This window comes from Tamandua tetradactyla, chromosome 4 (genome assembly GCF_023851605.1).
Source record: "Tamandua tetradactyla isolate mTamTet1 chromosome 4, mTamTet1.pri, whole genome shotgun sequence".
Taxonomy (NCBI): Eukaryota; Metazoa; Chordata; class Mammalia; order Pilosa; family Myrmecophagidae; genus Tamandua; species Tamandua tetradactyla.
The window spans coordinates 64,913,271-65,057,449 of NC_135330.1; the positions used below are offsets into that span (position 1 = coordinate 64,913,271).

General features: G+C 39.3%; 3 protein-coding genes across 6 annotated transcripts in view; 2 read left to right on the forward strand and 1 right to left on the reverse strand.

The window, feature by feature from the left end:
* Positions 1 to 3,528: 3,528 nt before the first annotated feature.
* C4BPA (complement component 4 binding protein alpha) lies at positions 3,529 to 64,821 on the forward strand. 3 transcript variants are annotated; one of them, XM_077157642.1, is made up of 12 exons: positions 3,531 to 3,803; positions 11,988 to 12,148; positions 12,760 to 12,942; positions 13,770 to 13,869; positions 46,894 to 46,979; positions 47,142 to 47,336; positions 48,999 to 49,181; positions 50,450 to 50,650; positions 51,490 to 51,675; positions 61,842 to 62,006; positions 63,669 to 63,844; positions 64,381 to 64,821. In XM_077157642.1, exons 2-12 carry the CDS (start codon positions 11,995 to 11,997, stop codon positions 64,639 to 64,641), a joined length of 1,890 nt encoding a protein of 629 aa, XP_077013757.1. In that variant the 5' UTR covers positions 3,531 to 3,803; positions 11,988 to 11,994; the 3' UTR covers positions 64,642 to 64,821. The 3 variants fall into 3 exon arrangements, with proteins under 3 accessions (XP_077013759.1, XP_077013757.1, XP_077013758.1); XM_077157643.1 differs by having other exon boundaries at positions 11,991 to 12,148; XM_077157644.1 differs by lacking the exon at positions 51,490 to 51,675 and having other exon boundaries at positions 3,529 to 3,803.
* Positions 64,822 to 90,824: 26,003 nt separating this feature from the next.
* Positions 90,825 to 97,770, forward strand: LOC143680980 (apolipoprotein R-like). The gene is made up of 4 exons (XM_077157645.1): positions 90,825 to 91,024; positions 95,046 to 95,210; positions 96,689 to 96,864; positions 97,374 to 97,770. Exons 1-4 carry the CDS (start codon positions 90,940 to 90,942, stop codon positions 97,545 to 97,547), a joined length of 600 nt encoding a protein of 199 aa, XP_077013760.1. The 5' UTR covers positions 90,825 to 90,939; the 3' UTR covers positions 97,548 to 97,770.
* Positions 97,771 to 113,915: 16,145 nt separating this feature from the next.
* The window catches only part of LOC143680981 (voltage-gated delayed rectifier potassium channel KCNH1-like), a 50,486-nt gene continuing 20,222 nt past the window's right edge, over positions 113,916 to 144,179 (reverse strand). Inside the window, exons 2-5 of one of the 2 annotated variants that reach the window (XM_077157646.1) lie at positions 135,465 to 135,588; positions 131,824 to 131,916; positions 131,637 to 131,732; positions 127,416 to 128,679 (exon numbers count right to left, since the gene is read on the reverse strand). In XM_077157646.1, coding sequence (XP_077013761.1) covers positions 131,654 to 131,732; positions 131,824 to 131,916; positions 135,465 to 135,588 — 296 coding nt within the window. In that variant the 3' untranslated portion in view covers positions 127,416 to 128,679; positions 131,637 to 131,653. Of the gene's footprint in view, positions 115,964 to 116,403; positions 116,533 to 127,415; positions 128,680 to 131,636; positions 131,733 to 131,823; positions 131,917 to 135,464; positions 135,589 to 144,179 lie in introns of those variants that run through there. The other variant, XR_013174279.1, reaches the window with a different exon arrangement.

A 144,179-nucleotide genomic window follows, 5' to 3' on the forward strand; every position in this document is an offset into this window, starting at 1 on the left:
GAGAATGAGGAAGCTTGGATCACAGCTGATTATGAGACAAGAATTAACCAAAACTTCTGAGGCAAATATTTGCCTCTCATTTTGAGAACATAGGCACGTATCAGTTCTATCCTTGAAATACTGATGAAGACAAAAGTAGAATTAGGACCCAAATTCTCTTCTGGATCTCTCCCACATCCTGTTTTTGAAACCGAATTTCCAAATCTTCTGCTGTAATGTTGCTTATTATCTTCTAGATGAAATCCAGCCCTTCAGTGATCGATATGAAATGGCACAATACATTGTGAACAGATTTTCTTCTCCTTCTGCAAGTGAAGAATTCTAATGCTTTCTGTAAGGATGTCATACTGAGCTGATGTGGCAAACTTCTGTCTCTCACCCCAGCCCCCATTTGAAACAAATAGGAATTCTGCATGGAATATAACCAGTACATTGACAGCTTGAACAGAAAATCTCTAGGTGGAGTTACCAAGGAGAATAAGAAATGGACTGTGCTCTCAAGAGAACAGTCACAAGACAGGCGGACGCTTAACATTATTTCGGGTTGGTTAGAATGAAACAACTTCAGAGAACATGTTGCAAGGGAGTTCACATGAGACAAGGATCATTTCTGTGGGAGAAGGATGAAAGGAAAATTTTTTTGAAAGTGGTCACAGTTATTTGGAATCTTCAAAATTAAGTAGGACTTATAGACAGAGATCAAGGAGGAGAACATTGTAGGCAGAGGAGATATTTGAGAAATAGAGTATGAGAATCATAAGCTTTTTAAACAAAGAAATCCATCCCCAGGATTAATCTAGCTGGAGCAAAATGATTTTAATTTGAAGTTACTCATTATATTATTGGCTATGTTACTTACACTAGAAAGATCTTGCGAGCATCTGAAATGTCCAATCTTAGGAAAATTTAAAATAGATTATCATATGTAAGCTACAATTCAGCTTGTACAGTTATAACTATGAAGGAGGCAAAAATCTTAAAAATGTAACCTTGAAAAAAGTGCATGTAATTGCATTTATATAAAATCTTTCTTCTTGCAGAAAATGAGCAACTTAAGGCAAATGAAAACAGTTGTCTAGGAATGTGCAATTACAGTTTATTCTTTTAAAATTCTTTAATGCTTTTAAATGAATAAATTAAAAAGCTCTGCACAGAGGCATGAGAATAGCACATAGTAGGAAACATGAGAAGTGGTAGGAAAGAAGCCTGGAAAGACAAGTTAAAATCAGTTTGTGGAGGTTTTAAATGTCATATTAAAGAATTTTTTTTTTTGAGGCTGGATTGTGCATGGTCTGGGAATCGAACCTGGGTCTCCCACATGGAAGGCGAGCATCCTACCACTGAATTACCCGTGCACCCCATGCTGAAGAATTTTAACTTCATTTTGTAGGCTGTGAGCAGACATGGAAGGCTCTCTAATAAGGAAGGAATAAGGAAAAAGCACAGAGGACGATTTCTCTCACATAGTACAGGGTATAGGTTGAAAAACAGAAGAATTAACAGAGAAACCAATGAAAGGGCTACTGCAATAGTCCACACAAAAGACAATGAAACCTGTACTCATTTGATGACAGTAGAAAAGGAAAAGAAGCTGCACACATGAGAGGAATTGCAGAGCTGAAATCAAAACAACTTGTTAACTGATTGAATGTTAGAGGGTGTGGGAGGGGAAGGTTCAAAGGTGAATCTGAAATTCTATTCTTGGGAATCTGAATTAATACATGGGTCAGAAGATGAAGGTTCTGGGCAGGAAATGAGAAATTCCTTTTGGATATGCTGAATGACAGGTGCTTGTGAGATGTTCAATGGGTGACAAAAAAAAATGTCTTGAGTGTAAAAGAGTAATCAGAGCAAAAGTTGTGGTTATGGGGTAATCCTCTTATAGAGAATTGTTAAAGTCATGAGTGTAGGTAAAGTAACTAAAGTTTAGAAGAGAAAAATTAAAAATAAAAAAGGTCTTTGGATGTATGTATATTTAGGAATGAGAAAGAGGAAGAGGGGATGACAGCAACTAAGAAAGAACAATAAGTAAGATAAGGGAATCAGGAAAGTTTAGGGCAACAGAATGTCAAAGGAGAAGAGAATTTCAGAAAGAAAATAATTGGTAGTGTCAAAGGCTGCAGCAAAATCATAAGAGGTGATTTGAAGAAATTTTGGATTTGGAGATAAGGGCATGCCCCAGAGAGGTGTGTCAGTAGAAGGGTGGGTAGGAACCAGATTAGAAGTCAACAAGGGTGGGGGGTGGGGATAATTAATAAGAAAGAGTAGGCAGGAAACAGAGTCTACTCTTATGAGAAATTTGACATCTCACTAAAGAAGAAAAATGGAGCTCAAGATTTTGGCAAGATTGAGGGAACATTTCAGAATGGGAGACATATTGAAAATGAGATGAGAAAAGCAAAATCCCTTCTCTGAGTCAGGAATGGATAAAGAGAGATAAATTGAAGTGGTTAGAAGCTAATGTAGAGTGATTTTTAGTGAGGTAGGAGGTGAAGTCATCTACTTTGAGTGAGTAGAACAATTTGGGGACCTGGAAAGAAAAATTTGGAATAGTTACCAAAGAAACTAAAGCAAAGGACTCCAATAGATTGGAAAATGATATTTTTGAAGGCCCAAATTTAAAGGTGATATTTTCTCTTACTTAGCTCTCAAGGCTTTGCACAATAGGAGTCATCTCCTATACCCAGTCTAGTCAAATAGGTTTCTCACCTTCGGGACCTGGCTCATGTCCTCCTTACCTCGCAAATCCTTCTAACATTCCTATAATAGTTTTCTGCTTTTCTTTCAAAATCCAGCCCAAATCCCTCATCATCTGTCAAAACTTCCTTGATGTTTCAACCTTCTGTGATTCAATTCCTTCCTTTCTGAAAACTTTACGGGGTTTGTAGTGTTTATTACGGGAACAGTGAACTTAACAGAAGATGTTAATAGCGCTCCTAAGCAACCTCAATCCTAAGGAATTATAGCTCAACTGGAAAATGTCAAAGCTTGGGCTCTCTCCAAGACCTGTGTGATAACATGCATGGGTGGCCCTTCACTGAATTCTTTGGAGCACACTCCACAACAGACCAACTTCTGGAGGGCACTTGGTGCCCTGCAGTGGTAGTTGTTAACAATTATGGAGCCCTTAGAATGTTCCAGGCAACTCAGCACAGGAACTAAAAAAATGTTTGCTAAATTCCCCATCTTTTGTACTTTCATGGGGGTGAGTTGGAGACCAGCTTGGAGCAAGATCATCAGAACCTGGGAGCCATCAGAGGCTCCCAGGAAAGCCTTGCATCATGGAAAGCAGATAACTTTTGCATGCTCAGGTGAACATTGCAGTATTCAAGGTTTCCATGCTAGCTGGATTGCATCTTGTATAACTCTCTTGTGTTTACAAAAAGAAAATAAGAATCCTGGCATCGAATTCAAATGATCTCTCCATTTAGGGGAAATGGTTGGCAGGGGATTTCTCCTCTTTCGAAAATAAACTATTGCAACATGTTATCAAGAACCAATGCTAGTGAAGAAGAAGGAGGGGATTAGGTAAACACTGCTGCTCTGTTTCTACATTAATCATTCACTGGGCCAGTGGAGTGTATTTGCTTATCCAATTCCATTCAGTGTCTCTGACCCACCAGCCACATAGCTGGAATTCACGGACTTTTTGGTGGAGCAATTGCTAGCCAATTGAACGGTATGCTGATAAACTCGTCTCTGGGGAGGGACTAGGATTGCTAGAAATCAAGGCTGTTTTCTTCCTGAAGAAACTACCCAAGACACCTTACTGGAGTCTTCTACTTCTCCTCAGCTACCTGCAGGTCAGTGGATTACTAACCACTAGGGGTACCTTGGGAGAAAGGCTGGTGGTTTCTTGCTTTAAAGAGTGCAGGACTTATAGGATAAGACAGAGTGAAAAAAAAGGGGGGGGGGGACTCAAAAATCTCTCCAGGAGTATTTCATTATACAGTGGAAAGAAAGTAGGTTTTGTGACTTGAAAAGTACTTTCAACCCCTTCCAGCTTTAATTTTTCATTTTAATTGGGGGGTGGGTGATAATGCCTCCTAATAAAAGCCAACTGTAACAAAATAGCTCTGAACAATGATCAGATAAGTGCATTGATCATTTGCCTCCCAAGGCAGGAAATAAGCCAGACTTGTCAAAGAGGTTCAGTAAGGAACAGGGACATGGGAGACCTGGTTTCCAGAGCCTACATTCTGCCAAATTATTGCATTTTTCTTTGGAGGCTGTATTAACCCTTTCACATCTCCTCCAACCTTGACAGTAAAGACCTTCAGATTTGATAATAAGGAGGACAATGCACAACTTTTACCCCGGTCTCTCAAGCTAGAAGCTTTAGTTTTGTCTTCACCTCTTTATTTTCCCTCACTTTCTGAATTTGGCAATGCTGATCACCTTCCTTCTTGAAATTCTCTTTTCCTTTGCTTGGACAGAACACAGTACTCTTCAGGTCTTCATTTCACCTCTTCAGCCATTCCTCGCCTTTGCTGACTCCTGTTCTGTCCCTAAATATGGTAGTGAAATGAGTATGAAAAGTAGCATATCCAAAAGAGGTAGAAGCATCAAAGAAGGTTTGTAATCATCCTAGAGATACATTTGCATGTAATGTGAGCATGCAACAAAAGGACATTATAGAGATATGAAGGGATTCTAGGAGGAAAGGAGGAAAGAATGAGAGCAAATTCCCCTGGAGTCTGCAGGTGATGTGATGTGAATGGGAATGCACCTGTAAGGAAGGTGATATTGGAGAAAAAAATAGTGTCTTTTCAGAGGTAGCTGACTTTCAAAAGGGGAGTATAGACAAAATAAATGCATTCACCTAAATGGAAAGTAATCTTGAAAGAGGAAAAATGTTAGGACTGAGTATTTTCCCAAGGTCTCTAAAAGTGTACTGCATTGGCAAGCCTGACTGACCTGCCGTGTTTTTAAAATTCTATAGGAATTTAAAAGGTGATGATGTCATTTAATTATGAGGGAATTTGCTAGCGTAATCTAAACTTTTCAATGGGCAGTCACTGGAATTACAGTGTTTGTAGGAAATAGAAAGACAATCTAGTTTAATGATATGATTTTAGAGATGAGGAAACTGAGATCCAAAGAACTGACATAACTTCTTCAAGAGCAGAGAATTAGGGCAGTGCAGTGGTGGCTCAGTGGCAGAATTCTTTTTTTTTTTGTCTTTTAAAAGGGGAATTTAATAAGTCGCTAGTTTACAGTTCTAAGGCTGAGAAATTGTGCCAGTTGAAACAAGTCTACAGAAAAGTCCAATCTAAGGCATCCAGGGAAAGATACCTTGGTTCAAGAATGCTGATGAAGTTCAGGGTGTCTCTCTCAAGTGAGAAGGCACATGCTGACACAGAGTTTCTCTCTCATCTAGAGAGGCTCATGGTGAACACAGGGTCATCTGCTAGCTTCTTCTCCTGGCTTCCTGTTTCATGAAGCTCTCTGGGAGGCATGTTCCTTCTTCATCTCCAAAGGTCACTGGCTGGTGGACTCTGCTTCACATGGCTATCTCGTTCTGCTCTGCTCTCTCAGATCTCTCATTCTCCAAAATGTTTCCTCTTTTATAGGACTTCAGAAACTAATCAAGACCCACTCAAATGGGTGGAGACGTGCCTCTACCTAATCCAGCTTCACAACCACTCTAGATTAAATCACACCTCCGGGGAGATGATCTAATTACAGATTCAAACTACAATACTGAATAGGGATTAGAAGAAATGCTGCCTTTAAAAATGAGATTAGGATTAAAACATGACTTTTCTAGGGGACATACATCCTTCCAAACCCTAATCAAAACCATTCTTGCCAACCCTAAAGAACACCTAGGGCTTTATTTGCGTCTACAAAGGCTACATGCACTGTGATTATTTTGAGAAACCTACAACCTCCAGATGAGTTCCGATGACAGATTAGTCCTGAAACCCAGAGTGGCCAGCCTCTCCAGAACATAACTGGGGTTCCATCTCCCTATCCTATCTTTTTTTTTTTTAATTAAAACAAAAAATTTTTAATACCAAAAAACACCAAACGCAAACATTCTTAATTTTTGATCATTCCATTCTACATATATAATCAGTAATTCACAATGTCATCACATAGCTGCATATTCATCATCATGATCATTTCTTGGAACATTTGCATCTATTCAGAAAAAGAAACAAAAAGAAAACAGAAAAAAAATTCATGCATACCATACCCCTTACCCCTCCCTTTCATTGATCACTAGCTTTTCAATCTAAATTTATTTTAACATTTGTTCCCCCTATTATTTATTTATTCCATATATTCTACTCATCTGTTGACAAGGTAGATAAAAGGAGCATCAGACACAAGGTTTTCACAATCACACAGTCACATTGTGAAAACTATATCATTATACAATCATCTTCAAGAAACATGGCTAGTGGAACACAGCTCTACATTTTCAGGCAGTTCTCTCCAGCCTCTCCATTACATCTTGAATAACAAGATGATATCTATTTAATGCGTAAGAATAACTTCCAGGATAACCTCTCGACTCTGTTTGCAATCTCTCAGCCATTGACACTTTATTTTGTCTCATTTCACTGTTCTCCCTTTTGGTCGAGAAGGTTTTCTCAATCTCTTGATGCTGAGTCTCAGCTCATTCTAGGATTTCTGTCCCACGTTGCCAGGAAGGCCCATACCCCTGGGAGTAGTGGCAGACTTCTTACCTGCCGTGCTGGAGACCTGGGTTCGATTCTCGGTGCCTGCCTTTGCAAAAGTAAATAAATAAATAAATAAATAAAAGATTAGAGAATTAGTGCTATTGCTGGGATTCAAATTCAGGTCCCTTCAATTCTGAGTCTTAATGTCCATCCCCATACTCGGCGTTCTGCTGAGTTCTAGGCAAGGGTCTGCTGAGCCCCCATAAGAGAAGTTACAACAGTCTGCAAATGCTATAGCCCATGTATTCTAAGAGCTAGTGAGGGAAATTGACAAATTTCCATATTATCTTCCTTCAAAATTTAGAAGGCACTTCTCACACAGTATTTCATCTGGTCCTCAGTGAGGCAGTGGTAGTTATCCTAACTCTGAAGATAGAAATAAGTAGAGGTTCATTCATTTCACATTTATTGAACAACTATTATACATCAGGTACAATACCAGGTTAGAGATACAAAGTCGCACAAAACACCTTCTTTATCATTAAGGAGGGCACAATCCATTTTAGGAAGCAGAAGTAAAAAATTACATTCCCTATCACATAGAGTAGGTATTGTAGTGCTACCAGTGTATTGGTATAGTATCAGGGGAGCATGAAAGCCACCGACATTTTGTGGAGTCAGGCAGTTCTTCACCCGGGAATTGCCATTCGATCTGGATAGTGAATCAAGACGAGATCGGAGGTGAGAGTGTTTATGCACAGAAGATATTCAACGCAAATGCTTGCAGGTGTTAAACAAGTCTAGGATACATTTTGGAAGAGTTAAGTACCTTCCTGAGGTTGAAGTACAGTGTTTCCAGTGAGAAAATAGGGGGAAAGTTGGGACATCTATGAGAATTAGGGACCCATGGGAGTTTTTAAGCAGAGTGACAGGGTATATAAATTGCTTTGGAGGGATATAGAGTGGATGTTGACTTACAGATGTTTGGAGGCTTTTGCAGTGGTGCAGCAGGGGATGCTAGGGGGAATATGAGCACCTACCCTCAAATTATGGAAGTGGGGTGTGGGACACAGTGGCAGATTCTAGGGCTGCTGCTATTGTAAATTTGGCAGGATTTGGTGGCTCTGGATATGGAAAAGGGGGGGAAGAGGGAGGAGGCGAGGGTGACTCAGGCTTCTAGTCTGGGAGACTGAAACCATTAGCGAAGACAGAAAGCACAGCGCTCAAGTCTTGCTGCAAGGAACTTAGTTTAGTTTGAGATGAATAAAAATCCATCCTCTGACTTCAGGGAGCTTATGGTCTAATGGTGAAGACAGACTTCAGATGTTACTTATAAACCAAGTTAGAATCGGAGTTACAAATCATGGCATCCCCCTGAACTAGCTGCAAGACTTGCCCTACAGGAAGATGTAGCAAAAGACCCTGCCAGGATTGCCCCAAACTGCCCCATAATAGGGCTGATGAGAAAGGGACAACAAATGACAGGGGGATGAGTTCAAAAGCATTTATTAGGGGAACTTACTGGTAGAGAGCTGCAGCTACCTCAAAACGGATGGCAGGATGGCCAAGAAGTTCACTCAGTATGTCTGGGGGACAGAGGTGGCTAAGTATCAAAGGCTTGTGTGCAAGTAGTGGGAAAGCATTTTGGTACATACTTTTTTCTCAAATGAAGACATGCTCATGATAGGAGGCAGTTTTTAAGGGTATAGCAGCCAAAGCTCAGCATGCTTCCAGGGCGGGGAGGGGTATACCTGAAGAGGGGGGCAGGGGCAAGGTCAATCCTGGCAGGAAACACTCTGCAAATCACACATGAATGCCAAACTGTAATGGGCAAATGAAGGCTGGCCTGGGGGATAGGAGGGGACTTTGGAGATGGGAATGGCAGACTGAGTAGAAATAAAAAAGGAAAGGAAGAAATGGTGGGTGATATGGACAGGGGTGAGGAGGTTCCCTGTGAAGCCCCTACTTGGAAATTCAGTTTGGAAAGTTTGCAGCTTTCAGGGATCCCTGTTATCAGGGCTTCCAGAGCATGGGATGTGCAGACCACACTACTAAGAAAATTCACCAAAAGCTGGTTGAGTGAATGCCAGTTCCCAAAGGATCTGTTCACTGAAATCAATCGGATGAATCTATCCAATTATCAATTTATCTAATGTTGTTTTAAAAATATTCATTTTGAGTATTTTCAGTGATTATAAATGTGTTCTTTCTGAATATAGCTAAAGAATATGTATCCTTTTTAGCAGCACTTTAAATATTTTTGGTTGGCTTCCTTGAGGCTAAGGATTTAATTTTCTTATGGCAGTATTTTATGATTCTTTCATAAATACTTTCCTGATTGTGTACAATGTATATATTTTCTCGTGACTATAACAACAGTTGCAACAATTCATATGGGATGCTTTCATTTTATACTATTATCTTTTAAATTCTTATAGTTAAATTCTCTTTGGCTAACGTACTGATGTTTTAAAATTTCCTTTTCCACGGTTTGAATGACAAGCTCCCTAAACATACCAAATTTACTGACATCAAAAATGAAGGAAATGTATCCCTATATATTTTAAGATATAAAAGTTTTTATTGTGTGGGAGAAATTTATCACATTTTGTGAATTTCACAGATGATGTAGTGAACTAGTTTTTATATGAGCAACCTGTCTTTGCCCTAGCTATCTCCAGCTTCCTCAGATTACTAGGGCAGAAAGGGAGAGACTAGAGGAAGGGAAGGGCACATTAGAAAAAGAGAGACAGGTGGGCCATGGTGGCTTAGCAGGCAGACTTCTCGCCTGCCATGCCAGAGGTCCTGGGTTCGATTCCCGGTGCCTGACTATGTTTAAAAAAAAAGAGAGGGGGGGAAAAGAGGAGAAATCGGGGAGTGTGACATCCCAGAAAGATGATCCTGGCTCCTCCCAACTATTTTAGATTACCGCGATTCTCTAGAACAAATTCTGTTAACACATGTTCAGTCAACTAATACATTTGGTAAGTTATTCATTAGGTGGATGTCTTTTTTGGCAGCGCTGTCCTAGAGGCCAGGTACAGGGCTCAGGGGGTGGGATGTGCGTGGGGTGGGGCTGCCCCCACTGACAGCGGGTGGAAGAGTGGCTTCATCAGAACTGAGTTTTAGAAAGAGAAGAGGCTCATTTGAGCCTTTATTCAATGAACAAGTTAGACCCCTCCATACCATGGGAAGAACCACTATAGATGCTTCTCCCTATAATGTGGGACAGAAATAGCTTTGGGGGACTATTGAGAAGACTGCCTTTACCTAAATGGATATGGACTTCGTATGAATTTTGGACAGATGGGTGGTATAGGATCATTTGGATCTAACAGAAGTATCAGAATAACAGATAAAATTCCATATTTCATGGGGAGTTAACTTCACATATTCCTTTGAAGACAAGGATTATTTCTAATATATCCTTGGAATATACTGTTTTTCTATAATGGGGTTGAGGAGTGGTGGTGAAGGGTAAAAAAGTCCTTAGTGATGTTGTTTTAAATAGTCTATAAATCGTCTGATTAAAAAATAATGTGTGGGCGGGCCACGGTGGCTCAGCAGGCAAGAATGCTCGCCTGCCATGCCAGAGGACCCGGGTTCGTTTCCCAGTGCCTGCCCATGTAAAGGAAAAAAATAAACAAATTAAAAAAAAAAAGTGCATTTATCATATGTCTTTTTCTTTCAATTTAATTTTATTATTATTATTATTTTTTTTTTTGGGTTTCCCTGCCACAGGCTTTGGAGGGTAGAGCACATAAATCTGGGAATGGGGGATCCTGGGGATCACCCTGTTGTTCTGAAGGGGTTGAGCATGTGCCCTGGAGATGGCAGAGAGCCAAGGTGCTGTGTCAATGTTTGGAAAGGGTACAGCTAAACAAAAAATGGTTCCCCAAATATGCCCAGTTTTGCAACCCTCACTGCAGCATTTGGAGAGAGCAAGGCTGCTGTGTAGACTCTGGGAAAGGGTGGGACTGCTGCTTTCCAAAGCCCTGAGGAGAAATGACTATCAGACTTTGAAATCTAATGGAGTTTGCCTTTTAGGTTCTCAGAACATTTATGCGACCTTTGATCCTGTTTTCCTTCCAATATCATGGAAAGGAAATGGGAATATGTATCCTATCGTTGCCCCTCCTTTGTACATTGGCAGTAGATAACTTGTTCTGAGTTTACAGGTCAGCAGCCACAGAATTTTTACCTTAGGATAAGTCATTCCTGTAAATGATTTTGATGAGATTTTGTACTGATTTTGATTTTGTATTTATTTGTATGATTGCTGAAATGTTTTAAGGCTTTGTGATATTTTAATGGAATCAATGTATTTTATATATAGAAAGAACATGCCTTACTGGGGTCCAGAATGTGGAATGTGCCAGCTTGAATCTGTTGTGTACACCCAGAAATGTGACGTCCTTTAATTCTGATTCAATATTGCTGGTGCAATCTTTTTTTTAATTTATTTATTAATTAAAAAATAAAGAAACAAAATAAAACAACTTACATAACAAAACAACATACACAACCAGTCATTTTTCTTTCAATTTAATTTTGTTATATAGATGTAAAACCACTTCTTCAAAACTGCAAATTACTCAAGGGTTTATTGTCTCTGTTCACAGGCAACATGAGGAAACACCCATCCTATGCCTAGTGATTTGACTTCCCTATCTCATCAGTTTCTTGTCCTCCCCACCCTTTTAAAAATATTTCTTCCTTTCTTCTGCCACTTCCTTGTTTTCTCATCTCTGGGGCTCTCCTGGCCAACTGCAACACTCTTCCTAATCACCCTCTCTGTCTCCTTCAGTCTCTCCTGAACACATCCATCACAGGAATCTTCATAACGGCACAGTAATTGCGTTGCTCCTTAGCTTAAAACAGACATACAGAGCAAGACTTATCTTTTTTTCACAAACGTGAAAACCAGAGTAAAGTCTATACTTTCCTAAGCTTGGCTCTTAAATCCCATTCAGACATAGCTGTAAGCTGCCCCCTCCTTATCCACGTCTCCCCATGTCAGACACATTACTTACTAGTGAAGTATTGAAGTCTTATCTACTGTTACACCAGCATGCCCTGTATCTATTCTCTAACTTTTACCGCAATAGCTAACATACATGCAGCCTCCTCTGTACAACCCATTCCCATATTTTCACATGGAATTATTGTCTCTTCTGAGAAGAGTGCTTCTGCAACAGACAACACTCACTGTCTTCTGTTCCAACACTTGTACTCAGGTCTTTTCTTCCACTCTGGTCTGAAATCTCCTTGAAGACATAGATCCCATACTGTTTTTCCTAATGTTTTATGACAAGTAGGAATTCAATGAGTGTTTATTAAATTGAGTTATCTCAGCAGAAAAATGTCGAAGAAGCGTCAGGACATGTGCTCCGCAAATGGCAACATTCATAGAAAGGGGCAAGTGGCAGCCCTGCCCTTCTTGAGGCTGTGGAAAGTCTTTGATCCAATTCTGTTCCAAATGACCTTGGTGGCTTCTCTGTTGGCTGCTGTTTATGGTGAGTAAGGGAGACAGATAAGAATGACATTTTTATTTGTACCTTTTGCAACTTTTGGATTTTGAATTATTTGGAGGAGGAAGCATCAAGCCCTTGAAACGTGAAAATATTAATCCTATTTCCCATGAAAGAATTAAATATGGAACTGATACAGCTTTTAGGAGCTTCAGTAGAAGGGGCTTGGCTCTTCATTCTAGATAAACCCACAAGCATGCTGTTTATAGTGAGTAAGGGAGACAGATAAGAATGACATTTTTATTTGTACCTTTTGCAACTTTTGGATTTTGAATTATTTGGAGGAGGAAGCATCAAGCCCTTGAAACGTGAAAATATTAATCCTATTTCCCATGAAAGAATTAAATATGGAACTGATACAGCTTTTAGGAGCTTCAGTAGAAGGGGCTTGGCTATTCATTCTAGATAAACCCACGAGCAGTGAAAGTTGTTCACAGTGAGGCCAGTAGATTATTAATAAATACTGAACAGTGAGGAGTATTGGAATTATGACAGAGGAAACCATGCTCCCTGTTCTGCAAAGCTTCCTGCTGGAGCATGGAGATGTTGCTTCCCAACCTATAACTTTTGGTGCTCCTTGTCATTTTGGTGTCCAGGCGATTGTGATATCCCATCCAGCTTACCGTTTGCTTCTCCAATAAATGCGTTGACTGAGACAAGGTTCAAAACTGGAACTGTTTTGAAATATACCTGCCGCCCCGGCTATAGGCAGAACAATGCAAATCCAACCCTTACTTGCGATCGTGGAGGCTTATGGTACTACACGGAATTCTGTGATAGTAAGTATCAACATTTTATTTTCCTCATTTTGTGCTTCATCCTTTGGAAATTTGTCTCAGAGACTGTCTTCCCGAATGCAAAGAAACCAACCAGTCTGCCAGTTACTGCTTTTAAAGTACATGTGTATCATGTTTTGAAACACAAAACAGAAAAAGGAGGAGTTGATTGCATTGGAAACTAAGTACGCATTACAAAGTAATCCACCAAAACTTTCTTTCAAGAAATGAACGGTAAATTCAATTTTAATACTTTGAAAACCAGACTCTACAAAAATTTATAAAAGTTATGTGGCTAAAAGGTGGTAATGCAGCTTCCGAAGTAACCTCATCCAAAATATTTGCTATGTTTGAAAGAAGATGCCACGAATCACCATCGGTTGGAAATGCATTCTGAGATGTTTTTCCAATAGGAAATGAATCTATAGCCCCTCTTTTATTCTCCTTGTGATTAAAAAAAACCAAACAAACATGCAGTTTTGAGTGGCCTGTGTTCACAGTGTGTGCAGTGAACATAGAATGGTGCAAGCTCTCTGGTCAGTGTATGAAATCCTGGACCCTAGACTCTTATCACAGTGATATAGAGCTGCTAGATCTTGGCACATTTTTTCATGATTGGTAATATGTACCAGAAAAGAAAGAGGTCAAATTTTGCATTCATTTTTCCTTCAAAATAATAATTCAGTGGGTCAGAATCAGAAGTATGTTTGCATCTGAACCTCTGGGTCTTTCTGGAAATGGGGTTGTAAGCTGATCAGCAGAACTTCTTTTCTAATGCCATATCTATGTGTGCTTAAATTTATTAATCATCATTTTACTTTTTCTCCCAGAGAAACGATGCAGTAACCCAGGAGACTTACCTAATGGGCAAGTGGAAATTAGCACCGATTACTCTTTTGGTTCAAAAATAGAATTCAGCTGTTTAGAAGGGTGAGTGTAAGACAATCTAGAAATACTACTTTTCTTTTAAATTTCTTTTTCACAATAGCTACTGTGTTTATTTCAAAATTTAATGTGTTAAAAGGTACACATTGAGAATCTTACTTCTATCCCATTGACATGCACCTCTGGGATCTACTTTTATTGGTTTCTTATGTATCTTTCTAGTATTTCCTTATACAAGTACAAGCCAAAACGAGCAGATATTCTTATTTTCTCTCCTTTCCAAAAAAGCAAGTGTAACTTTGGTTCTTCATTTATTTTATTTTATTTTAACTTTTTAAATTGTATAATATAACATATATACAAAGCAAAGAGGGGAAAAAAGCAATAATTTTCAGAGCACTCTTCAGCAAGTAGTTACAACACAATCCCAGAGTTTGTCACGGGCTACCATACCATCCTCTTAGATTTTTCCTTCTAACTGCTCCAGAATATAGGAGGCCAGAAGGAATAAATATTTTTTTTATCATCACAATCAACTTTTTTTCCTTTTTGTGAAAAATAACATATATACAAAAAAGCAATACATTTCAAAGCACAGCACAACAATTATTTGTAGAACAGATTTCAGAGCTTGGTATGGGTTACAATTCCACAATTTTAGGCTTTTACTTCTAGCTGCTCTAAGACACTAGAGACTAAAAGAAATATCAATTTAATGATTTAGCAATCATATTCATTTGTTAAATCCTATCTTCTTTGTATAACTCCACCATCACCTTTGATCTTTCTGTCTCATTTTTTAGGGGTATTTGGGCAATGGTCATTGTGCTGGTTTGAAAGGATATATGCCCCCTAAGAAAAGCCATGTTTTAATATAAATCCCATTTCTTAAAGGTAGAATAGTCTCTATTCAATGCTGTGTATTTGGGACTGTGATGGGATCATCTCCCTGGTTGATGAGATTTAGTTAAGAACGGTTGTTAAACTGGATTAGGGGATGACATGTCTCCACCCATCTGAGTGGGTCTTGATTAGTTTCTGAAGTCCTATAAAAGAGGAAACATTTTGGAGAATGAGAGACTCAGAGAGGGCAGAGAATGCTGCAACACTACAAAGCAGAGAGTCCACCAGCCAGCGACCTTTGGAGATGAAGAAGGAAGACACCTCCCGGGGAGCTTCATGAAATAGGAAGCCAGGAGAGAAAGCTAGCAGATGATGCCATGTTCGCCATGTGCCCTTCCAGCTGAGAGAGAAACCCTGACTGTGTTCGCCATGTGCCATCTCACTTGAGAGAGAGAGCCTGAACTTCATCAGCCTTCTTGAACCAAGGTATCTTTCCCTGGATGCCTTTGATTGGACATTTCTATAGACTTATTTTAATTGGGACATTTTCTCGGCTTTAGATCTGTAAACTAGCAACTCATTAAATTCCCCTTGTTAAAAGCCATTCCGTTTCTGGTATATTGCATTCCAGCAGCTAGCAAACTAGAACAGTCATTCTAACTTTTTCATGTAAGAAGGGACTGTCAATAATATGGGGCAGGGAGATGGAACTAGTTGATGTTTTGGAGAGGCTGGGCCCTCTAGGTTTTAGGCTTTATCTGGTCCAGGGATCCATCTGGAGGTTGTAGGTTTCTGGAAAATTACTCTAGTGCATGGAACCTTTGTAGAATCTTATATATTGCCCTAGGTGTTCTTTAGGATTGGCTGGAATGGTTTTGGTTTGGGTTTGGCAAGTTATGATAGGTAACAATGTCTAACTGAAACTTGCGTAAGAGCGACCTCCAAAGAATTCTTTCGACTGCATTTGAACTCTCTTAGCCACTGGTACTATATTAGTTATGCCTTTTTTCCCCCTCTTGGTCTGGATGGAATTGCTGATCCCAGAGTGCCAGGGCTGGACTCATCCCTGGGAATCATCTCCTATGCCACCAGGGAGACTTTTACCCCTGGATGTCATGACCTATATAGGGGGAGGGCAATGATTTCACTTACAGAGTTGGGCTTAGAGAGAGTGAAGCCACATCTGAGCAACAGAAGAGGTCCTCCAGAAGGAACTCTTAGGCATACCTGATTAGTTAGATTCAGTTGTCAACTTGGCCAGGTGAGCATACCTAGTCTTGTTGCTGAGGACATAAGCCAATGATACGTGAACCTCATCTGTTGCTAATTACATCTGCAGTTGGCTAGGAGGTGTGTCTGCTGCAATGAATGACTGGTTTGACTTAATTGGCTGGTGCTTAAATGAGAGAATGCACGTAGCACAGCCTAGGAGCTCGGCATTCCTCATCTCAGCACCAGCAGCTCAGCCCAGGCCTTTGGAGATGCAGAAAGAAGTCACCCCGGGGAAAGTTGTTGGAACCCAGGGGCCTGGAGGGAAGACCAGCAGAGACCATCTTGTGCCTTCCACGTAAGAAAGAACCCCAGTGGAAAGTTAGCTGCCTTTCCTCTGAAGAACCAACAAAATAAATCCCCTTTTATTAAAAGCCAATCCATCTCTGGTGTGCTGCATTCTGGCAGCTAGCAAACTAGAACAGATTTGGTACCGGAGAGTAGGGTGCTGCTGTGGTTTGCAAATACCAGATATGTTGGAACAGTTTTTGGATGGCTAAAGGGAAGATTTTGGAGGAACTGCGAAGAGAATGATGGAGAAGTCCTGGAGGGTTTGAAGAGACTGTTGGTGTAAATGGAACTACTACCAATCTTGACAAAGGAGGACACAAAAGGGAAAAAATTGGAGTCTGCAGAGTGAGAACCATGGAATCTCGGGTCTGAAGCCAAGAAACCTCGGCCAGGAGAGTGGACCCACCCATATATATGGAGAGGGTGAGTTTACCCTGAAGGGCGAGGATGAGTCTCCCCTCTCATTGCAGTGGAAGAGTTGTGCAGCCTCGGGCCTTGGAAAAGGCATAGCACGCTCCTTGGGGGACTGGGAGAGCCTGGCTGCCACCATGTGGAGGGGTTGAGCATGTGCCCCAGAAATGGCAGAGAGCCCAGGGGTGGTCCTGATGCCTGGAGAGAATGGAACCCAGAGGTGGTCTCCTCGATGTTCCCTAAGGTTGATTTGGAAAGAGGCCGGCCACTGCATAGGCCCTTGGAAGGGGTGAGACTGCCACTTTCTACAGCCAAAGAATAAATGACTTTCAGCCTTCGAAATCCAATGGTGTTTGCCTGCAGGTTTTCCTTTCAGTTTCTCCCTATGGATCCAGTGTTTATCCTCCTTTTCATATTGGCATCAGATAAGTTGTTTTGAGATTCACAGGCCCACAGCAAGAAGAGAAGTTTTTGCACCTGTTTAAGGTGAGGCTTGAAGTTGCCAAGTTGACAAGGGGTGGACATGTATTAGTTAGATTCAGTTGTCAACTTGGCCAGGTGAGCATACCTAGTCTTGTTGCTGAGGACATAAGCCAATGGTACATGAACCTCATCTGTTGCTAATTACATCTGCAGTTGGCTAGGAGGTGTGTCTGCTGCAATGAATGACTGGTTTGACTTAATTGGCTGGTGCTTAAATGAGAGAATGCACGTAGCACAGCCTAGGAGCTCGGCATTCCTCATCTCAGCACCAGCAGCTCAGCCCAGGCCTTTGGAGATGCAGAAAGAAGTCACCCCGGGGAAAGTTGTTGGAACCCAGGGGCCCGGAGAGAAGACCACAGAGACCATCCTGTGCCTTCCCACGTAAGAAAGAACCTCAGTGGAAAGTTAGCTGCCTTTCCTCTGAAGAACCAACAAAATAAATCCCCTTTTATTAAAAGCCAATCCGTCTCTGGTGTGTTGCATTCTGGCAGCTAGCAAACTAGAACAATACCTATGGGTATATTAAGCTTCTCTGCTATCTACATAAGCTTCACAAGAGTAAGCCTCAAGGTCAAGGACTTGGCCTATTGGTTTGGGTGTTCCTAATGTTTGACACAGTATCAGGGGATTTCCTGGTGGTAAAGCTGAATTTCCATATTTTTTCCTCCCCTCCCTCAAGGAACTTTGCCAATACTTTTTGATTATCTGCTTACTATATTCTAGGTTGCATCCAGGCATTACATTAAATTATGTATAATTAAAGGCCCTCATTCTTATTCTGGGCTCCTTGTGTTTCAGTTGTTCAAATGAGCTGTCGACAGGTTGACTTAGATTATGTGCTACAGAAAATTAAGGTCCCAGACCAAATAAACCTTTCTTCCTTTAGTCTCAAAGACTAGGTGTGGCTCTGAAATTTGGACAGTGTCTTCCTTACCGCTGTGTTCTGAATTACCTTAATCCCGACCTAATTGACTTCATTCTTATCTCTAAATACTAGGTTATAGTACATAAAACAGCCTCTCAAAATCCAGAAATGATTTCCACTCTGGACTAAATGTATCTGCTATAAGAGCTTACAATCTAGGCCCCTGTTTTTTCTTTTTTTTTTTTAAACTTTTTCGATTGTATAGTATAACATATATACAAAGCAAAGAAATAAAAAAGCAATTGTTTCAAAGCATGCTTCAACAAATGGTTACAGGACAATCCCAGAGTTTGTCATGGGCTACCATACAATCCTATCCTATTTTTCCTTCTAGCTTCTCCAGAATATAGGAGGTTAGAGGGCTTAAATACTTTTTTTTATCATCACAATCAACCTTTTTTCCTCTTTTTTGTGAAAAATGACATATACACAAAAAAGCCATAAATTTCAAAGCACAGCACCACAATCAGTTGTAGGACATATTTCAGACTTTGACATGGGTTACAATTTCACAATTTTAGGTTTTTACTTCTAATTGCTCTAAAAAAAACTGGAGACTAAAAGAGATATCAATTTAATGATTCAGCATTCATATTTATTTCTTAAGTCCTATCTTCTATGTATAATTCCACCATCACTTTTGATCTTTCCATACCTTTCTTTAGGGTTGTTTGGTAGGCCCCTGTTTTCTTTAAGCATTTTCTAAATGAGACCATGCAATAATTGTTCCTTCATTTCTGGCTTATTTTGCTTCACAAAGTGTACCACAGGTCCAGTCACATCGTTGCATACCTCATGACTTCATTCGTTTTTGTAGCAGCACAATATTTGATTATATACATACACCACCATTTGCCAATCTATTTCAGTGCATCCTTCAGCCACCTGCATTCATTAGGCATCATGTATGAGGCCCAAAGTCCACAGTCCATCAACATGCTCAATTTTAGATAATTTCATTGTTCCCAAGAGAAAGATAACCAATAAGCACACCTTCACCAAATACGAAATCTAAACCTCCCATTAACACTTGTTCCTCAGCCTATTATTTACCTGTGCTGTTGCTGTGGTACTAGAGTTGTTTTCCTGTTAAACATGCCCATAGGATGCAATAGCAGTTTTCCCCCTGCATCATGAACTTAAACACTCTTTGTACATGAATCATCCCTTTGAAGTAGTTCTTGCAAGAGGTTTTTTATATTTCTAGTGTTAGTCAGGGAGACACATAGGTCTTATCCCTTTCAATCTTGTTGACCTTTAATATGGTAATATCACTTTTAGACCCACTAGAGAACCGCCTTCACTTCTATTCCCTTACATTTGAGTTCAACCTCATTAGCTAACTGTTCACCCATCTCTAGCTTCTCTGTATCTTTAAGTCCCCTATATTCTATATTATAAACCTCTGATTTTACCTTTACCATGGTCATAGAAGTAGAGCCATTCAGAATTTATCCTTTTGTCTCTGGTTTATTTCACTCAGCATTATGTCCTTAAGCCTCATCCATCTTGTCATGTGCTTCAGGACGTTATTTCATCTTACTGCTACATAATATTCCATCATATGGATATACCACATTTTGTTAATCCACCCATCTGTTGATGGCATTTGGATTGTTTCCATCTTTTGGTGATTGTGAATAACGGTGCTATGAACATCTGTGTGCATATGTGATTGTGTCACTGCTTTCAGCTCTTCCGAGTACTTACCAAGAAATACTATTGCTGGGTCATAGGGCAGCTTGATATTTAGTTTCCTAAGGAACCACCGACTGTTTTCCATAGTGGCTGTACCATTGTACCTTCCCACCAGCAGTGTATAAATGTCCCAACATCCTCTCGAATATTTATAGTTTTCTGTTTGCTTAATAGCAACCATTCTTCTAGGTGTGAGGTGGTAACTCATTGGAGTCTTGATCTGCATTTCCCTTATAGATAATGAAAATGAGTACCTCTTCATGTGCCTTTGAGCCATCCGTATTTCCTCTTCAGAAAATGCCTATTCATATCTTTAGCCTATTTTATAATGTTTGTTCTCTTATTGTTGAGTTGCATGATTTCTTTGTATATACAGGATATTAAACCTTTGTCCAATGTGTGATTTCCACATATTTTCTCTCATTGAGTTGGCTGCCTCTTTGTCTTTTTGACAAAGTCTTTTGAGGTTCAGAAGCATTTGATTTTGAGGAGTTCCCATTTATCTATTTTTTTGCTTGTGCTTTGGGTGTAAAGTTTAGGAAGGTACCTCTTCTGACTAGGTCCTGAAGGTGTTTCCCTACATTTTCTTCTAGAAGCTTTATGGTGCTAGTTCTTATATCTAGGTGTTTGATCCACTTTGAGTTAATTTTTGTATAGAGTGTAAAGTAAGGGCCCTCTTTCATTCTTTTGGTTATTGATATCTAATTCTCCCATGCCCAATTATTTAATTTATTTTTTTTATTAACAAACAAAACATTTAGAAATCATTTCATTCTACATATATAATCAGTAATTCTTAATATCATCACATATTTTCATATTCATCATTTCTTAGTACATTTGCATCGATTTAGAAAAAGAAATAAAAAGACAACAGAAAAAGAAATAAAATGATAATAGAGAAAAAAAAACTATACGTACCATACCCCTTACCCCTCGCTTTCATTTACCACTATTTCAAACTGAATTTATTTTAACATTTGTCCCCCCTATTATTTATTTTTATTCCATATGTTCTACTCTTCTGTTGTTATAGTAGCTAAAAGGAGCATCAGACATAAGGTTTTCACATTCACAGAGTCTCATTGTGAAAGCTGTATCATTGTTCAATCATCATCAAGAAACATGGCTTCTGGAACACAGCACTACATTTTCAGGCAATTTCCTCCAGCCTCTCCACTACATCTTGAACAACAAGGTGATATCTACTTAATGCATAAGAATAACCTCCAGGATAACCTCTCGACTCTGTTTGGAATCTCTCAGCCATTGACACTTTGTCTCATTTTACTCTTCCCCCTTTTGGTCGAGAAGGTTCTCTCAATCCCTTGATGTTAATTCTCAGCTCATTCTAGGGTTTTTCTCAGTCCTTTGATGCTGAGTCTCAGCTCATTCCAGGATCTTTGTCCCACATTGCCAGGAAGGTTCACAGTCCTGGGAGTCATGTCCCACGCAGAGAGGGGGAGGGTGGTGAGACTGCTCATCATATTGGCTGGAGAGAGAGGCCACATCTGAGCAACAAAAGAGGCTCTCTTGGGGGTGACTCTTAGGCCTAAATTTTAAGTAGACTTGACCTAACTTTTGTGGGGTTAAGATTCATGTGAACAAACCCCAAGACTGGGGGCTCAGCCTATAGCTTTGGTTGTCCACACTGCTTGTGAGAATATCAAGAATTCAGCTTGGGGAAGTTGAATTTCTCCCCAATCTCACCATTCCCCGAAGGGGATTGCAAATACTTTTCCAGTCACTGATCAAATCATTCTGGGATTCATCGGGGGATCACTCTGGACAAACCAACAAAATCTCATGTGCTACCTGAGATTCCAAGTACTTATGACATTCAATCAAACTATCTACATGAATTATATTAGGAAATGTTCTAGTCAAAATCTAAATTTTGTAACAAATAAATATTTTTTGCATTAGTCTTACACATAATGTGACATTTTGAAGTATTAGTTATCATCTATTTTCAGCACCCTACAATAATGACAATCCTTTGTTCTTCCTCATGCAAAAACATTTTTAAAATTTGTACATTGTACATTTCACTATTATTATACACTCTAGGCATTCCTAGATTATACCATCTCGATCTTTAACATCTATCTTTCTTTCTGATTTCATTTATGTCCCCAGCCCTCCTCCCTCTATCATTCTCACATGCAGCTTCATTCAGTGTTTTAACATAATTACATTACAGTTAGGTAGTATTGTGCTGTCCATTTCTGAGTTTTTGTATCCAGTCCTGTTGCACAGTTCGTATCCCTTCAGCTCCAATTACCCACTATCTTACCCTGTTTCTATCTCCTGATGGTCTTTGTTACCAATTACATATTCCAAGTTTATTCACTAATGTCGGTTCATATCAGTGAGACCATACAGTATTTGTCCTTTAGTTTTTGGCTAGTCTCACTCAGCATAATGTTCTCTAGGTCCATCCATGTTGTTACATACTTCATAAGTTTATTCTGTCTTAGAGCTGCATAATATTCCATCATATGTATATACCACAGTTTGTTTAGCCACTCATCTGTTGATGGACATTTTGGCTGTTTCCATCTCCTTGCAATTGTAAATAATGCTGCTATAAACATTGGTGTGCAAATGTCCGTTTGTGTCTTTGCCCTCAAGTCCTCTGAGTAGATACCTAGCAATGGTATTGCTGGGTCATATGGCAATTCTATATTCAGCTTTTTGAGGAACTGCCAAACTGCCTTCCACAGTGGTTGCACCATTTGACATTCCCACCAACAGTGGATAAGTGTGCCTCTTTCTCCACATCCTCTCCAGCACTTGTCATTTTCTGTTTTGTTGATAATGGCCATTCTGGTGGGTGTGAGATGATATCTCATTGTGGTTTTGATTTGCATTTCACTAATGGCCAGGGACTCTGAGCATCTCTTCATGTGCCTTTTGGCCATTTGTATTTCCTCTTCTGATAGGTGTCTGTTCAAGTCTTTTTCCCATTTTGTAATTGGGTTGGCTGTCTTTTTGTTGTTGAGTTGAACAATCTCTTTATAAATTCTGGATACTAGACATTTATCTGATATGTCGTTTCCAAATATTGTCTCCCATTGTGTAGGCTGTCTTTTTACTTTCTTGATGAAGTTCTTTGATGCACAAAAGTGTTCAATTTTGAGGAGCTCCCATTGATTTATTTCTTTCTTCCGTGCTGTTGCTTTAGGTGTAAGGTCCATAAACCCGCCTCCAATTATAAGATTCATAAGATATCTCCCTACATTTTCCTCTGTTTTGTGGTCTTAGACCTAATGTTTAGATCTTTGATCCATTTTGAGTTAACTTTTGTATAGGATGTGAGATACGGGTCCTCTTTCATTCTTTTGCATATGGATATCCAGTTCTCTAGGCACCATTTATTGAAGAGACTGTTCTGTCCCAGGTGAGTTGGCTTGACTGCCTTATCAAAGATCAAATGTCCATAGATGAGAGGGTTTATATCTGAGCACTCTATTCGATTCCATTGGTCAATATATCTATCTTTATGCCAGTACCATGCTGTTTTGACCACTGTGGCTTCATAATATGCCTTAAAGTCAGGCAGCATGAGACCTCCAGCTTCGTTTTTTTTCCTCAAGATACTTTTAGCAATTCGGGGCACCCTGCCCTTCCAGATAAATTTGTTTATCGGTTTTTCTATTTCTGAAAAGTAAGTTGTTGGGATTTTGATTGGTATTGCATTGAATCTGTAAATCAATTTAGGTAGAATTGACATCTTAACTATATTTAGTCTTCCAATCCATGAACCTGGTATGCCCTTCCATCTATTTAGGTCTTCTGTGATTTCTTTTAACAGTTTCTTGTAGTTTTCTTTGTATAGGTTTTTGTCTCTTTAGTTAAATTTATTCCTAAGTATTTTATTCTTTTAGTTGCAATTGTAAATGGGATTTGTTTCTTGATTTCCCCCTCAGCTTGTTCATTGCTAGTGTATAGAAACACTACAGATTTTTGAATGTTGATCTTGTAACCTGCTACTTTGCTGTACTCGTTTATTAGCTCTAGTAGTTTTGCTGTGGATTTTTCAGGGTTTTCGACGTATAGTATCATATCATCTGCAAACAGTGATAGTTTTACTTCTTCCTTTCCAATTTTGATGCATTGTATTTCTTTTTCTTGTCTGATTGCTCTGGCTAGAACTTCCAACATGATGTTGAATAACAAAGGTGATAGTGGACATCCTTGTCTTGTTCCTGATCTTAGGGGGAAAGTTTTCCATTTTTCCCCATTGAGGATGATATTAGTTGTGGGTTTTTCATATATTCCCTTTATCATTTTTAGGAAGTTCCCTTGTATTCCTATCCTTTGAAGTGTTTTCAACAGGAAAGGATGTTGAATCTTGTCAAATGCCTTCTCTGCATCAATTGAGATGATCATGTGATTTTTCTGCTTTGATTTGTCGATATGGTGTATTACAGTATCAAAACATAAGAATTTTCTTATGTTGAACCATCCTTGCATACCTGGGATGAATCCTACTTGGTCATGATGTATAATTCTTTTAATGTGTTGCTGGATTCAATTTGCTAGAATTTTGTTGAGGATTTTTGCATCTATATTCATTAGAGAGATTTGTCTGTAGTTTTCTTTTTTTGTAATATCTTTGCCTGGTTTTGGTATGAGGGTGATGTTGGCTTCATAGAATGAATTAAGTAGCTTTCCCTCCACTTAAATTCTTTTTAAGAATTTGAGCAGGGTTGGTACAAATTCTTTCTGGAATGTTTGGTAGAATTCACATGTGAAGCCGTCTGGTCCTGGACTTTTTTTGGGGGAAGCTTTTGAATGACTGATTCAATTTCTTTACTTGTGATTGGTTTGTTGAGGTCATCTATTTCTTCTTGAGTCAAAGTTGGTTGTTCATGCTTTTCTAGGAACTTGTCCATCTCATCTACATTGTTGTATTTATTAGCATAAAGTTGTTCATAGTATCCTGTTATTACCTCCTTTATTTCTGTGAGGTCAGTGATTATGTCTCCTCTTCCATTTCTGATCTTATTTATTTGCATCCTCTCTCTTCTTCTTTTTGTCAATCTTGCTAAGGGCCCATCAGTCTTATTGATTTTCTCATAGAACCAACTTCTGGTCTTATTGATTTTCTCTATTGTTTTCATGTTCTCAATTTCATTTATTTCTGCTCTAATCTTTGTTATTTCTTTCCTTTTGGTTGCTTTGGGGTTAGTTTGCTGTTCTTTCTCCAGTTCTTCCAAGTGGACAGTTAATTCCCGAATTTTTGCCCTTTCTTCTTTTTTTTGATATAGGCATTTAGGGCAATAAATTTCCCTCTTAGCACTGCCTTTGCTGTGTCCCATAGGTTTTGATATGTTGTGTTTTCATTTTCATTCACCTCGAGATATTTACTAATTTCTCTTGTAATTTCTTCCTTGACCCACTGGTTGTTTAAGAGTGTGTTGTTGAGCCTCTACGTATTTGTGAATTTTCTGGCACTCTGCCTATTATTGATTTCCAATTTCATTCCTTTATGATATGAGAAAGTGTTGTGTATGATTTCAATCTTTTAAAATTTGTTGAGACTTGCTTTGTGACCCAGCATATGGTCTATCTTTGAGAATGATCCATGAGCACTTGAGAAGAAGGTGTTTCCTGCTGTTGTGGGGTGTAATGTCCTATAAATGTCTGTTAAGTCTAGCTCTTTTATTGTAATATTCAAATTCTCTGTTTCTTTATTGATCCTCTGTCTAGATGTTCTGTCCATTGATGAGAGTGGGGAATTGAAGTTTCCAACTATTATGGTAGATGTGTCTATTTCCCTTTTCAGTATTTGCAGTGTATGCCTCATGTATTTTGGGGCATTCTGGTTCGGTCATAAATATTTATGATTGTTATGTCTTCTTGTTGAATTGTTCCTTTTATTAGTAGATAGTATCCTTCTTTGTCTCTTTTAACTGTTTTACATTTGAAGTCTAATTTGTTGGATATTAGTATAGCTACTCCTGCTCTTTTCTGGTTGTTATTTGCATGAAATATCTTTTCCCAACCTTTCACTTTCAACCTATGTTTATCTTTGGGTCTAAGATGTGTTTCCTGTAGACAGCATATAGAAGGATCCTGTTTTTTAATCCATTCCGCCAGTCTATGTCTTTTGATTGGGGAGTTCAGTCCATTAACATTTAGTGTTATTACTGTTTGGGTAGTACTTTCCTCTACCACTTTGCCTTTTGTATATTATATATCATATCTAATTTTCCTTCTTTCTACACTCTTCTCCACACCTCTCTCTTCCATCTTTTCATATCTGTCTCTAGTGCTCCCTTTAGTATTTCTTGCAGAGCTGGTCTCTTGGTCACAAATTCTCTCAGTGACTTTTTGTCTGAAAATGTTTTAATTTCTCCCTCATTTTTGAAGGACAATTTTGCTGGATATAGAATTCTTGGTTGGCAGTTTTTCTCTTTTAGTAATTTAAATATATCATCCCACTGTCTTCTTGCCTCCATGGTTTCTGCTGAGAAATCTACACATAGTCTTATTGGGTTTTCCTTGTATGTGATGGATTGCTTTTCTCTTGCTGCTTTCAAGATCCTCTCTTTCTCTTTGACCTCTGACATTCTAGCTAGTAAGTGTCTTGGAGAACATCTATTTGGGTCTAATCTCTTTGGGGTGCGCTGCACTTCTTGGATCTGTAATTTTAGGTCTTTCGTAAGAGTTGGAAAATTTTTAGTGATCATTTCTTCCATTAGTTTTTCTCCTCCTTTTCCCTTCTCTTCTCCATCCGGGACACCCACAATACGTATATTTGTGTGCTTCATATTATCATTCAATTCCCTGAGCCCCTGCTCATATTTTTCCATTCTTTTCCCTATAGTTTCTATTTCTTTTTGGATTTCAGATGTTTCATCCTCCAGTTCACTAATTCTAACCTCTGTCTCTTGAAATCTACCATTGTAGGTTTCCATTTTTTTTATCTCTTCTACAGTATCTTTCATTCCCATAAGTTCTGTGATTTGTTTTTTCAGACTTTCCATTTCTTTTTTTTTGTTCATTCCTTGCCTTCTTCATGTCCTCCCTCAATTAATTGATTTGGTTTTTGAAGAGGTTTTCCATTTCTGTTCGTATATTCAGCATTAGTTGTCTCAGCTCCTGTATCTCATTTGAACTATTGGTTTGTTCCTTTGACTGGGTCATATCTTCAATTTTCCTGGTGTGATTTGTTATTTTTTGCTGGTGTCTGGACATTTAATTACCTTAATTAGTTTATGCTGGAGATTGCTTTCACTTATCTTACCTAGGGTTTTCTTGCTAGATGAGTTTTATGTCTATCTGTTCTTTGACCTTCAGTTCAGCTTTCCTGGGCCTCTAGCTTAAGTTTTGTATAACAGAGGGTAATTTTTCAGTTCTTGTTTTCTTGTTTCTTGTCCTGCTTGTAAGGTGCCTTTTCCTTCCCCACCCTTAGTAGGGTCTACATAGGTATTACATACTCCAGCTGGGTTTTCCCAGACTAAGCTGGCCTCCTTTGGGGGGGGGGGGGGAAGGAATCACCTGCATCAGTTTTCCCTGAGTGTGAGACCCAGCAGGTTGAAAGACTTTCCTATGAAGTCTCTGGTCTCTGTTTTTCTTATCTTGCCCAGTATGTGGTTCTTGTCTGTCTGCGGGTCCCACCAGCAAAAGATGTGGCTCCTTTAACTTTGGAAGGCTCTCCCTGCCGGGGGCATGGTGGAGACAGAGGAAAGGTTGTAGGCTGGTTTTAATGGCTTCAAATTGCAAAGCCCTGGGGTCTGAATTCCTTGAGAGAGGGATTCCACCTGAATTGTGTTTTACCCCTCCCGTAGGGAAGGTTCAGGTGGGAGACAGCCCTGAAAGCAGCCTGTTTCTGCGTTTGGGGTAGTTGCAGTGTGTGTAATCTCGCCGCTGAATCCAGAGGCAGCCAAGCCTCCGTAGAAACAGCCTCAGAAGGCTCCGTTTCATCCCCTTTCCTCTTTTTCGGTTAGCCCAATAAGCGACCTCCACCTTGGCCAGTTTCGCCTGAGCTGGGGCCTATTTTTAGTAGTCAGAATTTGTTTATTAAGGCCACTATTGGTGTTTGGTTGGACTCAGTCTCTGCTACTATTAGAGTTTCTTTCGTTTCCCTCTGGGAAGCCGCCTATGGGGGAGGGGCGCCGGGCGCCGGCCGCCACGACTTGGGGAAGTGCACGCGACTTGGGGAAGTGTGCGTGGCTTGGGGAACTCACTGTTCCGGAGACTTGCAGCAGGTCCAGCTGGTCCAGACTGGGGTATGCTGTGTGTTCGGTCACTGTTGTGGCTCCGGGAGCTGTTCTGTACTGTTTCTGGTTATTTAGTAGTTGCTCTGGAGGACGAACTAAAAATGCACGCACATTACTAAGCCGCCATCTTGGCCCCAAGCCATGCCCAATTATTGAAAAGACTTTTTTGTTCCAGTTCAGTGGATTTGGGGGCCTTGTCAAAAATCAGTTGACCATAGATTTGGTAGTCTATTTCTGTACTCTTGATTTTATTCCACTGGTCAATACTTCTATCTTTGTGCCAGTACCAAGCTGTTTTGACCACTGTGGCTTTATAATAAGTTTTAAAGTCAAAAGTGTTAATCCTCCCACTTTGTTCTTCTTTTTTTAGGATGTTTATAGCTATTCAGGGTCTCTTTCCCTCCCAGGTGAATTTGAAAGCTAGCGTTCCCCAGTCTTCAAAGTAGGTTGTTGGAATTTTGATTGGTATTGCATTGAATCTGTAGATCAATTTGGGTAGGGTTGACATCTTAACTATATTTAACCTTCCTATTCATGAGCAGGGAATGTCCTTCCACCTATGTAGATATTTTTTTAAATTTCTTTTAATAATGTTATGTAGCTTTCTGTGTACAAGTCCTTTACATCCCTAGTTAAGTTCATTCCTAAATATTTGATTATTTTAGTTGCCATTTTGAATGGAATTGTTTTCTTAACTGAGTCCTCAGTTAGGTCATTGCTCATGTATAGAAACATTACTGGTTTATTATTAATTTTATAACCTACTACCTTTCTGAATTTGTTTATTACATCAAGGAAGTTTATTGTAGATTTCTTAGAATTTTCCAAGTACAGTATCATATCATCTGCAAATATGACAAACTTTACTTCCTCCTTTCGAATTGGGATGCCTTTTATTTCTTTGTCCTGCCTGATTGTTCTAGTCATAACTTCTAGTACAATGTTGAATAATAGTGAGAACAGAGGGCATCCTTGTCTCATTCCTAATCTTAAGGGGAAAGAGTTTAGTCTTTCCCCTTGAGTATGATGCTGGCTATTGGTTTTTCATATATGCCCTTTATCATATTGAGAAAGTCACCTTTGATTCCTCTTTTGAAATGTTTTTTTTTGTCAGAAAAAGATGTTGAATATTGTTGAATGATATCCAGCTTCACTTCAGTGTGATCAGAGAAAGTGCTTTGAATAATTTCAGTGCTTTAAAATTTATAAAGACCTGTTTTGTGCCCCAGTATATGATCTATCCTGGATACTGTTCCATGAGCATTAGAGAAGAATGAATATCCTGGTGTTTTGGGGTGTAAGACTATATACGTTTGTTAGGTCTAATTAATTTATCAAATTGTTGAACTTCTCTGTTTCCTTGTTGATCTTCTATCTGCTTGTTAAATCTATAGCAGAGAGTGGTATTTTGAAGTCTCCTACTATTATTGTTGAAACATCTATCACTCTCTTCAGTTTTGTTGATGTCTGTCTCATGTACTTTGGAGAGCCTTGATTGGGAGCATAATGATTTATGATTGTTATTTTTTCTTGGTGAATTGTCCCTTTTATTAATATATAGTGTCCTTCTTTGTCTCTTATGATATCTTTACATTTAAAGTCTATTTTGTCTGATATTAGTACAGTTACTCCTGCTTTCTTTTGGTTACAACTTGCATGGAACATCTTTTTCCATCTTTTTTACTTTCAATCTGTTTGTGTCCTCATGTCTAAGATGAGTCTCTTGTAAGCGGTATATAGCTGGATTATGTTTCTTAATCCATTCTGCCAATCTGTATCTTTTAATTGGTAAGTTTATTCTGTTTGCATTCAATGTTATTACTGAAAAGGCATTTCTTGAATCCACCATCTTATCTTTTGGATTTTATTTGTCAGAACCATATATTGTTCTCCCTCTTTCTCTCTTTATCCTTTAAGTTACACTTACTGGTACATTTCAATTCTGTGCCCTCCTCCAGACCTCCCTCTCCTGTCTTTTTTTTTTTTTCCAGCTGAAAGAACCCCCTTAGTATTTCTTGTAGAGCCCATCTCTTGTTCACAGATTCTTTCAGGATTTGTTTGTCTGTGAAAGTTTTAAACTCTTACTCAGTTTTGAAGGACAATTTGGCTGGGTATAGAATTCTTGGCTAGCAGTCTTTCTCTTTCAGGATCTTAAATATATCATACCACTGCCTTCCTCGTGTTCTTGTAGTATCTTCTTGATCTCCTTTATGTCATTAGCCATTCCATTTATTTTACTTAGTAGAGTTATATGAACATCTTTGATTAGTTATCCCAATGTCTGTGTCTTCTCAGGTATTTTGATTTGGTCATTAGGCTGGGCTGTATCTGTCTGCATCAGGATATGCTTAGTGATCTTCTGCTGTCTTCATGGCATGTAAATATCTTGACTCCTCTTTATGCCCTTCTAGTGTCTTCTTGATCTCCTTTATGTCATTAACCATCCCATTTATTTTATTTAGTAGAGGTATATGAACATCTTTGATTAGTATGGAGGTAAGCACCCACATCCTTTATGCGCTGCCGATTGAATAAATCTGTGCACTCTTGAGGGCTCCAATCTTCTGCGTTAGGCTGTTTGCAGCAACCAGATAGTCTCCAGTTCTCTGCTTCTCAGTTCCTCAGCTTTTGCAACCAGGGCCACCCTATGTAATGCAGAAAACTCTCCCAGGTCATGTACACTCTGGAATCACCATCTCAGTTGCCCTCCCATCCCTTCTCTAGCTGTTTCTTGGAGCAGAGGTGAACTCAGCTATCCTATACTGCCGTCTTCCGGGAACTCTTATTCTATCATCTTCCTTCTTGGTTTATTTTTTAATTTATCAGTATAAACTGGAGATCTTTCCTCATTAATTTCCTTTTACAACTGCATAGAACTTTATTACACAGATGTGTTATGGCTTGACAGTCCCTCTGGCAGACCTTTGATATTTCCAATCTTTTGCTCTTCTGACCAATGCTCTGATTCCTTATCTTGTACATATGTCATTTTGAACATATGCAGTGGCACCTGTAGTATAAATGACCAGAACTGGGATTACTGGATTAAAGAATACATATATTTGAAATTTTGAAAGATATTGTCAAATTGTTCTCCTTATGGGTTACACAGTTTTGCAGAGTATGCAAATGTCTATGTCTCCATAGCTCTCCCACTGAGTACATTATCACACCTTTTGAAAACTTCTCAAACTTTTGAATTTTTGTCAGTTTCAAAGGTGGTAGTTTTAATGTACATTTCTCTTACTATGAGTTCAGTTGAGCACATTTTATGTTTGACACTTGTATTTATTTGTGAACTGTATGTATTCTTTTTTGACTAATTTTTTTTCTATCAACTTGGCCTTTTTCCTTTATCTTTATACACATACATACATACATACCATATACCCACACATGCATAAACATACATATGCATACACACACACAAATGTATTCATGTTTAGGTCAGGCATTATTTTTAATATGAGTTGCAACCTTTTTCCCTCAGTATATAATTTTTTTTTTGCCTTGACCTGCTATATTTTTTTCCTTCTCAAGGAGAAATTTTTATGTTGTCAAATTTATCAGTATCTCTTTTAAAAACAGCTTGTGGATCTTGATTTAAAAGGCCTTCCCCAATTCAGTGTTATAAATTAATTGCTTATATGTATTCTACTACTTATATGGTTTCATAGTTTCAATGTTTACAGCTTTAATTCATTTGGGTTGATATAGTATACTGTTTGAGTACAGATCCTAGTTTTTTTTTCCATGTGACTTTCCTATTATCCCATTAGCATTTTTTAAAAAGGCTATCTCCAATCCACTGATTCGAGAGCACTCTTTAGTACTATATTAGATTTTGATATGTCTCTGGTTCTATTTCTGAATTTTCTATTCAATATCTTTGTTCTGTTTATATATTCATGTATGAGTTTTGCAGTCATTTAGTTATTGAGGCTTTATAATATGTTGCAAAGCTAATATGGATAGTTCTACTTTATTGTTCTTCTTTTATATGACTATAGTTGTTTGTTTATTTTACTATGTGAACTTTAGAATAAGCTCGATCTTAAAATCAGTGTTGGATTAATTAAGGAGGATAGATATGTTATAATGTTGAGTCTCCCTAGGCAAGGATGTTGGTTTTTTCCCCATTCATTTTAGTATTTTTTTCATTTCTTTCAGAAGTGTTTCCAAGTTTTCCTTACATAGATATTGTGCTTTTTGAACACCTAAGTATTATTTTTTAAATTCTGGGTATTTTATTTTTGCATTTTAAATGGATTTTTTCTTCCACCATGTATTCTAACTGGTGGATCTTTCTATCTATCCATCCATTTTTCATCTTTATCTACCTAATCTCTCCCTATTTCTCTATAGGTTTAAAGTGCATCTATCTATCATCTCTCTCTGTGTGTATACATATATATACACTATTAATTTCTGCATATTAATTTATCTCTGCTGACTTCCTGAATTCTTTTATTATTTATAATAGTCTCTCAATTGAATCCTCTTGGGAGCACTAGGTTGGCAATTGTGTCATCTGCAAATAGTGATTGTTTTACCATCTCCTTTCCAATGTTTATATTTCAAATCTATTTTTCCTGTTTATTTGTGTTAGCTAATTATATGTCAGGACTCACTCAGAGAAACAGAACCATTAAATATATATATAATAAGGAATTTATTATAGGGATCCAACTTGATGCATTTGAGGAGCTGTTTAAACAGTACGAGAAGCTGTTTCTTCTGTGTCTTGTGCTGTGGCCTGAAGTTGGTAGGGCAGGCAGTCAGGAAAGGATGATGGTCACAAAGTGGAGGTGAAAGGGCAAACTGGAACCTACGAGGATGAGTAGAACAGAGAAGTAGAGACTAGAATTCACATTATTCTTTCACTGCTTCTAAGCCTTCAATCGCTAAGATGGGGGTTGTCCTGTAGGAGAGGTTGTTGTCCTTTATCACATCGCTCATGCACCTGGTCTAGCAGTTAGAGTATGCAAAGGAGGAGATCCACCAAGAGCTGAATTTGCTGTGAGTGTGGTTGCCCCTCTATGCCAGGGAGGTGCTAGAACAGAGAAGCAAAAATGGGTGTGAGCTGTGATTTCATTTTGTGACCTGCTAGGTGTACAAAGAATATGGCTACTAATTCACTTCCACCTGCTCTTGTAGGCCATAATAATTTGGCTTTCTGAGAATTCTGAAAAATGTAGCTCCAGCGTGTATTATTGACATAATTTCAAATCTACTACAGAACACTGCCCATCAAATTGATGTTCATATGCACTTGTCATAACCATATTTAGTATAACTTCCAAATAAAGACAGTAGCAAAATTGTGCTTCTACCTCGCATAATGCAGTTGTCCCTCATACAAACAAAATATGTTCTCTCCCCAAATGAGGACCTTTGAGCTGAGTCAGACCTCCTCTTTAATACCCTGTAAGTTAAAGATGGAGATGTAAGGTTAACTACTACTAAGAAATCTTATGTTAGATGATAGGGGAATGAAAGAGGTAAAGACCAAAAAAAAAAAATTTTCATAATAAATCTATTCATTCTTTCAAAAGAAGAAAGAAATATCCATAACTATTGTGGGTTTTGTTCTTGCAACTGATCATGTGGTTGTAGCGGGTAATTATAACTACCTACTTCTATTACTCATTACATATTTCTTTTGTCCTCAGCTAGCACTCCATCTGATTGTGGTTCCTTGCCTGATGGAGTCACTTACACTTTAATTCCTGAAGGATTTGGGTCACACACAGACCACCCTGAATTGATTTGTTCCTAGGGTTTCATGGGCTTTAATCATAAGGCCTGAGAGTACAGAGAGATCTCTCAGGGACTCTCCTGCATTCCAGACATGCTCACTGCTGCTCCATTGGTAGGAGCAATTTGATTTTCCCTTGGCAGTCAGGACTGTGCATTCCAGTCAGGAGAGTAACCCTCTTCTTTGCCTGCTCACTCACTTGCCGGAGGGCACGCAGTCCAACAGGTAGCAGTCTCAACTTCCAGATTAACAGAGAGTAAGCAGATAAAATACAGGACCCCCAGTTCAATTTGAATTTCAGTTAAACAACATATAACTTTAGTATCAGTATTTCCCAGGCAATAATTAGGACACAGTTATTCTAAAAAAGTGTTTCCTGTCTACACAAAATTCAAATCTAATTGTGCATTTTGCGAAATCTGGTGACACTAGTCTAATGGAACTATTGCTGTGGCATGGTGGAAGCATTTCTTCCATTGGGAAGGAGGACTTTAAAACTAATAGAAAATGCTGTTTGTATTATTTCTACATTTTAGAATTTATTGTGGTTTTAGGGTCCTTCCTAATATACAGTCGATTTTCATGAACATTCCACAAGCGCTTGAAATGAAGGTATATTCTTTTTTATCAGTTAAAGAGTTTGATATATGCACATCATATCTAATTTATTAATGAGATTTACCGAGTCTTTAATTATACCTCTTTTTGTATGTTTTAGCTTAAAGGCAGGAATTAAAGTAAATGAATTATTTTTTAATTATTTGAAATAAAATATATTAATGATAAATAAATATTAGTGTATTTTGGCTATTTTTCTTATGTCCCATGTATTTTTGTTTTCCTTGAAATTTTTGCTACAGTATTTAAGACACAGAGATATATAGCTCTTCACTGTAAATCAAAACCTTTAACATTATAAATGCCCATCTTTGTGTAATTTAATAATCTTGGTTCTGAAGTCCAATTTATGGGATATTAAAATCATCCCTGCTTCTCTTTTTATTTCCTTGATATAATTTGATATGAATTTGCCTTTCCTTTATTTTTAATAAATAATTTTACTATTTGTTTGTAGGTTTGTCTCCTGTATATAATATAGAGTTGAAGTTTGTTCTAATTAAAAACTGTTTTTCTTTCAATAGGAGACTGAGTCCCAATTATATTTATTGATATGAGTGATCTCTATCAACTTGATTTTGTCAGATTTTTTATATTTTATGATGCAAACACATATTTGCTACTTAATTTTTAAAATATTTAGTAAAGTTCAAACTTTCGTTCTAGTGATTGTATTTATATATTTACAATTTATATATTAATAATTCCCTTTATCTTTACACAGTTAAAATTTATCCCTTGCTGTGAGCAATGATAAACTTATTTTGTATTCTTTCCTCTTTCCTGCTCCTTCTGTCTTCTCTGTTAGTAAATTTGACATGTATTAACTTAATGTTTACTCTGTATTTAACATTTGTGTTAAATATGCAGTTATGTCTACAGTTCCTTTCACTTCCAACTCTTACAGATAAGGTAATGAGGCAGTTTATTTTATTTTCTACTTTGTTCCCATCTCCTATTTTTATTAGTTAAATCATTTCAGCAGTATAATATCTATATTTCATCAGCCACTTATTTATGTGTCTCCCTCCATAACTGTATTTCTATATTTATACATACACACACAGAGGCAGATAAGTGATATGTATATCATGGGAAAGTTCGTTCATAATGGGTTTTATTTTGTGGAAGGGGGTTGGGGCAAATGGGCCAGAAATTGAACGTGGGTCTCCCACATGGTAGGCAAGAATTCTACCACTGAACTACATGTGCAACCCCCTCATTCAGTCACTTTAACCCCACCTTTAAAAAAAATTTTTTTTATCTACAAATCTTCACACACATACAATCCATACATGGTGTACAATCAATGGCTCACACTATCATCACATAGTTGTGTATTTATCACCATGGTCATTTTTTAGAATATTTGCATCACTCCAAAAAAGAAATAAAAAGAAAAAACAAAGAACTCATACATTCCATACCCCTTACCCCTCCCTCTCATTGACCACTAGTATTTCCATCTACCCAATTTATTTTACCCCTTATTTCCCCTAATATTTATTTATTTGTTATCCATAGTTTTTATTTATCTGCCCATATCCTGGAAAAAAGGAGCATCAGACACAAGTTTTTCACAACCACACAGTCATATTGTAAAGGTCACATCTTTATATGATCATCTTTAAGAATCAAGGCTACTGGAACACAGCTTAATAGTTTCAGATACTTCCCTCCAACCACTCCAATATACCATAAACTAAAAAGGGAAATCTATATAATGCATAAGAATAACTTCCAGTATAATCTGTCAACTCTGTTTGAAATCTCTCAGCCACTGTAACTTCATTTTGTCTCATTTTTTTCTTCCCCCTTTTGGTCAAGAAGGCTTTCTCAGTCCCTTGACGCCAGTTCCCGGCTCATCCCGGGTATTCTGTCCTGGTGCCAGGGAGATTTACCACTGAACTACATGTGCAGCCCCCTCATTCAGTCACTTTGACCCCACCTTTAAAAAAAAGTTTTTTATTTACAAATCTTTATACACACATAATCCATACATGATGTACAATCAGTGGCTCACAATATCATCACATAGTTGTGTATTTATCACCATGGTCATTTTTAGTCATGTCCCATGTAGGGGGGAGGGCAGTGAGTTCACCTGTTGAGTTGACTTAGAGAGAGAGGCCACATCTGAGCAACAAAAGAGGTTCTCTGGGGGTAACTCTTAGGCATAAATTTAAGTAGGCTTAGTCAATCCTTTGCAGGAATGTTACATAGGGGCGAATCCCAAGATCAAGGGCTCAGCCTATTGATTTGGTTGTCCCCACTGCTTGTGAGAATATCAGAAATTCTCCAAATGGGGGGAAGTTGAATATTTCCTCCTTTCTCCCCATTCCCCCAAGAGGACTTTGCAAATACCTCTTTATTCACTGCTCAGATTACTCTGGGATATATCAGGGCATCACACCAACCTGGACAAACCAAAAAAATCTCACACCATATTCAAGATTCCATGTACTTATGGTGTTCAGCTAAACTGACCGTACAAGTTAAATTAGGTAATGCATTACCCAAAATATAAATTTTGCAGCAAACAAATATTTCTCCCTTTGGTCTCACACAGAAATTGAAGTTTTAAAATATGAACAATATCATCCTTTACCCTGTATTCTAATCTACTTTAGTTCTATTCAGATCAGCTTCCTTCATATGTCTAGTAGAAGTCTAATCACTTTTTCAACTTTTTAAACAGTTCTTTGTATGGGGTACTGCTGACTTTCATATAGTGTCACATAAATACCCGAAGTTTCTCGGGGCAGCCAAGTTATATATAAACACATCAGTATCCCTGAATTCAGAAAAAGCAATTACAACTCCTGAATATATGGGACTGCTGTAAGAACTTACAATCTAGGAACCTTTATATTAGGCCCCAACCTGATAACCCATGCTCTCGACTTCAGTTCATCAAGTTTTTATATTACAGTTAGTCTATATGAGTGAGGCATGATAATATTTGTCTTTTGTTTCTGACATGTCATTCAACATACGGACCTTAAGTTTCATTCACCTAGTTGCATGCCTCACAACCTCATTCCTTCTTGTGGTTGCTCAGTAGTCCATTGTATGCATACGCCGTAGTTCCCCTTCCATTCCTCAGTTTTTTATACTCTTAGGTCACTTCCAACCATTGTGAATCATGAACACTGCTGCCATAAATACCTGTGTGCAAATGTCCATTTGTGTCCCCACATTCAGTGCCTCCAGGAATATACTGAAGAATGGGTTTTCAGGATCATATGGCAACCCCACCTGTAGCCTCCTGTGGAACCACCACATTGCCCTCCAAGGGGCTGCACCTCTCAGTTTCCCTACCAAAATGAATAGGTACATCTCTTTCTCTGCATTTTCCCTAGCGCTTGTTACTCTCTGTTTTTTTTTTTTTTTTTTTTTTTTTTTTTTTTGCATAGGCAGGTACCCAGAAATGAACCCAGGTCTCTGGCATGGCAGGCGAGAACTCTGCCTGCTGAGCTACCATGGCCCACCCTCTCTGTTCCTCTTTAAACAGTTTTATTCACACATCATGCATCCAACCTAAGAATATAGACGTGGTTTCACCACCATAATGTATATGAAGACATTTCCTTTTCTTTCACAAAGAATTCATACCCCTCCCCCATACCCCACCCCTCCCCTGTTGACATTTAGCTTTGGCATAATGCCTTTGTTACATTCAGTGGAAGCATATTACATGTTACTGTTGACTACAGACCCTAGCTTACATTGATTATACTTTTTCCCATATGCCATCCATTTTCAACACCTTGCAATGGTGACATTCATTTGTTGTCCCTCATGCAAAATTTTTTTTTTATTTGTACATTTAATCACCATCATTGTCTGCTCTAGGCATTCCTAAGTTATACCATCTCAGTCTTTATGCTCTCTCTTTCCTTCTGGTTTCATATGTGTCCCCAGCCCTTCTCCCACAAACTCACATTCAGCTTATTTGGTGTACTGATATTATTGTGCTACAATCAGGTAGTATTGTGCTATCCATTTCTGAATTTTTATAGTCAGTCCTGTTGCACAATCTGTATTCTTTCAGCACAAAATGCCCAATCTGAACCCTATTTCTATCTCCTGGTAACCTGTGTTCTTAACTTCAACTCTGAAAAGTCACTAATTATGTTAGTACATATTAGTGAGACCGTACAGTATTTACCCTTTTGTTTCCGGCTAATTTCACCCAGCATAAAGTCCTCAAGGTTCATCATTTTGTTACATTCTTCATGACTTTATTCAGTCTTACAGCTGTACAATATTCCATTGTATGTATATACTATAGCTTATTTAGCCACTCATCCGTTAATGGACATTTGGACTGTTTCCATCTCTTAGCGATTATGAATAATGCCGCTATAAGAATTAGTGTGAAAATGTGACCTTGCCTTAAGTTCCTCTGAACATATACCTAGTATTGGGATTGCTGGATCATATTGCAATTCTATACCTAGCTTCCTGAAGAACCGCCAAACTGCCTTCCAGAGCAGTTGTACCATTTTACATTCCCACCAACAGTGGATAAGTGTGCCTCTTTCCCCACATCCTCTCCAGCACTTGTCTGTTTTTTTTTTATAATGGCCATTTTAGTGGGTGTCAGATGATATCTCATTGTGACTTTGATTGGCATTTCCCTAATAGCCAGTGAAATTGAGCATCTTTTCATGTGCCTTTTAGCCATTTGTATTTCCTCTTCTGAGAAGTGTTCATGTCTTTTGCCCATTTTTAAATTGGGTTGTCTTTTTGTTGTTGAGTTCAAGAATCTCTATATATTCTGCATACTGAACCCTTATCTGATATGTGGTTTCCAAATATTGTCTCCCATTTCATATGCTGACTTTTTACTCTCCTGACAAAGTTTTTTGTTGCACAAAAAATGTTTAATTTTGAGGAGTTCCCACTTATCTATTTCTTTTATCAATGCTTGTGCTTTGGGTGTATGGTCTAGGAAACTGCCTCATTACAAAATTTATGATATTTCTCTACATTTTCTTCTAAAAGTGTTATGGTCTTAACTCTAATGTTTAGTCCTTTGATCCATTTTGAGTTAATTTTTGTGTATGATGTAAGATATGGATCCTCTTTCATTCTTTTGCATTTGGACATCCAGTTCTCCAAGCACCATTTATTGAAGAGGTTGCTTGGCCCCAGGTGGGTTGGCTTGACCACCTTGTCAAAGATCAGTTGTCCATAGATGAGAGGGTCTATTTCTGAATACTATTTGATTCCCTTCTTTTCCTATCCTTTGAAGTGTTTTCACCAAGAAAGGATGTTGAATTTTGTCAAATGCCTTTTCTGCATCATGTGGTTTTTCCACTTTGATTTGTTGATATGGTACATTACATTAACTGATTTTCTTATGTTGAACCAGCCTTGCATACCTGGAATAAATCCCACTTGTGTATAATTCTTGTCATGTGCTGCTGGATCTAATTTCCAAGTACTTTGTTGAGGATTTTTGCATCTATATTCATTAAAGAGATTGGTCTGTAATTTTCTTTTCTTGTAGTATATTTACCTGGCTTTGGTATGAGGGTGATGTTGGTTTCATAGAATGAGTTAGGTAGCTTTCCCTCTCAATTTTTTTGAAGAGTTTGAGTAGGATTGGTACTAATTCTTTCTTTAATGCTTGGTAGAATTCAATGTGACACTATCTGGTCCTGGGCTTTTCTTTTTTGGTTGCTTCTTGATGACTAATTCAATCTCTTTATTCATGATAGGTTTGTTGAGGTGGTCTATTTTTTCCTGAGTCAATGTTGGTTGTTCATGCCTTCCTAGGAAGTTGTCGATTTCATCTGCATTGTCTAGTTTATTAGTATAGAGTTGCTTATAGTTTTCTCTCATTACCTCCTTTGTTTCTGTGGGGTCGGTGGTTATGTCTCCTCTTCCATTTCTGATTTTATTTACTTATATCCTCTCTTTTGTCTTTTATCAACCTTACTAAAAGTTCATCAATTTTATTGATTTTCTCAAAGAACTAACTTCTGGTTTTGTTGATTTTCTCTATTGTTTTAATGTTCTCAATTTCATTTATTTCTGCTCTAATCTTTATTATTTCTTTCTGTCTGTTTGCCTTGGGGTTAGTTTGCTATATTCTCTAATTCTTCCAATTGAACAGTTAATTCCTTAACTTTTGCTTTCTTTTTTAATGTAGACATTTAGGGCAATATATTTCACTCTCAGCACTACCTTGCTGCCTCCTATAAGATTTTTTTTTTTGTGGGGAGGTAATGGGAATTGAACTCGGGTCTTCGGCATGGCAGGTGAGAATTTTGCCACTGAGCTACCATTGCAGCACTCCTCCTATAAGTTTCGATATGTTGTATTTTCATTTTAATTTGTCCCAAGATATTTACTGTAATTTCTTCTTTGACCAACTGGTTGTTTAAGACTGTGCTATTTAGCATCCATATATCTGTGAATTTTCTGACCTTCTACGTATTGTTGATTTCCAACTTTATCCCATTATGATCCAAGAAAGTGTTCTGTATAATTTCAATCTTTTTAAATTTATTGATACCTGTTTTGTGACCCAGCATATGGTCTATCCTTGAGAATTATCCATGAGCAGTTAAGAAAAATATGTATTTTGCTATTGTGGGGTATAGTGTTCTGTAACTGTCTGTAAGTCTAGTTCACATATCGTATTATTCAAATTCTCTGTTACTTTATTGGTCCTCTGTCTAGATGGTCTATCTATTGATGAGAGCAGGGAATTGAAGTCTCCTACTATTATGGTAGAGGTGTCTATCTCTCCCTTCAAGTGTTGTCAATTTTTGTCTCATGTACTTTGGGGCACCCTAGCTCAGTGCATAAATATTTATGATTGTTATGTTTTCTTGTTGAGTTCTTCCTTTTATTAATCTATAGTGACCTTCTTGCCTTTTTTAAGTGTTTTAAATTTGAAGTCTAATATGTTGGATATTAATATAGCTACTCCTGCTCTTTGCATGAAATATCTTTCCCCAATCTTTCACTTTCAACCTATTTTTGTCCTTGAGTCTAAAATGAGTCTCCTGTAGACAGCATGTAGATGGGTCCTTTTTTTTTTAAATTCTATCCTGTCAGCCTGTGTCTTTTGATTGGGGAGTTTAATCCATTAACATTTAATGTTATTACCATAAAGTTAGTACTTTCTTCTACCATTTTGTCTTTTGGATTTTATATGTCATATCTACTTTTTCCCCTGTTTTTACCTTTACTGATAGTTTTCATTGCTACACTCTTCTCCAGACCTCTCTCTCCTACCTTTCCTATCTGCCTGTAGGGCTCCCTTTAGTATCTCTTGCAGAGCCAATCTTTTAGTCACAAAGTCTCTCAGTGATGATTTGTCTGAAAATATTTTAATCTCTCTCTCTTTTTTGAAAGACAATTTTTTTTAGATATAGAATTCTTAGTTGGCAGGTTTTCTTTCTTAGAATCTTAAACATATCATACCACTACTTTCTTGCCTCCATAGTTTCTGCTGAGAAATCCACACATAGTTATATGGGCTTCCCTTGCATGCATTGGATTGCTTTCCTTTTTCTGCTTTCAAAATTCTCTCTTTGTTTTTGACATTTGACAATTTGATTAATAAGTATCTTGGAGTACGTCTATTTGGATCTGTTCTGCTTGTGGTATGCTGTACTTCTTGGATCTGTAATTTTATATCTTTCTTAAAAGATGAGAAGTTTTTGTTGATTATATCCTGCATTAGTCTTTCTCCTCATTTTTCCTTCTCTTCTCCTTCTGGGATGCTTACAACACATATATTTGTGTGCTCCATATCATTCAATTACCTGAAACCCTGCTCATATTTTCCCATTCATTTCCCATATATATATATATATATATATATATGGGAAATATATATATATATATATATATATATATATATATATATATGGGAAATATATGGGAAAATATATATTATATATTTTGGCATGGACAGGCTCTGGAAATCAAACTTGGGTCTCTGGAATGGCAGGCAATAATCCTGCCACTGAGCCACCATTGCACCACCCTTCCCTGTATTTTCTTTTGTGTGTTGGATTTCAGATGTCCAGTCCTCTAGTTCACTAATCTTTTGTCCTGCATCTTCAAATCTATTGTTGTAGGTTTCCATTTTCCCCCCATCTCTTCTATTGTGACTTTCATTCCCATAAGTTCTGTGATTTGTTTTTTCAAAATTTCGAGTTCTTCTTTTTGTTCACCCAGTATCTTCTTTATATCCTCCCTCGACTTGTTGATTTGATTTTTTATGAGATTTTCCATGTCTATTTGGACATCCTGAATTAGTTGTTTCAACTCCTGTATCCCATTTGAAGAGTGGTTTGTTCCTTTGACTGGGCCATATCATTGCCTAGTATAATTTATTATTTTTTGCTGACTTCTAGGCATTTGATTTCTTTAATTATTTTACTCTGGAGATTGTTTTTACTCTTTCACTTAGGATTTTCTTGCTGCATGGTTTTGTTCTCTATCTGTTCTTTGACATTCAGGTCAGCTCATTCTAGACCTCTAGTATAGGTTTTGTTTAATTGATCAGAATATTTCAGTTCTTGTTTTTCTGTTTCTTGCCCTGCTATATGGAGAGCCTTTTTTGTTTGTTTGTTTGAGGAGGGTCTCCTCAGGTATTATAGACCCCAGTCCGATTTTCCCAGGCCAGATAGGCCCATGTCTCAGTTTTACCTGAGGATGAGACATAGCAGCTTGTCGGACTTTCTTAAGAAGCCTCTAGACTGTGTACTATTCCTACCCTGCCCTGCATGTGGGGCTTGTCTGCTCATGGCTTCCAACAAGCTTAAAGTGATGTGGTTCCATAGAGTTCAGCAGACTCTCCCTGCTAGGGGCATGGTAGAGGCAGAGGTGAAGTAGTATCGTGGCTTTAATTGCTTCAATTTTCTAGTTGCTGGGGCCTGCATTCCTTGAAGGAGGGATTTCACTTGAGCTGGTCCCTAGCTTTCTCTTGGGGAAAATACAACCTTTAGGGAATTAATTCCTTTCACCTGACTAGTTACTTTGTCTCTCAGATGAGCTTAATTCTGCCCTTGCTTGGGACAGTGCTGGAGCCTGAGAAGGCTTCCAGTTCTATCTAATGAGCTGTGAAGAAGAAGAAAGAAAGCCTTTTCAGAACTGGACCCCTGATTCTCAGGTTTATCAGCCAAGAACTTAAGTTGGTTCATGGATCTATGTATCTCTAGGCTCAGGTGCTCCCTTTTCTTGGGGTCCAGCCCTTTTCCTGTATTTTGTGCTTTCCAACTCAACAAACCACTGTTTTTGTTTTTGTTTTTTTTTTCCTGTCAGCCCTGCCCCCTCTCTGCTGGGACAAAAACTCCTAGTTCCTTTGTATTTATTCCAGGTTTATCTGTGCTGGGAGCCTGTTTTCATTAGTCAGATTTTTAAAATTAATTCCACAATTGGAGTTTGGTTGAGCTAAGCCCTTGGTGCTAGTAAAGTCTGCTTCCTTTTCCCTCAGGGACCCAGCCTGCCATTTCCATGGGGAAGGGGTGCCAGCCTCTGTGTCTTGGGGGACTTACAGTACTGTGTGGAGTCATTGCATCTTGTCTAGACTGGTGTACATTGTGTGTCTGGTCACTGATGTTCCTTCAGTAGTTGTTCTGTACCATTCCTGGCTATTTACTAGCTGCTCTGGAGGATGAAGTAAACTTCACACTTGACCTTATCACCATCTTGCCCTGCCTCCTGTAGGAAGATTTCCCTACCTTTGTTTTTGTCTTATACCTGCATATAATGTAGTCATTGCTCACCACCAAGTTTTTGCTAAGTTTCTCATCATCTCTCAGTTGGATATGGTTTGTTCATTAGCAGTCTCCTCAAGAAAGGCCCCAAGTGTAAATGATTTCCTAAGCAGATTCAAATAATATGTCTGAAGCCTTGATATTTAAAAGATAACTTGGCTGTATACAAAGTCTTGGCTTCTACTTTTTTGGATAACCTCCTAAGTATTTGACATTATCTTCTGCTAGACAAGGTTCTGTGGAGAACTAGATGCCAAACTGAATTTCTTTCTCTTATACATAACCTGGTCTTTTTGTCTTGCTGTACAAAGAAATTATTCTTTAACTTTCAAATCTAATAATTATACTCTTAGTTGTTTTGGTATGGACCATTTTGGCTCAATTTGTTGGTGTTACACGATGTGTAATTTTGATATGTAGAGTTAAGAATTATTTTATTAAAGTAGATTTTCTAGAAATACAATTTAAATGAGCCATTTTGTTCTATTAGTTTGGTCTTTTCTCAGGTTCTTCATTTTTTTTGTCCTCTGTTTTCCTTTAGTACAGCATTTTTTAGGCTTTAGTATTTTCTGTTATCCTCCTCATTTTTTTTTTCTCAAATAGTTTTTCTATTTTCTCCTGCTTATTTTCTGTCTTCTGCCAGTCCTTGCTTCACCTACTTGGCTGTCTGACATCCTCTTCCCTGAATTCTTAAATATCTATTTTGGGGGCTCTTCTCTTACAACTTCATAAAGGTTTAAAATATTATGTTGGAATGGGAGTTACAATTTCTATCTGTTGAATTTTATTCATTTGTAGAAAAGTTTTATCGCTTTTCCCATGTAATGTCTTCTATGGTCATTTTGCTTATTATATTTCTGTTATTTATAGTTGAATGAATTGTATCATTGTTCTAGTTTGCTAGCTGCCAGAATGTAATATACCAGAAATGGAATGGCTTTTAAAAGGGGGAATTTATTAAGTTGCATGTTTGCAGTTCTAAGGGCATGAAAATGCACCAATTAAAACAAGTCTATAAAAATGTCCAAATTAAGATACCAACAAGAGGTTACCTTCACTCAAGAAAGACTGATGAAGTTCAGGGTTTCTCTCTCAACTGGAAAAGCACATGGCAAACATGGCAATGTCTGCTAGCTTTCTCTCCAGGCTTCTTGTTTCATGAAGCTCTCCAGGAGCATTTTCCTTTTTATCTCCAAAAGTCTCTGGTTATGTGGCCTCTTGTGGTTCTCATGGCTTTCTCCTGGTTCTCTCACTTTCTCCAAAATGCTTCCTCTTTTAAAGAGGTAAACTAATCAGGGTGGAGTCACATCTCCCTCAGATCAAAGGTTAATACCCACAATTGGGTGACTTCCATCTCCATGGAGATAATCTCCATGCTTCCGATCTAAAGTGCTGAATAGGGATTAAAAGAAAGGGCTGCCTCCATGAGATGGATCAGATTTAAAATATGGCTTTTCTAGGGTACATAATCCTTTCAAACCAGCACAATTATCCTGTACTGATCACTAATAAGGGGTTCTTGGGGTGGAACAGCATAGGGCATGTAACATTTCTAGTTTAGAAACAGCATGACTCTCCTGTTCACATTTTATATTGGCATTTCCTGAGGTTTGCATATAGAGCTTCCTGGACATTTTACATACCCGCTCCTTCCACTTTCCCACCTGTACTCATTGAATTCCCCCTTAAGCTGGGTGCCCAGTTGATGGTTTCCCAGGTTTGCCACTGCTAGGCTCCCTCTGAACATCCTATCACACCATTTTTGTTTCCCATGTGTGGTTTCCCACCCAGTGTGGCAGGTCTTGATTCTTTGGGGCAGCCTTTCCCATGATTTGGAATACATGCTTGCTTATTTGTTTTCTTTTCTTTTCTTTTTTTTCCTGACTCTTAAAACCGAGAAGATCTCATTTTGAGGCGAGTTGTTGTCATTTGTTGATGCTATGGCCGTTCGTGTTGTGGAGCTTAGCTCCAGGAGGGACAGGGAGGAGGGTCCCAGTGAGGTGCTGTCACGTGCCCATCGCTGTCACCAGAAACAACACTTCACATTAGGTGTCTTGGCAAGATTAGAAAAACGACATTTTTAAGAAATTCCGAAGTAAAGAATTATTATAATTCTAGCTATATTTTATTTTATATAATAGAACCATTTTTCCCTTTGAGTTTTTATTATTCAATAAATTCCAGGGGCTCAAAGATTGCCCAACGTGCCATGTGCCTTAGTGTTCTATCACATTGTAGGACTAATCCCTTGATGATGCCACAATTTTATATCATATTGACTATGATTTTTATTTACTGTTACCATGACACATAAAGGCAATAAGACAAACTTACTAAAGGAAGGTAGAATTTACTAAAGGAAGGTAGAACTTGGAAAAAGCCAGAAAAATGAGATGGTGAACAGGGAGTTAATGGTTTACGGGAATACACCCAGTGTCTGGAATTCAGAAGAAGGCATCAAACCAGGGTCCGTTTGCTGGCTGGTACTTAGAGAAGTGCAGAACACACTCAAGGGAACCCTATCTTGTACTGTTTGAACTCCAGGTCTGACGCCTAGTAGATACTTGATAATGAGTTAATAAATAAAAGAACAAATGAACAAACATGCTCATCTCATTGCAGTGATACAATTTAACTGACACAATATTCAGTGGGAATTGTTATCAAGATAACACTATTTCTTCAATTTTAATATCGAGTAACAACTCTATTTGTGCAGACCCATTTGTCCAACATAATTTAGGGTAGGAAGAATCCCATTAAAATCTTTGATCCTGTTTTATTCAGATATATCTTAATTGGCTCAACTACCAGTTACTGTGAAATCCAAGGTAATGGAGTTGGCTGGAGTGATCCTGCCCCAGAATGCATAAGTAAGTGAAGACTTTTCGAATTTGACTATAAACCTAAGCCACATTAGATAATAAAACTCCTGTATATATTTGCTGCTTTGGATGCCTTCCTGTAGAATTTGAATCACGAACTGTAGGTTTGTAACAGTGCTCTCACCATTTCTTCCTCTTCGTTTATCTCAGTTGTGAAGTGCCTGCCCCCTCCAAACATAGAGAATGGGAAGCACAACGGTGGAGAAAAAGACTACTATAAATACAGCTCTGCTGTCACCTACACCTGTGACCCTCACTTCTCACTCCTAGGCAAAGCTTCCATTTCTTGCACTGTAGAGAATAAAACATTAGGTGTCTGGAGCCCAAGCCCTCCTACATGTGAAAGTAAGTCATGCCAATAAATTCTGCCCTGAATTGTTTGTTCTCTTTTGTTTAAAGGAGAAAAAAAAAAAAAAAGAAGGTAAATTTATTGAGGAACCAGAGCAATTCAGAAACAAACTATTTACTACGAGGGTGCAGTCATTTGTTTCGTCAAGGATCCTCAATGCATGCTGTATGAGTATGTAGTAACAAACAGCACAAATATTTCATCAGCTTTACAAAGTAAAAATTTACTTCTCACTCATGCTAACTGCTGCATTTCCAGGAGACTCACCAGGGCAGCTGTAGTCATGTGTTAGCTTAGCTGTCCTCTCAGCAACCCAGGTTGCTTTGATCTTGTGGCACCTCCATGCCAAAATGTTCTTTCACAATCTCCTCTGTAAAGGAAAAGAGAGAGGCAAGTTGTGCTCTGATTACCAAGAGTTTTGGCCTAGAAGTGGCCACATATCACTTTCCATTGCAGCCTTGTGGCCAGAACCAATAACATGGGCTTACCTACCCAAAGAGGGCTGTGTATGCATGCTTCATCTGTCCAGGAAGCAGAACTGGGAATATTGATTAGCACTTATCATGTCAATCACATACACTTATAGGGCAAACAAAATCTACTAAATATCAGAGGGGCAACAGTACAAAGCAAACAATAAGGAACTAGCAGATGCATTATGTTATTGCAAGTTTGCTTAGCTAAGGTACCTTCCTTGAATACTACCTGCCTACACAATATCACTTCCTGTTCTGATTCACCATAGGACACAATCAAACCAGGGGGTGAGAGAGCAGCATGACACTGGAGTCTAGACCACAAGAGGAGGAAACGTCAGGAGCTAAGACTGGAAAGATTAGCAGGGACCAGGTTCAAACAGGCCTCATGCATGTTTCTCAGGAATTCAGAAGGAAGGTAAAAGGGAAACTTTGCAAGGATTTATGAAGAGGAGAAAATGCATGTGCTGCATTTATTATTATTATTATAAGAAAGATACCTTGGAAGCTGGATGGACAATAGTTTGAAGTAGGAAAAATCTTAAGCCCAGGAGATGAGTAGGCACCCGCTGCAACAGTCAAACCAAGAAAGGAAGATGGCTTCAACCTCAGCGGAGGCAGTGGGCTTAGAGAGAAGTCCAGGGGTTGTAGTGGCGGGATTGACAGGATCTGGTGGCTGACTGGCTGGGTATGGAATGGGGTTTGCTCTTTGCTGATAAGGGTCAGACTTGTGATGCCCTGGCTGCATCTTCATCTTGACCACCATATCATTAACTATTGACCACTGACCCCACAACCAAAGTCACCCAGAAATTAGGTCATCATAATGGAAAGATGCTGGGCCTTTAAGATAAGGGCTTCTCCTGGGTTATATTTGGCAAGGCAGTACAAGGAGTTTTGCACAATCATCTGTCATAAAGGCCCTCATTTTACTGAGGCTTTTGAGAGTTGAAATTATGTCTCTATAACTGTATGTATCTTTATATCCATCACCATCGCCATCTGCTTCTCCAGCTATCTCACTCTCTAGATAATCACTTTAAAATGTTTTCCTTGCATCTGCTTGATCTGCACTTGTGCCAGGCCTTTGTGTTATACTTGGAACGAGGTTAGCAGTAGCAGTCATAGCCTTATAGCCATTCATCGTTCATAACCCACTTGTCTTTTCTTATGATTCTTTAGAAATCATCTGTCCTCAGCCAACGGTTTCAAATGGAAGTATAGTCTCGGGATTTAGACATATCTATGCTTACAAAGATTCTGTTCTGTTTAACTGCAAGAAAGGTTTTCTCCTGACTGGCAGCAGTTTAATCCACTGTGGAGCAGATAGAAAATGGAATCCTTCTCCTCCCACCTGTGAGCTCAGTGAGTATGGGCCATGAAGGAATTTCACTCTTTGGCATTGCAGGTACCTCGAAATGTTGGTGTGGGCATGCTCATATGCCTAGGTCCACTTTGGATCACAGTATAAATTTAAAGTTAGGTGAAAGATTTTCTATATATTTTCCTAAGGTTTTTCTTGTTAAAAGGAAGAACGGTTCCAGTATGTGGTGTAAGGTCACAGGACAGTAGAAAAGGCTGTCACATGCCATCATGAAGGTGACACATAGACAAACCCTAAGGGGCAACAGTGACATCATAGATATTGTGGATTAGCATATTTGCAACAACAATTTTGTAGCAGTAAATAGAAAATTATCTCGTTCTCACAAAATCATTATTTTACAAAAATGGTCTTCGAAGATAAGACGTGAAATGTCCTGAGGGAAAATGCCTTTCTCTAGCTAGTACAAAAATACCATATGGACTGTCTATTATGATCACAAAGCTCTGAAATGATAAACCCATGTGAATCACTAAGCATAGTGGTAATAGTTATAACGACAGCGTGGCACTAGGCTAGGTGCAGTACAAGAATGAGAGTCCAACAATTGTGGGTAATTTTATTATTCTCATTTTACAGGCCAGAACCCTGTTCAGAGAGGTTAAGTTACTTGTCCAGGGTCATTTAGCTGGTTACAAGGTAGAAACCACTCCTGCCTTCTGCCTTTACTTCTGCCCTCATGGAACATAAAGAACCTTATCCAGGACTTCCAGAATAAGTGTGAGAAGCTCAAAGAAACCTCTCTGCTTGGAGAGACATCTGTTATACTGGTCAGGATCAGCAAAGAAAACCACTCAGAGTCTCTAGAGAGTGATCAAGGGACTCAGAGCAAATTGCGATGTATTTGTTCAACAAAATCCACCGAGACGAGCAGAGTAGGAGGCCACAACATCAGGACTAGGAACTTCCCCTAGCCCCCAACACCACTACCTTGTGGAAGAACTGTCTCAGTGGGATTGCACATGTAGTGCCCATCAACCCCAGACCCCTGGGGATGGAAATGCTGTTACAGGTGGATTCAGTAACCAGGGCTTTATCATGAGATTGCATTTTCCAGAGCTTCATGTTGCAAAAGTCCTGTATTGAATGTCCTTTCCTCCACCCCAGCTCCCACTGTATAAGAAGGACCCAGATGGGGCACTTGGTGGATAGTGGTGTCCGTCATTCTTGCACACTTCTGCACAGGCTTGTGGATCACTGTGGCAGCCTGATAACAATGCCTTTTCTCTTATTCTTCCTTTATGAGCAGATGGTTGTCTTGGCTTACCAGACATCACCCATGCTTCCTGGGGAAGATATGGCACCCAGTGGCTAGAAAAAGAGGAAGTGTACAATATTGGGACTGTGTTGTGGTATCAATGCAATCTCGGTTACAGACATGCTGCGACTAAGCCTTCAAGGGTGACTTGTCAGAAAAATTTAACATGGACCCCTTTCTTAGGGTGTGTGGGTGAGTGTTAGTTTTTTAAATGTCTTTGTATATTAAATATCCAGTGTGTGGATTCAGTACCTTACCTGAATAGAATTTTATTCCTCAAGATAAATTTAGAATTATGTGAATTCAATAGAATAGTGAACTGTTAATGCCAGAAAGGACCATAATATTCTTGCAACTCGAAGGGCCGAAAAAGTGTAGCGTTTCTCCACCCCAGTTTGGAATCAGACAAGAAACTGACACAGAAGCCAAATGTTATGCAGATTAAATACCAGCTTCATTACTGGTAAGGATGGAGTAGATGATGCAGCTTAAGCACTTTGAGACTCACACTCCCTTCACAAGCTAGACTTTGGGTGTCAGTAGAGGGCGAGTCTGTGAAGCAGTCATGAATGCAACAAGCTGCAGGGTGACTCATGTCTCATGCTTCTTGAGTCATGACACTATCTGATGGTTATAAATCTTTAAGAACTTGCTTTCTTCCCCCTTGTGAGTGGGTAAGTGTACTTAACTGAGTGCTTACTAATGACATAATCCTAAGAAAACCATGAGGAGATGGATGGAGAAGCTATCATTGCTCTTGAAAATTTTTGAAAATTTACATTTTCATAGAGCCTTAATCCAGCTTTTCATTTTGAAGGCTCCTAAGGAAAATACTTCGTTGGAGGGAAATGCCTGGGTTAGAGTTCCTTAGCAAAAAAAAAAAAAAAAAAAAAAAAGACAGAGTTTGGAGCAGATTTACATTGTCCTGGTACCCTTTTTTTTTAGTTCCTGAATTTCAACTCAGTGGTGATCTTAAACCATAAAACTTCCTCATGGTGATTTTACCATTAGCATAATTTTCTACGTTTTAGAGATATGCTGCCCTAACCCAAATCTGAAGAGTGGCAAAATGATTTCTTCTACAAAAGCAAGTTCCACCAGTCGCTGTACCTATACCTATGGTGACACTTTTTCATATTTTTGTAATGAGGAGTATCTTGACGCTACATGCAGAGCAGATGGCACGTGGTCTCCCAAAATACCAACATGTGATCCAAGTAAGACCTTATGAAATTATGTTATTTTGAAAGTTTGTTTTCACATAGAAATGATGAAGATTATTAAGGGAAATTTTGAAGTTAAGAAAATGCATATCCTCTGTGTTATGGTTAGGGACAGGTGTCAACTTGGCCAAGTTGTGGTACCTGTTCATCTGATTGGGCAAGCGTTGGCCTGTCTGTTGCAATGAGGACATTTCATAGGATTAGGTCATGATCACGTTAGCTACATCCACAGCTGATTCCATTTGTAATCAGCCAAAGGGGAGTGTCTTCTGCAATTAGTGATGCTAAATGCAATCATGGGAAGCCTTTTAAGGAGGACTCAGAGGAGACAGGTGGCATTCCTGCTTTGGCTGGTGAGCCTCTCCTGTGGAGTTCATCCAGGCCATCCATTGGAGTCATCGGCTTCGCAGCCTGCCCTGTGGATTTTGGACTCTGCGTTCCTACGGTCACGTGAGACACTTTTATAAATTTTATATTTGCAAGTGTTCCCTGTTGATTCTGTTTCTCTAGAGAACCCTAACTAATACATCTTGGTACCAGGAGTGGTTCTTAAGGAACAGAATCTTAAAAATGGGTTTTTATGAATGGTTTTCTACTCTGACTGGGCTCAGAGACACTAAGGACTCTGATTCCCATAATCAGAATGACACTCCCAATCCATGGACTGAGTTGGCAAAGGAGATAGTCAAAATATCATCATTCGATTCTCCTAATGCTTCACTTGTACGAAGCCAGACTCTGGGGGATAATGTTTTTGACACCTTTACAGAGTTTTGCAGAAATAAGAGTTATAGAGATGTTGGTTGGTTGTTGTTAGATACACTATCTGCATTAAAGGGTGAAAGGGATGGGCTTAAGGCTTCAAACAAGAAGCTTAAGTGCTGTCTGAAAGATGTAGAGGTTTCTATGAGTATCCTCAAGGAAAATTTTATTTCCTGTAGCCGTAGACTTGAGATCTCTGAAAATCAGACTCAGAATCTTATTGTTAGAGTAGCAACTTTACAACGTAAACTGAAATCTCAGTCTTGCATGGTGTCTGCCGTTAAAGTGAGGGCATTGATTGGAAAGGAGTGGGACCCTGAAAAATGGGATGGTGACATATGGATTGATAATGATGTTGGGGGTGAGGTTGAAACCCTAGACCATGCTGAGCCTTCTTTAGATAACCCTGTAATAGTCTGCCCTGAGGACATAGCCGCCCCACCTTCAGCCTGCCTTGAGGAATTGGCCACCCAACCTCCTCCTGAAGGGATTAGCCCTAGAGTTATTAATCCTGTTTCACCAGATGAAACTGCAAATGAAAGCCCTGAAGCAAATGGCTTGGAAGATATTTCTAATTCTTTTCATGACCCACCCCCACCACCCCTCATTTCTTCTAGACCTACAACTAGACTAAAGTCCCAACAGGCCCCTAAAGGTGAGGTACAAAGTATCACACATGAGGAGGTACGTTATACTCCAAAAGAACTGTGTGAGTTTTCCAATTTATATAGACAGAAATCAGGGGAATATGTGTGGCAATGGATTTTAAGAGTGTGGGATAATGGTGGGAGGAATATAAGGCTGGATCAGGCTGAATTTATTGATATGGGCCCACTAAGCAGAGATTCTGCATTCAATGTTCTAGCTAGAGCAGTTAGAAAAGGTGTTAACAGCTTGTTTGGGTGGTTGGTTGAAACATGGATCAAAAGGTGGCCAACATTACCTGAGGTTGAAATGCCAGAACTGCCCTGGTATAATGTAGATGAGGGGATCCAGAGGCTTAGAGAGATTGGGATGTTAGAGTGGATTTATCATGCAAAGCCTGCTCTTACACCCCAGGAATGTCCAGAAGATGCACCTTTTACCAGAACAGTGAGAAATAAGTTTGTGAGACTAGCACCATCATCCCTCAAGAGCTCTGTGGTTGCACTTCTCTGTAGGTCAGATATTACTGTAGGAACTGCTGTCACTGAGCTGGAATCCTTAAACACAATGGGGATGACAGGATCCCGAGTTGGCAGAAGCCAGGTGGCAGCACTTAATCACCAAAGACAGGGTAGACGTGGGTATTATAATAGACAACAAACTCAAAGGAGGCATCAAAATTATATAACACGCAGAGATTTGTGGCATTGGCTAGTAAATCATGGGGTGCCTAGAAATACAATAGAAGGGCAGTCTACTAAATTCTTGTTGGAGCTGTATAAACAAAAGAGTTCTAGGTCAAGGGAACAGAAGTCTAACCTGAATTACAAAAACACAGAATCACGGCCCCTTAATCAATTTCCAGACTTGAAACAGTTTACAGACCCTGAGCCCCTTGAATGAAGGGGAGGCAAGGTCCCTATGGGGAAGAAACCTGTTACACTGCCACAAATTTATACTGTTGACCTTCCTCTAAGTCTTCCTCAAGGAGACCGACGGCCTTTTACCAGGGTAACTGTGCATTGGGGAAAAGGAAATGATCAGATATTTCGGGGATTATTAGACACTGGTTCAGAAGTGACATTAATTCCAGGGGACCCAAAACGTCACTCTGGACCACCAGTCAGAGTGGGGGCTTATGGAGGCCAGGTGATCAATGGAGTTTTAGCTCAGGTCCGTCTCACAGTGGGTCCAGTGGGCCCCCGGACCCATCCTGTAGTTATTTCCCCAGTTCCGGAATGTATAATTGGCATAGACATACTGAGCAACTGGCAGAATCCCCACGTTGGTTCTCTAACTAGTGCAGTGAGGGCTATTATGGTGGGAAAGGCCAAGTGGAAGCCACTAGAACTGCCCCTACCAAGCAAAATAGTAAATCAAAAGCAATACCGTATTCCTGGAGGGATTGCAGAGATTACTGCCACTCTTAAGGACTTGAAAGATGCAGGGGTGGTGATTCCCACCACATCCCCATTCAACTCTCCTATTTGGCCTGTGCAGAAAACAGATGGGTCTTGGAGAATGACAGCGGATTATCGTAAACTCAACCAGGTGGTAACTCCAATTGCAGCTGCTGTTCCAGATGTAGTATCATTGCTTGAGCAAATCAATACATCCCCTGGTACCTGGTATGCAGCTATTGATCTGGCAAATGCTTTTTTCTCAATAGCTATTAGTAAGGACCACCAGAAACAGTTTGCTTTCAGCTGGCAAGGTCAGCAATATACTTTCACTGTCCTACCTCAGGGGTATATCAACTCTCCAGCCCTATGTCATAATCTTGTTCGCAGAGACCTTGATCGTTTCTGCCTCCCACAAGACATCACACTGGTCCATTATATTGATGATATCATGTTGATTGGACCTAGTGAACAAGAAGTAGCAACTACTCTAGATTTACTGGTAAGGCATTTGCGTGTCAGAGGATGGGAGATAAATCCAACAAAAATACAGGGGCCTTCCACCTCAGTAAAATTTCTAGGTGTCCAGTGGTGTGGGGCTTGTCGAGATATCCCTTCTAAGGTGAAGGATAAATTGCTGCATCTGGCCCCTCCCACAACCAAAAAAGAGGCACAACGCCTAGTTGGTCTTTTTGGATTTTGGCGACAACATATTCCTCATTTGGGTGTGCTACTCCGGCCCATTTATCGAGTGACCAGAAAAGCTGCTAATTTTGAGTGGGGACCTGAACAAGAGGAGGCTCTGCGACAGGTCCAGGCTGCTGTGCAAGCTGCTCTGCCACTTGGGCCATATGATCCAGCAGATCCAATGGTGCTGGACGTGTCAGTGGCAAATAGAGATGCTGTCTGGAGCCTTTGGCAGGCCCCAGTAGGAGAATCACAACGCAGACCCTTAGGATTTTGGAGCAAAGCCTTACCATCTGCTGCAGATAACTACTCTCCTTTTGAGAAACAGCTTTTGGCCTGCTACTGGGCTTTAGTAGAGACTGAACGCTTAACCATGGGCCACCAAGTTACCATGAGACCTGAGTTGCCTATCATGAGTTGGGTGTTGTCTGACCCACCAAGCCATAAAGTTGGGCGTGCACAGCAGCACTCTATTGTAAAGTGGAAATGGTATATACGAGATAGAGCCAGAGCAGGTCCTGAAGGCACAAGTAAGTTACATGAAGAAGTGGCACAGATGCCCATGGTTTCCACTCCTGCTGCCACATTACCTTCTCTTTCCCAGACCAGAGCTATGGCCTCTTGGGGAGTTCCTTACAGTGAATTGACTGAGGAAGAGAAAACTCGGGCCTGGTTTACAGATGGTTCAGCACGATATGCAGGTACCACCCGAAAGTGGACAGCTGCAGCATTACAACCCCTTTCTGGGGTGTCTTTAAAGGACAGTGGTGAGGGGAAATCCTCCCAGTGGGCAGAACTTCGAGCAGTGCACCTGGTTGTTCATTTTGCTTGGAAGGAAAACTGGCCAGAGGTGCGTTTGTATACTGACTCATGGGCTGTTGCTAATGGTTTGGCTGGATGGTCAGGGACTTGGAAAGACCATAATTGGAAAATTGGTGACAAAGAGGTCTGGGGAAGAAGTATGTGGATAGACCTTTCTGAGTGGGCTAAAAACATGAAGATATTTGTGTCCCATGTGAATGCACACCAGAGGGTGACTTCAGCAGAGGAAGATTTTAATAATCAAGTGGATAAGATGACCCATTCTATGGATACCAGTCAGCCTCTTTCCCCAGCAACTCCTGTTATTGCCCAATGGGCTCATGAACAAAGTGGTCATGGTGGTAGGGATGGAGGTTATGCATGGGCTCAGCAGCATGGACTTCCACTCACCAAGGCTGACCTGGCTACAGCCACTGCTGAGTGCCCAATCTGCCAGCAGCAGAGACCCACACTCAGCCCCCGATATGGCACCATTCCCCGAGGTGACCAGCCAGCTACATGGTGGCAGGTTGATTACATTGGACCACTCCCTTCATGGAAGGGGCAGCGATTTGTTCTAACTGGAATAGACACATACTCTGGATATGGGTTTGCTTTCCCTGCACGCAATGCTTCTGCCAAAACTACTATCCGTGGGCTTACAGAATGCCTTATCCATCGCCATGGTATTCCACATAGCATTGCTTCGGATCAAGGAACACACTTCACAGCAAATGAAGTGCGGGAATGGGCACATGCTCATGGAATTCTCTGGTCTTACCATGTTCCCCATCATCCAGAAGCAGCTGGATTGATAGAACGGTGGAATGGCCTTTTGAAAACTCAATTACGGTGCCAACTGGTGGCAAAAACTTGAAAGGCTGGGGTAATGTTCTCCAGGAAGCTGTGTATGCTCTGAATCAGCGTCCACTGTATGGTGCTGTTTCTCCCATAGCCAGGATCCATGGGTCCAGGAACCAAGGGGTGGAAATGGGTGTGGTGCCACTCACTATTACTCCTAGTGATCCACTAGGAAAATTTTTGCTTCCTGTCCCTGCTACCCTGAGTTCTGCTGGTCTACAGGTTTTAGTTCCAAAACGGGGTGTGCTTTCTCCAGGAGAAACAACAGTGATACCACTGAACTGGAAGTTAAGATTGCCACCTGGCCACTTTGGGCTACTTATGCCTCTGGATCAACACACCAAGAAGGGAATTACATTATTGTCTGGGGTAATTGACCCTGACTATCAGAAGGAAGTAGGACTGCAACTACATAATGGAGGTAAAGAAGAGTTTTCTTGGAATATAGGAGATCCCCTGGGGTGTCTATTAGTACTACCATGCCCTGTGATTAAAATCAATGGAAAACTGCAACAACACAATCCAGGCAGGACCACTAATGGCTCTGAGACTTCAGGAATGAAAGTTTGGGTCACCCCACCAGGCAAAGAACCACGGCCAGCTGAAGTGCTTGCTGAGGGGAAAGGGAACATGGAATGGGTAGTGGAAGAAGGTAGTGATAAATATGAACTTCGACCACGTGATCAGTTACAGAAACGAGGACTGTAATGCTGTTTTGTTTGTGTTATACTATTTAAGTTGTAAGATATCAAGTTTAAGAATGAATGTTGCCCAAGGATTTGCACCCTATTCTGGAGAGATTTAATGTGTTTCCAGTTATATGCAGGACAGTTGAGTATTGTCAGGTAAAAGAAAAAAATGTGTGCTTGTTTTCATTTGGAAATTAAGTATGGTCTAAGGTGATATATATATATATAGGTGCCAAGTTGACAAGGGGTGGACTGTTATGGTTAGGGACAGGTGTCAACTTGGCCAAGTTGTGGTACCTGTTCATCTGATTGGGCAAGCGTTGGCCTGTCTGTTGCAATGAGGACATTTCATAGGATTAGGTCATGATCACGTTAGCTACATCCACAGCTGATTCCATTTGTAATCAGCCAAAGGGGAGTGTCTTCTGCAATTAGTGATGCTAAATGCAATCATGGGAAGCCTTTTAAGGAGGACTCAGAGGAGACAGGTGGCATTCCTGCTTTGGCTGGTGAGCCTCTCCTGTGGAGTTCATCCAGGCCATCCATTGGAGTCATCGGCTTCGCAGCCTGCCCTGTGGATTTTGGACTCTGCGTTCCTACGGTCACGTGAGACACTTTTATAAATTTTATATTTGCAAGTGTTCCCTGTTGATTCTGTTTCTCTAGAGAACCCTAACTAATACACTCTGCATGATTCTGCTTTTAGCTGGAAATTGGAGCAGATACATTTAAAAAGCACTGAACCCCATCCAACCTTCTCTTTTCTCCCAATTGTTCCCATTCTTTGGACACTCCAGGTTTCCTCTTCTTTACTGGATCATTGAAGATAGGCTACATCTAATAGATCAGCTAGTCTTGTCAATTTTTCCTTTATGCTTCTTCGTCTTTATTTTTCCTCTTCCTTTACCACTGGTTCATGTGAATGAACTTGCAGCACAAGACCTGCCTAAATGTGTTTGAATCTGCCTTTTTGACCTTGCTTCCTTCTTTTCTGTCTAATGGCAACCATCTGTATCCTGTAATCCTTTGCTAAGATTATAACACCAATGTGAAATCCCCACCTCTCCTCCACCATGATGCATCCAGTAAACACAGCCCTTCCTTCTTCAGTTGTATTTTCAGCAGCCCTTTCAACTGATGTTAGGATCAATTACCCTTGCCAAGATAAGTGATTCCTCTTCTTGACTTCTGAGCAAGAAGATGCCCAAAGGAGCCCCAGAGTGGCCAGGCATTCATTGCAACTTAAAAATCAGTGAGAATCTTCTTATCTCACCTGGTGGAAGAATCCCCACTTTGTAAACCAGAACCTTGAAACCTGCAGACTCAGAGTTTCAGAGATGAAAAGCATAAATTTCCCAAGTGGGTTACTTAGAGTGATGTTAAGTGGGGCTACTAATGCGTCCACCCCTTGGTTGCTGCATTTATTTTATTGGGGATCCAGTACCATATAAAGGTCAGTGTTGATTCAAAGTGAATACTACATTCTGGAAGACAGTGTGCCATCATTGTAAAGTATGGCTTTTCAGCTGGCACTTTAGCTATGGGCCCTTAATAGGCCATGCTATACTGTCAGGCTAGTGGGTTCTATATGATGCAGTATGTGATATGAGTAATGGATTATATGTCTATGATGCCAATATTACAGTTTGCTGTGAGTGGATCCGTTAGTCAGATACCGTGTTAACTGGGATCCCATGCCAATTGGACAAATACTCTGTAAGCCTTCAGATAACAGTGTCAGTGAGGCCCTGCAGGCACAAAAGGCAAATCTGTTTCTACAATATGCATTTTTACCTATTTCTTTAGAATAAATTGTTGGCCTTTCCAAAGTGGAAGGGGTCCCATACATTTGATACCAAGTGTTTTCTTGATTGCCTTGAAAGATGGTATCCTGTCAGGGACTCAGAATTTTTGTTGATAGGCTGGACGTTCAGGGGCAACAATAGCTATTCAGCCTTGGTAAGTGAGAGCCCATGCCTTTGGCTCATGCTTATCCTCCACCTATGCCATTGTGGTCAATTTACTCCTCTTTTCCCTAAAGGAATGACCAGGTGAACCACATCTAGCTCTTCTTATCAGGAGGGTTTTCTCTCACTACTGTTCAAGGTCACTCCTGATTGGATTTCAGCATAGCTGTCCATTCTAATCTGAATGAGATATGCTGCCCTAACCCAAATCTGAAGAGTGGCAAAATGATTTCTTCTACAAAAGAAATGATTTCTTTTGTAGATTTCCGTTACACATTTCTCATCTGTGAACCGAGCTCTGGCTTCTTCCTGTTCTGTCATGGTTTTTGATGGATGCCCATATAGCTATAAGTGTAAGCTAAGGAGAGGCACTGTCCCACAGTGACTGGACACCTGCGGGGTTTTGGCTTCCTGTTTGTGCAGTTTGTTTGTGCTATCTGGGCCTGCTCATGCTTAGTCCTGATGCACCACTTCCATCCTGTAGCCGAGTGCTGCCAGGCCTGCCCAACCTTATAACTTGGTAGCTCTGAACAAACAACCCCTGATGGGTGAGTGTGGCTACATGATCTCTTGATGATCCAAGGTCAGAATGTTGTCTCTATCAGGACTTATTTGTTATATTTCAAAAAGCATACACTTTTCTGCTCAGTGAATGACCTTTCTTCAGAATCTCAAATGTCTGTGGTGCGCTTGTCTGATTGACATTTGCATCTTTTCTTTCAACACACACCTCCAGTGTCTTAGACTCTGCTTAGTCCTAAGGCCTAAGCAAAAAGGATGATTTCACTATAGTCTGGATTTGTTGCAGAGTTTTTTTCTAACATGGGTCTCCCTGAAACCTGGCATACCCTGTGTATGGTTTGGAGCAGTATTTCCAAGCGTGAAATATAATGCCCTAGAATCTGGAGAGTTCCACTAGGAAACCTGCTTCCTTCTTTATGGTGGGATGTGCAACCAGAAACCCTTTGATTTTATTTTTGATGGGATTTCCTAAGGTGTTCCGAAACTTGAAAAAAAGTTTTACTGATGTGGCAAAACCCTGAATCTTTATCGTCTACACTCTGGAACATCATTATCTTAGCTACATCTTGCTCATTTAGTAGAATAAACACGGCATCTCTGGTATAATGATCAATGTGATGTTCCGTGGCTGTCCAGAGGGTCAAGAGATCTTCAGACTTTAATATGACAGGGGTCAAGGAGTTACCATATCCCAGGGACAAAACTGTAGGTGAATGATCATCCTTCCATGTGAATGCAAACTGTTTCTCATCCTCTCTTTTGCTAGGGATGGGGAAAAAGCCCTTGCTAACCAGTGGCCTCATTTACCTGAGACTCCATTAATCTGCTCCAGCAAAGGTACCACATCTGGTACAGTGACTGTAGTAGGGGCTAAAATGTTGAGTTTTCAATGTTTACTGTCATTTTCCAGAATTCATCTAATTTTTTGTAGTGGAGAGACTGGTTAATTAAAGATATTATATCTGAGATATGGTGAGGCAGACAACCCCTGAATCTTTACGTCTTTAAGCGTGGCACTAATTTTCCCCTTCACCTCTTACCCTATCTCCACCCCTAGTATATGCTATTGCTTTTGATTGACTTTCTTTGCCTGGAGGCATGGGTATAGTATCAGTGATTTCTTTTGATCGACTTTCTTTGCCTGGAGGCATGGGTATAGTATCAGTGATTTCTTTTGATCGACTTTCTTTGCCTGGAGGCATGGGTATAGTATCAGTGATTTCTTTTGATTGACTTTCTTTGCCTGGAGGCATGGGTATAGTATCAGTGATTTCTTTTGATCGACTTTCTTTGCCTGGAGGCATGGGTATAGTATCAGTGATTTCCACTTGGCCTTCCCTGATTGATAGCTCCTACCTCACAGGCCATGGTCCTAAAGTTTGGGCCTTCATATATTCTTGGTAGGGATGAATGGACAGTTTTGACTGGGTTGCAGTGGCTAGGAGATTTTGTACTTAATGGTTTTTATAATTCTCACAGATGCAATGTCTGCATATACTCTGAAATTGATTTGAGTGTTCCGTAGTACAATATGACTTTGTAAATGAACCCTGCCTTCATATACAAATGATCCCTAAGTAGTATAAAAGTTGACTGAAATATATCAAGAGGATGGGAGAACTTCTTTAACCAAGTGGCTTTTAATTGAACTCAAGTCTCTCTACAGTTCCTTGCCTGAGGATTACAGAAAAGCAGCACAGTGATCTTGTGAGCTGAGAGATGAAAGGACAAAATGAAGCCTCTGACAAATCATGCAAATTCTGGGAATTGTTATTTTATATTTTCTACAAGCTCATCCTCTCTCACTTGTATCTCTCACCATCAAGGTTGCAAATTTCCTCCTGAAGTTGTCCACGGACACTATGAAAAAGTTAGAGGATTATTCAGCACTGAGTTCGTGTATGAATGTGATACAGGATACACTATGGTTGGAGAGGCAAAAACCTCCTGCGATGATTCAATCTGGTCACCTCCACCTCCTCAATGTAAAGGTAACTCCAGCTCACTTCTTAGCCCATGGCCAAGGGTGAAATCATCATGAAAGTGCTGCAGGCATAGTTTCTTCTTTGTCAGAGTCAGCATGTGAACATTTTAAATTTAAATTTAAATTTATGTAAATAATTAATATATGGGGGTACAAGGGTAGTTCAGTGGTAGAATTCTCGCCTGCCATGTGGGAGACCTGAGTTTGATTCCCAGCTCATGCACTTCCCAACAAGCAAACCAAAGGAAAGAAAAAAAGCAAAATTCAACAAATGGTGCTGCGATAATGGGATACTCACTTGGAAAAAGAATGAAATGTGACCCCTGGCATATAGCATACAAAAGAAAAGGGTAAATAATTAATATATGCACATGAACGAAAGAAAAAAATTGTATGATTCTAATTATATGACACACCTAGTTTATAAACTCATAGAGTTATTTCTTAATGGGTAGAGTTTCTGCTTGGGGTGTTAAAAAGTTTTGCTAATGGATGGTGATGTTGGTAGTACAACAACGTGAATATAATTAATACCACTGATTTGTACAAATAATTAGTTAAAATGAGAAATTTTATGTTGTGTATATGTTACCACAACAAAAATTAAAATAATATATATGTACATTGTACACAATGCAAATGGAACAAAGGACATACAGAAATATAAAATGCAACCCACCTCCCCGTCATAAAATTCAGCCCCCTAAATGCAGCTCCTATTTCAAGTTGCTTTTCTTTGTATTTCCAGAAATACTCTGAAGGCAGTACATTTTATCTGAGAGTACCTGTGGGCCTGTGGCAAAATTTTCATGGAAACTTGCATTAGTATGATTGTGTCTTCTCATTGCTAATTCCAAGCACGATGAAGTGGCAGCATTTCCTCAGAGCCTCAGGCAGGGCACTTGCTGCCCATGATTCAGGGACTCTAGTCTGTCATCCTGTTCTGGCGACAGGATGAGCCAAGCTGTGTCCTATTTTTATATGAATACTGCTTTAACAGCACTTTGCTAACAACAGCTCAGGGAATTATTTGCTGCTATTGTCTCCACTGAACACCAGAGAGTAATGAGGCAGAAGAATGAAAATCTCCTTCCTAGTATCTTGCAGAGATCGAGACTGTGAGGGATGCTTGTGTTTTTTGTTTTTTATGTTTTTTTAATGCTTGATGGTGGGGTCACTTTTCATTCTTTTTCCATGTGAATATCCTGTTAGTGCAGCACCAATTGTTGAATTTTTGCTTGTTTGCTTGTTTGTTTTTGGAAAGTGAATGGCCGGGAATTGAATGCAGGTCTCTGGCATGGCAGCGAGAATTATCCCACTGAACTACCCTTGCATCCTGGGATGGTTATTTTGAGATTTTAGTGCCACATTTAAAAATATTGAAGTTTTATAAACATGGGTGTTTCTTAAACTGTGCCTCAATTTTCTCCTAGATACAATTGAAGTAATAGCAGTACTCACTTGGGAACAATGCTGTGAAAATTAATGAGATAATAATATAAATGTTTAGTCCAAAGCCTGATCTCAATCTTAAAATCATTGTTATTCTCAAAATGAAAGAAGAGTGAACAATTACCAGAGCCTAAATATAGTTCATTCTCATTATCATAGACTAACATGCCTTTTTTCTTAGAATTGCCCATTGCTTAAATTGGTGTTTCCTTTACAGCTCAGTGTTCGAGACCAGAGATCGCCAATGGAAAGCTGTCTTTGAATAAACCTCATTATATTGAAACTGAAACTGTCACTGTTCAGTGCTCCTCTGGTTATGCTGTGGTTGGTTCCCCAACTATCACTTGCTCAGAGAACAGAAGCTGGTATCCAGAAATGCCCACGTGTGAGTGGGTAAGTGGTTTAATTCGAGCAAGTTCCTGTAGTATCACACGTGACAGGTGATGGCCTCCCCCACAGCACTGTCCTAGCCACCAGCAGTGTGATCCGACTTATCAGGATTCATTTCTGGGTTCTTGAAGGTCACTTACAGGTCTTTCTATCTGGGAACACTCTGATGAGTTAGGAATGGCAAGTTTCCCTACTCTCACCTTATACCGGAAAAGCTGTGCCCTTGGGGAAAGGACTGACTATAGAAATAGACTGGACTGTAGGACATACTTTCCCTCTATTTCTGCATGGTCAGCAGAAATTGCTGCTGTCCCCAAGGTAGGCCTTCTGGGAAGTTGTCTCAGAACAGGTCTAGACCCTCTGGGGAAGACTGTGGTGGGACCCACAGTATTTTCTGGTTGTCCCTGCTCACCGTCCAGTTCTGGGGTTGGTCCGGGTCTGCAGTCCCCCATTGTCAGTGCTGCACCTCCTCGACTGTCACAGTGCCCTGACTTGGGGAGAAGCCTCCTAACCACTCCCACCACTTACATCTCTTTCAGATAATCCCTGATGGCTGTGAACAGGTGGTGGCAGGCAAACACCTCATGCAGTGTCTCCCAGACCCTCAGCATGTGAAATTGGCCCTGGAGCTGTATAAGCTGTCTCTGGAGATTGAAAGCTTGGAACTGCAGAGAGACAAGGCAAGAAAATCCACTGTGGAGCTGTCTTCCCCAAAAGAGGAAGGAAAGGAGGCCTCGGTGCCTTCAACTGAATGCAGCAAAGTTCAGGTTAACAACTTTACTGTCCCTTTGCTACCATGATCTATGGTAATAAATATCTATTTAGGAGAGTTTGCCAATGTGTTGTGCTTTTGAGCTTGTAGAATCATTGATCATCTGTCCTGTTCGGGATTATGTTTTTGCTTCTCTGGATGCAAAGTACAGTTCCTTTTTTTTTTCAATTAAAAATCTCCTACATCAAAACTGTCTTGTTTTTGTGCTCATTTAAGACTCTATGAAATGATGGTCCAGACCAAATCTAGCACATGAAGTTAACACTTTTATATTTTCCACAGGCCTTGGAAATACACAGTTGTATTCATACCGTCATCTTTTCCTGGAATGCCTTTTTTTCCAAATCACTGACTTCAGGACTCAGGTTACCTGTCAACACTCTCCAAAAGATTTGTCCATCCTACCCATTTGAGTAGAGTCTCCCCCTCCTTTGTACTCACATGCACATTGCCTCTGCCTCCTTAATGCCACATCTCAACTTTTGCCTTACACGAAGGGTATCTATACTTGTGTCTGACCTCTTATAAATTGAAACTCACATGTCAGCTACCTGGAATGTATTCCCAAGCCTTCCCTCTGATTTGGTCATTCTTTTCCTTAATATTAAGAAAAAATGGCTTGAGCCACTGTCCCACACATGAGGAAGAGCACAATATCAGTCACCTTTATAGTTCTGGGTATTCAATGGAAGCTTTAATCTTTCCAATCACCCCTTCCTCCAATTTTCCTACCTCCAAAATCTCTTTCTCACTTATACCTTAGCTCTTATGTATGTATTATCTTGTATATAGAACTATATGAGAAATATATTTTTTTGTTTAATTCTCCAAAACATATTCTAAGAAGGCAATAGTTTGTTACAGGCTTTCACTAAAGTTTAAGATATATCAGAGGAGTTGAAATGTTAGGGAAAAAATGACATCAATTTATCTATCCATGTTTTTATAAGCCATTTAGCTTTTCCTGCTACTAGCAATTTCCTTTAGTTGATGTTTAATTAGGGTTTCTGAAAAATGGACTTGAGATGAGGATTGTGGGTAACTAGATTCCTTTGGTCATGGTCCCAGAAAGCATTGTGAGCTAATGGGTTAGTAAGTTAGGGAAAGGAGGAAAGCCAAAAGAAGGTATAATATTGAATGGGTTATTGCTGTTGGTAACAGAACGAAATCATACCAGTCACCCTCAGGGTTGGTTTTGTACCTCAGAAAAGCCATGTCCTTTAATCCTCATTCAATATTGCTGGGTGGTATTTTTTTTTTTTTTTTATTGTTTCTGTGGAGATGTAATCCACCCAATTGTGGGTGGTAACTTTTGATTAGATGGTTTCCATGGAGATGTGTCTCCATTCATTCAAGGTGGGGTTGGTTACTGGAGCCCTTTAAGAGGGAACCATTTTGGAAAAAGCTTTAGAGCCACAAGAGCAACCAGAACTAACAGAGCCAATGGAATGGACAGATCCCCGGGAAAGCAGGCAAATCTCGTCCTGTGTCTTTCCAGCTGAGAGAGAAACCCTGAACATCATCGGCCTTCTTGAACCAAGATGTCTTTCCCTGGGTGCCTTAGATTGGACATTTCTATAGCTTTGCTTTAATTTGGACATTTCATGACCTTAGAGCTGTAAACTTGCAACTTAATAAATTCTCCTTTTGAAAAGCCATTCTGTTTCTGATATATCGCATTCTGACAGCTTACAAACGAGGACACCCTCTGAGAGGGAATGTTGAACACAGCCCTGAGATGTCCCACCACAGATAAGGGCTGGGGATATTTATCTACCAATTTCCTTCTCTCATTTCTTGGAATCATTGTACGGGAACATTATCTCCTAGGCACATGTGGTCCACACTCTGGGCAGGTGAGTATGCTCCTGAGCACAGGAACCACCATCAGTTAGAAAGATGCTGGGAGCCAACTACCCCTATGGGGCCATGAGCAGTAATCTCCAGGAGAGGCAAAGGAGACAGGCTCTTCTACAATCGTATTTTCTGTATTGTCTTATCTGTTGAAGTATTGTTCTAGTCTTTCACTCTGTTCCTACTCAAACTTCTCTTTTTCCTTTATCAGGCCCTTCCATCATTTTAGTGTTAGTTGCCCTTAACTCAATTCCCTCCACTGTTTTTTTTTTTTTAGTGAGCTGTCTACTTTTCCATCTTCCACTGGACTCTGGGCCAACTTGTATCTCTTATTATCTGAATTTTCCTGAAGTCTGTTATGCACTAAAGCTGCCAGTGAATAACTGAAATTCACTACTAAGTAAAAAATTCATTGTTATAGATATTGAGTTCCCCAATCTGGGTTAGAGTGTAAGAATGTAGCATGGGCTGCCATATTGATAAAAATATGATTTAAGAATGTAGGTAGACCCAAGTCTAGAAGAGTATTTTGGAAAGAACTCTTATAAGGGAATAACTCATTCAACCTGCTGCCCATTGTTGGCTGAAAGAAGAAGGGAAGGATCCTGGATATTTTATAGCAAATATTTAAACTAAATTTTACAATATATGAAAAAATATGGATGAACATACCACATTTAAAAACTTGAATTTCAAGTATGTCTCATGTTAGCAAGGTCTGTATAAATGAAAGCAAAGGAAACTCATATAGATGCCCATTTAGAGCATTTCTATGACTTCATATAATGATCTTTCTGCATGCTTCCACTATCTGAACAGTCCCAAGGAGAAGACATTTACCCATTCTTTGGAATTGTGTGTGGTTGAATATCTGCACTTACTGTTTCACTTACTCATACTCCTTAATTATTACTCTCCTATTCCTACCAGTAAGAGTTAGTACAGCCCCCATCACCATCCTCTTGCAGCCAAACCTCACTCAGAAAAGACTTCATCCATTAAATAGTAATTTTGAAAATGTGACTTTGCTTATTTTATTTTGTTTTGTGCTAGTTAAATTAATTTGATCTAGCACATTCTTTTATTGTTTATGTTATATGTTTTTCCAGAATAGAATAAAAATGTAATTTATGTTTTGTACTTTATAGTTTCATTGCATATTGCTTGCAATCAAACTCACAAATGAGTTCATTGAGTGTGTATTAGAGAACTCGATAGTTGATATTTTAGATGCAATTTATACATAGAAACTGTCTTAGTTTCCAGGCCGTTGAGTTAAATACCATAGAATAGAAATTTACTGACTCATGGTTTCAGAAGCTGAACTCATGGTATTTTTCTCTTGGGGAGTTCCAGCTGGCCAGTAATCCTTGGTTTTTCCATCACATGGCAGCGTGGACTCTTCTTTCTCTTCTGGGTCCTATTGACTTCTGGTTTTCCATGGATTTTGTCCTATGTCCAATTTATTTTGCTTTTAGGGACTTCAGCCATATTGGGTTAAGGTCCATGGTCATTTGGTTTGGGCCCAACTTAACTAATAAGAACATCCTCAAAATTCTATTTACAGATGTGTTCACACCCACAGAACCAGAAGTTAGGACCTGAACATGACTTTTTTTTACATGATTCAACCCCTAGTTGCCGGAATTTCCCTAGAGAACATGGGAGAAGAAGGGGCGCTGCGCAGGATTAAGAAATGACAGACTCAAGAAGTTAGTTAAGTGGGGTCAGGGGACTCAAGCTCATCAGGTGAAAGAGCAAGAGCCCTGCATAAACTGACGTCCACGTATTCATTGTGTTCTTACATGGGAACTGCTTTTAGGGAGTATAATCAAAGCAAGATTTGTTTTGAACATCTGTCATGCCTGCAAAGCTACAAAGTTTGGTTTCCCTCTCCTTGTCTCAGGAGTGTTTATTTCTTATCAGCATGCTCTTTATTCAGGTCTCTTCAGGCTCTCAAGTCAGCGTCCTTGAGAGCATTTGCTTCAGCAGTTACCACATTAGCAGGGCATGGCGTCTCATTTTGCCCTAAAACTGGGTGTAAGCCCCACCCTCTTTAAGCATTGGGGTGACAGGCAAACTCTCACTGAACTCCTGGACATAGACACCACTTTCTCTGAACATTGGGGTGGCACTCTTTTGTCAAACTTTTCTTGGGGCACTCTTTTGTCCCAAGGCACTTTTCTCTCCAGATGTCTACTTCTGTTTTGCTCTTGAAATTCTACCTTCAATTCATCTCTTGTTTGTCCTTTTCAATTTGGATATCTGTACATTTGCTAATAAATTTCACAAAACCCTCGTCAGCTTTGTGTGCAGTTTAAGGGGGTTTAAAACATCAAATGAAAGAACTGTCCACAGATCCTTCCTGGATATTTGCATTTCCAGTCCCGACTTCCTCTGAGATGTCTGATTGGTTCCATGCTCATGCACCCCCTTTCTTTCAAAGAGTTGTTCAATTAAACCCTCTCATGGAGACTGTTGTCTGGGGACTTGCTTGCTAGAAGTTCAAGGAGATCCCTGGCCCAGCTATTTCTTGCCTAGTCTCAGGGCACATTATCTGGATAGGCTTAGAATTTTCCAAATCATCAGTTTTTGTGCTAAGAGTTCAATTCTTAACATCCCTTTCTTCTTGCATTTTACTATAAGCTGCAAGGAGAAACCAGAATGAACCTCCCACACTCAGCTTGAAATTTTCCTCAGCTAAATGTCCATGTTCATCACTTACAAGATCCACTTTCAATCAACACCCAGACATAATTCAACCAAGTTCTCTGCTACTTTATAACAAAGATCACCCCTCCTCCAGTTTCCTATGACACATTCATCATTTCCTTCTCAGGCCTCATAGGAGATACTTTTAATATTCATAGGAGATACTTTTAATATTATATAATATTCATATATATATATATACACACATATAGTCTCTTCAAAGCAATCTAGGCTTCTTCTATAAAGTACCTCCTAATTCTTCAAGCCTTTACCCACTCCTCAATTTCAAAACCATTTCTGCATTTGGAGGTATTTGTCATAGCAGCACCCCTGTTTAGCTTCCAGAATGCTAAGAAAAATACCATAGAATGGGTGGGCTTAACAACAGGAATTTGGCTCACGGTTTCAGAGGCGGGAAGGCTTGCTTTCTCTTGAGGTCAGTAATATTCTGGCTGGACAGAAATCCTTGGGTTCTTTGGCTTCTTCCCACCGAGGCGATGTTCTTTTTCTTTCAGGTTCTATTGGCTTCTAGCTTCCCAGGGCTGTTTATCCCGTGTCCAGTTTCCTTTGATTTTAGCCGTACTTGATTATGAAGGCCCACCCTCGTTCAGTTTGGGTGTTCCCTAACTAATAATAACATCTTCAAAAGTCCTATTTACAAATGGGCTCACACCTACAAGACCAGGCATTAGGACTTGAACAGGGCATTTGTATGGGGTGGGATTCAATTCCTAACAAAATCCTCTGTGGATTTTTTTTTTTTTTTGCATGGACAGGCACTGGGAATTGAACACAGGTCTCCAACTTGGCAGACGAGAATTCTGCCACTGTGCCACCATTGCACGGCCCTCAGTGGAATTTTTTAAAACTGTGTTTAAGAATATTTTATTGATATCAGAGAAATTGGCTTGGATCTTTGGATGGCCTGAGAAAAAAGATAATTATTCCAATTTCTATAAGTGAAATTAAAATTGCCACAACTTGAAAAGTCATTCTCCACACTATTACACCAGTGGATTAGAAATGGGTAATTAATGATACTTAACATTTTCGTGTTATTAATGTGCTTAATAATGTGCTTATCCACTCAAGTGGTGTGTTGGTCCGCATTCTCTAGAGAAACAGAACAATCAGGAGAGCTCTGTAAATATGAGATTTATAAAGGTGTCTCTCGCAACAGTTGGGATGGAGGAGTCCAAACTCCGTAGGATAAGCTATAAAGCTGGTGGCTCCAATGAAAGGTCTGGACGAACTCCAAAGTGAGACTCACTGGCTGAAGAAGCAGTGAAAAAGTCTCTTCTCCCTTAAAAAGCCTTCAACTGATTGGATTATCTCATTGTGCGAGGCACAATGATTTAATAAATCAGCCTTCCGGTATCTCAACCAGCCACAAAATGTCTTTGCAGCAACAGCAGGCCAGTGCCTGCCCTACCAGACAACTGGACATCATCACGTGGCCAAGCTGACACCTGAACCTATCCATCACAGGTGGATAAGCAAATTATCCACCCAAAGCCTCAGCTTTTAGATGTATAGCAGAAATAATGAAGGCTTTTGAATTTCAGTCTTTCATGTTTCCTTCTCCACCATTCTCTGAGTTTTTATAAAGAAACTTATCATGGTGATTTGAATTAGTTTCCCATTATTTAAATTATTCTCTTAATTTAAGTACATTTTTAAAGTATCATAAAATATATGCATGTGCATGTAAACAAATATAAAAAAATAGAATTAGTCATAAATATTTTACTTTCATTAGATTTTCTCCTCTCTATTTCCAAACACTTTCTGTCACATTTAAAATGCTAATTTTTGTACATGATAGTACATTATAAAGCATGTTCACATACATCTATTACTTGACCTATCAATTTTATTTTCAAAATTAACTTAAAATATATGCATATTTAACAAATTAGGTTGTAATCTGGACCCATGCAATTCTGTGTCTCTATTCCTAGAGATCACCACTTCAGCTCTTGTAGCATTTTTCTGGTCTTTAGCGCCATATTATTATTTTATATTCTTTTCCTTACCTTTTTTTCATGGGTTCTTCTTTTTTTGCATGGACAGTCACCGAGAATTGAACCCGGGTCTCTGGCATGTGGCAGGCGAGAACTCTGCCTGCTGTGCCACTGTGGTCCACGCAGGTTATTCATTTTTGATAGTATCAATTTATTAGAGACAAGGATTTAATCATCTTCTAGTATACCACCTGCTTTATTTCCCTCTGTCTTTCAATGTAGTTATAGCACATTTTGTTAAATGAACGGGTCATGGTCAGGTTCATGTGTCAACTTGGCCAGGTGGTGGAGCCCATTTGGTTGTGCAAGTGCTGGGCTGTCTGTTGCTATGAAGACATTTCATAGAATTAAATCATGATCACATCGGCTGCAACCACAGCTGACTGCATTTGTAATCAGCCAAGAGGAGTGTCTTCTGCAATGAGTGATGTTTAATCTAATCACTGGAAGGCTTATAAAGAGGATTCAGAAGAGACAGTCTCTTCTTCCTGCTTGGGCCAGCAAGCCTCCCCTGTGGAGTTCATCCAGACCTTTCATCAGAGTCATCAGCTTCACAGCCTGCCTTATGGATTTTGGACTTTACATTCCCACACTTATGTGAGATGCTTTTTATAAATTTTATATCTACGGATATTTCCTGCTTATTCTATTTTCCTAGAGAACCCTAGCTAATACAGCTTGGTACCAGGAGTGAGGTGATTCTTAAGAAACAGAATCTATAAAAATGGGTTTTTTTACAGTTGGTTTTCTACTCTGACAACTCAAAGGCACTAAGTACTCTGATTCCCATAATCAGAATGACACTGCCAATCCATGGGGTGAGTTGGCAAAAGAGATAGTCAAATTATCACCATTTGATTCTTCTAATGCTTTGCTTGTAGGAAGGCAGGCCTGGGGGATAGTGTTTTTGACACCCTGATAGAGTTCTGTGGTATAGAGATGTTGGTTGGTTGTTGTTAGATACACTGATAACATTAATGAGTGAAAGGGATGGGCTTAAGTCTTGAAATGAGAATCTTATGCGCTCTCTGACAGATGTAAACATTTCTATGAGTATCCTGAAGGAAAATCTTATTTCCTGTAGCCATTGACTTGAGATCTCCAAAAATCAGACTTAGAATCTTATCGCTAGAGTAGTGACTTTACAATGTAAACTGAAATCTCAATCTTTCATGGTGTCTGCTATTAAAGTGAGGGCATAGATTGGAAAGGAGTGGGGCCCTGAAAAGTGGATGGCAACATATGGATTGATAATGATGTTGGTGGTGAGGTTGAAACCCTAGGTCATGCTGAGTCTTCTCTAGATAACCCTGTAATAGTCTGTCCTGAGGACATAGTTGGCCCACCTCCAGCCTGCTCTAAGGAGTTGGCCATCCAACCTCCACCTGAAGGGATTAGCCCTAGAGCGGATTAATCTTGTTTCACCAGATGAAATTGCAAATGAATTCTGTGAAGCAAATGGCTTGGAAGATATTTCTAATTCTTTTCATGACCCACCCCCACCACCCCTCAATTCTTCCAGATCTAAACTAGACTAAAGTCTCAACAGGCCCCAAAAGGTGAGGTACAAAGTATCACCCAGGAGGAGGTATGTTATACTCCAAAAGAACTGTGTGAGTTTTCCAATTTATATAGACAGAAATCAGGGGAATATATGTGGCAATGGATTTCAAGGGTGTGGGATAATGGTGGGAGGAATATAAGGCTGGATCAGGCTGAATTTATTGATATGGGCCCACTAAGCAGAGACTCTGCATTCAATGTTATAGCTCGAGGGGTTAGAAAAGGCATTAACAGTTTGTTTGGATGGCTGGCTGAAATATGGATCAAAAGGTGGCTGACATTACCTGAGGGTGAAATGTCGGGACTGCCTTGGTATAATGTAGATGAGGGGATCCAGAGACTTAGAGAGATTGGAATGTTAGAGTGGATTTATCATGGAAAGCCTGCTTTTGCACCCCAGGAACATCTGGAGGATGCACCTTTTACCAGAACTATTCCTATTTCCAGTTCCTCCTAACTGTTCCAATAGTTTTTCAGGACTATCAAAATTTTCCAATGCTCAGAAGCATCAGATACATTATCATTCCCTTTTTTCCCCATGGACTTCTCTCCCAGAGTCCTCCATTCTCCCACTTGGTCTTAGTTTGGGTTCCCCCAGCAGCAGACCCTGAAATAAGAATTCAAGTTCAAGTAGTTTATTTTAGGAGGTACAGAAACACCAGAAGAGGAATAATGCAGAGAGACAGGGAAGAGACATCAACCAAAAATGGGATGCTATAAAGCCATTTAGGATGACATAGCCTAATTCCAGGAACTAAGCAAATATAGTAGCCTTAAGTGGCTATGGAAAAGCCTCAGCAAAGAGATGCAGATACTGTCCTTTGGAAGTTGACCAGAGTGTGCTGGGGCCCCTAAGCCCTTGGTGATATTGACAGGAAGATTACAGCTCAACAAGCAATGGATGCTCTTGTGTCTGTAGACTTGCCTTTGTGTTTTCTCTGATTCTCAGATCCATGCTTTCCTCTTTCTTGATATTTTATTTTACTGGAGCACATCCTTTAGGAGCTGCCTGAGAAGTACGCATGGGAAGTAAAATTTCTAGTCCTTGGCTATTTGAGACTATCCTCATCTTTACACTTGACTGATAGTTTGACTAGGTGTGAAAGGCTGGGATAGAAATAATCTTCTTTCACATATTTTAAAGGAATTTCTTCATCGTCATATTACTTGCACTATAGTATTAAGTCAGAAGACACCCTGATTTTTGACCTGATTTTTCTTGCCCTCATTTGGAGCTTTTAGAATTGACTCTTCACCTATCCTATTCTAAAAAATCATGTTGATAAACTCTGCTATATCTTTTCTTTTATTTCCTTGTGCTTGAAAGGCATTTATAGTCTGCAAATTCATGTTCTGAGAAATTTTCTTGTGCAATTTCCTCATTAATGTTTCTTTACTGTTTTTCTGTTCTCTCTCCTTTGAAGTCTAATTAGTCTGATATTGGACCTCTTTGGTGATTATCCACGTATCTTACATTTCATATATTGTTTCCTAAATCTTTATTCCAGTCCCCAAACTTTCCTTCAAGATGTCCTTGACTTTGCATTCCAACCCTCACTGAATTTTTCAAAAGACTTTAATTGTTTTCTGTCATGTGTTTTTTTAAAACAATTAATATTCTGTTCTTTCTACCTAGATATATCCTTGTCTCCATGGTGCCATTTATAATAGAAAAGTTTCTTCTCTCCCTGAAAACTTCTGTTGATGATCAGTAATCATTTGTTCTTTTCAAGAGTGAGGTCCAAATAAATCACTTTAAGTTCTGTTCATATAAACAAATTTTGTTGATAGCAGGCTTGCTTACAGCATGATTGGACCATGAGGCATTTTTCTTAATATTGGGATATGAAAGAGACTACTAATTGTTTCTCATATTTCCTTTCTATTTTAAATCATAGAACCACCTCCATCCTTTTAAATATCAGCAAGGCCCATGCCTGCTCAGCCAGGCTTTCCCTTGAAGCAACCTCCTAATGTTTGCAACTTCCTGGTCACTTTCTTCCAAAGGAAGCCGCTTGCTCTCCACTTCCTTTTTCCCCCAGCTGTGAGCTGGTATGCGGACAGAGTGCTGTTGAGTCAGCTTCTACCATGCACCCCAGAAGATGTTGGGGCAACAAAGAGGAAGGAATCTGGTGTCTGGTTGACTATGTTGGGCCATTTGTCAACCATTCTGAATGATGCTTTTATGACTCTGGACTGCTCCATGGAAGAGTAATAAATGTCTACTTGGTTTGAGCCTCTGCAGTTTTGGGTATTATGTTAGTCCAGGTTCATTACAGAAACAGAACAGACAGGATATTAAGAGATATGTTATAGGAATTGGCTCACATGATTGTGGGGATTGGGAAGTCAGAATTTTAGAGGGCAGGTTGCAAATTGGAAACTTGATAAAAGTGAAGTTTAATTCCCTAGGAGAAGTTTTCGGGCTGAAGTAGAGCTAGAAATTCTTCTTTCTGACGGCTGAAATTCTCAGTTTTCCCTTTAACTCATTGGATGAGGAGACACCGCACATTGCTGAATGCAATCTCCATTATTATTTGTAGGTGTAATCAGCTATAGATACTGTCATCTGACTAATGATTTAAATACATTTATGAAATACCCTCAGCAACAATCAAGTCAGTGTTTGCTTGACCAAACAATTGGACACCATAACCTCACCAAATTGACACATGAAACTAACCATCACAGGTGTCCTGTCTCCTGACCATTCCAAGGAAAGATGGAGGTGGGTATCTCCAGTTATCATTGTTTGCTGGAGTTTCCTCTTGTGCTGTCAAATTTTTCAGAGAAGGATCTTTCAATCTCTTGCCCGCTTATTTGCAACGTGGATTTCTACCATGTAAATGAGTAGATTACCATTTTTGTAGTCTCATTACATGCTGTATCTACTGCTACTCCTCAGCCTATTCGTGAGGTTCACGGGTTCATTCACAACGTTGCATACATCACAACTTCGTTACTTTTTGTAGCAGCACAATATTCGATCACATGTATACACCATCATTTGCCAATATACTTCTCAGTCAGTGCATCCTTTGGTGACTTGCATTCACTAGGCATCATGTACAATGCCCAAAGTCCACAGTCCATCAACACTTTGAATTTTAAATAATTTCATTGTTCCCAAGAGACAGATAACAAATAAACACACCCTCATCAAATACAAACTCTAAACGTCTCCTTAACATTTGTCCCTTCCCCAGTATTTACCCCTCGTGTTGCTGTGGTATTGCTGATGTTTCCTGTTAAACGTAGTTCATAGCATGCAATAGCAGCTTTCCCCCATACCCTGAACTTACACACTCTTTGTACAAGATTCATACCTTTGAAGCAGTTCATGCAAAAACTTATTTATATTTCTAGTGTTTATCAGTGAGATACATGGATCTATACAATTCCTTTCAATCATGTTCACCTTTAATATGGTAATATTACTTATGGATCCACTAATGAACTGCCTTCACTTTTAGCTTTTCCCTTACATTTGAGTTCAACCTCATTAACTGACTGTTCACCCATCTCTAGCTTCCATGTATCTCTGTCCCCTATATTCTATATTATAAGCCTCTGATTTTATGCTTACCATGCTCATAAAAGTAGAGTCATATAGTGTCTATCCTGTTGTGTCTGGCTTATTTCACTCAGCATTATTTCCCCAGGGCTCATTCATGTTGTCATGTGCTTCAGGATGTCATTTTGTTTTATTGTTGCATAATATTCCATTGTATGCATATACCACATTTTAAAAATCCACTTGTCTGTTTATGGGCACTTGGATTGTTTCCATCTTTTAGCAAATGTGAATAATGTTGCTATGAACATCAGTGTGCAAATGTCTGTTTGTGTCACTGCTTTCAGCTCTTCTGGGTACATGCTGAGTAGTGGTATTGCCAGGTCATAAGGCAATTTGACATTGAGTTTCCTAAGGAACCACCAAACGGTCTTCCATAGCAGCTGCACCATTATGCATTCCCACCAGCAGTGCATAAGTGTCCAGTTTCTCCACATCTTCTCCAACATTTATAGTTTCTTGTTTAATAGCAGCCACTCTTACAGGTGTGAGGTGGTATCTCATTATAGTCTTGATCTGCATTTCCCTTATAGCTGATGAAAATGAGCATCTCTTCATGTGCTTTCAGACTTCTGGATTTGCTCTTCAGAAAAATGCCTATTTATATCTTTAGCCCATTTTATAATTTTGTTGTTTGTTCTTTTGTTGTTGAGTTGTATGATTTCTTTATGTATACAGGATATCAAACTTTTATCCAATGTGTGATTTCCAAATATTTTCTCACACTGAGTTGGTTGCCTCTTCAACTTTTCTGACAAAGTCTTTTGAGGCACAAAAACATTTGATTTTGAGGAGTTTCCATCTTTCTATTTTTTTCTTTTGTTGCTTTGCTTTGGGTGTAAAGTTTAGGAAGCTACCTTCTATTACTAGGTCTTGAATATGTCTCCCTACATTTTCTTCTAGGAGCTTTATGGTACTGGTTCTTATATTTGGGTGTTTGATCCACTTTGAGTTAACTTTTGTATAGGGTATAAGGTAAGGGTCGTCTTTCATTCTTTTGGCTATTGATATCCAGTTTTCCCATGCCCATTTATTGAAAAGACTACTTTGTCCTAATTCCATGGATTTGGGGATCTTGTCAAATATCAGTTGATCATAGATGTGGTGGTCTATTTCTGCACACTTGATTTGATTCCATTTATCAATACATCTATCTTTGTGTCAGTACCATACAATTTTGATAACTGTGGCTTTATAATAAGTTTTTTTAACTTTTTAATTGTATAATATGACATACATAAAAAGCAATAGTTTTCAAAGCACTCTGCAACAAGTAGTTACAGGACAGATTCCAGGGTTTGCCACGGGCTACCATACCATCTTCTCAGATTTCTCCTTCTAGCTGCTCCAGGATATAGGAGGCTGGAAGTCATAAATATTTTTTTATCATCATAATAAACTTTTTTCTTTTTTTTAAAAAAATGATATATATATATATATATACACACACTAAAGTAATAAATTTCAAATAAATTTCAAAGCATGGCACCACAATTAATTGTAGAACATATTTCAGAGTTTGAATGGGTTACTATTCCACAATTTTGGGTTTTTACTTATAGCTGCTCTAACATACTGGAGACTAGAAAGAGACGTCAATTTAATGATTCAGCAATCATATTCATTTGTTAAATCCTATCTTTACTGTACAACTCCACTATTACCTTTGTTCTTTCTATCCCCCTCTTCAGGGGTGTTTGGGCTATGGCCATTCTAACTTTTTCATGTTGGAAGGGTCTAGCAATAATATAGGGTAAGGGGATGGAACTATCTGATGTTCTGGAGAGGCTGGGCCCTCTAGGTTTCAGGACTTATCTGGTCTAGGGACCCATCTGGAGGTTGTAAGTTTCTAGGAAGTTACTCTAGTGCATGGAACCCTTGTGGAATCTTATATAGTGCCCTAGGTGTTCTTTAGGATTGGCTGGAATGATCCTGGCCAGGGTCTGGCAGGCCATGATAGGTAACAATGTCCAACTGAAGCTTGCACAAGAGCTACCTCCAGAGTAGCCTCTCAACTCCACTTGAACTCTCTCTGTCACTGACACATTATTTTTTACACTTCTTTTTCCCCTTTTGGTCAGGATGGAATTGTTGATCTCATGGTGCCAGGGCCAGACTCAACCCTGGGGATCATCTCCCATGTCACAAGGATGACTTTCACTCCTGGGTGCCTTGTCCCACATAGGGGGAAGGGCAACGATTTCAGTTGCAGAGTTGAGCTTCGATAGAGTGAGACCATAGCTGAGCAACAAAAGATGTTCTCCAGAAGTAACTCCTATGTATACCTATAGGCCAAGCCTCTCTGCCACCCACACAAGTTTCGTAAGAGTAAGCCTCAAGATTAAGGGCTTGGCCTAGTGATTTGGGTGTCCCTAGAGTTTGACACAGTATCAGGGGATTCCCTGATGGCAACATTTAATAGTTCCATGTTTTTTCTTCCATCCCTCAAGGGACTTTGCAATACTTTTTGATTATCTGCTTAATATATTCTAGGATGTATCTAGGCATTACATTAACCTATACAGGATTAAAGGATTTCATTCTTATACTGGGATCCCTGTGTTTCAATTGTTCAAATGAGCTATACAGATTGGTTGAGTTAGGTTATGTGCTACAGAAAACTTAGGTTCTAGACATAAGTTTTAAAATAAGGAAGTGTTAATCCTCCCATTTCATTCTTTTTTAAGGTGTTTTTAGCTATTCAGGGTCTCTTTCTCTTCCAGATGAATTTGGTAACTAGCTTTTCTGTGTCTTTAAAGTAGTTTGTTGGACTTTTGATTGGTACTGTGTTGAATCTGTAGATCAATTTGGGTAAATTGACATCTTAACTATATTTAACTTTCTTATCCATGAGCAGGGAATGTCTTTCCACCTATTTAGATCTTTGATTTCTAATCACTAGAGAAGAATGCATATCCTGGTGTTTTGGGGTGTTATGGTCTACATATATCTGTCAGGTCTAATTCATTTACCAAATTGTTTAATTCTCTATTTCCTTGTTGACCTTCTGTCTGGTTGTTTTATCTATAGAGGAGAGTGGTGTATTGAAGTCTCCTACTTTATTTTTGAAACATCTACCACTATTTTCAGTTTTGACAATGTCTGTCTCACGTACTTTGGAGCTCCTTGATTGGGAGAATATGACATTTATGATTGTTATTTCTTCTTGGTTAATTGTCCCTTTTACTAATATATGGTGTCCTTCTGTGTCTCTTATGATGTCTTCACATTTAAAGTCTATTTATCTGATATTAGTATAGTTACTCCTACTTTCTTTTGGTTGCAGCTTCTGTGGAACATTTTTTCCATCCTTTCACTTTCAATCTGTTTGTATCCTTGTGCCTAAAATGAGTCTCTTGTAAGCAGCGTATAGCTGGGTTATATTTCTTAATCCATTCTGTCAATCTGTACCTTTTAATTGGTAAGTTTAGTTCAATAAAATTCAAAGTTATTAGTGTAAAGGCATTTCTTGAATGGTGGCATCTTATTCTTTGGATTTTATTCATCAGATCTGTGTATTCTTTTCCCTCTTTCTCTTTCTATCCTTTAAGTTAACCTTACTGGCACTCTCAAATTCTGTGCCCTCCACCAGGCTTCCCTCTCCTGTCTTTTTTTTCAGCCAGCAGAACTCCTTTTAGTATTTCTTGTAGGGCCTGTCTCTCGTTGACAATATATTCTCTCAGTCTTTGTTTGTCTGGAAATTTTAATCTCTCTCTCAGTTTTAAAGGGCAATTTGACTGGGTACAGAATTCTTGCCTGGAAGTCTTTCTCTTTCAGAATCTATCCATAGAGGAGAGTGGTGTGTTGAAATCTCCTAGTATTATTGTTGAAATGTCTATCTCTCCCTTCAGTTTTGCCAATGTCTGTCTCATGTGTTTTGGAGCTCCTTGATTGGAAGCATAAATATTTCTTGGCAAGTTGTCCCTTTCATTAATATATAGTGTCCTTTGTCTTTTATGATGTCTTTATATTTAAAATCTATTTTGTCCAACATTAGTATAGCCAATCCTGCTTTCTTTTGGTTACAACTTGTGTGGAACATCTTTTTCCATCCTTTCACTTTCAATCCATTTGTATCCTTGTGTCTAAGATGAGTCTCTTGTAAGCAGCAGTTAGCTGGGTAATATTTCTTAATCCGTTCTGCCAATCTGTATCTTTCAATTGGTAAGTTTAGTCCATTAACATTCAAAATTATTACTGAAAATGTATTTCCTGAATCTACCATCCTGTTCTTTGGATTTTGTTTGTCAGATCCATGTATTCTTTTCCCTCTATCTCTTCTTATCCTTTAAGTTATCCTTAGTGGTACTCTTCAATTCTGTTCCCTCCTCTAGACCTCTCTCTCCTGTCTTTTTTGTTTCAACTGGCAGAACTCCCTTTAGTATTTCTTGTTGGGCCAGTCTCTCATTGACAAATTCTTTCAGGATTTGTTTGTTTGTGAAAATTTTAATCTCTCCCTTCGTTTTGAAGGACAATTTGGCAGGGTACAGAATTCTTGGCTGGAAGTCTTTCTTTTTCAGGATCTTATACCACTGCCTTCTCACCTCCATAGTACCCATTAAGTAGTCTGGACTCACTCTTATGTGTTTTCCATTGTATGTAGTAGATTGTTTTCAAGTAGCCGCTTTCAGAATTTTCTGCTCCTCTTCAACATTTGACAGACTGATTAATATGTGTCTTGGGGAAAGCCTTTTTGGATTTATTCTATTTGGGGTTAGTTGTGCTTCTTTGATTTGCATATTTATGTCCTTCATAAGGGTTGGGAAGTTTCCCCCCATTATATTCTCCACTGTCCTACCTAACCTTTTACTCTTCTCTTCTCCTTCTGGGACATTAAGTGTCCCAGAATATATACAAAATATACAAAAATATAAATGATACTTATATTTATGTGCTTTGTTTTGTCCATCACCTCTCTGAGATCCAATTAAAATTTTTCCATTTGTTTTTTCATTTGCTCTTTATGTGTTCTAAATCATTTGTCTTGTCCTCTAGTTCACTTATTCTTTCATCTGCCTCTTTAAATCTGCTGTTGTATGTCTCTAGTATATATTTCATTTGGTCTATTACATCTTTAATCTCTGTGATATTTGCTATTTTTTGATGTATTCTTTCAAATTCCTCTTTATGTTCTTCTAGTGTCTTCTTGATCTCCTTTATGTCATTAGTCATCACACTGATTTTTTAAATTAATTTTTAATTATTTTTAAAAACACCAAAAAACCACCAAACACAAACATTCTTAACTTTTGATCATTCCATTCTACATATACAATCAGTAATTCACAATATCATCACATAGTTGCACATTCATCATCATGATCATTTCTTCGAACATTTGAATCTATTCAGAAAAAAAATAAAAAGAAAACAGAAAAAAATTCATACATACCATACCCCTTACCCCTCCCTTTCATTGATCACTAGCTTTTCAATCTAAATTTATTTTAACATTTGTTCCCCTTATTACTTATTTTTATTCCATATGTTTTACTCATCTGTTGATAAGGTAGATAAAAGGAGCATCAGACACAAGATTTTCACAATCACACAGTCACATTGCAAAACCTATATCATTATACAATCATCTTCAAGAAACATGGCTACTGGAAAACAGCTCTACATTTTCAGGCAGTTCCCTCCTGCATCTCCATTACATCTTGACCTGCAAGGTGATATCTATTTAATGCGTAAGAATAACCTCCAGGATACCCTCTTGACTCTGTTTGGAATCTCTCAACCATTGACACTTTATTTTTCTCATTTTACTCTTCCCTCTTTTGGTCGAGATGGTTTTGTCAATCCCTTCATGTTGAGTCTCAGCTCATTCTAGAATTTCTGTCCCACATTGCCAGGAAGGTCCACACCCCTGGGAGTCATGTCCCACGTAGACAGGGGGAGGGTGGTGAGTTTGCTTGTTGTGTTGGCTGCATCCCATTGATTTTATTTAGTAGAGTTATATGAATATCTTTGATTAGTTGGTCCAAAGTCTGTCTCTTCTGGTGTTTTAATTTGGTCATTGGACTGGGCTATATCTGTCTGCATCTTCTGTTGACTTTGTGGCATGTAAATATCTTGACAGGGTTACTTTGGAAGTTGATTTCCTTCAGTAGTGGAAAGCTTTGTATTTGCTGGATGGGTGTGGAGCAGGATGCAGGGCATGGGGGTTGGGGGATGACAGTGTGGTGACAGGTTGTGGAACAGGTATAGACACATGTTGGGGACATTATGCTGGTGCTGTGAGCATGGGGTGAGGGTCGCAGGGTTGTGGAGTTGTGGTGCGGGGTCTGTGGGGACGAGGTGCAGCTCAGGCAGGCCTTAGAGTGTAGGAGCAGAGGGCAGCTTCGGGGACACAGAGGTAGGGCACAGCAGGAGGCCAATGGGGGACTGAGCTGATGTGCTGGAGCTGGTATGTGAGCAGGAGGCGGGTGGGTGTGTGGAACGTGTGGGTCATGGATATCAGGGTGTGGGGTACAGGGACAGAAGTCGAGGCACAGGAAGAACAGGGCATGGATATGTCCTTGCACAGTGGGACAGGTCCTGGGGTGGGGGACAGGAGTGGACACACAAGTGTGTAGGAATGGGGCAAAGGTTGTGGAGGTGTGGGATGTGTGTCGGGGTGGCTGAGGTCGGGTGGGTGGGCCCTGGCACTGGTGCCCAAGTGCGGGGGGTGGGCACGTGTGCATGCACGTGCAGGGTGGGGGTTCTGTGACACAGATGCACACAAGAGCATCTGCCAGATGTGGGAGAAGGGCACTTGTGCCGGGAGGGTGGGGTGAGGTGTGTGCATGTGTGGGATATCGGGAGTGGGGGGAAGATGCTGGGGTGAAGAGGTCAGTGCACAGATACATGGGTGCCCGGTGGGGAGGATGTGGTTGTGCAGGCGCGTGGGTCTGAGGGGGCAGGGCCCTGATGTGCACTGTGAGTAGAGCTCAGGGCAGCAGGGCAGGAAAGCACTGATGTGTGCTGGGAGCGGGTGTGTCCCGGATGCACAGGTCATCACCCGCCCAGAGCTGAGGGGGCGTGGGATGAGGGGGCGCATTCAGGTGCATTGGCCTGGGGGATTTATGCGTGACTGTATGGGCTGGGTGCCATGTGGCCCAGGTCTGATGGTGAGTGCCTGAAGCCCACATGCGCAAGTGACCGCCTGCAGGGGGCAGGGAAGTGAAGGTGGGGGTGGAGGGGTTGCACACTGGTGCCTCCGGAGGGGAAAGGTGAGACTGCACTCGTGCAGGAGAGGTGGGTCAGTCTGGGACAGGATTGAGCATGTGGGGCGGGACCCATCAGGAAGGGGATGGCATGGGGGTGCTTGGAGCACGGTGGGGCGGGCGGGTGACGGGGTTCAGGTGAGTGGGGTGTCAGAGGAGTTGCAAGTCAGGGTGTGGGGGCGGTCGGGCGAGGATAGCACTTTCAGGGAATGTGGCTTGGCTTACTTTCTAGTCCCCGAGCTCGCCTGACAGCTCCAGGCTTCCATGTGGAGAGGGGCACATCAGCCTGTTTGCACCAGCTGGATGGTCTCTGGTTCTCTGCCTCTCAATTCTTCCACGTGTTCAACCAGGGCCTCCCAATGTGGTGTAGAAGACCCTCCCAGGTCACTTACACCCGGGAATTGCTCTCCTGGTCATTTTTCTGTCACTTCTCTAGCTATTCCTTGGAGCGGAGGTGAGCTCTACCTATCCATTCCGCCATCTTCCCGGAAATGAGCTCATCATTAAAATTAATAAAGAAATATGCATTGCTTACTATGTTGCTTGAACAGTGGGAGAGTATAGCAGTGGTGATAAAAATGAAAAATATGCTTCTGCTCTAAAAGTCTTACAACTGAAACAATGAGATGTGTGTTTCAAGCTCTGATTTTGGTGCACCTTGTCGTTTTGGTGTTCAGGTAAATGTGCTCTCTGTCGCCCCCAAATGGAACTGCTCTGAAGCACACCTGCTGCCCTGGTTATAGTAGGGGTCAGTTCAAGTTGGGGATGTGCAATGCTAGAGGCTCATGGCAATATAGTGTCTTCTGTACCCATAGGAACCCATAACAACCAGCATTAATTTTTCTCGATAGTACTTTCTTCTTTTTGGAACGCTCTCTGAGGAAGTTAATGAATTCCTTAATACAGATTCCTTAAAACAAATGAAAACCTTCCATCAAAGTACCTTTCAAAAGTAACACCACCAGTACTAGTGGCTGTATTTGGAAGAAGTCAGGTGAGATTGCAACGAGATACTCTTTTGGTAAGAGTTTAGAATCCTTTTCCTTTTTTCTTCTGTTTCCCTTGTAAACAAAGGCATTTGGTTACATCCATTGTATGTGGACACCTGATCAACAGATGACATCCTCTTTCCTCACAGTGATCTAACTGAGTTAACATGTCGAGCCACAAGTTTTTCTTTTCTTAAAATGTGTCAGGAAAGTGGGATAAATGCTAATACTTATTTTCAACAAAATGGACATTCAAAGAGTCAAGAGCAAAAATAGACATTGAAACAGAATTTCTGGGTCTCTGTGGAGTCAGGAGTTACATTTAATCACCCAGATATTTTTATAATGCCATGTCTTGTGAATAGTTGGAACCGCTAATGATCATTTTAAGTTTCCTTCCAAAAAACCTATATAGAAACCCAGGAGATTTAACATTAGGGAAATGGATGCTAAGACAGATTTTTCTCTTCAGTTTAACAGTAGAACTCAGCTAGCTTTTCAGAGGGGTGAGCGTAAGCCAATCCAAAAATAATGCTTTTATCTTAAATATTTTTAAAAAAACATTTTATTGAGAACTCTTCACACACATGTAGTCTATACATGGTGTACAATCAGTGGCTAACAGTATCATCACATAGTTGTGTATTCATTGCCATGATGACTTTTAGAACGTTGGCATCACTCCAGAAAAAAAAATAAGAAGAAAAAACTCATATACTCCATAGATCTTAAATTAAATTTAAATATTAGTTAATTAATTTACATGTTTCAAAAATAAAAAAAGATGTAAAAAGGTAGTCATCAAGAATTCTCATCTCAGGTGGGCCACGGTGGCTCAGCGGCAAGAACGCTTGCCTGTCATGCCAGAGGACCCAGGTTTGATTCCCAGTGCCTGCCCATGTAAAAAAAAAAAAAAGAATTCTCATCTCCACTCCATCACATTGACCCCACTCCTCCCTGCCCTAGGTTTTAATTTGTCCTTTTAGTGTTTACTTATGTAAACAAATGTCTTTATTATCTGACCCCTTTTTTACGCAGTGTAATAGCTGATGTATGCGATGTTCTGAACCTCACTTCCTCTGTCTTAATCACTTACCAATACGTAGTGGGGCGTTTTGGTGTTCATGACCTAGTGTTTCCTCATTCTGTGTAAGTGTGCGTGCGTGTGTGTGTGTGTGTGTGTTTACAGCTGCATAGTTTTCCAATGTATGTAGCATAGCTAATCATAGTTTATTTAATGATATCTATTGATGGGCCCTTGTATAGTTCTGTCCTCGGGGTGTGTACACAATTGTCTTGATGCTTAATCTTCTGCATGTGTCCTTTGGTACATACGTCATTTCATCTGTAGGATGGATCCCAGAGGTGGGATTGCTGAGTCAGAGAGAAGACACATTTGCAATTTTGATAAATATCACTAAACTGTCCTTCATGGACTTTGTAAAATTTTATAATGTAAACTAATTTTAATTTCTCCACTACCTCTGAAATAAGTATTTTATCAAACTTTGGAAATTTTTCCCATGTGAGAGGTGAAAATAAAACCTTTCTACAGTTTGTTTTAACTTTTCATTTTCAAGTAATTGTAGATTCATATGTAGTTGTAAGAAATACTACAGTGAGATTATGTATACCATTTTACCCCCAGTTTCCCTCAAGGGTAACATATTGCATGATTACTATAGTATCACAGTCAGGAAATTGACCTTGTTCAGATTTTACCAATTTACATATACTCGTGTGTGTGTGTGTGTGTGTGTGTGTGTGTGTTTAGTTCTATGCAATTTTACATTTGTGGATTCACATAACCACCACCACTGCCAATATAGAGAACAGTCCATCACAAGGATCCTTTGTGCTATCCTGTCAAACCCATCCTTCCCCTTTCCATGCCTATACTTTTGTCATTTGAAGAATGCTTTATAAATGGAATCATACAGTATGTAACCTTTGAAATTGACTTTTATCACTTAGCATAATTCTCCTGAATTCAAGTTGTTGTGTGCATCAATAGTTGGTTCCCCTTTTATGCTGAGAAAAGTCCATGTTATGGATATACCTGGTTGTTTAAACATTCACACATTGAAGACACTAGGGGTTGTTTCACGTGGAAGCTATTATGAATAAAGCTGTAACAAATGTTTGGGTATTGATTTTGTGTAAACATAAGTCTTCATTTCTCTGGGATAAAATTCCCATGAGTGCAATTAGTGGATCATATGTTAGTTGCACGTTCAATTTCTTAAGAAATTGGGAAAACTGTTTTTCAGCATGGCTGTATCACTTTACATTCCTCCTAACAATACAAGAGTGATCCAATGTCTTTGCATCCATGCCAGCATTTGGTGGTGTCATTACTTTCTATTTTAGCCAAATCCGATAGATGTGCTATGGTATTTCATTGTGGTTTTAATTTACATTTCCCTAAAGGTTAATGATATTGCACATATTTTCATGCGCTTATTTGTCATTTTTATATCCTCTTCAGTGAAATAGCTGTTCTAATATCTGCTCCTTTTCTAATTGGATTATTTGGTTTTTATTGTTGGAAGCCAGAGCTCTTGGAGGACAAGTTTGATGCTATAGGAATTCTGCCATTTTGCTAGCACTGATATGGCTCTTGAGTCCACCACTCCATTAGAACATTTAATTCCATTCATGTTAATTTTTGTTACCAATCTTACAAATGGGGGTGCTTCTGGGTATTTAAGTCCACATTCTATTTTATGGTTGTATATTCATTTTTCATAAATTGTTCTTGGAGGCCCAATTATCTTCCCTGTTTATCTTGTGTCATGTCTTGGTCATCTTTCAGAACGCAGCCAACTGTGCCATCTCTTACTCCTTTCTGGTCTTCTTCCAGTTCTTCCAAAAGTCGGAAATTGTCAGGGACTTTTATTCTCAAGTCCGTAGTGGCTGCCATCTTGCATCACTGAAGCTTGAAACTGGCGCCTTCCTGTATAACTTTACATTTTAATTTATATTTGTGGTCCATTTTGAGTTCATTCTTGTATACAGTGAAACTGTAAGTTTTCTTTTATTATTATTTTTGCCTATGCGTACCCATTAACTCCAGCACCATTTCTTGAAAAGGCCATCCTTTCTTCATTCCGTTGTTTCTGACCTTTGTTGGAAATCATTTGGGCATATCTGAGAGGTCTCTTTCTGGGTTCTCTATTTTGTTACATCAATCTAAGTATCTTTTCCTTCACAAACACCACACTGTCTTAATTACCATTGCTATAGAGTAAATCTTAATATTGGGTAAAATGGTTCCTACAACTCTTTTTTTTTTTTTAAATTGTTTTAGCATTCGAGGTCCTATACCTTTCTACATAAATTTTAGAATAACCTTGTCTATGTCTAGAACAAAACTTGCCGGGATTTTGAAAGGAGTTGCATTAAAAGTTTTTGGTAAGGATTGAGTTTCTTATAATGTTGAATCTTTCAACCCATGAACACAATATGCCTCTCCTTTTATTAGGCCTCCTACAACTTTTTAAAAATTTATTTCATCAGTAGTTTATAATTTTGCATACAGACCCTGTACATATTTTGTTAGCTTTATATCTAAGTTTTTATTTTCTGTGGAACAGTTGAAAGTCGTGATTTTTAAAATTTCAGTTTCTAAATGTCTGTTGTTAATATATAAAAATACAAAGGATATTTTGTGTTTTGATCCTGCATCCAACTTTCTTGCTGAACTCAGATTTTAGTTCTAGGAGTTCATTTTGTTTTGTTTTGTTTTGTTTGATAGATACCTTGTGATTTTCTACTTAGTCATTTCATCTGCAAATAGGGAAGTTTTATTTCTTCTCTTCCAATGATATGCCTTTTACTTATTTCCTCTTTTTTTTTTTTCCTTATTGTGTTAGCTAGAAATTCTGGTACTAGGTTAAATAGCAGAGGTGAGAGTGGACATCCTTACCTTGTTCCCAAGCTTAGAAGGAAGGCTTTTAGTCTTTCACCATTAAGTACAGGTTTTTGTGTATGCTTTTTAGCCATACTGGAGGACATTTCTTCTATTCCTGGTTTACTATGAGGTTTGACCATGAATGGATATGGTAAAATGGGCATTGATGGAGAAAAATGCCAGCTTTCTTGTCCCCCAGATAGGTATCTCTGAGCCATGTTCCACATTCTCTCCGAGAGGCTCTCTATGGGACTTAGTATCAGTAGTCCACAGAGGTAAATTGCTCACTAAAGCAATTTGTATCATTTTCCTTCCCTTTCATTTTTCATGTCACCACTCCTTAGTGATGCTTCCTAGAATTACCTCCCTCCAAAATTACTTGTTTTCAAATCCTCAAATATTGTTTTTGGAGGAACTCAACCTATGGTAAGTAACAGGTTCTTATTGGGTGGTGTATTTGGTTCATTCAATAGGTGTCTATATGATCCTTTCCTGGTGAGTTGAGCTATGGGGACAGAGTTTCATCCCTCAAGATCTTAACCCTATCCTGCCCTAACTTTCCAATATTTAACAAAATAAATATCTGATTTATTCTTCTTTTTTTTTTTGCCATTACAACATACACTTAGAATTTCTGAAATGAAAAGTCCCATAGAGCCCATTGCAGTCCCAAACCTTTTACACAGCCCTGGAGACTGAAGCCTATATTACTGAGATTTTGACTAAGTCACAGGGCTAATTCTTGGTAGGTCATATGGGAATTGGTTCCTGATACAGCAGGCTGTCTGGGGTCTTCTCTACAACAACAGAAGCAGAAAAATTCTAGATATACTTTCCTAAGTCACAGGTTCCGGGTGCTGTACAACAAACCTTTGTAGTTGAATCCACTAAATGAAAATTAGTATTGACATAGTGGAAAGAGCTTGGGATTTGAATCAGACGTGAGTTCAGAATTTGATTGATGAGATAAAAGGCTTTGGGAAGTATATGCAGTTTCTTTGAATCTGTTTCTTTACCAGCAAAATTAAAAAAAAATTAAATGCAAGAATTTAAATAAAAGTTTAGCACATGATGAAAAAACAGGAGCTGTTTTTAAAAATGCTCTTCCATTTAATTATTTAAATTACTTCTTTTTCCTGACATACTCAGATTTTCTTTTAATTCCTCTTTAAAAGACAAAACAACTATATGGTGGGTTTATTTGCTTCCCTTTCTGTCTAGGAGTGCTGAAATTTAATTATACTGTCATCATTATTACAGAAGACGCCACCCATTTATTTCTGTCAAATGTTCCTTTTTATTTTTGAGGGCTAAGCACTTTGGTCATTAAATGTCTATCATACTCATTTCAACTCAGCTGAGTGGTACTGTGGTTAAGGTCATTTCCAGACATTTTCCAGTGTTTGCTGTCCTGTATGGATGACTATCTATACATTTTCAAGCAACAAATATCCACACCTGATCCAAGGGGCAAAACATGAAATCCAGCTTCATAAATTAATGTGTCCCCTTTGCAGAAACTAAAACAAAATAATCTGGGTGAAAGATCAAATAGTTATGCCTTTCTACCACTTCTTTTTTAGTGCTATTTTTCAGAGATATAGTGTGAGGCTGGAAGGTCCTTAACTGTAACCCAGCACCATTCAGAAATTCTTAAAATTGTTCAAGATTCTTTCTGCAAGTATGAGGCCTCATTCTCTACCCTTAAATTTTCCATGCACACTTTACTGTACTGTAAAAACTACTCTAAGAAATGTCCTTTACTTTCTAAACTAGCGTAGTCCCAAGGTTGATTCATTTGTTATCAGAGATACATGAAGAGAACCTGGCATTTCTCGCATAAATATTATAGGATTACTTGTTGTTTAGTCTTGTGTTTTTAAGCCTTTTCACAGTTCTAGACTTGTGTCCTATATTCCAATTAGGCCTCAGAGTGTTTAGGAAGAGAATTTAATTTTAGAGAGCTTTTTTGTCCTTCTCTCTTATTGGCAATTTATTCTAGCTACTGAAAACCCAACATGTTTGGGAGATGGTGTAGAACATGCTTCAGCAGCTTTCTATGAACCCTAAAGAACCTGCTACATGTTCCCCACCATTTTCCTAGTTCGTTTTTTTTTAAATTGCTTGTAGAGAAATGATGTCTATGTACAGACAATAAGTGAACATGGTTGAATTCGTAACAGTGAGGAAGTCTTAAGGGTTCGATTATAAATACTCTCAGAATCCCAGACAGCTCCCCTGTCAAACCCGTAGTGCCCTCCCCAGGACCTGGAGCTGTGTTGCATTGCGCCTGCCTGGGCCCTGCCCCGTACTTGGTGTCCTCCTTGACACTGCCCCTCCCCTTTAGTGACGGTGAGTTGCCGCCTTGCCAAAACTTAGTTCCTTGCTTTAGGCATCTATCTGCTAGTTACTTAGAGCCTCTACTTCAGCCTAATTCAGGGTGTCTGAGAACGCTGAGCCTCAGAGCCGAATCTCTGAGACCCTACACCATGCCTCTCAAGTTGCACAGCATATTCTCAGCACTGAGCCTCGTCGGCGCCCTGGCCCTATTGCTCAGCCTGCCTGGTCTGGATGGTGAGTGATTGGGGAAGGGGGTTAGTTTAAAACAAGGTGTGGAGAAGAAGTCCTGATTAAGATTTAGTTAAGAGTGATCAAATGGCAATATTCCGTGCCATTTTATATTAATAAACTGTTTAAACTATTTTAGTTCATTCAGACATAGCCTATTATTACTTGAAAAGCAAAATGCTTCAAATCCTAGAGGAGCCAGTCTAGCAAAAAAAGTTTTGTTTTCATATTAATTTATTACATTTAAATGGATATTCCTAAATTCTGAAGAATTAATTCTTCTCTTGCTGAATTATTTTTCTGTTGCATTAATGATGAATTGGGCAAAAATTTGCTGTCTAGGAAACAATTTTTTGTTATTATAAATGAGTAAATTTTACAGTGTAAACTTCTAAGGCACTGTATAAGTCAAAGACATTATATAAATGTAAGGAATTGTAAGCGCAGCTTACAATTTTCCCTAACCAATGAGCACGGAAAGTGTTTAGGAGTACTGCAGAGTCTACTAGGGTAGTGCTGGTTATAAATGCAGATGTGAGTGATAAATCCTTGTTTTAGCATATAAATGGAAATGCAAAAACAAAAAGTAATATTTCTTATTTAGCTGTCAATACAATTTCTTTCTTTAAGAGAAAGGATTCCTAAGAACAATTTCTAAAACTATTTATATATGTATCTCCTCTATCATCTATCAGAACATTTCAAATAGGTCATTTTTCCCAGAGTGACAGAATCCCTCAAAAGAGAAGCCATTTGCAATACTGTGTTTATTTTTATGGAAACTATGTTGCATATTCATGTGATATGGGTGTTTTCCTAATTTTGATGATGCAGGAACTATACGCCAAGCAGATGCCTCACATCTGAGATGCCTCACAGAGTCCTAAAATGCTACCTTATAACCCTGGCAAGAGCACTGATAGAGTTTATCAAGATTAATTTCTAGGAGCCCAGCATGATCCCATGCTGTTCAGATTTTATGAACTTTCTCAAATCACAGGATGATTTCAGAGCTGCTTTTCTATGTAGGGCATAAAAGTATTTTACTTTGGAAGTCTTTTAACATCAAAATGATAGCTATTTTAAGGTTAGTTAAAAGAATTCACATACCCTGGATATTTCTGCTCTCTTGGAAATGGAGATAGCTAAATTTGTTATTATTCCAAAGCCCTCCCACCCCAATTCTCTCATTGTCTTCTCTGCACTCCGTTCCCTTGAACTTCTGGTTCTCCTGTTCCTTTCTGAGGCAGTGAGTGAAGTTCCACTAAATGCATCAGGTCACAGAGACTTGTCAATGCTTCCTTCAGATTCCTCTCCTATTCCATTTCCTCCTATTTCCACTTTACCTTTTGTTCATATTCCTTAAACTGAAGTATACAATCTGCCCAATTTGTCTCAGTCTGCCTTTCTGAGCTTGTTTCTTTTTTTTCCCCTTCAATAACAATTTTCTGCTACCTCTCAAACCATCACGCAAACATAAAATGTCTGCCTACATCTCATTCACCTAAGCAAGTATTATCCAATCTCAACATATGCTTACAGTCTCCACTAGAAGTGTTATCTTAACCCTCATTCCTTTCATTTTCTCACTCCTTTCTTCCAGCCTTCTTGCTGGCTTCCTTTAACTTTGGACACTTTCTCACAAGCTGACAGATACTGTGGTTTTGCTATTTGTGTGTTTATGCCATATCTTCCTGGCTGTACTGCAAGAATGTGCCTCATCGTCTGTTAAACAACCTTTCAGGGATCAACTTACATAATTTTTTATTGTGTTAGTGCATAAATGTCATTTTCCAATGATGTATATGGTCTGTGGTCTAGAAAATTCCATTTGTGAGCTTTAGACTTGTACATAGGTGGCCGTCTATTTTTTTATTGTAAAAAATAACATATATACAAAAAAGAAAAATTTTCAAGCGCACCACAACAATTAGTTGTAGAACAGATTTCAGAGTTTAGTATGAGTTACTGTTCCATAATTTTAAAATTTTTCTTTCTAGCTGCTCCAAGACACTGGAGATGAAAAGAAATATCAATATCATGATTCAGCCTTCATACTCATTTCTTAAATCCTATCTTCTCTGTTATAACTCCACCTTCTACTTTGATCTTTCTCCCAATCTTTAGGAGTATTTGCATTATGTCCATTCTAGCTTTCTCATGTTGGAAAGGGCTGTTGATAATATGGGATGGGGGGTGGGGTGGAACTAGTTTTATGCTCTGGAGAGGGTGGCCCCTCTGGGTTTTAGGACTTACCTGGCCGAAGAACCCATCTGGAGCTGTAGGTTTCTGGAAAGTAATTATAGTGTGTGGAACCTTTGTAGAATCTCAGATAAAGCCCTAGGAGTTCTTTAAGGTTGGGAGGAATGCTTCTCATTGGGGTTTGGCAAACCATGATAAATAGCAATATCTAGCTTAAGATTGCCTAAGAGTAGCCTCTCTATTCTTTTTGAACTCCCTCAGCCGTTGATACTTTATTTGTTACAATTCTTTCCCCTTTTGATCAGGACCAGGCATTGTCAAACACGGTGCCAAGGCCATACTCATCCCTACGAGTCATCTCCCATGTTGTCAGGGTGACTTTCACCTCTGCACGGGTAACCATCTATTTTAGATCTACAATGTCAAAGGCTGGATGCTGGAGACACAAACACATCTGAGACATGCTTCCTGCTCTCAAGATAGAAAAACCCAAAAACATAGATAGTATAAGTTAGCTGCTAAGTTGTTGCTAAAGGTTGTAGACTGAAGTCATAGAAATATGGGCTTTTGAGCAAGGCAGACCTTAGCTCTAACTAACTTTGTCTCTGCTGCTTTGTAACTGCCTGAACTTGACCAAAATATTTAACCTCCCTAAGGGCCTGTTTTCTTATACAAAAAGTAGGGAAGATGGTAATATATATCTTTTAGAGTTATAGCAATGACTGGATGAGACAATGAATACGAAGTGTCTGATATAGTGTTGACCTTAGAGTAAGATCTCAACAAGTATTGGTTATGATCTATAATCTATTCTTAGTAAGTGGTGTAGAAGCACAGAGAAATTATTGATGACTCTGTAGTAGGACAATATCAGAAGGCTTCATAGAGCAAGTGGGACTTGACTAGTTAGCAGAGATGGAAGAATGGCATTTGAGGAAGTAGGAGAGACGACATGGGGGCAGGTTCAGACGTGGGATTGTGTATGGCCTGTTTGGCGAACACATCACTAGATTAATTTGCCTGTAGAAGAGGGATCATGGAAGATTATAGGATCCAGAGAATGGTCAGTGGCTGGTCTTCTATATACTCATAGTTTGATAAATGTTTAAAAACTTTTGATTAAATACAAAATTCTGAAACTATCATAACTTGGTTTCAGCCATCAGAGGAAATCTTACATTACCACTGTAGTTTATAACACTTTCTTGATTTTCCTATACGGCATTTGTGGACCCTGAGAGGGCTCACTTCCAGAGAGATACTCAACATTTATCATCGTGTTTGATGATGACATCATCATGATGATGACATCATCATCAGATGTCATGTTTATTACATCTGAATCGTCGTATTTTATTTTCCTATAAGCTCCTTTTAAAATACTTTAAAATGCAGTGAGTATATTCTTGGTGGAGATGGATGGACAGTTTTGATTATGGGGCAGTGACTCAGAAATGGTGGATTTATTTAGTGTTTTTATAGTTTTTCACAGATGCAATGTCTGCATTATCTCCAGTACAGTGTGACTTGGTGGCTGAATCCAGTCTTCATATCAAAATGGTAACTAAACAATACAAAGTTAAGTGAACTTGCAATAAAATGAAGTAAAATCAAGTCCTTTCAATTTATTACAAGCCTTTCTACAGTTTCTCAGCCTGATTATTATAGGAAAGCATCACAACTCTTGGGGTTAGCCAAGGGATCCTGTGAGCTGAGAGATGAAAGGACCAAATGAAGCCTTCAACAAATCATGCAAATTCTGAGAATTATTATTGCATATTTTCTGCAAGCTCATCCTCTCTCACTTGTATCTCTCACAACCAAGGTTGCAAATTTCCTCCTAAAGTTGTCCACGGACATTATGAAAAAGTTAGAGGATTATTCAGCACTGAGTTCGTGTATGAATGTGATACAGGATACACTATGGTTGGAGAGGCAAAAATCTCCTGTGATGAATCAATCTGGTCACCTCCACCTCCTCAATGTAAAGGTAACTCCAGCTCACTTCTTAGCCCATGGCCAAGGGTGGGAGTGTCATGAAAGGCAAGCAGAGTTTCTTCTTTGCCCGAGTCAGCATGTGAACATTTTTAATTTTAATTTTAATTTATTTAAATAATTAACATATGCACATGGACAAAGGGGCAAAAAGTGTATGATTCTAATTATATGACACACCTAGTTTATGCAAACTCATAGAAACTAGATGACAGGTTACTAGAAAGAGAAGAATGGCGGGGGTTATTTCCTAATGGGTACAGAGTTTCTACTTGGGGTTTTAAAAAGTTTTGCTAATGGATGGTGATGTTTGTAGTACAACAACGTGAATATAATTAATACCACCGATTTGTACAAATAATTAGTTAAAATGAGAAATTTTATGTTGTGTATATGTTACCACAACAAAAATTAAAATAATACATATGTACATTGTATACAATGCAAACGGAACAAAGGACATGCAGAAATATAAAATGCAACCCATTTTCCAGTCATAAAATTCAGCCCCCAAAGGCAGCTCCTATTTCAAGTTTCTTTTGTTTGTATTTCCAGAAATACTCTGAAGGCAGTACATTTTATCTGAGAGTACCTGTGGGCCTGTGGCAAAATTTTCATGGAAACTTGCATTAGTATGATTGTGTCTTCTCATTGCTAATTCCAAACATGATGAAGGGGCAGCATTTCCTCAGAGCCCCAGGCAGGGCACTTGCTGCCCATGATTCAGGGACTCTAGTCTGTCTACCTGTTGTGGCGACAGGATGAGCCAAGCTATGTCTGATTTTTACATGAAAACTGCTTTAACAGTACTTTGCTAACAACAGCTCAGGGAATTATTTGCTGCTATTGTTTCCATTGAACACTGGAGAATAATGAGGCAGAAGAATGAAAATCTCCTTCCTAGTATCTTGCAAAGATCGAGAAGGTGAGGGATGCTTGTGTTTTTTGTTTTTTATGTTTTTTTAATACTCGATGGTGGGGTCACTTTTCATTCCTTTTCATGTGAATATCCTGTTTTTGCAGCACCAATTGTTGAATTTTTGCTTGTTTGCTGGTTTGTTTTTGGAAAGTGAAAGGCCGGAATTGAATGCAGGTCTTTGGCATGGCAGCGAGAATTCTACCACTGAACTACCCTTGCATCCTGGGATGGTTGTTTTGAGATTTTAGTGCCACATTTAAAAATATTGAAATTTTATAAACATGGGTATTTTTAAACTGTGCCTCAATTTTCTCCTAGATTCAACTGAAGTAATAGCAGTACTCACTTGGGAGCAAGGCTGTGAAAATTAATGAGATAATAATATAAATGTTTAGTCCAAAGTCTGATCTCAATCTTAAAATCATTGTTATTCTCAAAATGAAAGAAGAGTGAACAATTACCAGAGCCTAAATATAGTTCATTCTCATTATCATAGACTAACATGCCTTTTTTCTTAGAATTGCCCATTGCTTAAATTGGTGTTTCCTTTACAGCTCAGTGTTCGAGACCAGAGATGGCCAATGGAAAGCTGTCTGTGAATAAACCTCATTATATTGAAACTGAACCTGTCACTGTTCAGTGCTCCTCTGGTTATGCTGTGGTTGGTTCCCCAACTATCACTTGCTCAGAGAACAGAAGCTGGTATCCAGAAATGCCCACGTGTGAGTGGGTAAGTGGTTTAATTCGAGCAAGTTCCTGTAGTATCACACGTGACAGGTGATGGCCTCCCCCACAGCACTGTCCTAGCCACCAGCAGTGTGATCCAACCTATCAGGATTCATTTCTGGGTTCTTGAAGGTCACTTACAGGTCTTTCTACCCAGAAACACTCTGCTCTCACTTAGAACAAGAAAAGCTGTGCCCTTGGGGAAAGGACTGACTATAGAAATAGACTGGACTGTAGGACATACTTTCCCTCTATTTCTGCATGGTCAGCAGAAATTGCTGCTGTCCCCAAGGTAGGCCTTCTGGGAAGTTGTCTCAGAACAGGTCTAGACCCTCTGGGGAAGACTGTGGTGGGACCCACAGTATTTTCTGGTTGTCCCTGCTCACCGTCCAGTTCTGGGGTTGGTCCGGGTCTGCAGTCCCCCATTGTCAGTGCTGCACCTCCTCGACTGTCACAGTGCCCTGACTTGGGGAGAAGCCTCCTAACCACTCCCACCACTTACATCTCTTTCAGATAATCCCTGATGGCTGTGAACAGGTGGTGGCAGGCAAACACCTCATGCAGTGTCTCCCAGACCCTCAGCATGTGAAATTGGCCCTGGAGCTGTATAAGCTGTCTCTGGAGATTGAAATCTTGGAACTGCAGAGAGACAAAGGAAGGAAATCTACCTTGACGCCACCAGCGTAATTTTTCTCAAAAGTGGGAGAAAAAGGTGCCTTGGTGCCTTCACCCAAATACAGAAAAATTTACTTTCCCTTTGCACCATGATCCATAGTAATCAATATCTGGTTAGGAGAAATTGCTAATATTAGTACTTTTGAGATTGTGTAGTTATTAATCATCTGTCCTCTTGGGGCTCAAGTTTATGCTTTTCTGGATGCAAAGTGCAGTTCTTTCATCAAATAAAAAATTTGTATGTCAAAAACTATTTTCGTTTCGTGCTTATTTAGGACTCTGTGAAATGAGAGTCTAAACTAAATCCACTACATGTAGTTAATATCTCATATTACTCTGCAAACCTCAGAGATATGTGCACCATCATCATCTGCTGGAATGCCTTTTCTTCAAACCTCCACATGTCCAAATCCCTCAGGTTCTTCAGGACTCAGTTTACATGTCAACATTCCATAAGCCTTGTTGATTCTACCCATTTGAGTGGCATCTTCCCCATCCCCTGAACTCCCAGGCACATTGCCTTGACCTCACCAACACCGCATCTCAACTTTTGTCTTACACAAAAGTTATTTATACTTGTATCTCACTCCTCAACGCCACCCATAAAGAATAAACTCTGAAAGATTTATGTACTGGAACCCATATGTCAGATACCTGGGCCTTCCCAACAATCCCTCTGACTTGGTCACTATTTGCCTTAGTATTTAAAATATAATGATGAACAACTATCCCCCAGGTGAGGTGAAGCTCCATATCTATCACCTTTATAACTCTGGCTACTCTTTGGAAACTTCAGTCCTTCCAATCACTACTTCCTTCAACTCTTGCTGCCTCCAAAACCTCTTTGTCATTCATATCTCAGCTCTTCTGTAGGTATCATATCTCTTTGTATACAGAGCTATATGAGGAATAGCGCCTCTTTAGTTTAATTTTCCCAAACATATTCTGAGAAGGGAATCGTGTGTATCAGAATTTCAGTGAAGCTTTAGCTATAACACAGGGGCTTGACCAGAGGGAAAGAAGAGAAGCCAGAAGAGGGTACATTATTGAGTAGGTCATTCCCTATTGGTAACAGGGACGCAATCATGTCAACCACCCTCTGAGAGAGTATGGAAGACAGCACCAAGTGCCCACTGAGGATGAGGCCCTGAGGTATTTACTGCCAATATCTCTACTATTTTTTTGGTAGCATTGCCCAGATATATTAACTCTTAGGCACATCTGACCTGCAATGTGGGCAGGCCAATTATGCTCCTGAGCACAAGGACTATTGCAAGTCAGAGAGCTGCTGGGAGCCATCTACACGATGGGGTTAGCAGCAGGAAGTTCAGAGCAGGCCCAGGGTATATGGATGGGGCACAGATGGCCTCTTCTCCAGTTGCTTCTCTATTGATATGTTGTTGCATTCTATCACTCTCTCCCTACTCAGTAGGGACTTTGGGTTATACTGGTATCTCTTGCTATCTGCATTTTCAGAAATCAAATGTTTGCTAAAACTATCTACAACAACTAAAATTCACTAGAAAATAAAAGATTCATTATGACATATATTGGGTCCTCCTTTTTGCTTCAGGGCATGAGGATGTAGCATGAGCTGCAATATTGTCTCACTTATTTTCTCAATGGGAATATATCTTCTTGCTCACATTGTTTAAGCACATCATGCATTTTAGCCTCCATCTTTTCCACATTTGTATTAGTTAGGGTTTTCTAGAGAAACAGAATCAACAAGAAACACTCGCAAATAGAGAATTTATAAAAGTGTCTCACGTAATTGTGGGAACGCAGACTTCAAAATCTGCAGGGCAGGCTGTGAAGCTGATGATTCTGATGGAGGGTCTGGACGAGCTCCACAGGAGAGACTCACCGGTCGAAGCAGGAAGAAAACCTGTCTCTTCTGAATGCTCCTTAAAAGACTTCCAGTGATTAGATTAACATCACTTATTGCAGAAGACACTCCCCTTGGCTGATTACAAATGGAATCAGCTATGGATGCAGCTGACGTGATCATGATCTAATTCAATGAAATGTCCTCATTGTAACAGACAGGACAGCACTTGCCCAACCAGACAAACTGGTACCACCACTTGGCCAAGTTGACACATGAACCTGACAATGACAGTCCAGCCCTTGTCAACTTGGCAGCTATACATACCACCTTAAACCACACCTAATTTCTAAACAAAAAACATCAAAACACACATTTTTTCTTTCACTTAACAATACTCAACTGTCCTGCATATAACTAGAACCACATTAAATCTCTTCAGAATAGGGTGCAAGTCCATGGGTAATATTCATTCTTAAACTTGATATCTTACAACTTAAATAGTATAACATGGAGCAAAACAGCATTACAGTCCTTGTTTCTGTAACTGATCATGTGGTCGTAGTTCATATTCATCACTACCTTCTTCCACTACCCATTCCATGTTCCCTTTACCCTCAGCAAGCACTTCAACAGGTCGTGGTTCTTTGCCTGGTGGGGTGACCCAAACTTTCATTCCTGAAGTTTCAGAGCCACTGGTAGTCCTGCCTGGATTGTGTTGTTGCAGTTTTCCATTGATTTTAATCACAGGTCATGGTAGTACGAAAAGATGTTGTAGGGGGTCTCCTATATTCCAGGAAAACTCTTCTTTACCTCCATTGTGTAGTTGCAGTCCTATTTGCCACTGATAGTCAGGGTCAATCACCCCAGCCAATAATGTAATCCCCTTATTGGTTTGTTGATCCAGGGGTATGAGTAGCTCAAAGTGACCAGTTCAATGGAATCATTGTTGTTTCTCCTGGTGGAAACACTCCCCCTTTTGGAACTGAAACCTGTAGACCAGCAGAGTTCAGGGTTGCAGGCACAAGAAGCAAAAATTTCCGTAGTGGATCACTAGGGGTGATAATGAGTGGTGCCACTCCCATTACCACTCCTTGGTCCCTGGACCCATGGATCCTGGCTATGGGAGAAACAGCACCAGACAGCAGATGCTGATTCAGAGCACATACAGCTTCCTGGAGAACATTACCCCAGCCCTTCAAGGTATTGTCAGCTGGTTGTCACTGTAATTGAGTTTTCAAAAGGCCATTCCACCATTCTACCAATCCAGCTGCTTCTGGATGATGGGGAACAAGGTAAGACCAGAGAATTCCATGAGCATGTGCCCATTCGTGCACTTCATTTGCTGTGAAGTGTGTTCCTTGATCAGAGGCAATGCTGTGTGGAATACCATGATGATGGATAAGCCATTCTATAAACCCACGGATGGTAGTTTTGACAGAAGCACTGCATGCAAGGAAAGCAAACCCATATCCAGAGTATGTGTCTATTCCACTTAGACCAAATCACTGCCCTTCCATGAGGGGACTGGTCCAATGTAGTCAACCTGCCACCATGTAGCTGGCTGGTCACCTTGGGGAATGGTGCCATATTGGGGGCTGAGTGTGGGTCTCTGCTGCTGACAGATTGGGCACTCAGCAATGACTGTAGCCAAGTCAGCCTTGGTGAGTGGAAGTCCATGTTGCTGAGCCCATGCATAGCCTCCATTCCTACCACCATGACCACTTTGTTCACAAGCCCATTGGGCAATGACAGGAGTTCCTGGAGAAAGAGGTTGGCTGGTATCCACAGAACAGGTCATGTTATCCACTTGATTGCTAAAACCTTCCTCTGCTGAAGTCACCCTCTGGTGTGCATTCACATGGGACACAAATATGTTCATGTTTTTAGCCCACTCAGAAAGGTCTATCCATATCCTTCTTCCCCAGGCCTCTTTGCCACCAATGTTCAAATTATGGTCTTTCCAAGTCCCTGACCACCCAGCCAAACCATTAGCAACAGCCCCTGAGTCAGTGACCCACCTCTGGCCAGTTTTTCTTCCAAACAAAATGAACAACCAGGCACACTACTTGAAGTTCTGCCCACTGGGGGGATGTTCCCTCACCACTGTCTTTCAAGGACACCCCAGAAAGAGGTTGCAGTGCTGCAGCTGTTCACTTTCAGGTGGTACCTGCATATCATGCTAAATGATCTGTAAACCAGGCCTGACTTTTCTCTTCTTCAGTCAATTCACTGTAAGGAACTCCCCAAGAGGCCATAGCTGTGGTCTGGGAAAGAGAAGGTAATGTGGCAGGAGTGGAAACCATGGGCATTTGGGCCACTTCCTCATGTGACTTACTTGTGTCTTCAGGACATGCTCTGGCCCTATCTCGTATTTACCATTTCCATTTTACAACAGAGTACTGCTGTGCATGCCCAACTTTATGGCTTGGTGGGTCAGACAACACCCAGTTCATGACAGGGAACTCAGGTCTCATGGTAATTTGGTGGCCCATGGTTAAGCGTTCAGTCTCTACTAAGGCCCAGTAGCAGACCAAAAGCTGTTTCTCAAAAGGAGAGTAGTTATTTGCAGCAGATGTTAAGGCTTTGCTCCAAAATCCTAAGGGTCTGTGTTGCAATTCTCCTATAGCGGCTGGCCAAAGGCTCCAGACAGCATTTTTATTTGCCACTGACACTTCCAGCACCATTGGATCTGCTGGATCATATGGCCCAAGTGGTAAAGCAGCTTGTACAGCAGCCTGGACCTGTCTCAGAGCCTCCTCTTGCTCCGGTCTCCACTCAAAATTAGCAGCTTTCGTGGTCACTCGATAAATGGGCCGGAGTAGCACACCCGAATAAGGAATATGTCGTCGCCAAAATCCAATGAGACTAACTAGGTGTTGTGCCTGTTTTTTGGTTGTAGGAAGGGCCCGATGCACCACTTATCCTTCACCTCAGAAGGGATATCTCAACATGCCCCACACCACTGGACACCTAGAAATTTCACTGAGGTGGAAGGCCCCTGTATTTTTGTTGGATTTATCTCCCATCCTCTGATATGCAAATGCCTTGCCAGTAAGTCTAGAGTACTTGCTACTTCTTGCTAACTACGTCCTATCAACATGATATCGTCAATATAATGGACAAGCGTGATGTCTTGCAGGACGGAGAAACGATCAAGTTTCCTGTGGACAAGATTATGACATAGGGCTGGAGAGTTGATACCCTGAGGTAGGACAGTGAAAGTATATAGCTTACCTTGCCAGCTGAAAGCAAACTGTTTCTGGTGGTCCTTACTAATAGCTATTGAGAAAAAACATGTGCCAGTTCAATAGCTGTATACCAGGTACCAGGAGCTGTATTGATTTGCTCAAGCAATGATACCACATCTGGAATAGCAGCTGCAATTGCAGTTACCACATGGTTGAGCTTACAATAATCCACTGTCATCCTCCAAGACCCATCTGTTTTCTACAGGCCAAATAGGAGAGTTGAATGGGGATGTGGTGGGAGTCACCGCCCCTGAATCCTTCAAGTCCTTAAGAGTGGCAGTAATCTTTGCAACCCCTCCAGCAATATAGTACTGTTTCTACTTCACTATTTTGCTAAGTAGGGGCAGTTCTAGTGGCTTCCACTTGGCCTTTCCCAGCGTAATAGCCCTCACTGCAGAAGTTACAGAGCCAATGTGGGGATTCTGCCAGTTGCTCAGTATGTCTATTCCAATTACACATTCTGGAACTGGGGAAACACCTACAGAATGAGTCCGGGGGCCCCCTGGAACAACTGTGAGATGGACCTGAGCTAAAACTCCATTGATCACCTGGCCTCCATAAGCCCCCATTCTGACTGGTGGACCAGCGTGACATTTCGGGTCCCTGGAATTAATGTTACTTCTGATCCAGAATAACGTCACTAATAATCCCTGAAATATCTGATCATTTCCTTTTCCCCAATGCACCGTTACCCTGGATAAAGGCCATTGCTTTCCTTGGGGAAGGCCTGGAGGAAGATTAACAGTGTACATTTGTGGCAGTGTAACAGGGTTCTCCCCCAAAGGGACTTGTCTTCTCCTTCATTCAAGGGGCTCTCGGTCCATAAACTGTCTGAAGTCTGGAAATTGATTAAAGGGCCGTGACCCTGTGTTTTTGTAATTCAGGTTAGACTTCTGTTTACTTGACCTAGAACTCCTTTGTTTATACAGCTCAAACAAGAATTTAGTAGACTGCCCATCTCTTGTATTTCTAGGTACCCCATGATTTACAAGCCAATGCCACAAATCTCTACGAGTCATATAATTTTGACTCCTGCTTGAGTTTGCTGTCTATTATTAGAGCCACGTCTACCCTGTCTTTGGCAATTAAGTGCTGCCACCTGGCTTCTGCCTACTTGGGAATCAGTCATCCCCATTGTATTGAAGGATTCCAGCTCAGTGACAGCAGTTCCTGCAATAATTTCTGACCTACAGAGAAGTGCAACTACAGAGCTCTTCAGGGATGATGGCACTAGTCTCACAAATTTACTTCCCGCTCTTCTGGTAAAAGGTACATCCTCCAGACATTCCTGGGGTGTAAGAGCCAGTTTTGCATGATAAATCTGCTCTAATATTCCAATCTCTGGAAGCCTCTGGATCCTCTCATCTACATTATACCAGTGCGGTTCTGACATTTCAACTGCAGGTAATGTGGGCCACCTTTTGATCCATGTTTCAACCAACCTTCCAAACAAACTGTCAGTACTTTTCTAACCCTCGAGCTATAACATTGGATGCAGAATCTCTGCTTAGTGGGACTATATCAATAAATTCAGCCTGATCCAGCCTTATACTCCTTCCACCATTATCCCACACCCTTAAAATCCATTGCCACACATATTCCCCTGATTTCTGTCCATATAAGTTGGAAAACTCGCACAGTTCTTTTGGAGTATAACGTACCTCCTGATGTGTGATACTTTGTACCTCACCTTTAGGGGCCTGTTGGGACTCTAGTCTAGTTATAGGTCTGGAAGAAATGAGGGGTGGTGGGGGTGGGTCATGAATAGAATTAGAAAAATATTCCAAGCCATTTTCTTCATGGCATTCATTTGCAGTTTCATCTGGTGAAACAGGATTAATCGCTGTAGGGCTAATCCCTTCAGGAGGAGGTTGGATGGCCAACTCCTCAAGGCAGGCTGGAGCTGGTGGCTAGGTCCTCAGGGAAGACTATTACAGGGTTATCTAGAGAAGACTCAGCATGACCTAGGATTTCAACCTCACCCGCGACATCATTATCAATCCATATTTGACCATACCATTTTCAGGGTCCCACTCCTTTCCATCAATGCCCTCAGTTTAATGGCAAACACCAAGCAACATTGAGATTTCAGTTTATGTTGTAAAGTTGCTACTCTGACAATAAGATTCTGAGTTTGATTTTCCGGAATTTCAAGTGTTTGGCTACCGGAAATAAGATCTTCCTCAGTATACTCATAGGAACTTCTACATCTGTCAGATGGCGCTTAAGCATCTGGTTTGAAGCCTTAAGCCCATCCGTTTCTCTCCTTACCATTTCCAGTATCTAAGAACAACTAACCAACATCTCTATACCTCTTATTTCTACAAAACTGTATAAAGGTGTCAAAAACCTACCCCAGAGCCTGGCTTCATACAAGCGAAGAATTAGGATAATCGAATGGTGATATTTTGACTATCTCTTTTGCCAACTCACTCCTTGGTTTGGGAGTGTCATTCTGATTATCGGAATCAGAGTTCTTGTGCCTTTGAGTCCAGTCAGAGTAGAAAACCACTCATAAAAACCCATTTTTAAGATTCTGTTTCTTAAGAACCACTCCTGGTACCAAGTTATATTAGTTAGGGTTCTCTAGAGAAACAGAATCATCAGGAAACACTTGCAATTATAAAATTTATAAGAGTCTCTCACATAACCATAGGAATGCAGAGTCCAAAATCGGCAGGGCAGGCTGTGAAGCTGATGATTGCGATGGAGGGTCTGGACAAACTCCACAGGAGAGGCTCACCGACCAAAGTAGGAAGAAAACCTGTGTCTTCTGAATCCTCCTTCAAAGGCTTCCAGTGATTAGATAAAGCATCACTCATTGCAGAAGACATTTCCCTTGGCTGATTACAAATGGAACCAGCTGTGGATGCAGCTGACGTGATCATGATTTAATTCTATGAAATGTCCTCATCGCAACCGACAGTCCAGCACCTGCCCAACCAGACAGGACCATCACTTTGCCAAGTTCACACATGAACCTTACCACAAGAACATTACTCACCAAAAACATGATCTAAAAAGTAGAAGGGACTCTTAAAAATATAGGTTCACCCAGGAAGCCTAGAAAATCCTTATCAGAGGAATTTACAGGAGCAACTTGGTGCTTTTTTGCTGTTTGAAGAAGAGCGGCTGCTGGCCTCCTCTCCCTCCTCTTGATGCCTAACCTCACTCAGCAAAGCCTTCAACTACTAAATCATAACTTTTCAAACTCTACAATGCTGAGCCATATATTTCAAAGGATATTAATAATAGTTTTTTTGGAAGCTTTATTCTATTCTTTGCAAATTTCTATTGATGATGACTCTTGGTTGTGTTCATTTTTAAGGCTGAAGCCCACGTTGGCTGATTTAAGTTCAGCGTACAAGTGTAGATTGGATGCTGTGCTATTTTTTTTCTTTTGGGGATCTGAGGTAGAAACTGATCATTGTCTCCCAGCATCCATGCTCCCTTATTTAAGTAATAGAACAGTGCTTATCCCTTTAAATATCAGCAGGCACATGGGTACTCATCTAGAGCTTTCTTGGAGCGACCTCCTGGCCACTTCCTTAAAATGGAAGCCATTTGCTCTCCACTCCCATGTTCCTGTGCTGTTGACTGAAATGCTGAAGGGGTGCTGGTGCCAGCTTCTGCCAGGCTGATGAGAACAGCACACAGGGATATTGGAGCAACAAAGAGGAATGAGCCTAGTCCATCAATGACCCTACTGGGAGTGACTGCCACCCTTCCTGAACATACTTCTGCTTTGAGACTGGTGTATATGGAGAGGAGTAAGTCTCTGCCTGGTTTGAGTGTTTGTGTTTTGATGTGTCTGTTACATTATGGTATGTTATCCTGTGCCTTAACAAATACAAAGGGAACCCAAAATATCAATGTTTATTGGTGACTTTCCTATTGCTTTCCAGTTTTTACAGAGGGGGATCCACCAGTCTCCTGCTTATTTCTTTATGACACTTGAACTTTTACCATGCAGGTGCAATTATGCTTCTATAATTGAACTCTGCTTCCTCCTCCATCCTTTAGCCTATTTCCACCATAACATTCTTTTTCTGTTATTTACAACATTGAGATAAGTTTTCTCTTTTTTGAAATGATTGTGCCCATCCATAGATGCTATAGGCAGTTTTTTTCACCTCCTTATTTCAAGTGAAACGTTTTCCCTTTCAGTATGAACACTTCATATTTGTGTTCCTCATAGGTATGTTGAATAATTATAATGTGACCAAAGATGATAACTTAATGATAAAGGTTATCATTGAGTAGAAAATAAATTACAAAATTTCTTCTGCCAGATATTGTTCTCTGACTACAGGGAAACAAATTATTAATATATAACCATTTCCTTTTTTGAGTTTAATGAGATACCTAGGGACAAGGAATTTGGTGAACCAGAGACTCTCAGATGAGAAAATGTATGGCAGAAGGTAATGGATTGAGTTGCTATTTTGTAGTGAGGAAAGCTAAGAAGGTTCAGAAAGGAATATGATTTTCCTATGATCTAGGAATAGTCATAATTTTTAGTAAATCATCAACTTTCTGATAATGATATTTTAAAGTTTAAAGATATGATGAATCATTATTCCTTGTGAGTATTTATAACAGATGATGCATACTTATATAATTCAAAATTTTTTACTAAATGAGTTTTCTTAGAACATTTTTTATACCTCACTACCCAAAGATTTTAGAATCAATTTACAATAGACATGTATAACTTAGCCTTTCTAAAATAAAGATGGAAATCAAAACCAAGTAAGAAATATAACATTTATACTAAATTTTTAAAACTTATATAGTAATTGTGATTGGAGTTTTTAGTCAAACTAAATGGGAAATTAAGTGGATCAAATATTTACATTATTTTTTAATAAGCAACATGTCGGTTCTACTGGGTAATTTTTTTGTTATGAAAATACAAAAAAAATTATTTGCAGGGATTATTTTATAAGGAACAGTGAATGACGTAAAGGACAATGCTGTCAACCTCAACGGAAGAGTTCTTTAGAAAGAGAAATATATCATCCCTCTATAAAAACTGAAGTGATATAGTAAGACATAAGTCAGAATTTATGCTTTTGCAAAGAATTAAACATTGGAATACATAGAGGAATAAACAAGTAGTGTCTCTCTTAGGCCAAGGATTCCTTCAAGGTTGCTTTTACATTTATGTCTCCAATCCATTCTGAGTTAATTTTCACATATGGTACAAAATAAGAGACAAGGGTCATATATTTGCAGAAGGATGGGCAATTGTTCTGGCAACATTTGTTGAAAAGACAACTCTTTCTAAACTGAGCTAGCTTGGCACCGTTATTGAAAAGCAATTAACTATATACACCCTGGTATATTTCTGTACTCTGTTTCTTTCCCATTGATCTGTATGTCTAGTCTTAGGACAACAATACAATGTCTTGATTACTGTAACTTAATATTAACTCCTGAAATTGGGAAGTGTGAATCCTTCAAGCACGTTGTGCTTTTTTTGCAAAATTTTGGTTATCTAGGTCCTTGGTTTATCCTCGCACATTTGAGAATTTGCTTGTCAATTTCTACAAAATCATCTACTGGACTTTGGGTTGGGATGCATTAAATCTATAGATGAATTTGAGAAAGAATTGCCATCTTAATAATATGGAATTTTCAATCCAAGTTTATGGTATACCACTCCATTATTTAGTTCTTCTTTTTCTCACTAATCAAAGTTTTAACGTTTTCAGTATATATATCTCATACATATTTTATTACAGTTATTCCTATACATACCATGTATTTTATCCTGTTTTAAATGATAGTGGGTTTTTCTTTCCTGGAGGGGGGATGTTTGCACATCTATTTTCATTTTCATAGAAACTGAATTTCTGGTTTGAGCACTGCCTGATTCCAAAATCCACATCTTCCCAATATAACATACTATTATGAATCGTTTAGAGCTTGTGTCATTTTCATTTTAACTTTTTAGTTTGAAATAATTATAGATTTGCAGGAGGCTGCAAAGATAGTATAGAAGTTCCCTTGTACTCTTTACCTAGTTTTCTCCAATAGTTACATCTTAGTTAACTATAGTACACCAATCAAAGACAAAATATTGACTTTAAGATGTATGTCATTTTATCAAGTGTAGATTTTTGTAACCACCGCAGCAATCAAAATACACAACTATGCCATTATCACAAAGATGTCCCTTGTGCTACATTTTTATATTGTTAAACCCACACCTTGTTCTGCCATCACCCCAAGCCATGGCCATCACTAATCTAATCTCCATCTCTCTCATTTTGTCATTTGGAGACGCTTATGCAAATGGAATCATATATGTGTGATCCTTTGATTTATCAGTGTTGTGTGTGATCTTTTGAGATTGATTTTTTTTCACTCAGCATAATGCCCTTGAGGTGGTCGTGGTTTTTAAATTTCAATTTTCAGCTAGTCATCACTAGTTTAAAAGATACAATTGATTTTTTGTATTGACCATACATGTTTGTTAGATTCTCTTTTTTTTTGTCATTAGCAGTAATTATTTAACAAGTTTTTTGGAATTCTCTATAAAGACAATTATGCTGCCTGTTGCTACCTTTCCAAATTCCATGCCTATTTCTTTTTCTTGATTCATTGCACTGACTACCATTTCTAGTTATAGTATTCAATGGGAATGATGACAGCAGATATCTTTACTTTGATCTCGGATGGAATGCATTCAGTGTTTCAGCATTAGAGTATATTAGATGTAAGTTTTCCTCATGGTATTTTCCTATATCAGTAGTTCTCATTCCATAGGTCAGGTGAGGGTTCTGTCAACTGCTATAAATTTGGAAACCAAAGAAAAGTCCACCATATGGGTCCACAGATCCAGTGGACCAACTGTGAGATGAGTTTGAACCAGAGCTTCTTTAATTGACCCTACAGCTTTTATTTTAACTGGGACCATGATGATCTTTTGGGTTCCCAGGTATCCAACAAGTTTTGAATGATCCTAGAGCATAATTCAGTGAATTACAGAAGGTCCTTTGGGGAAGAACTGGGGAATTACGATCATACACACTTGCTGTGGTATTGTGTGCTCTTTCCTCATAAGGAACTGGCAAGAAAGCTGCAAACGGAGAAAAACTGTAATTGGACAAAAGATTATGGCTTTGCTTTGGGATGACTGACCTCAGTTATTCATTCACTCTTGATCTCTTTTGATTATATATCAAGCAATACTGAAATTGGTTGAGGCTTGGCCCCATTAGCTCTCTTCATAAATCACTGCAGGTCAGAATCTCTCCCCTCTGACTATCATCCCAACCTTAGTAACTTACATGTCTCATTCTTTTTTTATTTTTAATTAATTTTTTATTTTTTCACATACAAAAAAACTCCAAACAAATGCAAACATTCTTTACTTTTGATCATTCTGTTCTACATATATAATCAGTAATTCACAATATCATCACATAGTTGCATATTCACTATCATGATCATTTCTTGGAACATTTGCATCTATTCAGAAAAAGAAATAAAAAGAAAGCAAAAAATTTTACATACCATACCCCTTACCCCTCCCTTTCATTGATCACTAGCTTTTCAAACTAAATTTATTTTAGCATTTGTTCCCTCTATTACTTTATTTTTATTCCGTATGTTTTACTCATCTGTTGATAAGGTAGATAAAAGGAGCATCAGACACAAGATTTTTCACAATCACACAGTCACATTGTGAAAGCTATATCATTACACAATCATCTTCAAGAAACAAGGCTACTGGAACACAGCTCTACATTTTCAGGTAGTTCCCTCCAGCCTTTCCATTACATCGTGACTAACAAGATGATATCTATTTAATGCCTAAGAATAACCTCCAGGATAACCTCTCGACTCTGTTTGGAATCTCTCAGCCTTTGACACTTTATTTTGTCTCATTTCACTCTTCCCCCTTTTGGTCGAGATGGTTTTCTCAATCCCTTAATGCTGAGTCTCAGCTCATTCTAGGATTTCTGTCCCACGTTGCCAGGAAGGTCCACACACCTGGGTGTCATGTCCCACGTAGACAGGAGGAAGGTGGTGAGTTTGCTTGTTGTGTTGGCTGCATCCCATTGATTTTATTTAGTAGAGTTATATGAATATCTTTGATTAGTTGGTCCAAAGTCTGCCTCCTCTGGTGTTTTAATTTGGTCATTGGACTGGGCTATATCTGTCTACATCTTCTGTTGACTTTGTGGCATGTAAATATCTTGACAAGGTTACTTTGGAAGTTGATTTCCTTCAGTAGTTGAAAGCCTTGTATTTGCTGGATGGGTGTGGAGCAGGATGCAGTGCATGGGGGTTGGGGGATGACAGTGTGGTGACAGGTTGTGGAACAGGTATAGACACATGTTGGGGACATTATGCTGGTGCCTGAGAGCATGGGGTGAGGGTCGCAGGGTTGTGGAGGTGTGGTGCGGGGTCTGTGGGGACGAGGTGCAGCTCAGGCAGGCCTTAGAGTGTAGGAGCAGAGCGCCGCTTCGAGGACACAGAGGTAGGGCACAGCAGGAGGCCAATGGGGGGACTGAGCTGATGTGCTGGAGCTGGTATGTGAGCAGGATGCAGGTGCATGTGTGGAACGTGTGGGTCATGGATATCAGGGTGTGGGGTACAGGGATGGAAGTTGAGGCACAGGAAGAACAAGGCATGGATGTGTCCTTGCACAGGGGCAGGTCCTGGGGGGGTGTGCAGGAGCAAATGCACGTGTGTGTAGGAATGGGGCACAGTTTCTGGAGTTTGTGGGATATGTGTCAGGGATGGTTGATGTCGTGTAAACGGGCCCTGGCACTGGTGCCCAAGTGCGGGGTGTGGGCACATGTGCATGCACGTGCAGGGTAGGGGTTCTGTGACACAGATGCACACAAGAGCATCTGCCAGATGTGGGAGAAGGGCACTTGTTCCGGGAGGGTGGGGTGAGGTGTGTGCATGTGTGGGATATTGGGAGTGGGGGGAAGATGCTGAGTCAAGAGGTCAGTGCACAGATACATGGGTGCCCGGTGGAGAGGATGTGGTTGTGCAGGCGCGTGGGTCTGATGGGGCAGGGCCCTGATGTGCGCGCTGCGCAGAGCTCAGGGCAGCAGGGCAGCAAAGCACTGATGTGTGCTGGGGGCGGGTGTTTCCCTGATGCGCAGGTTATCACCTGCCCAGAGCTGACGGGGCGTGGCATGAGGGGGCGCATTCAGGTGCACTGGTCTGGGGGGATTGATGCGTGACTGTGTGGGCTGAGTGCAGGTGTGGCCCAGGTCTGATGGTGAGTGCCTGAAGCCCACATGCGCAAGTGACCGCCTGCAGGGGGCAGGGAAGTGGAGATGGGGGTTGAGGGGTTGGACACTGGTGCCTCTGGAGGGGCGGGGTGAGACTGTGCTCGTGCAGGAGAGGTGGGTCAGGCTGGGGCAGGATTGAGCATGTGGGGCGGGACCCATCAGGAAGGGGATGGCGTGGGGGTGCTTGGAGCGCGGTGGGGCGGGCGGGTGACGGGGTTCAGGTGAGTGGGGTGTCAGAGGAGTTGCGGATCAGCGGGTGGGGGCAGTCGTGGGAGGATAGCACTTTCAAGGAAAGTGGCTTGGCTTACTTTCTAGTTTCCATCATCCAGACCGAGCTCGCTTGAAGCCTCCGGGCTTCCATGTGGAGAGGGGCACATCAGCCTGTTTGCACCAGCTGGATGGTCTCTGGTTCTCTGCTTCTCAATTCTTCCACGTGTTCAACCAGGGCCTTCCAATGTGGTGTAGAAGACCCTCCCAGGTCACTTACACCCAGGAATTGCTCTCCTGGTCATTTTTCTGTCACTTCTCTAGCTATTCCTTGGAGCGGAGGTGAGCTCTACCTATCCATTCCGCCATCTTCCCAGAACTGAGCCCATCATTAAAATTAATGAGGAAATATGCATCACTTACTGTGTTGCTTGAAAAGCGGGAGAGAATAGCAGTGGTGATAAAAATGAAAAATATGCTTCTGCTCTAAAAGTCTTACAACTGAAACACTGAGATGTGTGTTTCAAGCTCTGATTTTGGTGCCCCTTGTCGTTTCATGTTCAGGTAAATGTGCTCTCTGCCACCCCCAACTGGAACTGCTCTGAAGCACACCTGCTGCCCTGGTTATAGTAGGGGTCAGTTCAAGTTGGGGATGTGTAATGCTAGAGGCTCATGGCAATATAGTGGCTTCTGTACCCATAAGAGTCCATTCATGGCACTATAGTGTCTTCTGTACCCATAGGAACCCATAACAACCAACATTAATTTTTCTCAATGGTACTTTCTCCTTTTTGGAATGGTCTCTGAGGAAGTTAACGAATTCCTTAATACAGATTCCTTAATACAAATGAAAACCTTCCATCAAAGTACCTTTCAAAAGTAACACCACCAGTACTAGTGGCTGTATTTGGAAGAAGTCAGGTGATATTGCACCAGATACTCTTTCGGTAAGAGTTTAGAATCCTTTTCCTTTTTTCTTCTGTTTCCCTTGTAACCAAAGGCATACATGTTTGGGAGCATTCATTGTATGTGGACACCTGGTCAACAGACCGCATCCTCTTTCCTCACAGTGATCTAACTGAGTAAACATGTCTAGGCACAAGTTTTTCTTTTCTTAAAATGTGTCAGGAAAGTGGGATAAATGTTAATACTTATTTTCAACAAAACGGACATTAAAGAGTCAGGAGCAAAAATAGACATTGATACAGAATTTCTGAGCCTCTGTGGAGTCAGGAGTTACATTTAATCACCCAGATATTTTTATAAAGCCATATCTTGTGAATAATTGGAACCACTAATGATCATTTTAAGTTTCCTTCCAAAAAACCTATATAGAAACCCAGGAGATTTAACACTAGGGAAATGGATGCTAGGACAGATTTTCTCTTCAGTTTAACAATAGAACTCACCTAGCTATTCAGAGAGGTGAGTGTAAGCCAATCCAAAAATAATGCTTTTATCTTAAATATTAAAACAAACATTTTATTGAGAACTCTTCACACACATGTAGTCTATACATGGTATACAATCAGTGGCTAACAGTATCATCACATAGTTGTGTATTCATCGCCATGATGATTTTTAGAACGTTGGTATCACTCCAGAAAAAGGAAAAAGAAGAAAAAAACTCATATACTCCATAGATCTTAAATTAAATTTAAAAATTAGTTAATTAATTTACATGTTTCAAAAATAAAAAAAGATGTAAAAAGGTACTCATCAAGAATTCTCATTTCCACTCCATCACATTGACCCCACTCCTCCCTGCCCTAGGTTTTAATTAGTCCTTTTAGTGCTTACTTATGTAAACACAATCAGAACAAATGTCTTTATTATTTGACCCCTTTATTACACGGAGTAATAGCTGACTGTATGCGATGTTCTGAACCTCACTTCCTCTGTCTTAATCACTTAACAATATGTAGTGGGGAGTTTTGATGTTCATGGACCTAGTGTTTCCTCATTCTGTGTAAGTGTGTGCACGCGTGTGTGTGTGTGTTTACAGCTGCATAGTTTTTCAATGTATGTAGCATAGCTTATCATAGTTTATTTAATGATATCTATTGATGGGCCCTTGTATAGTTCTGTCCTCGGGCTGTGTACACAATTGTCTTGATGCATAATCTTCTACATATGTCCTTTGGTACATACATCATTTCATCTGTAGGATGGATCCCAGAAGTGGGATTGCTGAGTAGAGAGAAGACACATTTGCAATTTTGATAAATATCACTCAACTGTCCTTCATGGACTTTGTAAAATTTTATAATGTAAACTAATTTTTATTTCTCTATCACCTATAAAATGAGTATTTTATCAAACTTTGGAAATTTTTCCCATGTGTGAGGTGAAAATAAAACCTTTCTACAGTTTTTTTTAACTTTTCATTTTCAAGTAATTGTAGATTCACATGTAGTTGTAAGAAATACTACAGTAAGATTATGTATACCATTTTACCCCCAGTTTTCCTCAAAGGTAACATATTGCATGATTACTATAGTATCACAGTCAGGAAATTGATCTTGTTCAGATTTCACCAATTTACATGTACTTGTGTGTGTGTGGGTGTGTTTAGTTCAATTTTACATTTGTGGATTCACGTAACCACCACCACTGCCAATATAGAGAACAGTTTCATCACAAGGATCCTTTCTGTTATCCTGTTAATCCCCTCCTTTCCCTTTCCACGTCTATAATTCTGACGTTTGAGGAATACTTTATAAATGGACTCATACAGTATGTAACCTTTTGAGATTGACTTTTATCACTTAGCATAATTCCCCTAACACCTACACATGCGCATGCACCAAAACTATTCGTAGCAAAGAAATGTATCACTGAGGCAAGTTAAATGACATGGAGCATTTTATTCCCAGCAAATAAATATAAATAAATCTCAAAAATCACTCTAATTTATCTCTTCTTTCAGGTTTCATGAGAATCAAGTGCAGGTAGGGAGCATTTTGTGCTGGTTATGCCTTTCCTACTAAACAATATTTGTGTGTCCCCTAAAAACTTCAGAGTGATGATGAGAAGAAACTGTTCTGACTCAACAAAATCATATGTTTTAAATTTCTGAAAGAAAAATGTATGTCAAAATGTCTGATTTCCCTGAAAATATTATTTATGAGTTTGGTGAGTTCAAAAAGCAATCCAGTCATTCTGCACAATAACGATATCATTTACTCATGAGTGAGTCTATCAGCATATCATACCTACTGCACTGCACAATCTCTAAATCAGAAACTAGAAATGAGACAATAACAAATTTGCAGGGAAACAGGAAACTTCAGCAGCCTGAGACACTGAGAAACTTTGCATCTGCCTTGAATCCAAAAAGAAGGTTAAAATTGATTTACTGAGCTATCAGTTAAAAAAATTAGGATGTAATTGTACACAGTGATGTGCTCTGAACTCCATTAACGTGAGTGTCCAAATGTGCTAGAGAAGCATCCGCAGAGAGCACAGCCCCTGTCAGAGCATCCACATGATGCTTTTAATTTCTTCCTCTAATACAAACTTTTGTCACATCCAGAATAATATGCCCCAGTTTGATTCTCCCTTGGACTCCCGCTCTCATCTCTCGGCTGTACATCAGGAAACCAAAAGGTACAGAGTTCTCAGGAAGAGCTGGAAAAACAACCACAGAGCCAGGTAGCAAAACCTAGTGTCTTGGTTATCTTGAATATAAGTTATGGAAGAACACATGAACGTAGTGATGTGACACCCCCTAATCCCAAGCCTCTGTGAATAAAACACCAACCTTTGTGTACCCTCATGAGATAGATTTCTTCGGGGGTATACTTGTATCAGAAGTCCTGACTCACCTTCTTTCCTAGGTCTCCAATGCTATTCCAACAATATATACATGTGATATGGCTGAGGAAAGCAATAAAATCTGTGGTCACAGAATTGATTAAATGACTTATATGGAAATTTAACTCAATCGTACTCAATACTGATGAGCGACCCCATCAATACCATGTTCCAAATGAAATAAACAGCCACAGACCTCATCAACAATACAGGCAGAGCTGTGCTGCAGCCTGCTTTACCTGTCTTGAAATGCTAGAGCTCAGTCAATTCAAAGGAAGTTAATCTATAAAGAAGATGAATGTGAGAATATGGCCATATTTTCCTCCCTGTTTCCTCCCCCAATACATTCTAGAATAATATAATACTTTACCCAACATGAATTAAAGATTAAATCTTGATTTTTATGCAGACATTGCATTGATAACCTCAGATTTTCTGTAATGAGAGCCACACTAAAGGCAAAAAAAGACATAAAACTATTTGTAAAAATCTGAATTACAAACCTTTACATGAATCATCCTCAATTGGCTGTTTGAAAGCTGTTATGTCACTGAAAGTGCAAAGAAATAAAACCACTTTATCCTGTTCATTTCGAACTGGAGCAGTTTTCACAAAGAACTACACAGGTGTCCCTGAAAGGAATATCAAAAGGTTGGTCAGTAATTTGCATTCTCATTTGAAGGGTATGGGAACAAAAACTTAGGATTAATAGGTACAAATATTAATTCATTGTTAGATGGTCTCATTCCTTCAAGTGCCAGATATTACACCATTAATTTACTTTCTTGCTAGAATAAAAACTTTCACAGTCTCTATTCAGTGGGAGTTTCGTCCGTTCAAAAAAAATACTTGTAAGTGTAGCTCTCTTAACATGTAACCCTTGTAAACTAATAGAAAATGAGTTGAAAATCCCTCCTGACCTTATAGAAGAAAATAAAACATAGAGACCTAATACTTACCTTGGACCACATAGTGGGCAAATATAAAGTTAGTGGGCACTGCCAACCATGGCCAGCAGACCTGCAAACTCAAATTTCCATCGATAATGTAAGGGAAATTTCCATTGCTAAAGGAATTTAATGGAATTAAGCAAATTTCCATTGTTAAAGAAATTTCCACAGCTCTGTTCATTGCTAAAGGGCCTCAGTATCAAAATCAGTTTGGGGGGCGGGCCACGGTGGCTCAGCAGGTAGCGTTCTCGCCTACCAAACTGGAGACCCAGATTCTGTTCCTGGTGCCTGCCCATGTAATAGCGAGAAACTACATTTCTAAGTCCCCAAAACAAAAATCCAAAAGGTCCGATACGACGACAAATGACAAGATATTGGAGAAGAAAAGGGATTACCATAATGATTCTCCCAGCAGAGGTTCCCCAGAAAGAGGTGGATTCCAAGTGGGTTTGGGATCCTATCATATCAGAACCTTAGGAAGCTCAATAAATGTGTTTTGATTTCCAGCCCTGTTTCTCAGTTTGAGTGGGAGATAAATGAGCTCTTCCTAAGCACTACCATAATTCATAGAAGGAGAAGGAAGTCAGGTCTTATCTGAATGACTCCTCAAAGAAGGACCACTCAGAGGGCCAATATCTGCAAAAATGCTTTCTATCCATACAGGACATCACACAAGAAGCACCAATTTGTTCAAAGGTACAAAATTAACTGAGACAGAGCAATGGTATATTCTACCCTACCTAGTTCTTGTGTTCTAGTTCCTAAAATAGCACCTGAAATATAAGAACTTAGTAACTGTTTGTTGAATTTTACATAATTGAGATAATACTTTACATGCTATCTTATAACAACCTTCAAATTAAAATACAATAAATATTTCCCCACATTGTAAGTAACAGAGAAACCTCCCATGTATCCAGCACTACATGCAGCATTTTATACCTATTACTTTATTTTATGAGGTAACATGTAAACAACTCAATCTTGAAGATGAAAACAAATCTCTAAGAGGCAATCCGGGTCCTTGTGTCTACAATCATATCAAAACCCTAAATTAGGATCAGCCAATCTAGCTTAACAGTAACTAGCTTTCATATTTGGCTATACTACTTATTCATACACTTCACTACCCTAAAATGTGTAAACAGCTGGCAAATAGATCAAATGGAAATAATTTCTCCTTAAAGCCTCATTATCTATACATTTACCATGGTTAATTTTAAATCTCAGTCCATTTTCCTTTTCTACCATTCTAATCATCAAAGAAAACAAATTGATTATAATGTCACCCTGAGAAAAATGTGTTCTGAAAGAAAAATTCATGTACAAAAGTCACACATAGCATTTCAAAATGAAGAAGAACATGACCTTTGAATTATCCAGTTTTGGGAAGCTCTGTATTACTAGTCTCAGTATCCTCAGAACCAGTGGAACTTTAATCTACTTTTGATTAAGCAACAGAAAACTCAGAAGAAAGCATCACACCAATTGAGTCTACACAACCACAGCTCAGATGTATCTTAGCTGGCAAGCAAAAAGCAAACAAATCAATAAACCTTTTTTTTTTTTTTCCTCTAAAGAAAATTGTAAGCCATTTTTTTCAAATAGTAAACCAAAAAATATTCCTAATTTATCAGACTAGTAATAAATCGGATGAGATGAACCCCACTCATGCTGCTCAACACATGAGGAGCCTCATCTTGCTAGAATCCCCAGACTATCCCCTTCATAGCTACGGCCTTAAAGGCCAACCATAGCACTGTATCAGCAGAGCCCAACACCTATGAATTCATTCCAATTGGGACTCTTTCATCTCATATTTTCATTCCATTTAGTACTACTGGTCCTGATGACACTAACCTACACCTCCCAGATCATGAGAGCCATTATATATTAGTCACAATGGGAGGCCTTTTTCACTTTTCCACAGTTCAAGCTCATAATGAACCCTCCCCATTTCAACTCTGATTATTCCTTTCCAGTATCTAAATAAGTATCTTGTACATATTTAAATGAACTTGCTTTAGAGTTCATGGGGCTTGTTGAGGGGGGAGTACCTCCTCCTCCCTGACCTACCACTGTTTTCCTGTGGAGCGACACCTTCCAACGTAATACTCTGGGCCTCCCCTGGGTTGTAGTTTGGGGGACAGGAACTGAACATGCATAGCTCAACCCCTTCACCTCCTCTGCTTTCTTAGAGTTGAGTCTACATCCTGCTCTGCTCTTTCATACCATAAATGTTAGGGGACTAGGACAAAGGCAATAGATAGCTGATGGGAGAAGTCTGCAGTTCGCCAGTGCTACCTGCAATGGGTGGGTAAATCTGTTAGATTTTCAGACTCACTTTTAGAAACTCATGTACCCAAAAATATAAACCACATTCTTCCAGGATCAGTTTAATTGGTCATAGAAGTATTATTTTAATATCCATTTGCCCGATTCCTATAACTCTCTCAACCCACTCTAATCACAAGCAAAGGAGGAAAGAATTATGTATTAGCCCCCTTTGAACCTTAACAACTGAGTATCATTTCTTTAAATACAACATAATTCATTTCAACGGCAGAAGAAACTCTAATTTTTCTTGTCTTGTCAATCTGTACCCCTATTCTAATGACATCTAATGTAGTATTATACCAAGGTCACTTGAGACCGTTTGTCGCATTGCTCAATTCCATGTGCTCCACCAGGGAGTTGTGCAACATGACAACTTTAGGCAAATGCTCCAGGCATCAATTTTTTTTTCCAGGCATTAATTTTAAAGAAATAAATTCTATTTCCGGTATCTTCACTGTCACTCAGATCTGCCTCCCTCCTAAACTATCATTCCTCAAACAACCTAAGAAAGCAGAGTGGGCTTAAATTTTCATTTCTGGAAGTCTTTCAGAAGATAACATGAGTCCCTCCTAGACAACACAGACCAGTGATTTCAACCTTTTCCTCTTAAGAGCAAAGCATTTTTAATCTAATGGAATATTGCTTGGAGTCTCAGTTGAAAATGAACCATCTAGAGCCTAGAACCCCACCCTTTTGTCTTCCATTTACCCTAAATGCTCCTCAAGAACGCTTTTACTCTGTTCAGCTATTGAACTGCCTGGAGGGAGAGGCTGGGTCAGATGGCCTCAATAAGTTTTTCTCAGGGCCCAAATTCTGCAGCAGGATCCATTTCATCAAGATACAAAGGAAACAGACTTCTGGGAAGATGGCCAACTACAGTAGCTCGAGATTAGCTCTGATCCACAGAAAAGTTAGAGAAGGGACAGGAGACAGACTGAGGTGGCAATTCGGGAGTGTTGTTGACCTGGGAGAGCCTTCTGAACCACATGTGGCAGCCCCAGTTGCAGAGGCTGGAGAACTGAGTGGCACAAAACTGGAGACTGGCATGGAGCCGTAGAGCTGTGGAGCCCACAGGAGTACATGGACAGGAGTATGGGCCTAGGAAGTAAGACAGGTTGCATTCCTTGGTTGCACTACTCTCACCAGCACAGGCCCATGACAAAGCAACTCAACCCACACCCCACACACCTGAACCCTGTAACCCACTCTTATTCCCCATGCTCCAGGCACCCCTACCCTGCCAGACCCCTGTGCAGGTACCTGGCCCACACCCCCAAGTGCAGCCCAACCTACCTCTTCTACACCCGTCTCAAGCACTACCTCCCCCTCCCTGTTCCCTGCAGGCTGTTCCCAGCACATAAAGGTTGGCGATCCAAACCTAGGCTACCCCTGCCCTCTATCCATAGTGTCACACAGCCTCACTCTGCCCTCCCTGAGCTCAGCACATCCGTTTACAGCACTTCCAGGCCCACACATGTGCTTGGGACCCCAATCGTGTCATTCAACTCAGGGAATCACACTTTACAGCAGTCCTAGAACCGCGCATGTGCACAGCCCCCAGCCTCACTTCCCAGTTCTGAGAAAGTGACAATCTGCACAGCTGGGTCACATCTGCCCCCAATCCACGAAAGCATTAATGCCAAATGCTGCCATAGCTCTATGCATGCATACAAAGGGCCTTGTGGTTAGACCAGCGTACACCACGTTATGACCTTCAGACCAGTGCACCTGCACAGCTACACCCTCCCTGGCCACTGGGCGCCCACATTCAGCAAAACATCCACAACCTGCACCCATACCTGCCCTAAAACAAATCACCGTACTGAATGCTTCACCCCATGCTGTGCTACTGCTGTACAACCATCCTGCACAACCATCCCATGAACACAAGGCCTTAGACTACTGAAAGTAATCAATTTCCAAAGTAAATCAATCAAGATATTTACATGCCACAAAGACAGCAGAAGATCACTAAGCATATCACAATGCAGACAGATACAGCCCTGACTAATGACCAAATTAAAACACCAGAGGAGACACAGATGTTGGACCAATTTATCAAAGATGTTCATACAACTCTACTTAATGAAATAAGTGGGATAGCACATGACATAAAGGAGATCAAGAAGACAGTAGAAGAACACAAAGAGGAATTTGAAAGAATAAATAGAAAAATGGCAGAAATCACAGAGATTAAAGACTCTGCTGACTAAAATAAAAAACATACTACAGGCACACAACACCAGATTAGAAGAGATAGAAGAAAGAATAAGGGGTATAGAGGACAGGATAATTGACATTGAAGACTCAAAATAGCAGATGGCAGAAAAGATGGGAAAAAATGAATGGGAACGCAGAGAAATGACAGACAAACAAAGTGCACAATATAAGAATCATTGGTGTCCCAGAAGAAGAGATGTGTAAAGGGCTAGGAAGAGTAGCCAAGGATATAATGGGGGAAAACTTTCCAAACCTTATAAAGGGCAGAAATATACAAGTCAAAGGACCCCAAAGAACTCCAAACAGAATAAATTCAAACAGGCCTTCCCCAAGGCACATACTAAATCAGTCTGTCAAATGTTGAAGAAAAACAGAAAATCCTGAAAGCAGCAAGAGAAAAACACTACTACATACAAGAGAAATCAAATAAGACTAAGTTCAGATTACTCAACCAGTACCCTGGAGGCGAGAAGGCAGTGGTATGATACATTCAAGATCTTGAAAGAGAAAGACTTTCAGCCAAGAATGATGTACCCAGCCAAACTGTCCTTCAAAACTGAGGGAGAGATTAAAAAGTTCACAGACAAGGAAGTCCTGAAAGAATTTGTCAACAAGAGACCGGCCCTACAAGAAATACTAAAAGGAGTTCTGCCTGCTGAAAAAAAAAAGACAGGAGAGGGAAGTCTGGAGGAGGACACAGAATTGAAGAGTACCACCAGGGATAATTTAAAGAACACAAAGAGAAAGAGGGAAAAGAATATATAGATCTGACAAATAAAAAAGATAAGATGGTGGAATCAAGAAACACCTTTTCAGTAAGAATAGCAAACTAACCCCAAAGCAAATAGAAGAAGAGAAATAACAAAGATTAAAGCAGAGATAAATGAATGGGAGAACAAAAGAACAATAGAAAGAATCAATAAACCAAAAGTTGGTTCTTTGAGAAAATCAATAAAATTGATCTACCACTAGCAAGACTGACAAAGATAAAAAAGAAAACAGGATGCAAATAAAATCAGAAATGAGAAGGGGTGCATTCCCACAGACCCTGAAGAAATAAAAGAAATCATAAGAGGATACTATGAACAACTATGCATCAAAAAACAAGGCAACTTAGATGAAATGGAAAAATTGCTGGAGACACACAAACAAGCTACACTGACTCACGAAGAAATACATGATCTCAACAAACCAATCATAAGTAAAGAGATTCAATCAGTCATCCAAAACCTTCCTTCAAAGAAAAGCTCAGGATTTGTAAACAGTAAACTACGTAACATTGCTAAAAGAAATCAAAGGAGACCTAAATAGGTGGAAAAACATTCCCTGCTCATGGACAGGAAGGCTAAATATAGTTAAGAAGTCAATTCTATCTAAACTGATCTACAGACTCAACATAGTACCAGTCAAAATTTCAACAACCTACTGTGAAGATGTAGAAAAGCTAAGAACAGAATTCATCTGGAAAGGAAAGAGACCCTGAATAGATAAAAGCATCCTTCAAAAGAAGAACAAAGTGGGAGGATTAACACTTTCTGACTTTAAAACCTATTATAAAGCGAAAGTGCTCAAAACAGCATGGAACTGGCACAAAGACAAAAGCATTGACCAGAAGAACTGAATCAAGAGTGCAGAAAGAGACCACCAAATTTGCAGTCAAAGCACCCAAATCCTCTGATCTGGAACAAAATAGAGTTTTCAATTATCGGAGATGGAAGAACTGGATATCAATAGACAAGAGAATGAAAGTGGACACCTGTCTTACACCCTACACAAAAATTAACTCAAAGCGGATCAAACACCTAAATGTAAGAACTAGCACCATAAAGCTTCTAGAAGAAAATGCAGGGAAATATCTTCAAGACCTAGTAATAGGAGGTACCTTCCTAAAGTTTACACCCAAAGCACAAGCAACAAAAGAAAAAATAGATAAATGGAAACTCCTCAAAATCAAATGCTTCTGCACTGTGCTGGTTTGAAAGGATGCATGTCCCCTAGAAAAGTCATGTTCCGATCAAAATCCAATTTCATAAAGGCAGAATAATCCCTATTCAATACTGCATATTTGAAACTGTAATCAGATCATCTCCCTGGAGATGTGATTTAATCAAGAGTGGCTGTTAAGCTGGATGAGGTGACAACATGTCTCCACCCATATGGGTGGGTCTTGATAAGTTTCTGGAGTCCTATAAAAGAGGAAACATTTTGGAGAATGAAGGAGATTCAGAGAGAGCAGAGCAGAATGACACAGCCACAAGAAGCAGAGTCTACTAGCCAGTGACCTTTGGAGACGAAGAAGGAAAATGCCTCCTGGGGAACTTCATGAAACAGGAAGCCAGGAGAAGAAGCTAGCAGATGATGCTGTGTTCACCATGTGCCCTTCCAGATGAGAGAGGAACCCTGACTGTGTTCACCATGTGCCTTTCCAGATGAGAGAGAAACTCTATGTTCACCATGTGCCCTTCTACTTGAGAGAGAAACCCTGAACTTCATCAGCCTCCTTGAACCAAGGTATCTTTCCTTGGATGCCTTAAATTGGACATTTTTATAGACATGCTTTAACTGGGACATTTTCTAGGCCTTAGAACTGTAAACTAGCAACTTATTAAATTCCCCTTTTTAAGAGCCATTCCATTTCTGGTATATTGCATTCCAGCAGCTAACAAACTAGAATATGCACCTCAAAAGACTGTCAAAAGGTGAAGAGGCAGCCAACTCAATGGGAGAAAATATTTGGAAATCATATATCAGACAAAGGTTTGATTTCCTGTACATAGAAAGAAATCATAAAACTCAACAATAAAAGAACAAACAACTCAATTATAAAATGGGCTAAAAATATGAATAGGCATTTTTCTGAAGAGCAAATACAGATGGCTCAAAAGCACATGAAGAGATGCCCGTTTTCACTGGCTATAAGGGAAATGCAGATCAAGATTACAATGAGATACCACCTCACACCTATATGAATGGCTATTAAAAAACCAGGAAACTATAAATGTTGGAGAGGATGTGGAGAAACTGGGACACTTATGCACTGCTGCTGGGAATGTATAATGGTGCAGCCACTACGGAAAGCTATTTGGTGGTTCCTTAGGAAACTAAATATTAAGTTGCCATATGACCCAGCAATAACACTACTTGATATATACCCAGAAGAGCTGAGAGCAATGATACAAACAGACATTTTCAGACCAATGTTCACAGCAGCATTATTCACAATTGCCAAAAGATGGAAACAAACCAAATGCCCATCAACAGAAGAGTGGATCAACAAAATGTGGTATATACATATGATGGAATATTATGCAGCAATAAGACAAAATGACATTCTGAAGCACATTACAAGATGGATGAGCCTTGAGGACATAAGGGTGAGCGAAAATAGCCAGACACAAAGGGACGGATACTGTATGATTCCACTTTTATGACCCGCATAAAGGTATAATCAGAGGCTTATAACTCAGAATATAGGGGACTTAGAGAGACACAGAAGCTAGAGATGGGTGAACTTCAGCTAATGAAGTTGAATTCCAATGTAAGGGAGTAGATAGGGGCAAATGTGATTCTCTAGTTGGTCTAGAAGTAATATTACCATATTGAAGATGAACAAGATTGAAAGGGGTTGTACAGACCTCCGTGGCTGTATTAGTTAGGGTTCTCTAGAGAAACAGAATCAACAGGGAACACTTGCAAATACAACATTTATAAAACTGTCTCACATGACCATGGAAACACAGAGTTCAAAATCCGTAGGGCAGGCTGTGAAGCTGGCAATTCCAGTGGAGGTTCTGGATGAACTCCACAGGAGAGGTGCACCAGCCAAAGCAGGAAGAGAGCCTGCTCTTCTGAATTATCCTTAAAAGGCTTCCAGTGATTAGATTAAGCATCTCTCATTGCAGAAGATACTCCCCTTGGCTGATTACAAATGGAACCAGCTGTGGATACAGCTGACATGATCATGATTTAATTCTATGAAACGTCCTCATTACAACAGACAGGCCAGCACTTGCCCAATCAGAATAATGGGTACCACCACTCAGCCAAGTTGACACATGAACCTGACCATGACAGTGGCCTAGTGACTCACATTAGAAATATGAATGAGTTCTCGTAAGAATTACTTCAAAGATATGATCCTTGTATAAAGAGTGTTTAAGTTCAGGGTACAGGGGGAAAACTGCTATTGCATGCTATGAGCTATGTTCAAAAGGAAACCATCAGCACTACCACAGCAACAACAGAGGTTTAGATTTCCTATTTGGTCAGGGTGTGTTTATTAGTTTTCTGACCCTTGGGAACAATGAAATTATCTAAAATTGAGAATGTTGATGGACTGTGGACTCTGGGCCCTCTATATGATGAATGAAGGTTCTGCTGCTACAAAAAGGAACAATGTCGCGAGGCATGCAACGATGTGAATGAATATGTGGGACATCTGGTGAGACAAAATAAGTCGGAGCAAAAAACAACAATGGTATGATCACCTTTAGAAAATGCTTATAAGATAACAGGGACCTGTACTGTAAGCTTATAGAGTAGACACATTAAGTCTGGAGTGGTAATTACTATTTCTGGAATTTGAGAGCCTGTTTTATATATATAACCTGATATTTAGAGGTAAGAATGAAGCTGAACATTGGGGTTAAAGTAATTCAGAACACAGGGGTAAGGAAGACAGTGTCTATATTTTAAAACCACACATACTCTTTGAGACCAAGGCAAGAAAGGTTTCTTTGATCTATAACTGAAATTTTCTGTAGTGATAATCTAATTCAACCTATCCATATAGCTCATTGAACAACTGAAACACAGGAAACACAGAATAAGAAAGAGGTCCTTTAATCCTGTATAGATTATTGTAATGTGTGGAAACATCCTAGAGTATAGTAAGCAGATAACCAAAAGGTACTGGCAAAGTCCCCTGAGGGAGAGGAGAAAGACTAGGAAACTATTAAACCTTACCATCAGGGAATCCCCTGATACTGTGTCAAACTTTAGGGATACCCAAATCAATAGGCCATGCCCTCTATCGTGAGGCTTACTCTTGTTAAGCTTTTGTAGGTAGCAGAGAAGTTTAGATTACCAATAGGCATCCCTAAATTACCTCTGAAGGACCTCTGTGGTTGCTCAGATGTGGCCGCAGTCTCTATAAGCCCAATTCTGCAAGTGAAATCATTGCCCTTCCCCCCACCTGGGACATGACATTCAGAGGTGAAGGTCTCCCTGGGGACGTGGGAGAGGACTCGCAGGGATGAATCCACGCCTGGCACCATGGGATCAACAATTCCATCCTGACCAAAAGGGCGAAAAGAAGTGTAATCAATAAAGTATCACTGGCAGAGAGAGTTCAAATAGAGTCGAGAGGTGACTCTGGAAGTTGCTCTTATACAAGCTTTGGGTAGACCTTAATACTTGTCATAACCTGTCAACCCCCAACCAGGACCATTCCAGCCAATCCTAAAGAACACCAAGGGCAATTTAAAAGATTCCACCAGGGTTCAAGGCACTAGAGTAACTTTCCAGAAACCTACAACCTCCAGATGTGTCCAGGATCAAGATAAGTCCTGAAACCTAGTCCAGCCTCTCCAGAACATCAGATAGTTCCATCTCACTACCCCATATTAGTGACAGACCCTTCAAACAGCAAAAATTTAGAATTGCCATAGTCCAAACAACCCCAAAGAGAGGTATGGAAAGTCAAAGGTGATGGTGGAATTATATATAGAAGATAGGACTTAACATATGAATATGACTGCTGAATGATTAAATTGATATCTTTTTTAGTCACCAGTATTTTAGAGGAGCTAGAAGTAAAAACCTAAAATTGTGAAATTGTAACCCACGTCAGAGTCTGAAATATGTTCTACAACTAAATGTGGTGCTGTGCTTTGAAATTTATAGCTTTTTGTATATATGTTATTATTCACAAAAAAAAGAAGGAAAAAAAAAGTCAATGGTAATGAAAAAAAGCATTTAAGCCCTCTAGCCTCTTATATTCTGGAGCAGCTAGAAGGAAAAAATATGAGAGGATCATATGGTAGCCCACGACAAACTCTGGGATATGTCCTATAACTACCTGTTGAAGAGTGCGTTGAAAACTACTGCTTTTTTATTTCTTTGCTTTGTATATATGTTACACTATACAATTTAAAAAGTTAAAAAAAAAAAGGTACAAAGGAAACAATGCATGCATGAATGGTCAGTCACAAACACATACACAATCAGAAAGAGAAGGATAAACTTCGCCTCCTTATCCACATGGCTACTGTAGAAAAGGAAGCATTTGATATCCATTTGTCTGTGAAAAGGATACAAGGTCAATGACAGATCCTCTGTTAAAGGAAAATTGATAACAACCCCAAGAAAAACACAGCATCTGACTATCCAACAGATAGCAAAGGCTATTTCTCAAAGAGAGGCTCTTTCTTGGCTGAGGATGTCCACTGGGAGGGCAGTTCCAGGGTAGACTTCTGCTTTTCTGGCCACCTGTGATTCTTATCCCCTATGGAGCTCCTTTGGGTCATGCTGCAATGAACCTAACAACCTAACTTGACTTTGGGGTTCCTCAACCCTGATATCCAGGTAATAAAACAGCAAGACTCAGGTGTACGAAAAAATCTTGGCCCTCCATAAATCTTCCCTCACCCCGGGTCTTGCTGTAATTAGTCAACTGGGCATCCAGACCACAGTTATAGCAACAGAACTGATTAATAACTACTGTGCACTGGCTCTTGGGAAGGACTAGGCCATTCCGATACTTCCACAAACTAGAGAAGGGAATGTTCATCTTCACAAGAAAACAGACTGGTTGGTCTAGGGTCAACTTTATAGAGAAACGACAAATGCAGAGAGGATGAGATAGCAGGAGGGAGTGGTAGGCACTGGCTAGCAGGACATCTGTTATGGAAGCCCATTACCTGGGTTTGAGCCCTATCTCTCTATTCATTCTGTGTCTTGGCCACATCACTTTAACTCTTCTCAGAATCAGTTTCTCATCTATAAAATGGAGATAACAGACCTACTTTGGATTAAGTAAAAATGTACACGTCTGTTATACAGATCACAGATGTTTAAAACTATTACTTTCCTTTCTTCCTTCTTTCTACCTTTAAATTTTTCACCTGGAAGATTGAAATAATGAATCTCAATCACAGGGATGTTTAGATGATTTAAAAAGAGGATGTATCTCAAGGTGTTTAATGAAACTCTGAAGTTATCTCCAATCGTTCTGAGAGATGAGGGCCAGTCTCAATCATAACAAAGGGAAAGCTGAAAAAATCAATGCTTATACCTCAACAAAACTACAGCTTTCTTGAAAGGCATAAAACAAAAATCTAAAATAAATGGAGAGAGTTAAATTATTTGTAGATGAGGAAATTCAATTTTGTAAAGATTTCAAACCATCTAATATATAAACTTAGGAATATCAATCAGAATTTCAATTATTCCTTTTTTTTTCCTTTGGAACTTGGTAAGTCGAATTCAGTTCAAATAAAAAACGGGTATAAGAATGGCCAAGAAACTTTAAAATTTTTCAAAAAGACAAATCATAACAGGGACTACCTATGAAACTACAGTAATTAAGAGTTACTGGTGCTGGCCCCAAAACAAAGGACAACAATGGAAATAATAGTATCATTTATTGAGTGCCTACAAATGGGCCAGTTGTCTCACAACAACTCTCCGAGGTGGAATGGTACTATGATATTATTCCCATTTTAAAGATGAGGAAACTGAGTAGAAAGCATCTTAACCAAGCTCACATAACTAATAAGTTGCAAAAGGATTTGGGGAAAAGAATTGGACAGAAACAAGCCTGTCAAAATGTGGATATTAAGCATATGAAAAAGAGGGCATTTCAAATCAAAAAGGAAGAGCTGGAGTATTTCATCAATAGTGCTGGTACAATTGAATAAGCAATACAGAAAATTGCTACTTCACATAATACATAAAAATAAATTCCAAATGGTTTAATCTCCTAAATATTCTGATACCGAATTATAAAAGTACAAAAAGGAAAAAAGGAATTTGATAATTTAATAATTTTTTTTTAATTCCTTTAATTATACTATTCACTGCCGGTGAGGTGCAGTGAGTCAGACATTCTCACATTCTACATGTGAACTTGGAAGTGGGTTAAATTCCTCTGGAACACTGCTTGGTAAAATGTCTCAGGAACCTTAGTTCACATTCTTTGATACAGCAATTCTCAACTTCTAGGAAATAGCTCAAAATGTTGACAATATTTTGTGCACAACGATACTTCCCTCAGAAAATTCAGAACCTCACAAATACCCAACAGTACAGAAATGTCGAGTTAATAAAATACTTTCTAAAGTATATTCTTGAGGAATTTCAATGACAGAGATATTTTATAATAAAAGATTTTCAAAATATCACTAAAAATTGTATATATGTCAAAATTTCAATCGTCTATATAAAATGTGCAGAGACAAAAACTAGAAGGAAACACATCAAAAGTTTATAGTATTTGTCTGAGTCTTGGATTTTTTTTCTTGTTCATACCCTCATGCACTCTCCATAATAAAAATGCATTCATTTGAAAACCAGAAAATAAAGTTCAAGTTCATTTAGGTAACGACAATTCATTCTTTTAAATTCCAACAGGGGTTACATTTCTCTCTTGAGACTCCATGCTGCCTTAAAAGGTTGGACGTTTCACTCTACTGAACCACACATTTGATAGCAGAGGCAATCTGTACCTCCGCTGAGGGCTGACAGAAACCTGACATCCTCCCTCCCCTTCTCCCGTCAATTCCCGTCCATAGTCTGCCCCTCTGGCAGCCCCACGCTTTGCTCACTCCAGCTCGATGCCCTCAGTTTGACTCACATAATTTTCTTTCACTCATCTGTTCTGGGTAACTATCAAGTTCCTTCCAAAGTCCCTCCACAAACATTCACAGAGCGCCTCCTTGGGCCGGCGGGCACCTGCAGAAAACATTTCGGCTTCCGGCGACTGAGGAGACTGTGACCGGAAATGCTTCCTACTTCCGGGGCACCGTCTGGCGCTCTGGGCACAGCCAATCCATGGGCATGTCTCACAGCGTCCTCGTGCTCAGCCTATTCCCATTTCTGCCTTTGAGTCTCTCTAAACATCCCACGTGTGGGCATCTTTCCATTTCACCTGCCTCTTCTCCTGGCCATGCCACAATCACCTTGTTACCCGGATGATTCCTAACTGTCCGGCTCCCATCTCAACGCTGAAGCCAAAGGCATCTTCCTAAAGTGCCAATCTGAATATATGATTACCCTATTTAAAACCCTACAACACACAAGGCTGTGAAAGTAGTTAACACCACTGAGTTGTATATTTGCGGCTAAAATGGGAAATTTTAGATTGCATATATTTTACCAGAATAAAATTTTTTAAAACCATAGAACTGCCACAACATAAACCATAAACTCTACGATGGACTATAGTTAATAGTATGATATAATAATATTGTTTCATTCATTGTAACAAAAGTACTGCACTAATGCAAAGTGTTAATAAAATAAGGAAAACTGTGTGTAAGAGGGGATATATGGGAACTCTGTTCTTTCTGCATAATTTTTCTGTAAACCTACAACTTCTCTAATAAAATAAGTTAAATTTTAAAAGCCACAGCACCCCTTTCCACCATCTTCAATCCCCACCAACACTGCTAAGACAAATTCTAAAGTCTTTAACACGGCTATGTTACTGATCATTCCTAACTTCTTTAGTTTATCAGTTACCACTCATTTATTTATATATTTAATTACTCCATAAGCTTTGGTTGAGCAATTTCCAAGTGTCAGGCACTGTGTTGGGTCTAGGGGATACAGTCATGAAAGACAGACATACTCCCTGTCCTCATGGAAGTCAGTCTTCATGACAGTTGCTTTTTGTCTTGCTACTCACAGTGTGCTGTATGGACCAGTATCATGGGCATCCATGGGGAGCAGAATCTCAGGCCTTTTCCCTACTGAATAGAAACATGCATTCTGACTCACAGGTGATTTCCTATGCACCTGAAAGTGTGAGAAGTAGCTTTGGGTCTCTCTCCACTGTTGCCCTCTCCATGTGCAATTTGAAGCAATTGTGTAAGTTGGGGAAAACAGTATGAATTGATCAGTTAAATTGTTCCTCTCATGAATATTTGATAAGGTTCTTGTTACTAACTAAATCAAGATTTCCTGATCTCTCTTTCTGCCAAGAGTTAGTGTTTTTCCTATTGACTTACTTATGGTAAGCTGCTGGCTAAATGCACTTGTAGATTTTAAACCTTCTTGAGGGTTGCTTCAAGTAACAACACTCAACTGATGAGAAGAAGAAAAATCTAAACAGCAATAGAGAGAAAGAAGATGTTTTACTATTCCAACCACATAATGAAATAGTTCAGATTAGTCAGAATACTGTTCTTCTTGTACCTCAAAATTTCAAAGGAATTCATCTCGTAGTTCTCAAACGTCTGCCGTACCTTTTCAATTGTGTCTTTATCGGTCAGCTCCCCATACATAAAACTGCAAATCAACCAAAGAACTCAAGCAAGATCAACACGTATTTATCAATCTGTAAGTTTTGTTAAAGCTCTGTTCTATGTCCAGTACTGTGCTGTGCATTGTGGAACACATACACATACACACACACACAATGGAAACATTCATTAATTAAAAAAAAATTTACTGATTCAACTGTGAACAAGATTCCATTCCTTCTCCCAGAAAATTAACAGTCTGACAAGAGATGTGCCCTAGCAATTAGAAAACAGTCTGATAGGTGCTATGATGGGAGCACCCTCCAGGTACTACAGAGCACACAGAACATTTATTTAGATCGTCAGAGAAAGCTTCCCAGGGGTAATGACATGAGATATAAAGAGCAGGTGGAAAATAAGCTGGGAAAAGAACATTCCAGACAATAGATGAGCATATGCAAAGACACAGAGGTGTGTGATTCATTCCGGAATCCGAAAGTCCTTTAGTTAGTATGGCTGGAATGTAGACTATGAGAGAAAATTTTGCAAGAGATAATATAGAGAGGTAAGTAGAGGGCAGATCATGGAGGAGACTATGGCACTGTAAGTCATATAAAGTAATTTAAACTTTATCCCAAAAGCAATGGGGAGATACTGGAGGATTTTGAACAAAAAAAGTAACATAATCATGTTTGCATCTTGTAAACTCTGGGAGACTTTCTGATAAAGATGGCAGAGTAAATTTGGGTCAATGATTTTTCTTCTTCTGATTTCCAAACAAAATAAACAAGGAATAGAAAAAAATCACATAAATTTGCTCACCAACCAAGGAAAAGGGTACAATGTAATGCTCTACACATCAAGAAACAGGTAAGGAAAGAAAAAGATGATTCAGTCGCCATCTGTGCAACTCTCTTCCCTTGTCCCCCACCCCCACCCCAAGCAAAAAACAACATTGAGCTAAAAAAACAAACACATAGTTTTAAAAAAAAGTGAGATGATAAAATCCTATAAGGTTTTACTCTCTGTAAGAGAGTAAATACTTACAGTATTCTCTCGATCCTATAAATACTCCTCTTTGCTGCTCAAACTTAGAGAAAAGTAGACTAAGGAGGTAAATAAGCAGCATTAAAAAGAAATAGACAACCTCGGGATAGTAGAGGCTCCTACCTACTAAACTGTGCATTATCCTGAGTCAGTTATTGAATTAAAGCAATGGTCTGAAGGCTAAGATTTGTCCCTCTGGGAACAAGATACACCCCAACTAGGTAAGTGAACTGAGGCACTGGAGGACAAAATGTGTGAGGAGAAAAGCCATCCCACAAGAGAGCTGAGAGGTCCAAGTCCCCTGACAAGATGGCCCGTGGCTCCAGCAGGCCTTTCCCATGCCCAACCCCTCAGGAAAGACAAAACACTCACTCATTAAGTGTCCAGTAATGTAGGAACAGTGACATGCGTTCTTCCAACCTTCTATACCTGAGCATAGCTAATGTAGTCTAACTTTTTCTTCATGACTTGAGTCATGCATAGAACTTCAATGCTAAAAAAGAGCCTTGCAGCTTATCCAGTGCAATTCCTGATCCAAAAGCTGAACCAAGTCAATTGGCATGCTTAGCTTGACATAGGAATTGCCTTAGACTTGCTGCAGGCTTCAAAACACTAGCCCCCTTTAAGAAAAAAGCCCTAGCTGTTGATTTTATGAATTCTCAGTCACTTCTGTTACTTTATGTCCCTTCCCAACCCAAAAAGAGATGCTGTTATCTGTGGCTGTCACTGTGCCTATTACATGTAGCACTCTGCTTTTGGGTTGTGCCTTTACCAATAAATGAGGAAAGCAGATAACCAAGCTTTAGAAATTATCTTTAGAAAGAACAATAGGGCAAGAGTAAATCAGCCCTGCCTGAGAACAAGAGCATTTCTCCAAGGAGTTAAAAACTTAAGCTCTGCTATCATTTTATTTAGCCAGATTTTAGCTTCCTCCCACTTTCTCTGTCTGAGTTAATTTGCTGGATAAGTGACCTCTATTTCAGTGAAGTGATGGTTTATATGCTTCACAAGGTAAAACAAATCCCTGTAAAGTTGTCTTCAAATAAATAAGGCTTCAAATAAATAATTATACCCAGCTTTTATCTGTATTTTTTCAAGCAGTAGTTTTTTGGTAAGTGTAAGTTTCTTTTACCTAGGCATCAAATTTTAAATGCCTGCAATACAAGAAATAAGTAACGGAGGCTCCTGAGCTATTAGGAATATAGTTAACACAAAGGTATTTTTACTTCATTCTTAGAGAGGGACTTATCTACCCTCATATAATTAAATAAGTTGCTTAGAATTATGCATAAAAGAAAAGTTGTCTAAATTACCCAGTTACTTTATCTGATTTCCTTGAAGTGTCTAATTATAGCAGATTAGAAGCAAGAAAAGGAAAGAAGAGGCTGCTCAAATCACACTACACAGCAAAGCTCACACCCAAGATTTGTTCTGATTTTATATGTGTGTATACAGACATATATGTAGAAGATAGACAAGATGATATATAGGTAGAGTAGATAGATATAGAGATAAAGATGAAGATGTTTAAGAGGATAACAGCACTCCAGGAAAATAAAAGAATTCAACTGCATTACTTGCGACCTCTAATTTCTGAATCTTTGAGCAGTGGAGGAAAAAAAGTTACAAAAATTTTCCATTTCCTAGTCCCCAAAATGTAAAAGTTAAGAAAAATCAAAATATTTTCAAAACAATCAATATTTTTCACCAAACTACAGGTATTTACAGATTTAATACCATGAAAATGTAACTTTTGAAAAGAGAAAAACTATCTGTTTTCTTAGAGGAGCTTATTTCCTGAGTCGGCTGCTTTGAGAAAATGATTCCTCTTCATGCAGATACCCCTGCAGACAGAAGACTGTGAAGAAGGCAAGGGGTGAGGGGTGAGGGCTCTGCAGGAGGAAGTCAGGATCCAGGCTACATGCCTGGCTCAACATAAGAGAACACTTTGAAACAGCTTCCTAATGCCAGGTCCAGGGTGCTGCTTGGTTAGTAATCCTGTTAAATACACAGGCTACGCTGTTAGCACAACTTGCTTCTGCCTTTAAGGTAGAGATCAGAAAGAATCATAACAGCTTGCATCAGAGCATTACAAAATAGCGGTTCTCTCCTCTCTTTTTCTGATGTAAAGAATTTCGGCTGAGGAAAAGCTCTATGACCAAGGCCCTTGTTTCCAATATTATTTTGATTCTAAAATTTTCATAACTTTAAAAAAAATTAATCTTCCAAAAGTCATTTAATTAAATTTTCTAATTTACATATTTAATCTAAAGCTTTATCAACTTTTAAGTTCACACTTTATAGAAAAAATGGTTTTTCTGAATTTTTTCTCCCCCCATCTTGCTGACTACAAGTTCACCAAGGCTAGGGACTGTATCTTAAGTCTTCTTTGATTTTTCTAATGCAGTGGCTGACCTAGAAATGATATTGCAATAAATATCCTGATTGAACACCAAATGGGTGAAGGAAATTTCCAATCTAAGCCATTTCCTTTTTCCAAAAATACCACGACAGATTGTTCATCAGAACAACCCCAAACATAAATACCTGCAGGTACTGCTTTTTTGCATCACTTCTGCCCTGTGGTAGCCAGACAGCTTGCAAAATCCATCATTGCTATATACAATAGGCCAATCCACTATCTGGGCATTCCCCAGCACAAAATTAGTATCTGTTAAAAAAAAAGAGAGAGAGAAGAAAAGAAAAAGGCACATGAGACAAGACCTTAGTTGAGATTCTCTGAGGTCATAAAGTAATGCCAACCAATCGGGGTATTTGTGATTCCCTCCAAAATATAGAGCCTCTTGATCAGGAAAATAACAAAAGAATAGTGAGGAATACAAAAGAACCGTGCTTTACAACTGAATCTTTTGAATACACATGATAAGGTCATCACACATCAAGAAGTTAGCAATCAAGCAAGCAACAAACAATGCAGAAATCCAGTGGATTGCCATGAGTCATATTCAATCCCCAATTTATCTTCCCAGTGAAAGTACACTGATAATACAGAGCAAAAGAGAATCCAAAAAATCCAAAAGTAATTTCTTCTGGGCTTCACCTGGCATTTTAGTCTTTTGGCCAGAGCGACAGATCAGCCTTCTTGGCTCCAGCATGAGCCCACCATGGGGGAGAAGGTTTTAGAGAGGCAGAGGAAAGGAGACTGTGCACGGCCCATGGAACACACACATACCATAGATAACCATTGCCTTCGTAAGAAGTGCTGATCCAGCCCTGACACCAAATACTAATGCTTCATAGAGGCTGAGCCAAATGTTTGCAATGACAAAACCTGCTCACAGCCAGACACTGCATTTCAAACTCTTTCACAAGCACCAACTTACTACTCACTTTGACGTGAGTTTTAATTAAGCCATATATGGCTTAGTGTCTTCTCACTACTTCCCATAATTCTGAAGATCAAAAGTCCTCAAAATTTGAATCAAAAAGATCAAAAAAATATTTTTGGTACTCAGGAAATCAGCTCTCCCTCTTTCACTGTCAAGAACTTCGACTAAACAAACAACATCCAGAACTTAAACGTGGTACTTTAGCTTGACTACCTCTTCTCCACAAATACCTCCACCCACTGATAAAAAAAGAACATACACACACCGTAGGTTGTTATAAACTTACAGGGGTACGTTGTATAGGTAGAGTGAAATAATGGTGTTATATAATTTCCTTATTTAGCTGGGAGGTTTATTTAATTCGAATACAACCTTTACTATTTATTCACAATATGGGTAATTGTCCAGTCTCATCTCTATGGGGATGAGTAGAGGAATGGGGGTAGAGAAAGAATAACTAAATACAGTAATCTTGTCTTGATAATGATTTAACCTACTTAAAAGGAACATAGATACAACTTTTATGAAGTGAAACTGTAAACCTGCTGTGCTAGTTTGAATATGTTATGCACCCAGAAAAAAAACATGTTCTTTTAATCCAATCTTGTGGGCGCGACCTACTATTGGGTAGGACCTCTCGATTAGGTTGTTTCCATGAAGCTGTGACCCTGCCCATTCAAAGTGAGTCTTAACCTGCTTACTGAAGTCCTTTAAGAGGGAGATATTTTGGAGAAAGCACAGATGCTTGGAGACAGAAAATGTCCTGGGAGGTTCCAAGCTAAGAGACAAAATCTAGAGTTTGCCTGGGAGAAACTAAGGGAGGACCCACAGATGCTTGAAGAAAAATGCCCCAGAATAAGCCAGAAAGATACAGAGGAGCTGAGAGAGCCATTTTGAAACCAGCCCAGGAGAGAAGGGCCAGCATACATCTCCAAGTGCCTTCCCATGTGACAGAGAAACCTAAGACACGATTGGCATTTCTTGAATGAAGGTATTCTCTTGTTGATGCCTTAATTTGGACATTTTCATGGCATTAGAACCATAAATTTGTAACTTAATAAATCCCCTTTGTAAAAGCCAATCCATTTCTGGCATATTGCATTCAGGCTAGCAAACCAAAACACCTGCTAATTTATAAGTCTTCTTTTAATGAAAATCTGCAACCAGTCCTCCCCTCCCCCTTAAGTGCAAACTAGGTATGAAGCACAATGCAAGATGCCAGGAATGTCCAGATTGATGCAATATGGTCCCTGCACTCAAGGAAATTACAATTTTTCAGGACAAATAGACATGTGCACAACTAACTAAACAAACAGATAAGAAAATAATTAACTCTGTTTGAAGGAGGTTAGGGACTGCATCACAAAGGGGTAATGTCAGAACATGCTCCAGTCTAGAAGGATGAGTAAAGTTCATTTAAACATTTGAATGGCCAAGACATAACCAGCAAGGAGGGCGGGTGTGTGGGTGCAAAAACAATAGATAAAGAAATGAAAGCATGATCCCTGCCTTTGGTAAGCTCAAGAGGTTTTTAGGAGGAAGGGTACATTCGAGTCAGAGGAACCAATACGACCAAAGGTATGACAGCAGGGAACGCAGAGTGGACTTGTGCAGATGGACCAGACAGCAAGCAGGAAGGATGGTAGGAGATCAGCTCAAAGACCTTTGAGTATCAAAGAGCGTTGACTTTATTCTGAAAGCAAAATAAAACCCGCATCTTGATCTTCTCTCCACAAATAAACTCACATTTCTTAAACTGAGCTACTAAGCCTTAAAAGAAGTACAAAGTACAATAAATTACCCCTGAGTGTATATGAAGTCAAGTCAGCTTAAACATCTCTCTTGTTAATTCCTTGAAACAGCAGTTAATTTCCCTTGAACCACCTATAGCAAGAGAGGAAACAGATTACATTTTTCATAATAGGAAGTTATAGATGATGATTTGGCTACATGTGTTTACTTCCCTTCATATCCTAGACCCTACAATAAGATAAAAGTATATGAATTTAAAAGGTAAAATGGGGCCATGGTGGCTCAGCAGGCAAAGTTCTCACCTGCCATGGCAGAGACCCAGGTTTGATTCCCGGTACCTGCTCATACAAAAAAAAAAAAAAAAAAAAAAGGTAAAACTCCACAAGAAAATTAGAATTCGGTAAAAAAAACAAGTTGAAAAGAAAAACGACTATGAAAGACAGAAATAACAACATAGAAAACTGAGAAGAATTTTTTCAAATCCCTAATTAGTATCCTTGGAGAAATTCAAGAAGGTAATACATTCGTTAAACAAGAGTACAAAGCTCTAGGGGGATAAAAAGAGAGAGAGAGAATAAGTCAGAGCACATGTAAGTTAAAAATGAGTGACAAAAACTTTGAAGACAGTATGTTGAGTAAAATGTCAGAAACAAACAGACAAATATTATCATGTTTCACTCATATGTACTAACTATGACATACAAACTTAGACAACAGAAGTCAAGTGCATGGGTTATCAGGTTGGGGCCTATTGTAAAGGTTCCTAGATTGTAAGCTCTTATAGCAGTCACATCTACTCCAGAATTGAAACTGTATTTCTAAATTCTGAGATGCTGAGCTATTTGTGTATAATCTGGTCATTCCAAGGAACTTCAAGTATTTGCGTGACACCTGAGACTCAGAGCTCTGAAACTCTGAAACTAAGAAAGTAACCATTATTCCATACAGCAACTGTTTAAAAAGTTCAAAAAGTGATCAGACCTCAGCTAGTGATATGAATGAAGCTGATCTGGATAGGACTAAGGTAAATCAGAATACAGGGTAAAGAATGATATGATCTATATTTTAAAACTTCAACTTTAATATGAGACCAAAGGAAGAGATATTTATCAGATGCAGAATTTATATTTTTGGTAACACACTATCTAATTTAACTTGTATGATCAATTTATTCAAACACCATAATTATACGGTATCTGGAATAGGGAGTGAGATCTTGTATACAGGTTAGTGTGATGCTCCAACACATCCCAGAGAAATTTGGGCAGAGAATAAAAAGGTATTTGCAATGATCATGCATCTATGTGATGATGTTAAGAATTAATGATTGCATGTGTAGAATGGTATGATCTCTAAATGTTGGGTTAATTTCTTTTTTTCCGTTAATTAAAAAAAAAAAAAAAGAGAAGGGATAATTGGAGATGAAGGGATACAGACTGTACAACGGGACTGGATATAAAAACTCAGAAATGGACAGCACAATACTACCCAATTGTAATGCAATTATGTTAAAACACTGAATGAAGCTGCATGTGAGGTATAGGTTTTTTGTTTTTGTTTTTTTTGTTTTTTTTCTATTATTGTTTTAATTCTTATTCTGTTGTCTTTTTATTTCTTTTTCTAAATCGATGCAAATGTACTAAGAAATGATGAATATGCAACTATGTGATGTTATTAAGAATTACTGATTGTACATGTAGATTGGAATGATTTCTAATTGTTTTGTTAATTCTTTTTTTAATTAATAAAAAAAAAAAAGGTATTTGCAAAGTCCCCTTAGGAAACTGGGGAGAAAGGAGGAAATATTAAACTCCCCTACCTGGGAAATTTCCTGTTATTCTCCCAAGCATTGGGGACAACCAATTTACTAGGCCAACCCCTTTATCTTAGGGCTTGCCCCTGTGAAACATATTTCTGCAAAGGAGAAGGTAAATCTACTTATAATTATGCTTAAGAGTCACAGCCAGAGAACCTCTTCTATTGCTCCAATGTGGGCTCTCTTTCTAAGCCAACACAACAGTTAAAATCACTGCCCTCCCCACTATGTGGGACACGACTTTCATGGGTATAAATCTCCCTGGCAACATGGGACAGGACTCCAGGGATGACCCCAGGACCTGGCATCATGGGATTGAGAAAGGCTTCTTGACCAAAGGTGGAAAAAAGAAATGAGATGAGATAAAGCTTCAGTGGCTGAGAGATTTCAAACAGAGTCAAGAGGTTATTCTGGAGTTTATTCCTATACATTATATAGATATTCCTTTCTACTTTATGGTGTACTGGAGTTGCTGGAGGGAAGTACCTGAAACTGTTGAATTGTATTTCAATAGCCATGATTCTTGAAGATGATTGTGTAACGATATAGCTTTTACAATGTGACCGTGGCTGACTGTCCATTTACCCAGGGTATGGACAGATAAGATAAAAAATAAGGATAAAAACTAATTAAATAATAAGGTGTGATTAAAAGTAAAAAAAATAGACACATTGCAATACTAGTGGTCAATGAGAAGGAAGTGTAAGGGGTATGGGATATATGGGCATTTTCTTTTTATTTCTTTTTCTGGGGTAATGCAAATGTTCTAAAAATGATCATGGTGATGAATACACATCTATATGATGATAAAAAATTTGAATACGTAGATGAACTATGTGATGCCTTCGACTGTATACTTTGGATGATTGTATGCTGTCTCAATATATTGGAAAAAAAAAACTGCATTAATTCAGGGGCATAAGGGTAGTTCAGTGGTAGAATTTTCGCCTGCCATGCTGGAGACCCAGGTTCAATTCCTAGCCCATGCCCTTCCCAAAAAACCAAACAAGCAAGGGAACAACAAACAAGAAAACAAGGACTCAACAGATGGTACTGCAATAAAGGGATACTCACATGGAAAAAGAATGAATGTGACCCCCACCATACAGCATATAAAAATAAAATAAAATAAAAACTGCACTAAAAAAAAAGAAACTACTGCTGGTTGAGTTTTGGTTCAGAGATAAAGAATAACATCCACAATTATCTGAGAAGGTTATTAAGATGTTCCTCCCTTTCCAATTAAAAAATGAGTGACCATGAAAAATTCAACATAAATACTGGAAGATTTATGTTTATTTATGTTTATTTAAAATCTCACAGAAAGTAGAACAGAAAGAGAAAAAGACAAGAAACATAAGAAAAATAATACACAGAGGATCAATTCATGTGGAACAACATGCATCTTAATGGTAACAGAACAAAAACAACACAAGAAAAGGCCAGAAGATATTTTTTAAAAATAATTAAAACAATCAAGTGTGAGGCGTGAATAAAGATATTTTCAGACTAAGGGAATTTATTTCCTGCATATTCTTCTTAGGATGTGTACCAGCAAAATGAGGGAGTAAAGAAAGAAAGACCATAACATGGGAACCAGGAAAAAAAATTGGCTCCAAATTTAGAAAGTAGAGAAGAAAGCTAATATAAAGCATCCAACAGATGATTCAGAGAAGAAAAGTTTCAGAGGACAGCTACCCAGAGGTAAAGAAGGTAGATAGTCTGATGATATTGCTGCTATTCAACATATAAAGGCTACAAAGATATATAATTTAGGAGCTGGGGCAGGGAAAGGAATTAGAAACATAAAAGAAAACAAAAAAATGTACAAGAAAGATAACAAAATCACACTATATCACATAATTGCTATAATAATGTAGACAATTTCCAATTTTTTTAACAAATTTATAGTCAAAGCATGGAATATTTAAATGATCACAATATCTGACTGTAACTTCATCTATTCCAACACTATAAAAATACAGATGAAAAAAGTTAAGAGATAAAGAGAGAAATCATGAGATGGTACCTAAAAAAGAAAGGTATAAACATATTACTTAAAGTTTCAAAGATGACCAATGAAAAAGTAATATGATTATATTAGGAGAATGGCAATAGAGAATACATAGAGATAAAAACTCAAACAAATTAACAGAAGTCAACAGATAATATCTAAAATTGATAAATTTGGAAATAGTTGTGATGCATGTTAGAGATATGGATGAAACTATAAGAAGCTAAAATTAGAAGCTGTGTCTCTGAGGAGCAGGATGGAGGAACAGACATAGCCATAAGATGATTGCTTTTCTTTATAAGCTCTTCAATATGATTTTTAACAATTAGCATATATTTGTTATAAAAATGACATGTATACTTCATTTTTTATTAATTTAATCTGAAAAGACTAATATATTGATTGAATTTTTCATTTAGTAAGAAATGATGAGATAGCCTTACCCTGATCAAGAAGCATCCTCCCAAAGAATCTTTGAAGAACCAGCAAGGGCTCCAGAAGCATCTTTCTCTAAGCTCCAGGAAAAAAGTTAAAGGACTGCAGTAAAAGAATAAGAACTGCATCATGAAAAAGCTTCTTAAAAGTGGTAGGCTCTCTTGGCACCATGGCTGGCCCCACACATTTTCAGCTCAGCACAGAACCAGTCTGTACTCCCATTGTGGATTCCTGATCTGGGTTCCAGAAAGAGCAAATAACCCTCATCTCATACTGGAAACATGTATGCCTGGCCCAATCTCTTTAGTAGTAGCCTGAGGGATTCACCACCCCAGAACTTGCCCTGCATGTAGAAGGCAGTTCACCAAGCACTCCTAAAGAATATAGTGTGAGATCATAGGGGAAGGAATTGCTGGCTGTCCCTTAGGGAAGAGGAGACATTCAGAACTATGTAAATGGGGAATTCCTAGGGCCACATGTTCATGCCCAATATAAGACAAAACAAACACATGCTCAGAAAGGGTTAGGGCAGCCCCTACACTTTGGTTTTAAACTGTTCTCTAAACTCTTTGTATGAGAGTTTATTCCCTAAAGGAGAATATACACACAGCTCAATCTACAAAGACTGGGAAAGGCATTTTCTTTTATGCTTCTCCTTCCTTTTTCTAAATTCTTTTTATTTTTTTATTAGCGCCTGCATTCAAGAAAACCTCTGTAATAATACTAGCTAGATAAAAACTTAAGGAACAGACATCTCAGAGTCTAAATTCCAACAATAACATATCAAAATATCCAGATGTCAACAAAAGATTTAAAAACATACAAAGAAACAGGAAGTGATGGCCCAGGAAAAGAAGAAGATTAAAGCATTAGAAACCATCAGTGAGGAGAAGCAGACGTGGGACACATTAGACAAAGACTGAAATAAAGATCCTAAATATGCTAGAACTAAAGGAAAACATGGACAAAGACCTAAGGGAAATTGGGAAGATGATAGATGAACACAAAGAGAATATCAGAGAGAGACAGAAATTATGAAAAAGAAACAAACAGGGCTGAAGGGCACAATAAGAGAAATTAAAAATTCTCAAGAGTGATTAGCAGCAGATTGGAGAAGGCAGAAGAAAGAACCAGTGAACTTGAACATAAAACACTGAAATCATCCAGTCTGAGGAGCAGAAGGATGAAAGAATGAAGAAAAGTGTATAGAACCTGAGGAATCTGTGGGACACCATCAAGCATACCATTATATGCATTGTGGGAATTCCAGAAGGAGATACATAAAGGGCAGAGAGAATAATGAAAGAAATAATGACTAAAACTTCTCAAATTTAAAGAAAAGCATGAATATACACATCCAAGATACTCAACAAACTCCAAACATAATAAGCCCAAATAGACCCATGCCATGGCATATTATAATCAAATTGGCAAATGTCAAAGTTTGTTGTTATGAGAAAATTCTGAAAGCCACAAAGGAGAATAAACATGTCACACACAAGGGAGTTTCAATAAGATTAAGGGCTGATTTATCAACAGAAACCACAGAATGAAGAAGGAAGTGGGAAGAAATATTTAAAATGCAAAATTTTCCAACCAAGAATTCTATACTGGCAGAGCTGTCTTTCAGAAACAAAGGAAAAATAAAGATATTCCCAGATAAACAAAAGCTGAGGGAGTCTGTCACCACTAGACTAGCCCTACAAAATATGTGGTTTGAAAGGAAAGGACAGTAGCAATTGACTGAAGCCACGTGAAGAAATAAGGATCTCCAGTAAGGATGACAACCTGGGTAAATGTAAATGTCAGTACTGTTGTATTTTTCATTTGAACTCCGCTTTTAACTTCTTACAGGATCTAAAAGGCAAGTACATGAAATGTAATAATGAATCAGT

Coding starts and splice junctions, on each gene's coding strand:
- C4BPA (XM_077157642.1), top strand. CDS start 11,995: ATGTCGAAGAAGCGTCAGGACATGTGCTCCGCAAATGGCAACATTCAT. Junction 12,149..12,759: donor TCTGTTGGCTGCTGTTTATG/GTGAGTAAGGGA, acceptor TTTGGTGTCCAG/GCGATTGTGATATCCCATCC. Junction 13,870..46,893: donor GAATTCAGCTGTTTAGAAGG/GTGAGTGTAAGA, acceptor TGTTTTATTCAG/ATATATCTTAATTGGCTCAA.
- LOC143680980 (XM_077157645.1), top strand. CDS start 90,940: ATGCCTCTCAAGTTGCACAGCATATTCTCAGCACTGAGCCTCGTCGGC. Junction 95,211..96,688: donor TCCACCTCCTCAATGTAAAG/GTAACTCCAGCT, acceptor TTTCCTTTACAG/CTCAGTGTTCGAGACCAGAG. Junction 96,865..97,373: donor AAATGCCCACGTGTGAGTGG/GTAAGTGGTTTA, acceptor CATCTCTTTCAG/ATAATCCCTGATGGCTGTGA.